The sequence below is a fragment of the Mirounga angustirostris genome, unplaced genomic scaffold (assembly GCF_029215605.1).
Source record: "Mirounga angustirostris isolate CCGP_5_RB_7025 unplaced genomic scaffold, mMirAng1.0.hap1 SCAF_17, whole genome shotgun sequence".
NCBI classification, from domain to species: Eukaryota; Metazoa; Chordata; class Mammalia; order Carnivora; family Phocidae; genus Mirounga; species Mirounga angustirostris.
Genome location: NW_026991725.1, coordinates 13,554,616 through 13,698,794, shown reverse-complemented (window position 1 = coordinate 13,698,794; position 144,179 = coordinate 13,554,616). Strand labels below are relative to the sequence as shown.

At 43.9% G+C, this 144,179-nt stretch overlaps 1 protein-coding gene across 4 annotated transcripts; it reads left to right on the top strand.

Annotated features, from left to right (window-relative positions):
• The first annotated feature begins 43,825 nt into the window (after positions 1 to 43,825).
• YPEL2 (yippee like 2) lies at positions 43,826 to 143,274 on the top strand. 4 transcript variants are annotated; one of them, XR_006793275.3, is made up of 7 exons: positions 43,826 to 43,993; positions 64,119 to 64,432; positions 96,807 to 96,850; positions 97,854 to 97,962; positions 101,665 to 102,053; positions 136,790 to 136,862; positions 137,981 to 143,274. XR_006793275.3 is itself a non-coding variant. In XM_064582529.1 (6 exons), the coding sequence occupies exons 3-6, from the start codon at positions 64,316 to 64,318 to the stop codon at positions 101,752 to 101,754; spliced, it is 360 nt and encodes a 119-aa protein (XP_064438599.1). In that variant the 5' UTR covers positions 43,826 to 43,993; positions 63,820 to 63,985; positions 64,119 to 64,315; the 3' UTR covers positions 101,755 to 106,403. The 4 variants fall into 4 exon arrangements, 2 of the variants coding, with proteins under 2 accessions (XP_064438599.1, XP_045745226.1); XR_008507191.2 differs by having other exon boundaries at positions 136,790 to 143,274; XM_064582529.1 differs by lacking the exons at positions 136,790 to 136,862; positions 137,981 to 143,274 and adding an exon at positions 63,820 to 63,985 and having other exon boundaries at positions 101,665 to 106,403.
• The last annotated feature ends 905 nt before the right edge of the window (positions 143,275 to 144,179 follow it).

The window sequence follows — 144,179 nt, the reverse complement described above, 5'->3', positions numbered from 1 at the left end:
TGGACTTAAAAGACCCAAATAGTCATATATTTGTGTTTCCTCTAAACATTATGTTTCTTCTAAACAAAATTTTCCATTTTTTGGCAGTGACTAATTGTTTGGGCCTACATCTAGATTTTAAGTAATGTTTTGAATCCTAATAATCATATGAAACTGACAAAAGTACATGTCATTGTTTCTAATACGTATGGTATAAACCACCTGTTCTTGACCTTTAAGGTTTAATTCTTCTGAATTAAGTGGAAGCAGAATTTCTCAAAGCATTAGGCTTCACTTTCTCAGCTTTTCTGATATGACTCCATGTAAAATTTTTCTAATCTTTTTGACTAATTTTCATTATCTCTTTGGGAGGTAAATATACTCTGGAATAATAAGGGTCTTTTACCTGGATTACATCTCTCATTTGGAGTTTGCCAGCTAGCAGCTATGAAGGATGATCATACTCCCACCACCTATCCCTTTATGACATAAATAACATTTGCTTTTTTTGTTTGTTTGTTTAAACTGAAATAAAGTTTTACAAGAACAAAATAAAGGTTTTTTATTGCTTTTTTGTAGTTGTAATTCCAAATATACTTTATAGACTGGGGGGGGGGCAGAATTTAATGAGGTGATAAATTGATAATATGAGTAAGCACACCTGAGATTTCTCTCTAGAGTAAGGAAAGCAAAAGAAAATATGGAAACACTCTTATGGTACAGAAGTTGCTTCTTGGCATTTGAACAAATAACTTGGGCAGGTAATCCATCAAATCAGTCCTTTTTACTTTCACTTACTGTAATTTACGGTTATAGTTGCTAGGGATTATTTTGATCACTTTGATATGATTCTTTTTGTTATTTCTTCTTTTTGTTACTCCTTTTTGAATTTTGCTTTGTTATGATTCAGAGGAACTCATACCAGTATATATTTTATGTCAACCAGTAGAAGATAAAGTACCCAATATGGTAAAGATGTTTAGAAAGTCGTATTTTAGAAGTTTGCTCATTTTGGGATGCCTGGATGGGTCAGTTGGGTAGAGCATACAATTCTTGATCTCAGGGCTGTGAATTTGAGTCCCATGTTGGGAGTAGTTCACTTAAAAAAAAAAAAAAGTTTGCTGCTCTTACAGTCAAGGTGACTTTAATTCACTTAATATAAGTATATAGTATCTATAACAAAAGAGTTGATATTCATGATCAGATAACATCTCAATACTACTTTTCTGATTGGAGCATCACATTTTATCTATTTGTTTATTTAAAGTAATCTCTATGCCCAATGTGAGACTCAAACTCCAAGATCCCAAGATCAAGAGTCACATATTCTACCAAGTGAGCCAGCCAGGATCCCCGGGAACATCACTTTTTTTTTTTTAAGATTTTATTTATTAGAGGGGCGCCTGGGTGGCTCAGATGGTTAAGCATCTGCCTTCGGCTCAGGTCATGATCCCAGGGTCCTGGGATCGAGCCCCACATCGGGCTCCCTGCTCCGCGGGAAGCCTGCTTCTCCCTCTCCCATTCCCCCTGCTTGTGTTCCCTCTTTCGCTGTGTCTCTCTCTGTCAAATAAATAAATAAAATCCTTAAGAAAAAAAAAGATTTTATTTATTAGAGAGAGTGCATGTGTGGGCAGGAGTGGGGCGGGGGGAGGGGCACAGGGAGAGGGAAAAGCAGACTCCCTGCTGAGCACGGAGCCTGATGTGAGGTTCGATCCTAGGACCCTGGGATCATGACCTGAGCTGAAGGCAGACACTTAACCAACTGAGCACCCAGGCACCCAATGGAGCAACACATTTTAAAAGAGCTTAAATACTCTTTCATTTTGAGATAGCTATTGCTGGGCATCGTGAACAGCATGGTGGGAAAGGTTGAGAAATGGTCACAAGATGTGATTAGACCCTTCTACTGGGATGAGGCTGGCAGTAAACGTGACAGGCCCAGCTATAAGTCTAGTCCAGCATGCCAACAGTAGCCCAAGTATATGGCAATAGGCAACAGCTGGCCAGACATTTTAGCAAGCAATTGACATGAGGGAGTTTTTAATATGAAGTAAGAGCTTCCCTGTAGGACTAAAGTCCTGGGTGTGTTACCAAGGCAAAACAGAACACAAGGTACCAGAACTAGGACCCAGGTCTTGGAAAGGAGCTCATTTAATAGAACTGAAGAACAGAGTGATAACACTGGACTAATTATAGGAGTAAGATGCTACTGAGTCCTAGAACTATTAAACCTCTTGTTTCTGGCCGGAAGTGGTTCTAGAAATGGGAGTGGGGCCCTGACAATAGGTGGGCATCTAGGAGCCACAACTGTGGAGAAAGAATGGCCACAATGGGTTGGGAAAAGAGTGTAGGGGGCGCCTGGGTGGCTCAGATGGTTAAGCGCCTGCCTTCGGCTCAGGGCATGATCCCAGAGTCCTGGGCTCAAGTCCCACATCGGGCTCCCGGCTCAGCGGGGAGCCTGCTTCTCCCTCTGACCCTCTCCCCTCTCATGCTGTTTCTCTCTCACTCGCTCTCTAATAAATAAATAAATAAAATCTTAAAAATAAAGAAATAGGGGCGCCTGGGTGGCTCAGTCGTTAAGCATCTGCCTTTGGCTCAGGTCATGATTCCAGGTCCTGGAATCGAGCCCCGCATGGGGCTCCCTGCTCGGCGGGAAGCCTGCTTCTCCCTCTCCCACTCCCCCTGCTTGTGTTCCCTCTCTCGCTGTGTCTCTCTCTGTCAAATAAATAAATAAAATCTTTAAAAAAAAAAAAAGAAAGAAAGAAAGAAAGAAACTAGAGGATGTTGTAGTATGGGAAATCATTAACATAGAATGATTCATAACATGAATGATCCTGCTTAGAGTTGTGCAACATGGTGGTGCTGGGAAGGTGCATTTAAATGATATATAAGGAGAGGCACCTGGGTGGCTCAGTCAGTTAAGTGTCTGCCTTCAGCCAGGCCATGGTCTCAGGGTACTAGGATTGAGCCCCATGTTGGGCTCCCTGCTCAATGCGGAATCTGCTTGTCCCTCTTCCTCTGCTCCTTCTCTCCACTTGTGCTCGCTCTCTCTCTCTCTCAAATAAATAAATAAAATCTTAACAAAAAAAAGTTCCAGTTGAAGGGAAGTCATGAATGCCAGGTTGAAGAGCTCTTGGGCTCTTTCAAATAGGTGGCTAAACTCAAGACATTAAAAACAACAACCAAAACTGCTAGGCAGTAATATGACATAATACTTCAGTACCAAAAGGAAAATGTAATTCGCCATCAGACCAGGCACCAAAATAAGATTAGAACTAAAGCAGTCAGATCCAGGAATCAAAGAGCTCAGAATGCTGAGAGCATACCAAGACAATTCCTAAAGCCACGAGTGATGTCTAGCTTTTCTAACTCTTACATAGCAGACACACTGGAAAGTGGGAACATCCTATACTATGAAGGAAGGATACAAGCCTGGGCCAGAGAACAGTCCCAGAAATCAGGTCAGAAGGCTAACCAGATCCAGTTGATCTTAAATTGCACAAAAATTAACTTGGCAATAGTCTACAGAATGGGAGGTTCTTGCAGCAATCCAGGCCTGAGGTAATAAGGGTTTAAATGAAAGTAGTGGCACTGTAAGTAGGGAAACAATGAATCTACATTTCTCTGAAAGGAAGAATTAGTTAAGAGTTGGTGACTAGAGCTTAAAAGGAGAAGGGAAAGTCAGTACTCATTCCAAAGCTGCAAGAAAATGGGGAACTTGAGAGAAACCAGTTTGGTGGTAAAAATGATGACTGTGTTGAGCTTTTGGGCTCAGTCAGTTAAGTGTCTGCCTTTAGCTCAGGTCATGATCCCAGGGTCCTGGGATTGAGCCCCACATTGGGCTCCCTGCTCAGCAAGAAGCCTGTTCTCTCTCTCTGACAAATAAATAAAATCTTAAAAAAAAAAGTGCTATAAAATGACAGACATTTGAGGGGCTGTGCTTTAAGTATATTAGCCCTTGGAGGAAAGGATAGTTAGAGAAATCGGTTTATGAGTTTTGTATACTTTATAGGTACGATTCTGCAAAGCTAGTACTTTAGAGGTGATGTTAGTTCCTTCCCAGTATTCTACTTGCAATTGGAATAGGTTGCTATGCCATACATTGGTCTTGTCTGTCCAGTGGTTTTAAAATTTAGATGTAGGGTTTCATCATAAGATAACAAGATGGGGCCTAGACAGCTTCTGCTGAGTGAATGGGGATGATTATGCTAAGAGGAGGCTGAGCAGGTATAGCTTTGTGTTACCCATTCCCAATTTGACCAGAACTGCTCCACTTTTTTCTGTTTCACATGTGAGTTCCACATTAAGGTTCGGTTTAAAATAGGAGTTTTCTACAAAAAAATTTTTGGCTTTTATAATCTTTGATCTAAGATCTTTTTCCCTTTCAGGCTTGAATAGAACCTCTCTTTCCTTCTTCCCTCCCTCCCTTACTTCCTAACTCACTCTAAGCCTTTTTCATTTTTAAAAAAATATTTATTTGAGAGAGAGTGTGTGCAGGCACAGGGGTAGGGGGCGGGGGAAGCGGGGCAGTGGGAGAGAATCTTCAAGCAGACTCCGCACTGAGCCGAAATATTATTTTTTAAATTTTATTTATTGAGAGAGAGAGCACAAGCAGGGGGAGGGGCAGAGGGAGAGGGAGAAGGAGAAGCAGGCTCCCCGCTGAGCAAGGAGCCCTATTTGGGGCTCAATCCCAGAACCCTGGGATCATGACCTGAGCCGAAGGCAGATGCTTAACTGACTGAGCCACCCAGGCGCCCTGACACTATCTTTAAATACATCAATTCATTCAGAAATTCCAGTGCTAGGAATAACATAATAGGATAAATGCCCCAGTGGTGGCTATAGAGTGAAAAACTAGAAACAATCTAACTATGCAACATTAAGGATCTAGTTAAATTATAGATACATCAATGATCTCATATTACTGTTCTATATCTGCTAATACAAGATATTATCAAGTGAAAAGACTAAGTCATAAAGCTCTATACTGTGTAAACAAAAATATACATATTCATTTTAGGGGCGCCTGGGTGGCTCAGTCATTAAGCGGCTGACTTCAGCTTAGGTCATGATCCCAGGGTCCTGGGATCGAGCCCCGCATCGGGCTCCCTGCTTGACGGGAAGCCTGCTTCTCCCTCTCCCACTCCCCCTGCTTGTGTTCCCTCTCTCACTGTGTCTCTCTCTGTCAAATAAATAAAATAAAAATCTTAAAATATATATATATACATATTCATTTTAAAACTGAAATGATATCAAAGTTTCAGTTGTGGTTTTTATGATTCTGAGTGACTTATTTTTACTTGTCTAGTTTTCCAGCTTTATCTACAATGAATAGATATCAATTTTAATTAATCAAAATTAATGAAAAATCACTTAAAAATAAAAGCCTGTCCAGCTACTATAGAGCTGTTTGTGTCCAGGGCCTTAGCAGGTGACTCTTCTCCAAATCTGGCATTTTTTCTTAAGGAAAGAAACCTTTGGGCAGACAGCCTCTCTATTGCCCTGCCTGCCACTCCCTTGCAGTGTATTCAATAAACTTCTATTTCCTTTGGGGGAAAAAAAAGGAAAGAAACCTTTAACTGCCAACTTGGAGTTAACGGAAGAATCCAGGTTTCCTGCTTAGTCAACAAATCAGGAAACAGGGATTATGGCTTTGCTTTGGATATGATCCGGAAATTGGAAATCCATAATTTTTGGAAATTCATAACTACAACTCAAAGACAGTTACTTGTTATTAACTTTTTGCTCTATTCCATTATTTTTCACAGTGCATAATTTTAGAGGTTTTTACATGGTTATGACATATTGTATAAATACTTTCACATCTTGTGTTTTTTTTCCCACTTCATATAACATGAACAGTTTCCATTATAAATTCTTTTAAATATATGGAATGCTGGGGGCCCGTGGGTGGCTTAGCCACTTGGGTGTCTGACTCTTGGTTTAGGCTCAGGCTGTGATCTCATGGGTCATGGGATTGAGTCTAGTCGGGTTCTGTGCTCAGCAGGGAGTCGGCTTGAAGATTCTCTCCCTCTGTCCTTCCCCACACCCCCCTTGCACACACATGAATGCATGCTCTCTCTCTGTAAAATGAATAAATCTTTAAAAAAAAATGGAATACTATTTAATCAAGTAGATGTGCCATGATTTACTTAACTTTACCCTGTCATTAGAAATTTAAGTTGTTTCTAATTGTTTATTAGTATAAATAATACTGTGATGGACATTCTTAGGTACACCTCATTCCCTCACACCCAATCATGAAATCCTAGATATTGAATCTATTTACTTTTTTCTAACCCCATGGCCACCATCCTAGTACAAGCCACTATCATCTCTAGACTGAAACAGTACAAATGCTTTCTTTTTTCTAACTTCAATGTAATTTATTTTTGAATAGGTAATATAGTCACTGGTTCATAGAGTACAAAAGGGTATACAGTGACATTTCTCTTTCCTCCCATCCTCCAATCACTGAATTCCTTCTCTGGAGGAAATAGGAAATTGATGTCATTCATTTATGCAGTAAATATTTATTGAGCACCTCCTCTAGGTTAGTCACTTAGTAGATCTGGGGGTATGATATAATAGTAAGGAAGAGAGACATGGTGTATAGGCTCATGAATCTTACATTTCATTTGAGAATATAAACAAAAAGAGTGAACAAATATGATAACTTCAAGTTGAAGCAAATATTCCGAAGGACATAAACAAGGGATTGCGATAAGAAATAATAAAAGTTGAGCTTATTTCAGGTAAATGGTCAAGGTAGGCCTCTTTGAGGAGGTGGCATTTACACTGAGATCAAAAGAAGAGGAATGAACCATGCAAAGAAAATGAGGAAGAGGGGCGCCTGGATGGCTCAGTCGGTTAAGCATCTACCTTCGGCTCAGGTCATGGTCCCAGGGTCTTGGGATTGAGCCCCTCATTGGGCTCCCTGCTCAGTCTGGTTCTCCCTCTCCCACTCCCGCTGCTTGTGTTCACTCTCTAGCTGTCTCTCTGTCAAATAAATGAATAAAATCTTAAAAAAAAAAAAAAAAAAAGAAAATGAGGAAGAGTGCTCTAAGCAGCTGGAAGAGCTAATGCAAAGGCCCTGAGGCAGGAAAGAGCTTGGAGGGTACTAAGAATAAAAAGAAAAGGAGAGAGAGAACACAAGGGGAGAGATGAGCTTTTCATGGGACAAAGGACTTTTTCTCCATTGTAAACGAAAAGAATCAAGGTATAAATAAAAACAGGGCTTTAAAGATGTCCATCGACAGATGAGTGGATAAAGAAGATGTGGTGTATATATATATACAATGGAATATTACACAGCCATCAAAAACCCCCGAAATCTTGCCATCTGCAATGACATGGATGGAACTAGAGGGTATTATGCTAAGCGAAATAAGTCAATCAGAGAAAGACAAGTATCATATGATCTCCCTGATACGAGGAATTCTTAATCTCAGGAAACAAACTGAGGGTTGCTGGAGTGGTGGGGGTGGGAGGGATGGGGTGGCTGGGTGATAGACATTGGGGAGGATATGTGCTATGGTGAGTGCTGTGAATTGTGTAAGACTGATGAATCACAGACCTCTACCTCTGAAACAAATAATACATTATGTTTAAAAAAAAAGATAGTAAGGGGGTGCCTGGGTGGCTCAGTTGGTTAAGCGACTGCCTTCGGCTCAGGTCATGATCCCGGAGTCCTGGGATCGAGTCCCACATCGGGCTCCCGGCTCGGCGGGGAGCCTGCTTCTCCTTCTGACCCTATCCCCTCTCATACTGTTTCTCTCTCTCTCTCTCTCTCTCTCTCTCAAAAAAAAAAAAAAATCCTGTTTTGGGGCGCCTGGTTGGCTCAGTTGGTTAAGCGACTGCCTTCGGCTCAGGTCATGATCCTGGAGTCCCTGGATCGAGTCCCGCATCGGGCTCCCTGCTGGGCAGGGAGCCTGCTTCTCCTTCTGACCCCCCCCCCCTCGTGTGCTCTCTCTCTCTCATTCTCTCTGTCTCAAATAAATAAATAAAAATCTTAAAAAAAAAAAAAAAAGATAGTAGGAAGGGAATATGAATGGGGGGAAATCGGAGGGGGAGACAAACCATGAGAGACTATGGACTCTGAGAAACAAACAGGGTTTTAGAGGGGAGGGGGGTGGGGGGATGGGTTAGCCCAATGATGGGTATATATATTTTTTAAATGTTTCATTTATTTATTCATGAGAGTCAGAGAGAGAGAGAGAGAGAGAGGCAGAGGCAGAGGGAGAAGCAGGCTTCCCGCTGAGCAGGGAGCCTGATGCGGGACTCGATCCCAGGACCCTGGGATCATGACCTGAGCCGAAGGCAGACGCTTAACCATCTGAACCACCCAGGTGCCCAGGTGATGGGTATATTAAAACAACAACAACAACAAACAGGGCTTTATAGTTTGGGTGGTGGGAAAATTAGAATTTTCAACCAGTGGTTTCTAATTTCTCCACGACAGCTGAGCCAAGGTCTTTGCTAAAACTGAGAATGGAAAAAGAGGTACAAAAGTTTTGAGGAAAAAGAAGGCTTTCTGTCATAGTCATCTTCGGGAGTGGGAATGTGTTCCTATTAGAGAAACATAGTGGGGTTCCTGGGCTGTTCTGAGGGCTGATTTGAGGCTTGAGATTCTGTATTTGAAATGAAATCAATCAACTTAGCTGTAATTTCTGGAGTCATTAATAATAAAAGAGATGACCAAGAGAATAAACAAAACAAAACAAAAAACTCTTGAAGGAAGTGAATAGGGAAAAAGAGAGCAGAGAGTTAAGCCTTAGGATATGCCCAAAGGAGACAGAGAAGGTGTGGTCTGAAAAATAGAAGTAGGAAAATACAGTGTCCACAATCCCATGAAAATAGAGATTTTAATAAAGAAGGTGTTTATCAGCAGTGTCCAGAATAGGACACTGAGGTCTAGGAAGGTAGAGGCTGGGTGAGGATGACTGCATTTGTTTTTTGTTTTTTGTTTTTTGTTTTTAAAGATTTTATTTATTTGACAGAGAGAGACACCAAGAGAGGGAACACAAGCAGGGGGAGTGTGAGAGGGAAAAGCAGGCTCTCCGCAGAGGAGAGAGCCCAATGCGGGGCTCAATCCCAAGGACCCTGGGATCATGACCTGAACCAAAGGCAGACACTTAACAACTGAGCCACCCAGGCACCCCTTGCATTTGGTTTTAAAGGAGGCATCCTTAACTACGGTTCATTTATCTCTATAGCTGATGGAACTGATGGCAGATTGCAAAGGAATGAAGAGGCTAGTAAGAATGAGGCCAGTAGGGCGCCTGGGTGGCTCAGTTGGTTGGGCGACTGCCTTCAGCTCAGGTCATGATCCTGGAGTCCCGGGATCGAGTCCCGCGTCGGGCTCCCTGCTCAGTGGGGAGTCTGCTTCTCCCTCTGACCCTCCCCGCTCTTGTGCTCTCTCTCTTTCATTCTCTCTCTCAAATAAATAAATAAAATATTAAAAAAAAAAAAAGAATGAGGCCAGTAAAAATCAGCCATTTATTCAAAGGAATTGGAGAACCAGGACATTTGAAAAGGCAATGTGGTATCAAGTAGGTTGTGTTCTGAGTGGGGAGGCTTATCAATGTGTGAGAACAAGAAGGAAGTAGTGGAGAGAACTGGAGACATGGAGAGAGGACATGTGAGCAAAGATCTCTTTCAATCAAGACTGAATGGGTTGTAACTTATTCAATAAATATTTATGAATCCCTGCCACGCTGGACACCTGGCTTACAGCCGTGAAACATACAGAAGGACTCCTGCCCTCCTAGTGTTTATGGTCTAGTTAGTAGGCAATTGAGAGCTAAGAGAAAAGGAGGCATGGGGCGCCTGGGTGGCTCAGTCGTTAAGTGTCTGCCTTCGTCTCAGGTCATGATCCCAGGGTCCTGGGATCGAGCCCCGCATTGGGCTCCCTGCTCAGTGGGGAGCCTGCTTCTCCCTCTCCCACTCCCCCTGTGTTCCTTCTCTTGCTGTGTCTCTCTGTCAAATAAATAGATAAAATCTTAAAAAAAAAAGAAAAGGAGGCAGAGGTTATCTTTTGTTGTTATACTCCAGTGAAGAATGGGAGTATAAAAACTAGGATGTTGGGGTGCCTAGGTGGCCCAGTTGGTTAAACATCTGCCTTTGGCTCGGATCATGATCCCAGGGTCCTGGGATTGAGCCCCACATGGGGCTCCCTACTCAGTGGGGAGCCTGCTTCTCCCTCTCCCTCTGCCCTTCCCCCCTGCTTGTGCTCTCTTGCTCTCTCTCTGTCAAATAAATAAAATCTTTTTAAAAAAATTGCTTTGGGCTGACTGAGTCCCTTGACTGAAAGACAAGCTTATTTCAAGTTGGCTCTCTCCTTTTAGGTTCCAGTAACAGCTCCCAAGCTTTCTATATTTCATAAGTTGAAGAGCCTTGGGCATTTTACTATCCTTATTTCCTCATACCTTTGTAAATGATCTCTTATCAAGCAATATTCAAATTATTCTGAGTTGAGTGTGCATCTGTTTCCTGCTTGTTCCCTGACCAATTCACCTGGGAAGCTTGCCCAAATGCAGATTTTCAAGCCTTTTTTTCCCCTTTCCTTTTATTAATTCACTTAATAATTCATTCATTCAATAAATACTTGAAAAAAAACCCTACAAATATTTGAGTGCCCCATGTGCCAGGCACTGGGCAAGGTGCTCTGCATACAGTGGTAACAAGACACATGGGGCACCTGGACGGCTCAGTCGGTTGAGCTGCCGGCTCTTGATTTCAGCTCAGGTCATGATCTCAGGGTCCTGGGATGAAGTCCCACATCCAGCTCCACATCGGGCTCCGTGCTCAGCGGGGAGTCTCCTTGAGGATTCTTTCTCTCTCTCCTTCTGCCCCTCTCCCCACTCACATTCTCTCTCTCTAAAATAAATAAATCTTAAAAAAAAAAAAAAAAAAAGACACAGTTCCTGCATTTGGGAGAGGACTAAGAATAGAGGCAACTTATATATGGCTAATTACGATGTGATAGAGGGTTAAGGGGGCAGGGGCACTTAGATTCAGTGACCAGGGAACGTCTCTCTGAGGTGACATTTCAGCCTGAAGTATGAGATACAACATGAGGGAAGAGTGTTTAAGGCAGAAGAAGCGCAACAAGTGGGAAAGTACTTGGTGTTTTCAAGGAGCAGAGGGGAAACCAGTGTGCTCGGAGCCAAGTAAGCTGGAGACACAATGGAAGGCTAGAGACCTAGACAGGAATCAGATGTGTAGGGCTTTCCCCACAAGCCATGGTAAAGAATTTGCATTTTATTCTAAGTGCAATGAGGAGCCATTAAAGGGTTTTAAGCAGAGGAGTGATGTAGTATATTTGTAAAGATTATTTTTCCTTCTGAGTAGAAATAGACTGGAAAAAGCAGAGGTACAACAGTGGGAGTGGAGATGGTGAGATGTGGCTGGATTTCAGATCTATTTTGGAGGTAGGAACAACAGACTCAGTGGGTGAGGAAAAGGGAAGAACTCTAGGTTGATGGATAAGCTTTGCTTATATAACCGGAAGAGGTGGATGGCAGAGCCGTTGACTAAGATGGGAAAGAAACATATTTCTGGAGGAAATATGAAAAGTTCTGAATCAAGTGCCTCTTTGGGAAACACTATCCAGAGGACAGGTATGGCATGCTTTAAGCTGTCCAACATAGCTAGACAACTCTGACCTTCCTTTGGAAAAAGGAATGAAATTAACCTTTATCCAGCATCTTTTACACCTATCATCTTATTTAATCTTTATCACAGTCCTGTGAAGTAAGTGATATCATCTTTGATTTATAGATGAGGAAAATGAATCTCCGACAGGTTGAGTGACTCACACAAGATTGCACAGTTAGGGGACAAACCCGATATGCAAACCTAGTTCTTCAGAAACCAGGATCAACGCTGTTTTCACCACATAACACTGCTGTTCACAGGCTGGCTCTTTCTCCCTAACCATAAGTCACTGAACTTCTTAAATATGACCACAGGAAGATTATGGTAAAAAGGAATCTAATTAGGGGCACTTGGCTGGCTCAGTCGGTAGAGCCTGGGATTCTTGATCTCAAGGTAGTGAGTTTGAGCCCCATGCTGGGTGTGGAGCCTACTTTATAACAAAAACAAAACAAAAACAAACAAATAAAAACAATCAAATTGGCTCTCATGTAATTGTTTTCCTTTATCTTCCAAGCAAGAGTTTTGAATAAATATTAAATATTAAATTAATATTTAATATACATCAGGGCTGGGCCTCTCCCAACTGTTGTATGGTATTTCTCAGAGGATTTTTTTTTTCAGTAACTCATTCTTTTTTTTTTTTTTCCTAGAGAACACACACACTTGTGAGCAGAGTGGGGAGGGGCAGAGGGAAAGAAAGAGAATCTTAAGCAGGCTCCACGCTCAGTGCAGAGCCTGATGCTGGGCTCCATGTGGGACTCAATCTCACGACCCTGAGATCATGACCTGAGCAGAAATCAAGAGTCAGACGCTTAACCAACTGAGCCACCCAGGCTCCCCAGGAATTTGAGTTGTAAGAAATCCAGGAGCTTCACCTTTTCTGTCCTCTGTGATCTCTGAGGTCAAATATTAAAGCTTATCAATGATGAAGCTATAATTTTGTATACTTAAGTAAAATTCAGATGAGCTATATATATAACTCCTCACAGTTTCTTTCCCAGTCAGGCCCTTCTTCTCTGTAGATGATTCATTTCCCTTTTTCCTGGGTATTCCCACAGTCATCATTTTTAGGTCATGTGATTATGAAATCAGAAAAATGTAGGCAGCTTTGCAAAATGAAACAGGATACACTTGGCCCTATTAATCACTTAGCACAATCCAAATTTAACCTATCCAAAACTTAGATAAATGATATCATCATGGAAGAAATACCTCTTGGCTCAGGGGGGAAATGCTGAGAAGAAATATAGCAACATTTTTCTCAGGAAAAAAAGATGTCTTTTTCTAAATTAATCAGTTTTTGGAATTTCTCCCAAATAATTTGTTTTATTTTTAAAAAGTTACGAGAACAGGGGCACCTGGGTGGCTCAGTTGGTTAAGCGTCTGCCTTCGGCTCAGGTTGTGAGCTAAGGGTTCTGGTATTGAGCCCTGTGTCAGGCTCCCTGCTCAGTGGGGAGTCTGCTTCTCCTTCTCCCTCTGCTTCTCCCCCTTCTCTGGCTCTCTCTCCCTCTCTCAAATAAATAAATAAAATCTTAAAAAAAAAATTTAAGGGGCGCCTGGGTGACTCAGTTGGTTAAGCATCTGCCTTCAGCTCAGGTCATGATCCCAGGGTCCTGGGATTGAGCCCCATTTCGGGCTCCCTGGCCAGCAGGGAGCCTGCTTCTCCTTCTGCTGCTCTCCTTGCTCCCTTGCTCATGCGTGCGCACGTGCACTCTCTCTGTCAAATAAATAAAATCTTTAAAAAAAATAAATAAAAAATAAAATTTCAAAAAAGTTATGAGAACAACAACAACAAAGTTATGAGAACCATCTCACAATCATTAGAATGGCTACCATAAAATTTTTTTTCAGAAAATAAGTGTTGGCAAGATTGTGGAGAAATTGGAACCCTTGGGCACTGTTGGTGGGACTATAAAATGGTACAGCTGCTATGGAAAAATAGTAGGGCAATTCCTAAAAAAAAAATTAAAAATGGAATTAATCCTATAGCAATTGTACTCCTGGCATATACAAAAGAACTGAAGATAGGGATTTGTCATCAAGATACTTGTACACCTATGTTCATTCTTCACCACAGTCAATGGGCAGAAGGAACCCAAGTGTCCACTGACAGATAAATAGATAAATAAAACGTGGTATACATATAATGGAATATTATTCAGCCTTAATAAGAAAGGAAATTCAGCAATATGCTATAACATGGATGAACTTTGAGGACATTATATTAAGTGAAATAAGGCAGTCACAAAAATACAAATATTGTATGATTCCATTTATATGAAGTACCTAGAATAGTCAAATTCATACAGACAGTAAAATGGCGGATGCCACTGACTAGGGCAGGGGGTAATGAAGAGTTTATTTAATGGCTAGAGTTTCAGTTTTGCAAGATTAAAAGAGTTCTGGAAATAAATAGTAGCGAAGGATGAACAACAATGTGAAAATATTTAATACCACTGAAATGTACACTTAAAAATGGTTAGGATGGGGGCACCTGCCTGGCTCAGTCAGTAGAGGGTGCCACTCTTGATTTCTGGGGTTGTGAGTTTGAGCCACATGTTGGGTATAGAGATTACTTAAAAATAAAATCTTGGGGTGCCTGGGTGGCTCAGTCGGTTAAGCGGCTGCTTTCGGCTCAGGTCATGATCCCAGGGTCCTGGGATCGAGTCCCGCATCGGGCTCCCTGCTCAGCAGGGAGCCTGCTTCTCCCTCTGCCTGCCCTCCACCTGCTCGTGCTCCTTCTCTCTGTCAAATAAATATATAAAATCTTAAAAAAATGAAATAAAATAAAATCTTTAAAAATGGTTAGGACAGATTAAAGATATGGTTTTAAAAAGTAAGCTCAAAATAAATTTTTAATAAATTTTTGGTGGTGGATAATGAGGGTTTTCTATTTATAGAGTCATTACAGAGGTTCTGCCTGTGGCTGTCCAGTTTCCCCAACACCATTTGTTGAAAAGACTGTCTTTTTTCCATTGGATATTCTTTCCTGCTTTGTCAAGGATGAGGTGACCATAGAGTCATGGGTCCATTTCTGGGCTCTCTATTCTGTTCCATTGATCTATGTGTCTGTTTTTGTGCCAGTACCATACTGTCTTGATGATGACAGCTTTGTAACAGAGCTGGAAGTCCGAAATTGTGATGCCGCCAGCTTGGTTTTTCTTTTTCAAGATTGTTTTAGAAGTTTGGGGTCTTTTGTGGTTCCATACAAATTTTTCCGTACAAATTAAGATGGTAAATTTTATGTTATTTTAATTTACCACAATTTAAAAATTTCTTGGAGAGCCTGAGTGGCTCAGTCGTTAAGTGTCTGCCTTCCGCTCAGGTCATGATCCCAAGGTCCTGGGATCGAGCCCCGCATCGGGCTCCCTGCTCTGCAGGAAGCCTGCTTCTTCCTCTCCACTCCCCCTGCTTGTGTTCCCTCTCTCTGTGTGTCTCTCTCTGTCAAATAAATAAATAAAATCTTTAAAAAAAATTTTTTTTTCTTTAAATTATTTTTTAAAGGTATTTAGAAGGCCTAATAAGACCTTGACAATTATCTTCCTTGGAAAGATAAATGTTTATTTCACCTGTCTTTTAGAATTTGAATGAGTAGAAATATTTTAGATTTTTTTATATTTTTAGAATTTTAGCATTTATTGATCCCCTATTCTGAACATACCCAAATAGGGGTGACTGGGTGGCTCAGTTGGTTGAGTATCTGACTGATTTTTTTTTTTTTTTGGGGGGGGGGGAGAGAGAGAGAGAGGGAGAGAGGATGGGGTGGGAGGAGGGGCAGAGGGAGAGGGAGAAAATCTTTTTTTTTTTTAATCTTATTTATTTCAGGGAGAGAGAGAGAGTGCACAAGCCAGGGAGACAGGCTGAGGGAGAAGCAGACTCCAGGCTGAGCTGGGAGCCTGATGTGGGACTCAATCCCAGGACCCTGGGACCATGACCTGAGCCAAAAGCAGATGCTTAACTGACTGAGCCAACCAGGCACCCCGAGAGAGGATCTTAAGCAGGCTCCATGCCCAGCAGAGAGCCCCATTCTGGGCTTGACCTCACAACCCTGAGGACATGACCTGAGTAGAAATCAAGAGTCGGATATGGGGCGCCTGGATGTTTCATAAAAAACGAATAAATAAAAAATAAACATACCCAATTAGAAATATTTCTATCCCCAATAGAAGAATATCTTTTCTCTAATTGTTCTCTTCCAATGACTGGGAGCTCTCATAGCCATGGAAAGTAGACCATTTCGGCTCCCTGATGCCTACTTTGGTTTGCAACTCAAATTCCCTATGCTTTGCTGCTTTGCCACCTTTAACCTACAAGAAAAGCCCAATGAAATAGTCATCTTGTTGCACCAGAGTCAGTCCTATCCTGATATCACCACCATTAAAATGATTACACTTTGTTAATGAATGTGATTTTAGTGTCTGTGTTCTAACTTTACTTTTTCAGTACATGTCTTCTGGTCTTCCGGAAACATCAGGGGGTAAAAATGGTATTTTTTTTTTTTTAAGATTTTATTTATTTATTTGACAGAGAGAGACACAGTGAGAGAGGGAACACAAGCAGGGGGAGTGGGGAGAAGGAGAAGCAGGCTTCCCGCTGAGCAGGGAGCCCAATGCAGGACTCGATCCCAGGACCCTGGGATCATGACCTGAGCTGAAGGCAGACGCTTAACGACTGAGCCACCCAGGCGCCCAAAAATGGTATGTTTTTTAAAATCCAAAAATTATAGATACATGTAGAGAAAAAAAAATGGTTCTTTCATTCCTCATCCAGTTCTACATGACAAAGATGACAATTGTCTCTCATATGTTCAGAATATTTTCAAGTATAAACAAATTATTCTGTTTTTATCACAAATGATATACTATTTATATTGTTCTATAGCTTCCTTTTTCATTTTGCAATCTATTCTGTGTTGTTTAATTATCCAAAAATATTCTATTCACAGGATATTTTGAGGAATTAGTGAAAACATAGTGAGGGCTACAACAATGGATTGTGAAGGATTTTCATGATATTTTTGTCTTGCCACTTCCTTATCCAATTGTGAAAACTTTCTCACAAACCAAAGATTCAATATGAATAATATCTAAACATGAGCTCTGGTAAAGCAAACTTAAAATCTGGCAATTGCTTTTGAAGAGCTCTATAGGAAAACATACAAGTTAATGAGCTTTTTAAGTTTCTGTTGTCTTTCTTTTGGGTTCTTGAAATGAATTATTAGCACTAATTCCTGAAAAATCCCTGACCAACAGAAGTCCTGTAGCCTCACTAGTACCCTATTTCCGTCTGGGGTTGATTGCTTCTTGCAAGAACTTCTTTGTTCCATGTTCTTCCTTTTGCATTCCATTTGAAATGTTGTTCATATTTTGCTACCCCTGACCTACACTTCCCTATGCAACTGGTATTTGGTTTAGGGTAAAGTCTGAGATTCTGCCAGCTTTAGTAGAAATAACTTCTATGGAGTGCCTGGCTGGCTCAGTCAGTGGAGCTTGAGATTCTTGATCTTGGGGTTGTGGGTTCAAGCCCCATGTTAGGTGTAGAGATTACTTAAAAATAAAATCTTAAAAAAAGAAAAAATAACTTGTATGATATTTCTGACATATAGTCACTCAGATTCTAAGTGGAAATGTCAGTATGTATGTTATGAGCAAAATATCAAGGACTGGAGGAGTATTCCCAATAACTTTACTGTAGAAGATCTGCACTATGTTTCTACTTCATCAAGATTAAGAGACTTATTAAAAAAAAGATTAAGAGACTTATGAAACATAACACCCAGATGCATCATTCTGAATTAAATTCTGATTTTGATAAGCCAGCTGTAAAGGCCACTTGGAGATTGTTGAAATTTGTGTATGGGTATTAAATGAGATGAACAATTACTGAAATGAATAGGTCGAGATCATTAACTTGAAGCAGGTTATAAAGCAGCATGTATACAATCTTATTTTGGTAAATATGCATATATCTATATATCTCACCAAAGAAAAATATCTTAAAGGAATATACAGTAAGATAATCTTTTGTTGTTTTAGTATGTTTTTATATTTTCTAATTTTCTACAATGCTCACAAACTGATTTTATAATACTAAAAGCTAATTTTTTGCTTAGAAATAAAAACTACAGTTTCTAGAAAAATACAAATTTGAGTTAAGCTCATTATAAAGATAGTATTGCAAACCAGTTAGAAAATGGGATTATACATATGGTATTGTGACACCTGTTAATCACCTGGGAAATAAAAAATAAGAAAGAATCCCTGCCACATATCTTATTACAAAACAAATTCAAAATGAAGTAAAGATTTAAATGTCAGAAAATGAAACCATAAGACATTTTTTATAAAAATAGGCTAAATTGGGGCCCCTGGGTGGCTCAGTCAGTTAAGCATCTGCTCAGGTCAAGATCCCAGGGTCCATGTCAGGCTCCCTGCTCAGTGGGGAGTCTGCTTCTCCCTCTCCCTCTGTCCCCCCTCCCCTGCTCCCTGCTCACACTCTCTCAAATAAAATCTTTAAAAAAAAATAGGCTAAATCAATGTTACATTGTAAAAGCCTTTCCTAAAAACAAAATCCAGAAGCAAAGAAGGAAAAAATATATATACATTTGACTACATAAAAAATGAAATCTTCTGGATATATGATATATAAATTATATCCCAATGAGCTATTGAAAATTTCAACCAGGGACACCTGGGTGGCTCAGTCGGTTAAGCGTCTGCCTTCGGCTCAGGTCATGATCCCAGGGTCCTGGGATCAAGTCCCGCATCGGGCTCCTTGCTTGGCAGGGAACCTGCTTCTCGCTCTGCCTCTGCTGCTCCCTGTTTGTGCTCTCTCTCTCTGGCAAATAAATAAAGTCTTTAAAAAAAAAAAATGAAAATTTCGACCATATATCCAAAAGTACTCTATAATCAAAAGACTGGGGAAAATATTTGCAGTATATAGGATAGTTGAAGGATTAAATTCTTTACTTTATGTAGAGCTCACACAAATGAAGAAAGAAAAGATGAAGAATCCAAAAGAAATAGGGGCAAACAATATAAATAGACAAGTTAGAGAAAAACAAAAAACTTTGATGTTTGTTGTTGCTTTAAAACAAAAGTTTTGAGGGCATGTGATCTTTAGAATTTTTCCATGCTGCTTCTCTTTCCCAGAGCCTGTGATCCTTACTTGGTCTTTTAATTGCCTGATATCTTTGCATTTTATAGTCTGGTTAGTTTAATTAACTGGAAACTGAGTTAATGAGATCATAACTCAGATCAGTGTGACTTCTGATCCCCATTAGAATATGTCACTTCTGGCTGAGAACTGTTTCATATCACTGAACCCAGGCAATCTGCCTTACAAATGTGTGCCATTATTCACAGGAAAACTGAGATAAATGGTGTGGCTTGTTCATTACAAACCGTTGAGAAAACTTGAAGCACCATATCCAACTGATATTGTTAGTAAAATTATCTTCAAAATAAAAGGCATCGGGGCGCCTGGGTGGCTCAGATGGTTGAGCGTCTGCCTTCGGCTCAGGTCATGATCCCAGAGTCCTGGGATCGAGCCCCGCATCAGGCTCCCTGCTCAGCGGGAAGTCTGCTTCTCCCTCTGCCTCTCTCTCTCTCTCTGTCTCTCATGAATAAATAAATTAAAAAAAAATCTTTAAAAAATAAAATAAAATAAAATAAAAGGCATCAACACTAGCAGCCTCGGAGTGATGTTTTTTACTTAATGTGCACATTTAATTTTCTTTAGTTAATACACACCTGTGGAGTGTCTAATGAGTATAAAACTCTGTGGTTTGGCCCCACCATCAGGAAAATCATAGAGAAAGACTTCGACGAAGAGCTTAATGGTCCAAGGACAGTTTCTAGGCTGGCATCTTATATTCAGTTACTACCCTAACATTAATCTATGCATTTTGTAAAAGTTGCTATGGAACAGTTGATATTTCTATGGTAAAATATTCCTTCAATCAAAACTAAGCATCTTCTATGTACCAGGCACTGTCCTAGATGTTGCAAATTTAACAAGGAATAAGATACAGTCCCTACTCTCAAGAGATTGGTGGGAATGTAACTGGGCACAGGGGTACAAGAGCACCTGGCTCCCAGGATCCCAAACACACCAGGTGCGGCCACTAACTGTTGACAAAATCCAAAGACAGAGAAATAAGTGGCAGTGAAACAAGAATGGAATTTAGTTCAATGAGGCCAACACTGGGAAGACAGAGGACTAGCATCTCAAAGACTGTCTCCAAAATGCCAAAAATACTTCTAGGTTTGTATAAGGAAAATGTGGGACCAAAAGCCAGTGGGTACAAGCAGGTGGGCAGAAGCAGGTGGGCAGTAAAGGTCAGGTCATCACTGTCTTGGGGTCAGTCACATGGGGTCTTGCTGTTTCAGGGCAATCCGTATTGCTTGAGAGGGTTGTTTCAGTTCCAATCATGGGATGCTTTGCCCACAAGGTCGTCTGCCTGAGTTTAGAGATAAGCTGAAAAGAAGAACTTAATCAATTAAAAGTATAGACTGAGGTCAAAATGGAGGTAGTTGAAGTCCTCTTTCAGGAACTTATAACTTACAAGGCATTTCTATATGTATTTCCTTCCTTGATTCTTATAGAAGTTCTGTGAAGTAGTCATGAAGAGACAAGCTCAGAGAGTTTCAAGAATTGCCCAAGGTTGACGATCAAATAAATTCCAGAGTACCCAAACAGCTTTTCTTTTTTTTTTTTTTTTAAGATTTTATTTATTTATTTGACAGAGAGAGACACAGTGGGAGAGGGAACACAAGTAGGCGGAGTGGGAGAGGGAGAAGCAGGCTTCCCACTGAGCAGGGAGCCCGATGTGGGGCTCGATCCCAGGACCCTGGGATCATGACCTGAGCCGAAGGCAGACCCTCAATGACTGAGCCACCCAGGCGCCCCCCAAACAAGTTTTCTGATGGCAGAAAATCTCATGATATATATAAGGATTAATATTTAGTGTCTGAACTTCGATAGAACCTGGAGATCTGACTTATTTCTCTGTATTTCCTTTCTTTTTTATAGTAGGCAAAAGGAAATTTTCATTCTTCACCAGTAGTGCATTTGTACTTAATATTTTGGAGAACCATTCATGTTCTGGCTATTTATCTCTTGAGACCACTTAGGCAACAATCTTTAAAAGATCTTAAATGATAGCTTCACAGCTCCAAAGTGCTCTTGTTGGAATTTTTGTTTTTGTCATAAAACTAAATAATTTCCAGTAGAGCAGAGATTTCTTACATTTTTCTTTTTGTCTGCAATGTGTAGTGTAGTTATATGAATTTCACTTTCCGTTCAGGTGTTACAGTCATGTACAAAAATCTTTTATTACACTGAAATTCTGTTGTGAAGAAAGCTCGTCTTATTCACCTCTGCTCTTTCTCTTTCCCAACTTGGCAAAATGCATATGAGGTATAGGATAGATCCTCATTAAAACTTCAAGTTGAAAAGAGCAAGAAAAAAGAAACTGAGTTATGAAAATTCTTTTTGGATGGATAACAACAACATTCTTCAGGGTTCATATTTCAGATATTTTAATTAATTCCATATTTGCAATTAGAAAAACCAGCTAGGGGACCTATGAACTTCTTTCAGTATTTAGTGAATGAAGATAACATAACTTTCTTTGTGTAAATAAGAGCATTCTGGTTTGGGTTTTGTTTTGGTCAGCATTTTCTTCTCATGTAATCAGCAATCTGAAAGACACTTGAAGGGGAAAAAAGCTTTGACTGCAGAAGAGGTGATCTGGAGGTTGAGCAAGGTTGTAAACATTGACTCTGCTCTTATTGTCTGATGTTGACCAGCCTGAAAGAGGTCTTCATTTTGACTTCAAACTCTTTAATTGATAAAGTTCTTCTTTCCAGCTTTTCTCTAAACTCCGGCAAAAGACCTTGCAGGCAAAGCATCCCTTATCCGCTCAAGCAGTAAGGACTGCCCTGAGCCAGCAAAATCTGACCCGTGATTGACCCCAAGACAATGATGACCTGACCTTTACTCCCACCAGCATGTACCCACTGACCTTTGTCCCACATTTTCCTTCTATAAACTTGGAAGTATTTTTGGCACTTTAGATACAGTCTTTGAGATGCTAGTCCTCTGTCTTCCCCGTATTGGCCTCATTGAAATAAATTCCTTTCTTGTTTCACCACTACCTGTCTCTTTGCCTTTGGATTTTGTCAATGCTGAGTGGCTGCACCTGGTCTGTTTGGGATCCAGAAGCCAGGTGCTCTTGCACCCCTGTGTCCTGGCTACAATACCACAAAATTCTGTTCAATACCACAGCTTGAAGAAAACATGAGACATAGTAGCCAACTTTCTTCCTAAGCATGTGCAGAGAGTTTATTATCATGTATTCATTCCACAAATATTTGAGCGCTCACATTGTGGAGATTCTAGGGACACAGCGGCGAAAAATGCACGCAAGGTCTCTGTTCTGAAAATCCATTCTGAAAGTTTTAATCCAAATGAGTGCAGGTTGACCGAATCCTCACTGAGTATTGTTGGACTCTAAGCAACATTTTCTCTTTTACTAATTCTCCATGGAAAAGAACAATGTAAGCGCAGAAAATATGAATAGCATCTGATTCTAGCTGATTAAAGGGATTAGTATCCCTTTCCTTTCTTGGAAAAGCAATCATTCTCCTTTCTACTGACTGGCAAAAAGGAATGCCAAGTACTTCAGGTAAAAGCCATATACACGCAACATGAACCAGTTTTGTTTCTGTGCTTTGCCATTTCTAAAATGTGTCCTCAATTGCGTTTTGGAAATATAAGTTCCTTCAACTGTTATTTCTATATTCTACACTTCTATGTGACATCAAGCAGGGAGTTGGAAAGCTTTGTCTGGGAAGGACTAGACAGTAAATATTTAGGCTTTTCAGGCTATAGGGTCTCTGTCATAACTGCTCAAGTCAGCTGTTACAATGCAAAAGCAATCATAAATTCTACCTAAATGGACAAGTGGGGCTATGTTCCAATAAAAATTTATTTATGGACACTGAAATTTACATTTCACATAATTTTCACATATCACAATATATTCTTCTTCTTTTTATTTTTTTCCCCCAACCATCTAAAAATATAAAAACCATTCTTAGCTTGTGGGCATATAGAAGGTGAGATTTGGCACATGAGTCATAGTTGGCCAATCCTTCATATGAAGGACTGGTTAGTTCAGTTAAATAGGACCTGGTGATGCAGCCGGGTCTGTGGATTTAATCCTCACAGGAATGATTACATCTGCTTTGCACTGGTGAACTTGTTGTAATTTCAAGTTCCAACCTCAATTCTGGCCAGTGGCTGGAAGATGTGGGCCATTAGTTGTCACCAGGAGAAGCCAGTGAAAAACGCCGCTTTCATGCTTTCATTTCTAGCAAAGCTTACCGATGATTATTCACACTTCTGTCACTTGAAAGTTTCTGAATTCCACTTTTTCACAGTACGGGGACACAAATTGTGTGTTCTCGCTCTCTTATTAAGGCTGGAAAGGCAGAAATCTATCTTGTCACGTAGAAAAACTGACTCGTAAGCGTTTTGGATAGTTCTCTGAGAAAGTGAAACAGCTGTGTTGAGCATATTTAATATTAATCTTGAATTTTTTATTGACCAGGATCATTTCATTCTGTGAATGAAGCAATTCCCGTAGGAATTCCCTAAGCCATTCCCTTAGGTTTGCTCTTGTACTGGGAAATAAGAGTATTTTTGCTTCCTGTTTAGGTCATTTCTAAGCACTTTTGTAAGACTTAGAGCTCTGTTTACCTTAACTAAGCATTTCAGATAGCTTTGTGTTATTCCCTTATGAGAAGGCATAAGTTTTCCTGACTTAGATTTCCTTGCCTCTTTCACTAATATTTTAATTCTCTGCTTTTGAAATGGCTTTGTTTTTGAGGTGAAGCAACTGGCCATGGGGCATTTGTAAAGTGTATAGAGCCATTGGAGGAGATTTATAAACAAAGCCAATCTTTGTCAGTTATAATTGTAAATTGGCTTAAATTCTTCCAGTAGGAATACTTTCTTGATTACAATGTAAGTAGGTTCAAGGCTATTCCAGCAAAGCTCTGTCACATGGGCTTTTTCTTAAGCTTGATGTTACTACATTGAGGTTTGAAGGAGTGACCCCTGCTGGATTCTCTGTGTGATCAATTATATATACCAAAAAGTTTGTGCAAAAGACCCATCCTGCTCAAGTCTGAAAACCTGGAATCATGCTTGATATTCTTCTTGTATCCCAATCCTATCCAAGAACGCTGTCATGTCTACATTCAAAACGTATCCAGAATCGGATCCCTTATTTCTTCATACAATGCCACAACTCTGGCCCAAGCCAAAACCATCTATCTCCTGGATTACTGCAAAAGCTCTCCCTGCTTCTCCCCATCTACTCTTTTTTTTTTTTTTAAGATTTTATTTATTTATTTGACAGAGAGAGGGAACACAAGCAGGGGGAGTGGGAGAGGGAGAAGCAGGCTTCCTGCAGAGCAGGGAGCCCAATGCGGGACTCAATCCTAGGACCCTGGGATTATGACCTGAGCCGAAGGCAGATGCTTAACCGACTGAGCCACTCAGGCACCCCTCCCCATCTACTCTTAACAAAGCAGCCACAGTGGTCCAGTTAAAAACTCAAGTTAGATCACGTCTGTCCTCTTTTTAAAACCCTCCAATGATTTCTTCTCTATCTCAGCATAAAGCCAAAGGCCTTAAAATGGCTTACTTTATCCTCCCCAGGCCCCATGTCTCTTACCTCATCTCCTATTACTCTCTCCATTGCTTACTCAATACCAGCCACACTGACCCCTTTGCTTCCCTTACAACACATTTCCGCCTTGAAACCTTTGTACTGCTCTTCCAGAGACAAGGTATTCCAAGCAGCACATACTTCTTCAGGTCTGTGCTAAGAATCACTTAACAAACACACAGAATGGCTAAGATGAAAAAGACTGACACAATTAAGTGTTAGTGGGATGAGGAGGAGCTTGAACTCCTATACATTGCTGACAGGAGTGTAAATTGGTTCAATCACTGTTCATCATTAATTACTAAAGCTAAACACTTGCCTACTCCATGACCTAGCAATTCTACTCCTGGGCAGATACCCAAGATAAATGAGTGCATACACCTACGAGAAAACATATAAAGAACATTCACAGCAACTTTATTCATAGTAGCCCCAAATTGGAAATAATCCAACTGTCATCAAGGGGAGAAGGGATAGGATTCGCCTGGGTGGCTCAGTCATATAAGTGGCTGACTTTTGATTTCGGCTCAGGTCATGATCTTGGGGTCCTGGGGTCGAGCCCTGTGTTGGGCTTTACACCCAGTGGGGAGTCTGCTTCTCTCCTTCTCCCTCTGCTCCTCCCCCTACTCATGTGCTCTCTCTCTCTCTAAAATAAATAACCTTAAAAAAGAGAGGAGAATGGATAAATTGTGACTATAATCATGAAATGGAATACTATATAGCAATAAAGGGGACAGCTACCTTTATATGCAACAGTATGGATTCATCTTACAGGCATTATATTGAGTGGAAGAAGCCAGACACAAATGCATACATACTTAGGATTTCATTTTTTTGAAGTTCAAGAACAGGTAAAACTCATCAACGGTGATAGAAGTCAGAATAGTAGTTTGCTCTTGGTGGACACTGACTGGGAAGGGTCACAAGGGAACCTTCTGGGATGCTGTAAATGTTCTGTTTCTTGCCCTGGGCAGTGGTTATATGAGTGTGTGTAAAAATTCATCAAGTTGTGCACAGCTGTATAGTTTACATACTTTAGAGTGCGTATGTTTACCTTGATAATTAAAAAAAAAATAAAGCAAATTCACTTATCTAAAGCAGCCTTTTCTACCTTCTCATCACTTCTCCCTCTTCTTCTATTTTTATCCATAGCATATATCACCAGCTGACACATTTTATATAATTAATGTATTGGTTTATTTATTATCCCTCTCTCCCACCAGGATGTAAGCTCCACGGGGGGGGGGGGGGGGGACTGGGTTTCATTTACTGCGGTATCTTAGAGCTTAGAACAATGCTTAGCACATAGAAGAGCTCAATAAAGATTTGTTAAATAGATGAATTGCTATATTGTAGCTTCAGCTCCGGATATACTTACAAATCAGTTTTTGTCTGGAACATGAGATACTCCTCTTTCCCTATAATCAGCACTATGACTAATTTACAAACTGCTTACAGATTATGAAATGGGATTGGGGACAATGATGACAATCTTTGGGTTGAGTTGCAGGTTTTATTGACAAAGATGTTAGTTGGTTGACTTCTGGACCCAAAGCTAAGAAGGCCAAAGATGGGGGATATCGGTTCATTTTTCTCACTCTCCCAAGATTGTTGACTTGTTCAGTATTATTTTCTCAGAAGCCAGAAAAGGAAAATAAATAAGCCATTGTCTCCCTAAGCAAAATTGCCTGTGCTATAGTCAAGATTTTTGACCCTGGAATCAGGTAAGAAGAATTAGCAAAGCAAATCTTAAGAAATGTGATACAGTGAAAGGGACAGAGCGGAGGAGGTGATCCCTCCAGATCTAGAATTGATTTGAAAGGTAAAATGCAGGGAGAGGATAAGGAACATATAACAAAAAGCTCTTTGTCTCAGGGTAGAAGTGCAAGAGTGTAGACATAAGAAATGAAATGGGTAGAGGATTTTGAGAAGTACAGAAGCATGAAAACAGTGATAAGTAAAAGTGCCAACTTTTGAACTATAAGCTTAATCATAAAGGTAGGACCTGGCATGTTTGGAGATAACATTCATAGAGTACTTATTATGAGCTTAGCATTTAATAGGTTTTTCTCACTTAGTCCCTGCAACAGGGAGTTAGGTAGGTATTATTAGCTTTATTTTTTTTTAAAGAATTTTATTTTTTTTTAAGATCTATTTACTTATTTATTTGACAGAAAGAGAGAGCGCACACGTGCGTCCCCGAGCGAGCACAAGCAGGAGGAGCGGCAGGCAGAGGGAGAAGCAGGCTCCTCGCTGAGCAAGGGGCCCGATGTGGGACTTGATCCCAGGACCCAGGGATTATGACCTGAGCCCAAGGCAGACACTCAACTGACGGACCGAGCCACCCAGGCGTCCCAAGAAAGGATTACACCACATGAAGACAGAAACGCACAAAGAGAGCTGTGTGGCTGTGGAGGCAGAGATTGGAGTTATTTATCTACAATAGTACCCCCCTTATCTGTGGGGGGTAAGTTCCAAGAACCCCTCTGCGTACCTGAAACCACGGATAGTATTGAACCCCATAAAAACTGTGTTTTTCCTGTATAATATATACCTATAATAAAGTTTAATTTATAAATTAGGCACAGTAGGAGATTAGCAACAAAGACTAATAATCATATAGAACAACTGTAACAATGTACTGTAATAAAAGTTACGTGAATGTGGTCTCTCTCTCGAAATACTGTATCGGACTCACCCTTCTTCCTGTGGTGATGTGAGATGCTACCACGCTGACGTGGGCGAGACGTAGTGCGGGGCATGACGCAGGCATATGACGTAGTGCTGTAGGCGCTCGGGACCTTCCCAGGATCCTCTGCTTCCCGAAGGCGGTTGTCGGTGGGTAGCTGAAACCGCAGGAAGTGAAACCGTGGACGAGGGGGCTTGTACTACCGTGTAAGCCAAGGAATGCCAAGGATTGCCAGCAAACAACACGAGATAAAATTAAAAAGGCAAGGAAGAATTTTCCCCTACAGTTTTCAGAGGGATTGGGGCCCTGCTAACACCTTGATTTTGAGCTCCTTGTCTCTAGACCGTGAGACAGTACATTTCTTATATTTTAAGCAACCCACTTTGTGGTAGTTTGTTATGGCAGCCCTAGGAAAGTAATACACTGTTCTTGGGGAATAATTAATATGAATAAGAAGATATGTTCAAGGGGCGCCTGGGTGGCTCAGATGGTTAAGCGTCTGCCTTCGGCTCAGGTCATGATCCTGGAGTCCCGGGATCGAGTCCCGCATCGGGCTCCCTGCTCTGCGGGAAGTCTGCTTCTCCCTCTGCCTCTCTCTCATGAATAAATAAATAAAATCTTAAAAAAAAAAAAAAAAGAATATATGTTCAAGGATAGTTGTTGAATTATTTAATTTTATTTAAATTCAATTAACAAATAGTGTATTACTAGTTTCAGAGGTAGAGTTCAGTGATTCATCAGGTGCATATAACACACAGCACTCATTATATCACCTGCCCTCCTTAATGCCCATCACCCAGTTACCCCATCCCCCCACCTCTCCTTGAATTATTTATAATTATGAAAATTTAGAAGTCACCAGAATGTATAAACAATAGTAGAATCGAAATATATTTATCAGGTGCCAATAAAAATCATATTTTTGCAAATCTAGGTAAATGCTTCATAATATAATAGTGAGAAAAGGCAGGAAATAATAATATATTCCATATGATTCAAATTTCATTTTAAAATTCATAAATCATACATATTTACAGAAAAAACTGGTGGCAAATACTCTTTTATTTATTTATTTTAAGATTTTATTTATTTGCCAGAGAGAGCGAGCGAGCACAAGCAGGGGGAGCTGCAGGCTCCCCGCTAAGCAAAAAGCCCAATGTGGGGCTCGACCCCAGGACCCCAGGATCATGACCTGAGCAGAAGGCAGATGCTTAACTGACTGAGCCACCCAGGAGCCCTTGTGGTAAATACTTTAAAGGGCTAATAGTGTTTAGATTTTTTTCTATAATTTTCTACAGTTATAACAAAGTATAGATGTTAGAAATGTCAGAAAGAAGATAATATATATAAATTTGATGGTCTTGAGGATAAAGATACAAAGACAAAAAAATTATGTGTCTAATTTACACTATTTCATTATTACATGTATCCAATTTATACTATTCATTTCTCCACACAGCTGGGACTTGTTTTACCCTGGAAATACAGACTACTAGCGGAGAAGGTGGCAAAGACTTTCAGGCCCAAGCCTTTGTTTCTTAATGCAAAACCAAAGGTAGAGGCTATCAATTTGACTCTTACATTTTATTTTCTTTATATTATAGCCTACATAGCCTAAGACAAAGCACTTAGAAGATTCTAATGAGAACCAGAGGATATATATTCTTAGTTGAAATGCTCAGTTATATTTAGGGATTACACAAATGCCCAGCAATGAGTGAAGCCTCACAGGCCTACAGGAGAGACAAGAAGGGCCAAATGGAGACATTTACAGGAGAGGGGATCTGGTGCCATAGCTGCAAGGGCTGTGGGCACTAGCAGGGAAGCAAGGCCTAAGCCAAAGTCAACATCATGCAGCTGAAGGCTCTGCATAATTGCCACAAATATAAGGTACATTCCTTCACTTCACTGCAACTTCTCTGAGGAGTGATGAAATCCAAGACCTTTCTCTCTCTCTCTCTCTTCCCCCCCTCCATACACACTTTTTCTTGGTTAAAGTGATCTCAAAACATTCTTTACCTACAGATTTGCATTTTTAGGAAGATAATTTACCCATGAAAGCAACATATCCTAATAAAAATTTATTCCTGGGGCACCTGGGTGGCTCAGGTTAAGCATCTGACTCTTGATTGCAGCTTAGGTCGTGATCATGCCGTGCTCAGTGGGGAGTCTCTCCCTCTGCCCCTCCCCCCAATAATTCCTAACAATTCCTAATAATTAAGCTAATCTTAAAATGACTGACTGGGGTTGTAGTAAAAATGGTCACTTTTTTTTTAATGGTCCCGTTTGGCATTGCCTGTGGCATTGGAAACCGGTACAGTCATGACAGTAAGTACCAAGAGCCCTAAGAAAAAAAAAAAAAGAAAAAGAGTAGCAACAGTAATTTGTCTATTTGCCATGATCTATACGATGTACTTAGCATACACAATTTCGTTTAATCATTACCACAACCCCCAGAGGTTCAGGGAGCTTAAGCAAATCATTCAAGTCACATAGGTGGTAATGGACAGAACTGAGTTTTGGATCCAGGTTGCCTAATTCCAAATGCTATGTTCTTATCCATTCTATGTTGCCATATACTGTTTACATTTTTTTTAAAGATTTTATTTATTTATTTATTTGACAGAGAGACAGCAAGAGAGGGAACACAAGCAGAGGGAGTGGGAGAGGGAGAAGCAGGTTTCCCACTGAGCAGGGAGCCTGATGTGGGGCTCGATCCCAGGACCCTGGGACCATGACCTGAGCTGAAGGCAGACGCTTAAAGACTGAGGCACCCAGGAGCCCCTACTGTTTACATTTTTTATTTTTTTAAGATTTTATTTATTTATTTGAGAGAGAGAGAATGAGAAACAGAGAGCATGAGAGGGAGGAGGGTCAGAGGGAGAAGCAGACTCCCCGCCAAGCAGGGAGCCCGATGTGGGACTCGATCCCGGGACTCCAGGATCATGACCTGAGCCGAAGGCAGTCGCTTAACCAACTGAGCCACCCAGGCGCCCTACTGTTTACATTTTTGACCCTAAGAATTGTACTCCTAGGAAGTACCCTTAAGAAATACTTTAAAGAAAAACACTATGTCGCAATGTTAGAAAACAGAACAATTTGAAACCATATAATTGTCTAACAATAGAAGAATGGCTATAGTATGGTTTACCTTCATAATGGATTATCATAGACTTTAGAAAAGATAATGGAGACTAAGGATATGAAAAAATATTTCAGATACAATATTCAGTAACAAAATGAATACAATAGGTTATATTCATTGCACAAACAAAAATATATATGTATAGGAGTGTAATTTAAAGTAGTTTTAGATTGTGGTTGTAATAGACTGGGTGCAATTTTTTCCCTCAAAATTTAGTTTATTATTTATTTGTTTATTTGAGAGAAAGAGAAAGAACATGCGTGTGTGGGTGGAGGGAAGGGGCTGAGGGAGAGGGAGAGAGAAACTTTAGCAGACTCCACACTGATACAATCCTGAGATCAAGACCTGAGCCAAAGCCAAGAGTCAGACACTTAACCGGCTGTGTCTGACTTAAAACTAAAACCCGAAATTTAGTTTTTGAAAAATTATCTGAAATGTTTTATCACATAATCACCTTCTCAAAATACTGGCCCCAGTCCAGTTTCTTTCTCTACCTGCACCTCTTCTGCTCAGAACAGCTTTCCATTTATCGTTTGCTTTTTCTGTTCAGCTCCACAGCATGAGCTCTTGCCACTCATATTCATGTGAACAAGGTTGACCCAAATAAAAATTGCACATTCCCAGAAATCACTTGACCATTTCTTCTGTGCTGTGACAGTGTTGAGCTGCACATTTTATTGAAGAATTTGTCCTCTTTTTTCACAAAACAGGGTCTCCTCCCAACCCATTTTAACAGTATTCCTTTGAGCATAGTTGTAGCTTTATATACTTGTACAATGACAATGACCACAAGGCTTCTCAACTTCAGCATTCTTGGCCTCTTATTACTAGATGTCAGTAGCATCTCCTCCTAAAAGTGTGACATCTAAAGACATCTCCAGATATTACCAAATGCTCTCAAGGGCTGGGGGGCAAAATCCTGGTTGAGAAGCACTGGACTGAAGGAATGTCAGTGGCCAAAGGTGAGAAACTGTAGTTGGCCAGTTATGCCCTCATTTAACCACAAGAGGTCTCCCTAGACCTCATTATGGTTCTAATCTGGGACCTATGATGGCCACCACCAAATAGGTTAATTGTCATGACTGGGTGGGTGGTGACAGCAAAAGGTTTACAAAAAGAAGCATTAGATCAATCTCCCGTGCAGAAAAATTCCAAATAAATCACATAGGTATTCCATCCTAAAGGACAGGAGTATAAATCCCAAAAGTGTGCTGTATGCAGTGACTTCCTGGCAAAGAATACAGTATTGAAAGGGGAGTGGGGAGTAACAACAGTGGAGAAAGCTGACAAACAGGACCTCAGCCAGGTGTTGGAGGTCAACATCAACACTGATAAATCATATTGATAGTAGATGCCCTTGAAATGATGTGATAAAATTGGCACTTTACCTCCACTATCCTCCTCCCCAAACCCCCTAATTTCAGTCTGATTATGAGAAAAATATCAGACAAATTCCAATTGACCATAACTCCTCAAAGCTGTCAAGGTCATTTAAAACAAGGAAAGTCTGCCCTGAGTGGGGCTCCCTGCTCAGCAGGGAGTCTGGTTCTCCCTCTCCCTCTACCACTACCACCCCGCCCCCCGCCACTTGTGCTCTCTCTCTCTCTCTCAAATAAATAAATAATATCTTTTAAAAAAATAAAAGCAAGGAAAGCCTGAGAAACTGTTACAGCCAAGAGGAGTTTGGAGACATCACACCTAAACTTAAGGTGGTGTCCTGGATGCGATTCTGGGACAGAAAAAGGAGATTAGGTAGAAATTAAGGAAATCTGAATAACTGTGAATTTAAGTTAATAAAAAGTATCAATATTGGCTCATTAAGTTGTAATGATGTACCACACTAATATGAAATGTTAATAAAGGGAAACCGTGCAGTGGCAGGGTTATACGGGAACGCGGTACTCAGCTTAATTTTTCTGTAAATCTAAAGCTGCTCAAAATTAAGTCTTCTAGGGCGCCTGGGTGGCTCAGTTGGTTAAGCGACTGCCTTCGGCTCAGGTCATGATCCTGGAGTCCCAGGATCGAGTCCCGCATCGGGCTCCCTGCTCGGCAGGGATCTGCTTCTCCCTCTGACCTTCCTCCCTCTCATGCTGTCTCTCATTCTCTCTGTCTCAAATAAATAAATAAAATCTTAAAAAAAAAAAAATTAAGTCTTCTAATTTTTTGAAAATCATCTGATCAAGCACCGTCTTGGTAAAATAAATGAAGAAGTTTTGAAAATGGTGGATTTGCTGGGATTCTGATTTTTTATCTAAAAGGAATCATTTGATGACTATAATTGGAAATGCCACCATCATGAACCAATCAAGCCCCTCATTTTATGCAGCAGCATCAGGCAAGAAAAGCAAAGATTGATACTGAAGACAACTTAATAGAATAAAGGAGCCCAAATACTTCAAAAAATTCTTGGAGATTATTTCTGTACTAACAAGTAGGTAAATGTGGCACAATCGTATAATGAGAGTCTCAACTATTATATCTCATTGATAACCCTTTGAAGTTGGTACTATATTCCGGTACTATATTCAGGTGAGGACAATTGAATCTCAAAGAGATTATATATTTGCTCAAGATCATGGAGCTAGTAAGTAGCAAAGCTAAAATTCAAATTTTTACATCTGACTTTAAAGTCTTTGCTTTTGACTCCTGTGCATTTATTTTCTGCCTATATTTGGCAACCGAGGTTATTAACCTTCACTGTAGAGTAGGTATTGCATAATTAAAAGAGTGCTGAGGAAAAAACAGAAGTCTGGGGCCTCAGTCAGCTCAGGATATCAATTTCCTTACCAGAAAATTGTGGATAATAATACCTGTCCTCCTTAACTCACTGGGTTATTTTAAGAGTCAAATGAAAGAATATATGAGAAAATGTCTTGCAACCTGTGAAGTGCGGCATTGAATCATTAACACATTTTTACTTTTGCAGCTTTTTGCAAACATGTCTGTGAGTTAATTGCAAAATGGAATGTGAGCAGATGATTGAAGGGAGCTTCAGAGCAGAAGGCTCATAAGAGAATTGTGTCAGCTTCAAATCCTCCCTTTGAATGTTAGATCTCAAGTCTGTGGTCTTCATCACTGACTGCACTTATCACCTGGGAACTTTCAAAGGCGTCCATGCCTAGGTTGTTTGGCCCCAGACCAATTAAATTACAATTGCTAGGAGCAGGGCACGGTCAGTGCTGTGTTCAAAAGGCTCTCCCGGTGATTCTAATATGCAACAGAGGCTGAGAACCGCCATCCTAATTGATCTAAAGTCAGCCCAGTTCCACAGGGCCCACCATACCCTTCCTGCATGGGCTGCTCTTACTCCTGGAAATTGCTGGAGTTGGAATATTACCATCAGGCAGTGAGGCTAAAATAAAAGTCTGGTCAGCCAAGCTGCTAGGACAGCTGATGAAATTGTCATTTGACTAAAGGAAACGGATCTATTTCAGTTTTATTCAAAGAAGGAAGAGTCCAGTCATGGGAGGGAGAATGCTACAGAGGCTGGCTATGCAATTATTTAGCACTCTGCCACGATCACCAGCCAGGCTAGTAGAGAGGCTGCTCCGAAGTCTTTGCAAACTTGGCTCTACCGATTAGTTTATCTTGGCTATCATGCTGTCTGAGAGCCATTGGTGGGATCCTGGGCCTTGGTGCCTGGCAGAAAAAAGCTTACAAATTAGCGAATTAACAGTGTTCAAAACCTGAGGCCATAGAAGAAAAAGCTGTTGAGCAAGAATAATATTAGGTGTGTTACAGAATTAATGTAATTCAGAGCTAGAAAAACCCCTTCTTTTAGAAATAGGCCCAGTTTCCTAAATGTATTGCTCTTTAGGGTCATCAGTGGAAGAATTTAGGTTACTGCCAACCATGGCCAAGAGAGAGTACCAAGAAGGAGAAGTCATCTGTGGGAACTGAGGGTCCCTGACATCTAGAGTCTGGGCATCACCTTAACAAATCCAGGAACTTATTATGTCATAACACTCAGAGATGAACAGTCTCTTGGGGATAAACCCACATTAACCAAGCTCACAAGAAGTCCAATACTGAATTACACAATGACCAGACATTAACACTGGATGGTACATTCTCTACTTGTAAGAAAGACAACATTGGGAGCCACATTTGAACCATAAATTATACTTGAAAGTCAAGGATAATTAAGAAATTAGTTGAGTGATCGTAAAAGATGGTACCATCAAGCTATAGTAACTGGATTCATTCCGTCTCTCTGTAAGGGTGTCCAGTTAAGTATAATGAAATACCTCATGGCTGGGCACCTTCTGTCTGGATCACGCTGGAGAGTCATTGACAAATTCTTGCTCTTCAGGAGTCACTTTTTCAAACCCGAGATCTCCAAACTTCTTTTCTGGTTGTGTGTTCCTAACAGAAAAAAAAATTATGATCCATTTTTCATATGATCTGCAGATAATTTTGATTTTTTTTTCCTGTCATCTTCTTGTCAGACCTGACAAGAAGGTTAATGCTTTTACTGACTAATGTAGCTGACAGCTTATATTAAAAGAGAAATGTCAATGCTACCATTTTATTGTTTGCTTGTGCTTTAATTATTAGTATTAACTTTAATTTGTGGTTTCTTTGCAGGAATTTTGTTAAGCCCTTGTCCATTTTGTGAGTCAACTAGGTGAAAACTGAATACTATTAACAGAATATAATCTGTAAATCCATTGAACAGGGCTTAGTAAACTGCAAGGTGCCAAATGCTACGCTGAGAGGCAAGCAGTGAGTGAGGTGCCACTGTCAACCCTCCCGTTGTGGAATTCCCATTCTTTGCTGGGATACCTCAGCAATGAATGAGGCTATTCTTCAGACAATGTATAATACAGTGCATTCACTCAGAGCCTAGAATACTTTACAGCTTTAGATACAATAGCAATATACAGCAATCCTTAGAACAATAGTTTTAAGTTCTAGAACAATAGTTCTAGAACTTATGCCCTAATCCTTAATTGGATAGGGGCACTCTTAAATCTCTATCTCCCCATTTGCTGATTAGGTGAGTCTTTTGTGTAGATGTTCAGTATCTTTCATCATATTTTGATTCTGCTTATTGTTATGTCCTGAGGGAAACTTTATCTGAAGTTTTGGGGGTGCCTAAGGACTCTACTGCTCTATAAGAACCATAAAATGAGTACGAGGGATCCATAGTTATCACATTTTACTATTAGGAGAATGGTTTTATTTAAACTCAGAAGCAAAACAGCTGAACAGAGAGTTAATTTGGTTGGAAGGATCAGGATGAACTAGTTTCGTACTTCTGTCTTCAGAGACTTCACCTACAAGGCTTCCCAGGAATGGGAAGTCTTCCATAGAGTTTGAAAACTACAGCTCTAGAATATTAAAAAATTGTTTGAGATGGAATTTTGCTATAATTAGTGCTGTGTTATAAGTAAGTCTGCAGGAACTAGAGACAAAGGAGATCCCATGTACAGTTTGTTGGCAATGAATTAAGAACAACAACAAAATTCTGATTCATGTTTTATCCTAAAGATATTATAGCATAGAGTTTTAGAGTTTGGACTCTAGTCAGACAGCGTTGGGTTGTTCTTTTTATTTCCTCCACAGAGAATTTGATTTTATTTTTTAATAGGTAATGAATACACATGATACTAAATGGTAAGACTCCCTCTCATTCCTTTTTTTTTTTTTAACTTTTTTTTTTTAAGATTTTATTTATTTGCAGAGAGACAATGAGAGAGAGAGAGCATGAGAGGGAGGAGGGTCAGAGGGAGAAGCAGACTCCCTGCCGAGCAGGGAGCCCGATGCGGGACTGGATCCTGGGACTCCAGGATCATGACCTGAGCCGAAGGCAGTCGCTTAACCAACTGAGCCACCCAGGTGCCCAAGACTCCCTCTCATTCCTAAGCTCCCCTCCCCTAGTTCTCCCCAGCAGTAACCACAGTTACAAACTTCTTGTGCATTTTCCTAGAGGTAGTAAAGGCATATCAAGACATACTTGTATATATATTACATGTAAATATATATTTTAAAACAGTGGCATACTTCGTACAATTGTTCTGCACCATGCTTTTTTTTTTTTTTTAACTTAATTCTTGGAATTTGTTCACTCTTTATTCACTATATATTTATTGAGTACTGTGATAGATTGCAATATTGTTCTCTACTCCTCACGATAGGGTGATACATCCTACTTTCTTTGACTTTGGAGACTCTTCTAGTTAAGGAAGGTATAATATACTTCTCTCTTGACTTCGGATTTGGCCATATTTTCTTTGGCCAGTGGATTGTGGGTAGGCGTGACAGTGTGTCATTCAAAGTAGAGGCTTTAAGGGGCATCATATGTTTTCATGTACTTCTTGTACAGCAGTGGTCCCTAATGAGAAGATACTAGAAGCCAGTCTAAATCTAACATGTGACCCTCAGCCTAGAGCAGTGCTGTACATATCAGTGAGGGAAAAAGAAATGTTTGGGGGTCATTTGTTACCACAGTCAGAAGCAAATTAATGCTACTATGTATTCAGACACTTTTCTAGGTTTTTAAGTTAATTAGGGAGCCAAACAAAGATCCTCGTCCTCATGGAGGATCTACATATAGACCTGCCTCTTTTTAATGGCTGCATAGTATTCTTTTGTACAGAGGCATTGTGATTTATTTAACCAGTCCTTTACTGATGGATTTAGGTTATCTCAAAAGATGAAAACATATTTCTAATATAAATGCACAGAAAGCATACATTCAAGTTTTATTTAACTTATAATGAAGAACACACCAGGATGACAAAGTTCGTTTAAGGAGAATATTAGGGGTGCCTGGGTGGCTCACTCGGTTGAGCATCTGACTCTAGATTTCAGCTCAGGTCATGATCTCAGGGTCTCCAGATTGAGCCCTGAGTTGGGCTCCATGCTGGGCATGGAGCCTGCTTAAGATTCTCTGCCATGGCCCCTTCCCCGCGCCCCGCCCTCACACACTCTCTCTCTCAGAAAAAAGAAAAGAAAAGGAAAGAAAAAAGAAAAAAAGAAGGAAAAGAAAAAGAGAATCTGAAAGTTGAAAACTGTAGTCAGTGTATAAAAAGAAATTCTGAAATAAAATTGTTAATTTAAAAAAAGATTTATTTTATTTGAGAGAGAGAGTGCAAGCAGGGGAAAGGCCAGAGGGAGAGAATCCTCAAACAGACTCCCTGCTGAGCAGGGAGCCCAAAGTGGCACCTGATCCCAGGACCCATGACCTGAGCTCAAATCAAGAGTCAGATGCTTAACTGACCAAGCCTCTCAGGTGCCCCTAAAATTGTTAATTTTGATACAAAACTGGCTAATGGCCCACAGGGTAAAAATAATTTTTGAGGTTTTCTTCCACAGGACACAAGAAATAATCATCCCCCATTATCAGTTTTACAGAGTCGTAAAATGTCTGGGCTTTCATCAACTGCAAAGTTACATTCCCCAGAAAGAGTTTTTGCTAATACTAACCATGCTACAATATCCTTTTGTATTCATTTTTGTGCACATGTGTGAGTGTATTTTTTTTTTTTTAAGATTTTATTTATTTATTTGCGAGAGAGAAGGAGAGACAGAGAGCACGAGAGGGAGGAGGGTCAGAGGGAGAAGCAGACCCCAGCTGAGCAGGGAGCCCGATGCGGGACTCGATCCCGGGACTCCAGGATCATGACCTGAGCCGAAGGCAGTCGCTTAACCGACTGAGCCACCCAGGCGCCCCTGTGTGAGTGTATCTTAAGGATAAGTCCCCCGAAGTGAAATTCCTAAGTACATTAATTTCGACTTTTGAGAGAGGTTACCAAATTGCCCTTCATAGAAATCATACCAATTTACCTCACTGTGAACAACATATGAATGGCTGTTTCTTCATATCTTCTCCAATACAATGTTATCGGACATTTTACTACCTGCCAGTCTGATAGGATAAAAATAGCACCTCATTATAATTTCAATTAAAATTTTTTCTTGTTATTACTATGACTGAATATTTTCTTCATATCTCTACAAGTTATTTCTTTTTCCTCTACCATGAATTGAATTGTCACTTCATATCTTTGCCTTTGGAAAAATGAGCCTTTATTCATCATATGTGTTCCAAATTTTGTTTTTACGGTTTTAGACAGATTTTTAATCCTAGCTCTGCTACTAGCTGTGTGACCTTGAGCAAATTAATTAACATCTCTGAGCTTAAGTTTACTCATCTGTTAAATAGGGATAATAACATAGTTCTCAATCCCATATCTGGAATCCTAAGATAGAGATATTTTAAATTCTAGGGGCTTTCAGTGCATATAGTGTATATCACATAAAGCCCCAGGGAGCATGAACTCCTCAAGCATTAATATTCCCAAAGAAACATATGAATATAATAGATGGGATTAATAAAGCCTATGAATGACCTCATGTCAGTTGAAGTTTGCCATCAAATGAGCTGCATCAATTTTTTTTTTCTTGAAAGTCTTTCATGGTTTATTATATTAGTTTGTTGAAAGTTAAAAATTATGCAGAAGAGAGACATTCTCAGTGGTATTGTAACCAATTGGGAGATACAACCTATTGATTAGACAAATATTGAGACTAGCCCACATGGGAAGGACTGGGAATGAAAAGAAGCTTTAATGAGAGTGCTATTAGTAGCTTGTGAAAATAAAGGAAGAAAAATATAATTGCGTGTATCCTGTCAAATGTTTTTTTTACCCTATAGATTTTACTTATTGAATACTACTGCTCTGTTATTGTGCCATATGCGCTCTGTCAAACTCACTTTTGATTTTCAGAGCTTTTTGGATTTTGAACTGTGCTTAAGATGTAGAGAACTATGGTATCTTCCTCCATAAGGTTGTTGTGAAGATTAGATTAAATGAAACAATGCATGTAAAGTGGTCTATACCAGCTCCTAGAACATAGGAAGAACAAGATAAATATTATTGTTACTCTTGTTTTTAAGATGGAAGTGTTAAGCCCTTACAACTCTTGTTTCCAGGCCCTTTAGCTTGGCATAGGGTTTTGCTTTGTGCAATAGTTTGATAGTTCAGATGAGTTTCCTTGTAAAGGTGACTGAGATATTTGAAGAGAAGAGGAGAGAAGCATTTTTATTATTTGGTGGCGTAGAAGAAAGTGAATGGACTTTGAAGCCAGATAGATCAGGGTTCAAATTCTGTTAAGATCAGCTTTAAAAAAGAGAGAGAGAGAAAATTACCTATCTTCCAGGTTGTTTTGAGGATTAAATATAACTAGATAGAATAGAAATTGCTCTGTGCACAATATGTACTCACTAAATGATGGCGGCTGTTTTGTTAGAGTACATTCAGGAGGGCTTAGGTTCAACACTTACCCATTTACAGTCTGAACAGCATTTAATCAGCCACTTTCATGACTGAAAATGAGGGACTTGGATAAGGATCAGAGAAAGCATTTATTGTACATAAAGAAACAAAGCACTGTTACCATGATCTGTCCACAGGAAGATGGCACCAGGCCCTCCTCTGTGATGTAATGTCATGGGATTTTACTTGTTGGGGGAGGAAGGGGTACAATGAAGCCTGGGAGGAGCATCTTCCCCTCCCCACACAGGCTGAGGGGAATGTTTTCCCAGGTGATATGGTAGTGTGAGAGCCTGTAGCCTTTAGCCTCCAAAAACTTTCTATTGTACTGTGCTTTTAAAATGCAGCTTGCCCCTTTTATTATAGAATATCCTTGAAGTTTCAGGTTTAATGTTGTCACACTACAAAGTAGGACTGCTATCTGTTGATCAGTATACTCCTATCCGTTCCTGCTTGGATCCCTAATGGATTCAATTCAGATATAAACCTTGAGAGAAGGCCTACCGTGTGTCAGGTGCTGAAAACACGAAGACATCTGATAAGGTTCCAGCCCAGGAGGGACTGCAAGAAGGATGGATAACTGATAACTCCTAATAGGGAGTGCAGAGTGTTGAGTGATATAATAGTGCTGTGAAGAAAGTGCCATGAGGGTACTGAGGAAAAAAAATTAATTTTTCTAGGGAGGTTAAGGGAAACTCCTCCAAAGAAGTGACATTTGATCTCGGACGCCTGGGTGGCTCAGTTGGTTAAGTGTCGGCCTTTAGCTCAGGTCATGATCCCAGGGTCCTGAGATTGAGTCCCACATGGGGCTCAACGTGGAGCCTGCTTCTCCCTCTGCCCCTCTCCCTGCTCGTGCTCTCTCTGACAAATAAATATTAAAAAAAAAAAAAGTGACATTTGATCTGATTTTTGGCCTGAGTCATTCAGCAAAAGGCTTTGAGATGGAATGATGAGAGGAAGCAGCAGAGGGGAGAAGGTGGGGGGTTAAGGAGAGAATAACATCCCAAATGAAGGAAACTGTGGGGTCCAAGGTGTGAGGCAGTAGGCGTATGCATTCATTTGTTCACTTATTTATTGAACAAACAAATATTGGTTGAATGTCAGATACTCTTCTTGGCATGGGGAAAACAACAGGAATCAAGATAGATAAAGGTCCCTGATGCTCTCAAGGAGTTGACACTTTAGAGCTGGATGGGACAGAAACAGAAAACAAATATGTGAACAAAGTAATTTCAGAGAGTGATATGTGTTATGATGAAAATAAGGTGGGCGAAGATGTGATAGAGAGTACCCTGGGGGGGGAGGCATGAAGATTGGGTAGTCAGGGGGCCCTCTCTGGAGAAGGCTTTGGACCTGGGAACCAAGTGGCAAGGAGGCAGCCTTCTGGGGCAAAGTTTTTCAGGTGGAGGGGACAGCAAATAAAAATACTGTAACAGGCTTAGGCCTGGTGTATTTGAGGAAAAGAAAGGCAGCCAGCTTGACTGGAGCAGCATGATCAAAGGAGCGATAGGGAAGACCAGGGAGGTTGGCAGACCTGGTTAGTAGGGCCTTATGGGTCATCATAAGGAGTTTGTTTTGAAAAAGTACGATTTGGTGTTGTGTAGAGAATGGACTGGAAGTAGGAGATCAGTTGGGAGGTCATCTTACTCTACGCAAGAGATGTTGGTAGCTCCAACCAGGTGATAGCAGCAGAGACCGACATGTTCAGAGCAAATATACATTTTTGAAGTCGAGCTGACAACACCTGCTGATGGACTGGTGTGGGGTGAGGGAAAGGAAGATGTAAATATATCAAATGCTACGATGTGGATGTGGCTACAGTGGGAACATGGGATTGGAGAGAAGATGCTGGAAAAGAATGGCTGTTAAGGCTTTGGGAATGAATGATTTTGGCCTCACACAGAGGAGACAAATGTACTGGGCCACTAACAAAGCCAGGCTGATAACCTGTCTGTGAGGCCAGGAACCTCTCAAACCTTTACTACCAAGGGTTGTTTTTTGTTTTTTGTTTTTAATAACTCTCTGGCTAAATTTGAACAAATTTATGTCTTTCCCTACATTCTCTCCATCTCGTTTTTTGCCCTACAGGACATATATCTGTCTATTCTGACACTCTCTCCATTGGCCTCAGCTTCTCTCCTCGGTAGATTCTTCAGAATACTATCATCCAAGTCAAGTAGGGAGTTCTGCACATAATAGGCACTGAGAATGTAGGTACTGAGAGGCAATTAGAGGTGCTTGCTTTCAGACAGAAGTTCCTTCTACTACTTTGTTCCACTTCTGCCTTCATGCTTTGCAACTCACCATACTTAGCCCTTTTGACTGGGAGGAGGCATGACCAGGCTTATTAAATATTTTTTTGTTGTCCTTGGCTGGCTGGCTGGCTGGCTCTATTGTCTCCTGGTCCTACCATCCTGTTCGCCTCTCCTGTCTCCTGCATACACACCGCAGGCCTGCAGGCGTCCTCAGATCTCCCTCTGAACCACTGCACCAGGCTTGTCCTCCTTAGCTAACGTTATCTTTTATTTAAACAAAACAGTATCCACCAACCTTGTTACATAACATCCGGGTATCCGAGGGTGTTAGACTAATGCAGCATCTACTGTTGGGGAGTGTTGATCTGGCAACACAAATATTCACTAGGAGAATATTGCTGAAATGTTGTAACAAGTTTGACTTCCTGGCCTTCCTTACAATTTTGGAGGGGAAGGGACTTTAGAGATCATGCTATCTCAATCTTCTTGTTTTCAACTGTGAAAACGAAGTCCTAGACACACACACACACACACACACACACACACACACACACACGAAGAAATTTGCCCAGAAGGCACATCAGGGCTAGAAATCAACCTCTCGATAATCTAAAGAGTCCATCACATTTTAGATAAAGGATTGTTAAACCTTTCTTGTTCATGATTCTTATCTGAAAAGCTTTCTTTTTTTTTTCTTTTCAGCTTTAGACTTCCCAAGTTTGTCAAAAGTGAACAGTTAACAGTGACATGGTGCTCCTGCTTACACCCAAACAGCAAATTTGAGACTGATAATATCTAATGAAAGAATGTGTATTTTTGTTGTTTTTACAAACATTTTACTGACATTAGGACTGGATTCATATCCAACAGTGCAAGGTATATTAACTGAACACAATATGAATGCAACATATATTCATCTGTATATCTGAGTCAGATATATTTTAAAGACAGTTGGATAGAGTTGCAGGTGAAGTTAGAGCCATCTGGGGATCTACCCCAGTAACATTCTCAGTTTATGTGCAAACCAGTATATGGAAAGGGGTGGAGTCAGCTGTACCTCCAGGGGCATTTCACATCCTGAGAGCTGCTCAATAAAAAACATGGGGTTTCCTACTACTCTCTGAGGAACTGCAGAACCTTAGTGGTGAAGTGAAAAGGCTGGGCTGCTCTCTTCCCCTCAGCCCTGCCAGCATTCTTTCTCAAACTGACCTGTCTTCCTGCAGGGAGACTGCCCCACTCCACCCACCTGGTCCCTTCCTGGATTTCCTGACTGCCTGGGCTTATTTTTTAACCTTGTCTTCCTTGAAAAGCAGTGATCCAGAAAGTGGGCTCCTCCCCTCTGGTCACTGACCATCTTACTTTTCTAGGCTAACCATCCGCATTTCCCTTCAAAAGCTTTGGAAAATCAGCAGCAGTAGGAAGCTGGGCGCCTTCCAATTCCCCTACCACATCTTTCCTACTTTTAACTCGCTGAAATTACTGGCAGAACAGAGAGAAGTGGAGAAATGCCTCGCTTCTGAGTAGGGCCTGGGCTGGTTTGGCATTATCTTATTAAATTCAGCTGGCCCGGGTCCTGAGGACCTCTTCAGGTAACTTAGGCTTTGAGTTACAAATGGCTAAGGTGTAAGGAGGGAGTTACTGTTTTGGCCCTACAAGTCTAAGTACTCTACAGCCTCCCCACTCCTAACCCTAGGTTCTAGGAATTCCAGCCTTGACCTGGGGACAAACCCCAAACGCAAATAAACGGTCTCCTCCCAGGCACTGAAAGCCAACCAACCTCATCACTCTGTCTCTCACTCTCTCTCTGTTCCTTCAGCCAGTTGCCCTGCTTAGCCAAGCTCCGCCGGCTGAGCCGTGGCGGGCCAGACCCGGCACTCGCGCACTCCCCGCACCCCAGCCCGGCCAGGGCAGAGGGGTGGGGGGGGGTGGGAGGTTGGGGAAGCGGGGGGCGGAGTTCCGTCCTTCGATGATTGGCTCGGGGCGGATGGGCTGCGGCCGTGCCGAGCCAACCCGCGGCGTGTTGCTATGTGCTGAGGCGAGGGGATAGGCGCGGGCGCGCGTCCGTCACAGGGCAGCCCCCCGGCCCCGACCCGGAGGGATGCGGAGTGGCGGCGGCGGCAGTCGCGGAGACTGTGGCTTTAAGAGCGCGCCCGGAGCCCGGGAGCCAGCCGGGCGGTCCTTCGCTGCTGCGCACCCCGGCGGAGCCGAGCCCAGCGCTGGCCGGACGGGGCAGCCTGCTGCCGGGTAGGCAAACCTGGAGCGCGGCGCGGGCCGGGCGCGCGTGGGCGTGGGGCGCACTGTCAGCGCGGACGCCTGGCACCCAGCGCCGGGCACCGGTCCCTGAGCCCCGCCGTTCCCGCCCCGGCGGAGCGCGCGGCGCCCTGTGCACCGCGCCGCCCAGGCGGGGTCCTGCGTGGGGTCCCCGTGGGGGCCGCGGGCGCGGGGGGGCGGGAAGCGGGCCGCCGGGGCCACGTGACCGGTTTGTTTACAAACACTGTCGGGCCCCGGCGGCTGCCTGCGGAGGGACCTGTGGTGGCGCGGGTGCCCGGGTCGGGGTCGGGGAGTTGTGCGAGGAGCCGGGCAAGTCTAGGGTGCGTGGTTCGGCGGATGGGACTTGGATACCGGGTCGCTGCTGCTTCTCAGCATAGTTTCTGCGGGTTCGGGGTCCGGGGGGTTGCCTCGGGCGCTTTCTGTACCCGGTGACGCTGGGTCTCCGCCGGAGACACTGGGTCCGGGGGCGCCGCCTTCGGGGCCCCTGCCTGTGGGGGACTGGCAGCCCTCGAAACTCCCAGGAGCGCTTGGCAGGCCCTGGGCCGAGGTAACCGCAGCCGAGTTCCTGCCTGGCCGCTTCCCGGAGCCTCCCCACTGTCCTTGCCAAGGGGGTGGGCGCCGAGTTCTCTCCTGCCCGACGGAATGTAGGGGCCTCTCCAGCGAGTACCTCCGAGAAACTGGCGCTGAGGGGCAGCCCCTCTCTCTCACTGCTTCAAGTTCACCCTCCTTGGCCGCTGACCTCCTCTGGGTGTCTTGACTCAAGTGGTGGCTTTTCTCCCGTTGGGGGTTGGGGTAACCACCTGTTCTTTTGGACGAAACCCAGGAGACTGCCGCTCTGACTTCACTCTCAGCTTACAAGCACTTAAAAAGCCGAGTGTGTCCTACGTTTGTCTCTGTCGCAAGTTGCAGACCCTCCCACAGTCCTACCGCCATGAATGGCACACGAAACTGCTCCTGGGTTTGCTGGGGTTTTTGCTTTTTCGGTCTTCTTGTCAATTTTCTGTCTTGGAGTCATGAGGCTCTTTTAAGTGAGTCCTTGCTTCTGGTGAATCTAAACGCTAACAAGATACCTAGCGGTTTATCTTTTCTTTGCCCTTCCTCTCTTCTTGTTCTCTTCTGGTCCAGCAAGATGGGGTTCCCTGTCCTAGAGCGTTGGGCAAGCAGGGAAGTTGTTTGCTTCCCTGTACCCCATTTGGTGACAGAACATGGGCAGAGCAAGGAACTTAGGAGGTTTAGAAGTTAAGTGACTTGCTGGAGGTAACTCCTGTCACTGGCTCTGGGGAGGGACTTGACCTCACATGCTTGATGCTCTTCAGTACTCTCCTGGTTGTGAGAACTCCAGGCCTTGTAATCAGTGGGCTTGAATGACCACTCCCTAGCCTTCCTTTGACTTCATCATTGCCACAGGATGCGAAGGTGGGCCGAATCTGAATTCTGTCTATTCCTCTCTTCCATTTCCTTAGCACTTACACTAAGGCTGAGTCTTGCCCCTGATGAAGAACATTTTAATTCCTCTGAACTGTGATAAGAGTGGCTATAAACTCTTTACCAAGAAACAGGTCCAGCCTGGGGAGAGTTGTGCAGACTTCCCTTTGGCACCATCCTTTATCCCCAGCTCCATCGTAGGGGTCTCAGGCAAGAGTGGGGGCCGTGGGCTCATACCTCTCCTTAACTTATTTGCCTTATTGGTTTAGGATTTGATAATAGAATTTCTGGGATCTGTCTTGGTATCTTGTGCTTGAACTAAAATAAAAAAGCTTGGAGTTAGGGGTGGAAAATGGAAAATAAAACATCATGCACAAGAGTACTGTCTTCCTTCTTCCCTCTAGGAGAGTGGTTTCAAAACTTTTGAGTGGGATCCAAAGTAAGGAACACCTTTTCCATCAGTGCACTGAGGTCCACAACTGTGATAAGTTGCAGGAAACAATGGCCGTAGCTACCTGCAGTGTGCTCTCTTTTTTTTTTTTTTTAAAGATTTTATTTATTTATTTATTTGACAGAGAAAGACACAGCGAGAGAGGGAACACAAACAGGGAGTGGGAGAGGGAGAAGCAGACTCCCTGCCGAGCAGGGAGCCTGATGCGGGACTCGATCCCGGGACTCCAGGATCATGACCCGAGCCGAAGGCAGTCGCTTAACCAACTGAGCCACCCAGGCGCCCTGCAGTGTGCTCTCTACATAGTTTTTTCTTCCTAATTAAAAACAAACAAACAACCCAACTGCTGGTCATGGCCTGTTAATGTGATTTCTTGACCAAATGGGTGATTGGGTGATGACCCACAGTTTAAGAAACATTGCTCCAGGGTAGAGGTTCTCAAACTTGAATGTGCACAAAGATGAGCTGAATAGTGTTCAAAAATGCAGTCTGTCAGTCCACTCTGGAGATGTTTATTCTCAGTGGGGTGCATTTTTATTAAGTGGACCATGAGATTGTGATGCAGGTGGTCAATAAGAAACCCTGGTCTAATGAGAATTGGGGGCAATGAACAATGAAAGGCATTAACTGGATATGAGGCATGCAAAGCCTTAGTCATGTATGTGACCTACTCTATGCAAACCCAAGATCACTCACCTGCTAGTCACACTAGCCTAGGCTTTGAAAAGTCCAAGGGTATGGTGTTTGCTTTTAGCTGCTATGAAGCGTTGGCCATCCCTTGACCCCCATCCCTCCCACACCACCCTGCCCAGTCCATTTGAGGGCTGCTGTTCGGTGTGCTGTACGGCTGGATGTTTCTAGGTGCGTGTGGTTGGGGTTTGTGAGTAGTGCTGGTGAGTCTGCTGTACTATTCATAGATTATTAAAATCATTAAAACATATAAAAATATAAAAATCATTAAAATTCAGATAGTTTTGAGGCAGTGACATAGTTACTATGCCTGGGGTATTAACAATTGGCCAGCAGAAAATGTTGATGTTGTTTAATAGCCGGGTATTCCAGGCCATGTGGCCTGGGGGAAGGGCAGGCAGGCTGGTGATTTTGTTTGGGAGCATGGGGGGAGTCAGGGGTTTGTCTGTCAACAGTTGTTAATAAAAGGCACAAGTTCCCCTGACCTCCTTGCCTACCTCAGCCCTGGTTCTTTTCCTGTGATGACAGCTTGGCTCCTATGCGCAGGTGAATCTTGTTAGTTACCTCTAGCACAAACATACACACACCTGATGCATCCACGCGTTAGAGGTTTCCCTCTTATTGAGTCCAAACATGTGGGTAAAAGAAATTTCCTTGAGTTAATCAAAGCTGCATTTAGCTTCAAATAGAACTCTGTCCAAATTCAAATTCAACAATGGTCCTTCCTGCCAAGGGTATGCTTTATATGGGAATACTAACTGTAGGATTGTTGAAATGAATAATGTTCAGTTTGGTCAAGCCACTCATATTTAAGATGTTTAGTTTTGAGCCCGTAATAAAAAAGAAAGCAACAAATGGATGGCAAAGGATAGGATATCCTAGTATAGAAAAGTAGAGGGAAGAGATGTCCAGGTGGGACTCTAATGGAGGATCAGGATCTGTTTTCCTTTGTAAATTATCTTGGCGTTTCCCTAGGGTCCATTGACAAACCACTAGGTGCTCTTGACAATTGAATTCCCTTAGCAGGAAGGGGGTCTAAAGCTGTGGAAAGGGAATCCTCTTTTTTTAAACTTGAGCGTCCATTTATGGAAAGCCAGGGCCTGCAGGCTAAAGGTATTTTGTTAGAGTTGATAGTTTTCAATGATTTTTTCCTTAGCAAAAGATGAGACTTGCATCTTTAAAGGACCACACCTACCTGAATTTCCCTGAGATTTGGGAATATAGCCCCCCTAGGGTTTAAAATAAATTGGATTATGCTATTCCCCTGTTTAAAGTTTTCCAATGGCTTCCTACTGCCCTTCAGACATAATCCAACTCCCTTCCCTTTGGGCGTTGGACAGCCTGTCCCCTTCCCCCAGCCTCTCCCTCCTCTCCCACAGGTCCTTACCTGGTCCACTTTGCTTCAGTCTGCTCCAAGTGGGCCAGTTTTCCTCAGGTTTCTAAAATGTTGAAGGTTTGTTTCTGTCATTGGGTCTTTCTACTCGTAGTTACTCTTAGCAGAATGCCATTCTCCAAATTTTTACATGATTGGCTCTCTCACTTGCGTCTCAGAGAGCCCCTCTCAGACCAGTTATCTAGAACAGCTCCTCCCTTCCCTGTCTCTCAGCCTCTCTTAATCCCCTTAACTTTATTTTTTTTTTCAAGGCACTTTAATACCATCTGGAAATACATTTTGTACTTGATGGCTAGATTGGAAGCTTTGGAGCTTCTGTCTTGCTCCCAGCTGACAGTACCTGGAATGAGTAGCTCTGGATAAATAGCTACCCGTTGGTGCAATGAATGAATGACTAAAGAGAGCCAAGGTTTTGAGTCTCTTAAGAGTAGGAAATAATAGTTTTATTTTCAAGAGAAGAGGAAAAGAATTTTTCTCTCCCTTTTCCTGGGGTGTGATAGTGTTCCCTTGGAATTTATTTCAGGATTTCCGCTTTTCACAATATTTTTCACCCTTTTATACTTTTTAATAGATCTCTAAAAGTTCCGTTGCCATTTTGTTGTTAATAAACAACCTTGCCTCCCCCAGTAGCTTTATTTTGTTTTCACTGTTCTCCTGACAAACAAGTCATTTCTACCAGTAATCACATTTCATTAATACTAGGAGGCACTATAAGTGGGGCTAAGAACCTGGGCTTTGGAACCAGAAAGATCTGGATAATTAGCTCTGTGACCTTGGGCAATTTGCTAAAATTCTCTTTATTTGTAAAATAGGACTAATAATAGTTTCCATCACACAGAATTGATGGGAAGACAAAATGAGAGGATGTATAGGAAACCAGGCAGAGAGCCTGGCATGTAAGCACTTGCTGTTAGCTTTTATTTATTTATTTTAGAGAGAAATGGAGAGAAAGAGTGGGTGCTGGAGGGAAAGAAGGGCAGAGGGAGAGAATCTCAAGCCGACTTCAACCAACGCGCTCAGCCTGACTTGGGTTTCGATCTCATGACCCTGAGATCGTGACCGAGCTGAAACCAAGAGTCCCACACTTAACCGACTGAGCCACCCAGGCTCCCTGCTGTTAGCTTTTAATAATAACACTCATACTAATAGTTAGATTTCCCTCCTCTCTTTGGCAGGAATTCCCAACCCATTGATTTGGGAGTGTGCAATAAGAGGGAGAAAACCACCAGATCTTAAATTAGTGCCAGTAAATGAAGACCAAACATGTCACTTAGATCTCTCAGGACTAGAGTGGAAGTTAGGAATCATCTAATCGCACATTGCCTCCCAACTTTTGATAACACCCATGTGGAAGAAGTCGTGGAAGTTTTTGGAAGGACATGTTGTCCACCTGTTCCTCTGGCCATTCTTAGTTTTATCCTTGGATTAAGCTGGGCTGACTGAAAGCTGCATATTTGGGCCATATTACCTCAGCCCCTCCAGAATTATTTTCACTGAGATGAACTTTGGTGTCCTGCCTTTTGCTTTCTCGGAGGGACACAGTCCGAAACAGCTTTATAACACTACTAAATTTCTCGTTAAGGGTCGATGTTTGCTGCGGCCTTAAGCTACAATTTCACTTAGTATCCCCTTTAAGTAGTTAATAGGAGAAATTTCTTTCAGGGACAAGTGCCAGAAAAAGCTTTGCCTCTCCTGAGGAACGGGCATGATATTTCTTTGTGGACAATTGGAAATGTATAACTGATCATGTTTCTCTCTTTTGCTTTGCTTTCCATGTGCCAGGAAGCAGAGAGCCAAATCTGTGGCCTGACTTGAGTAACTTTAGGGCCCCTCATCCTAATTTTTTCCTTGTAATTTCTATTTTCTCTAATTTCAGGTTAATGATTATAATTCCTTTTTAATTGGATAGATGCTGATTTGGATTTTAAAATCATTTCAGATTTTACTTTTTAGAGATGTAAACATTGAGGCTAAGTAGGCAAAAGAACTTGCTTAAGACAGAGCTAATTAAGGCAAAACAGAGACCCAGGGTTCTTTCACCTCCTGTACATTCTAGAATAATGTCAACTCCTGAATAAAACCCCATATAACCCATAATGTCTTGAGCCTAGGCAAAGCCTACCTCCTCTCTGTGACGAGGCAAAGGAACATTCTGCTAGTGAGGTAACAACACTACCACTCGCATTCCTGGCTGGGTCAGCAGCCCTGTGCTCTCCTGTTTCCTGAGCTACAGCCTTCCCCTGTGGTCTTGAGAATGTGGTATGTCCAGATTTAGTGGTTTTGATCTGAAACTAGATCGCCAGCTCAGAATGAGCTTAGTCTCTAGTGTCTGGAGTTCCCTTGTCTGTTCCTTACTAGGGAAGGAAGGCTCAATATCTAGATGGCAGATGGGTGCCACTGAGGCTCAAACGGGGTCTTCTGGTCATGAACAGGAGCTGAGTTTGGTTCTACTGAAGAAAGTGGCATTATTTTATCTGATAAGAAATTTAATCATAGGAAATATTGACCTTCCCAATGATTTGTTTTGTTTTCCCATCTCTAGGGATAGTCCCGTTTTTTGAGAATGCCTATTATCAACGTCAACTAACCATCATTCACAGACTTCTGTGAATGGAAGCAACAGTCCATTTCCATGGAGCTACTCTAAACTGTAGCAATAGTGGAGTGCCTGGCTGGCTCAGAAGAGCATGGGACTCTTGATCTCGGGGATAAGCTTAGAGCACATCCTGCCTGAGTCAGTGAAATTTTGAGCTACAGAAGAGGAACTTCTGGCCTGAAAATGAACCTTGGTTTCGCTTCATTTTCCTGGCTAATAATAATTCAGCAGGTAACATAAGACCTTTGGGAGATAAATGGGTTAAGATATGGCCCCTGCCCCTAAGGGCATATACTCAAATAGGAGTGGTTAAGGCATATGTGTCAGTAACCACAGTATAAGGTACAAAGAGTTTATTTTTGTTGTTGTTGGGGTTTTTTTGTTTTTAAAGATTTTATTTATTTGACAGAGAGAGACACAGCAAGAGCAGGAACACAAGCAGGGGGAGTGGGAGAGGGAGAAGCAGGCTTCCCGCTGAGCAGGGAGCCCGACACGGGACTCGATCCCAGGACCCTGGGATCATGACTTGAGCCGAAGGCAGGCGCTTAATGACTGAGCCACCCAGGCACCCCAAGGTACAAAGAGTTTAAAGTCCTTATGGAGAAGGGTAGGCGTTTTGGAGATGGAGCTGTGAAGAATGATGAGGACTTAAATGTGCAGAAAGGCTCCAGGGGGGAACAGTGTGCAAAGGCACAGAGGTATGATAATGTATGGGGAATGTTCCGTAGGCACATGAGATATTGGAAAGAGAACATTGGGATTTTGCTTGGGCTGCTGTTGCTACAGTTTACTTATTTTTTCCCCCCAAAGTTTGTTTGTTTATTTTTTTAGCAATCTCTACACCCAACATGGGGCTCGAACCGAGGACCCCGAGATCAAGAGTCCCATGCTCTTCTGAGCCAGCCAGGCACTCCACTATTGCTACAGTTTAGAGTAACTCCATGGAAATGGACTGTTGCTTCCATTCACAGAAGTCTGTGAATGATGGTTAGTTGACGTTGATAATAGGCATTCTCAAAAAACGGGACTATCCCTAGAGATTCTCAAATCTTAGACTGCTGTAAGAATTTCTAGTCCAACCAAAGGCCTACAACATGAAAATTTTCAGCTAGGGAATCGAATAAAAGCAAGCAAATAATACCCCCCTGCAAAAAAATGTTCCCAAGTTTATCTAATGTACATGTCTGAGGTCTGGAAATCGCTGAGGTAGTTGATCTCCTTAGCAGAACCAGCTACTAAGCATCTATGACCTTTGGCCTCCTTTCCCTCACTGTATTTTTGCCACTTCCTTTTCTTCTCGTTTGTATTCCTCCTGCATGTGTCATCCATTATATTTGCCTCCTGTTTATCTCTTCTTTTACGACTTTGGTCTTTTGTCTGTTGGGGGTCCCTCCCTAAATTGATCCACGGCCAAATAGACCATAAAGTAGAAATGAATTCTTTTTCAGTATTTGTTGTATTAATGGTATAAAGGTGTACTATGTATAAATGCAAACTAAATAGGGCTTTTGGTTAGTTTTGCTTACATGATTCTTCCTTTTTCCCTCAAATCCTAAAGGAAACAAACTCTCCCTATATATGACGGCCGCCTTAAAGCTAAAAACCCCTTAGCAGGAAGATATGACAGGAACCGAAAACTGGCTTTTTCTTGTGCCTAATCTGTTGTCCTACCTTCTGGTTGAGGTTATTCCCTTCCCTCCTTTGTTTTCTCGTATTTCTATAATTAAAAGTTGAAGCAGTGAGCCAACCCTGAGAGTTTGAAGATGTTTTAAGAGAACTTGACATTTTTATTTGCATTATAATTAGTTGAAGATATTCTGCTTGTTGCTCTAAAGGGCTCAAGGACCAAGGATGCCCATCTTCAGACTCTTCTCTGGCTTGTCTGGGTTGAAGGATCCACGGGGGGTGGGGGTAGGGGTTGTCTGAGGATTCACATCCTGGTTCAGGTTCTAGTGGAGTGATCTTGGGCAAAATGTTTAATTTCTTGGCTTTTTTCCTTATCATTCAAACAAGGGTAATCATAATAATGCCTGCCTCTCTGGGTTGTTGTGAGGATTAATTGAGATAATGCATATCAAGTACTTGGCCCCTCATGGGACCATGATAGGAAATTAATAAACTGTAGAGTCCTGGAGGTTTACTGACAGTTGCTGCAGGGCCTCAGATGACTCCTCTTTACCTCCTCCCCTCACTTCCCACATTCCTTCGACCAACCTTTCTGAGCTCTTAGTGCAAGCCAGGCTTTGGCCTGGGTATGAAGGATGATTAACCAGATGTGGTCTTCGGCCAGGAATGGCTCACAATCTAGGGGGAAGACTGACCCATAAACAGCTAGCTTTGTGGATGTTTCTTAAGTTATATGAAAAAGCTGCACTGGCAATGTGCATAGGGCCCCTTGATGTGCCAGGCCTGAAAGGAAAAGAAGTTATAATTCTTCCTAAAATCTATCTGCCATTCCCATAACAGGAGAAATCCAGAAATCTGCTCTAGAATCTTTCTTTCTCTCTCCCACCCTCCTCCTTTTCTTCTTCAATAGGTGGCAATACTAGATGGCAATTTAATAATTCTTAGGACAAAATACATCCATCTTCGAGCTGGTGATGCTTGGGACTTTAGACATACAGGCATCCTTTTGAAAGTGCTTCTGCCCTTTTTTTTCCCCTCTCGAGTAGTAAAGTTCAGTTTCCAAATTGCAATTGTGGAGAGACAGGGAGCCCAGCCACAGATGTCAGAGTCTAGAGTTTTGGATTTATTTGAATTGGGAGATTAAAGTGAGGACACCAAAGGCGTGCTGACAGCTGAACAACAGAATTGTATTGGCAGATTGGGGATGGATGGTTTGTAACTAATTGGGGCCCCAGCTGTGCCCTGGGGGAGCAGCAGTTAAAGAGAAATCAAGGTCACACAGTACCCAGGGTCCAGAGACGTTCATTTATTCAGTAAATAATATTTGATCTTTGAGAGTGTGAGTTACAGACGACAATCAAATGATCTCCCCAGTAAAATACAACTGCAGCTGTGAGGAGTGCTCTGCCTATGGAAGAGGAACCTGGGTGGTGGGCATTGGTGGAGGCTAAGGGGAGGGTTCCCTGGTGAAGTCACTTCCAAAGGTCGGCCACCATCTCTTACCCTACTTTCCAAAATGTTGTTTTCTTTTCTTTCTTTCTTTCTTTTTTTTTTTTAAGATTTTATTTATTCATTTGACAGAGAGCACAAGCAGGGGGAGCTGCAGGCAGAGGGAGAGGGAGAAGCAGACTCCCCGCTGATCAGAGAGCCCGATGCGGGGCTCCATCCCAGGACTTGGAGATCCTAACCTGAGCCGAAGGCAGATGCTTAACCATCTGAGCCACCCAGGTGCCCCCAAAATGTTGAGATCTTCTAAATGACTGTTTTACACTATAGTTCAAGTGTAGCCCTGTCTGGGGGCCGAGTGATGGACCCAGTCCCTCTCTGGGTCCCAGATCATGAGGAAAATGTATTTATTTTGTTTTTACCAACATTGTCTTCTCTGAGCCTGGCCAAATACAAAACAAAGGACTGATGCTGAGGGCGGCAATCTCTGGAGGGGGGCGGGGGGCTGGAGGAAAAGGGCAGATCTGGCCTTGTTTTGAACATGGAATCAAGAGGCAGGGTCGAGGGACCCCTTTTCTTGCTGACCTGAACCAAATCTGACAGTTCATTTCTCTTCTCCTCAGACTGCCCCGGGGGGTTTTGTGGGGACCACCCTGGGAGAAAGAAGCTTCGTGGGTTGGAAGTCTGAGGGTTTCTCCAGGGGTTAGAAGTCTATGCCAGTCTGGGGAGGGTCCCTTGGGAAGCTGCCCAGTGGCACAGAGGTGGTGTGAAGGGCCGGGGGAGGTGGAATGAGAAATGTTTCTTGCCATCAGACAGCACCCAGGTAAAGGCATCGGAGGGTCTTGTCGGGTGTCGCCTTGGAGCCAAGGCTCCACAGTCCTGAGCATCATGCTCCATCTGCCAGACCAAGCAAGTTGACGTCACAGGAGTTTGTTAGCCTTTTAACTTTGTGGAGCATTAATGGTGTGCGAGTCCCATGTAATGGCCAGAATTAGATATTTTAAATGCCCTGGATAGTGTTTAAGTAAGATTAAAAATATCAGCTTTACAGGGCAGCACAGTTTCACTGATGGTCACTCATTTTATTCAGTTAATTACCATTTATCAAGACTCTCCGGGGGGTGGGGGAGACTCTGATGTGCCTGAGACTAGGAGTCCTGGGGAAACCAAGTGGCGTTAAAGACTGGACTTGAGCTGCAGGAAGCTCCCAGTCTGGGAGATGGATACGTGAACAGTGTGATGGAGCACCATTCAGGCGAAAAGAGTTTTTTGCATGCTGGGCAAAGGGGGCCACTGCCTCTGCTTAGGGTCTTCTTCGGGTATTAAGGGATGAGCAGGCATTTGCCAGGCAGTGAAGATAGGTTAAGGCTTTGCAAGAGGCTGAACCAACTTGGGAAAAAGTAGTGAACAAGCTCGGTCTGCTGGGGAAACAGGTTTGGAGTGAGGTGGGAAGGTGATGGTGAGGATAAGGAGAATCAGCCCAGATCCTTGGTACCACCCGAGGGGTTGGACCTTGTCCTGTAGGCTGCTAGGAAACCACTGGAGGTTTTGAAACATGAGCGATGTGATCAGATTGTGCTGTATAAATAGAATTCTAGAATGGGCTGGAGAGGTAAGAGCTGAGTCAGGGAGACCAGTTTAGGAAGCTGTCACGTGAGTTCAGGATGAGGGAGGGTAGGGCCCACCCAGTGCTGCTGGCTGTGGCTGTGAAGATGGCTATGGGAGACTGGATAACAGCGCCAGAACCAACTGTCTAGGAAACCGATGGAGTATGACATAGAAGGGCGAGAGAGAGTAAAGAGTCTGGACTGCTTTGGCAACTGGGCCTTCAGAATCAGGGTGAAGGTGGTAGGAGCCAGGGGAAGGGGAAAGATGGTGCTGGCTTTGGATGCATTTGGTTTGAAGTGCCTTCCTAGGAGCCAGTTAGGCCTTTTTTAGAAAGGGATCCAGCCTTCAGGGGCAGGAGGCAGAGGTTTAGAAGACTTGGGTGTGGATGAGGATGTCCATGGGGAGCAGGCAGTCAGGCACATGGTAGAAGCACCTCCAAGGAGGAGGAGGAAGGAAGAGCAGCCAGGGAGATGGAGGCCCTCAGAGAGAGAAGCAGGAGAGGCATGATGAGGTGCAGAAGGGGAGAGTTTAAGGGAAAAGTAGGCTGAACTAACCACAAGAGAACTAACTTGAATGCAACACCAGGGCCAAAGAGTGTTAGCATTCAAATGTATTAGTGTTTGGACTTGGCATGTTGGAGGCTGCCCATGTTTTTGTAACTCAAAAGCCTGGTTGTGATAAATGATATATTCATGGAACTTTGCCAGAAGGCTCTGTAGCTCTTCCATTCCTCTGGAGAGTCTGTATCACTGGATCCAGCCAGATCATCAGAAAGCCATGTTCTTGGGCTGCCCTGATTTGACCCCCATGTAGAATCCCTTTTACTGAATTGCCCTTTACTGTTATGCTGTGCATTTTCATGGAGGAATCTCTAAGAAACAGTCTTGCAAGAGTTTTATGGTAGGAGCTATCGGTGTGTGCTGAGGATCTTGTCCACTGAGTTCACTGCTCATCATCTCCTCTGCAACCATCCACAGAAGAAATGTCTCTTAGAAAATCTGTAGCTTGAACAACCAGAATTTACAGAAACTGTAAACCTTACAACTACTCATTTTCTTTTCTGCCTTGCTTACTGGGGAGCTGAAAGCCAAATATGCAACTGAAATTCAGTAAATATTTAGCAACTTAATAGCATGCATTTCTCTGTCGTAACTCTCCTTGTGTTCTTCCATTTTTCTTACCCTAATTTCTTCATCTATTTTAAAACAATGAAGCGTGGATCACTACATCAAAAACTAATGATGTATTGTATAGTGACTAACATAACATAATAAAATTAAATTTAAAAAAAATAAAGAGAGACACTGAAAGAAATTGAGGAAGACAAAAAAAAAAAAAGTATTGTTTATGTTTTTGTAAGTTACCTTAAATCATTTTTGGAGTTGGGAGATGTATAAGAAAAAGAAGGAAGCCATTGATGAACTTCAGTCAAGTGTCCTTGGAAATGAATCTTCAGACAGATCGTTTGGGCTTTTTTACATTATTTTTTTATTGAAATTGTAGAAACAACCCAAAGTAATATCTGATCTCTTCATAGCCAGCTAGTAACAGCTACTTCTAATATCTAGTGAATTACGTGCAAGTGTCAGGATGTTCAAGGGGAACCACCTCTTCTCTATGCAGATGTTCTTTTTTTTTTTTTTTAAAGATTTTTTATTTATCTGAGAGAGAGAATGGGAGACAGAGAGCATGAGAGGGGGAGGATCAGAGGGAGAAGCAGACCCCCTGCCGAGCAGGGAGCCCGATGCGGGACTCGATCCAGGGACTCCAGGATCATGACCCGAGCCGAAGGCAGTTGCTTAACCAACTGAGCCACCCAGGCGCCCCAACTATGCAGATGTTCTAACAGATGCAGGCCTCATGCTGGACTAAGGGCCATGTGGTAATATATTGGTCTGCTAACAGATGTTGCAAAGGCACTGTCCAGCAGCCATTTCTGAGTGGACTCTGCACGACTGAATGTTCTGTGACCTCACTGAAATCCAGGTCTTACCACAGTGAAGGATGGTGGATGGATACTGTGCTCTCGGGCGGGATTCGGCTGGCAGAGACATCATTACCACATGGAATCAGGACTTTAAGAGCCGAAGGAATCCTAGAGCTCATGTAGGATTATCATCTGACAGATAATCCCTGTGAAATCAAGACTAGGCCCTGTGTCTAGGGTAGAGCTGAATGGTTGGCTTTGTTTATGAAAGAGAGTGGATCCTTGACTATGAAAGCTGGCTTTTATTATCATCTGGATGAAACTGAAGCGCCACCTGGGTCCGGTGCTATACAGTGGGTAACTGTGAAGTGATGACAGTGATTTTCCTATGGGCCTTGCTCATCAGCTCTATGGCAGTCATAATAGGGGCATTTCAGTAAAGTTTTCAGTAGTGGCCCCATCCTGGGAGTAGTGGAGTCAGTGTGGGCTGCTGCAGAGGTAACTTTTCCACCACGCTAAGTGAGGGAGGGTGGTCTGTTCGGAATGATACGGCAATAATGTCAGATCCCCAGCTAAGCCACAAGAACCTGCTTTTAAACCACAGTGTACCTTTAAGTGGATTAATTGAGGTCCTAACTCTCTGACCACCATGAGTCAACGTGGGGGACAGGAACGCTGCTCGTTGGGGTCTTGTGAATAGGAACAGTTCCCGCACTTTTTCTCCCTTGCTGGTGAGGACGATTATAGCTAATCAGGGTTATTGAATGCTAACTCAGGTGTGAGGTGCTGTGCTGAATGCTCCACTCGCAATATCTCATTTGATTCTTTTGTCTCCTCTGCGAGGTAGGCAGTGTTGTTATTCCTTTTCAGGCAACTTGCCCAGTGGTGATGCAGCTAGTGCGTGAGAAAAACCGAAACTGGACCCAGGTCCATTGGCCTCTTCATCCTGTAAGCCCTTACAGTGGACTACACCTCCAGCCACTTACTTGATGGTCCAGGGAGACTGGGTCTCTCCGCTCCCTGGTCTGGGTTCAGGATTCTGGTGAGATTAGGAATGGGGAAGGAGGACCTTCCTCCTTGGATAGAGGCCTTCCACAGACATTGTCTCTTTTTTCTGCCTCCCAGTTCTAGAAATGGCTCACCTGGTCCTTTTCCACTGCCACCTTTTATTGCCTCTAATCAGGACTTCTCCCTTTCCCGATACATGTATATATGTAACCTAGGCCCCACAAAGGCAAAGAATGGACCTGGATGTCGATGACAGGCCTTTGGTTAACACCCAGGACTTAGAACATCTGTAGCCCAGAAGAACCATAGTCTGGGCATCTCAGCACAGGGTCTGAGTGGGGGCAGTCAGGGGAGAATAGTATTTCATGGGCCTTGGGGACCCAGAGTAATTTTGCCTCCTACCTCATTACTTGGAGGGGGAAAGGAGGGGCGTCAATTATGTCTGCTACCCACACAGGTGGGTGGATTGGTCTAGTCAGCAGCCCGATGGGACGCAGAGGGAGTTTAGTTCAGTAATAGCTGCTGCTGTGGGCTGTGGGCTGTGTGCTGCTGAGTCCAGGGAGTGCGAGAATGTGGTCCCTACTCTTGGAGCTTAACTCTAGTAGAGGATAGAGAGGCAGAAAAGGATAATTTTCGTTTTGTTAAGTGTTCAGATAAAAGTGAGCTCAGAGGAAGGACCAATAAGCCCCATGTGGAGGTGGCATTTGAGCTGAATCTTTTTTTTTAAGATTTTAAAAAAATTTATTTGAGGGGGAGGGGGAGGGGGAGAGAGTGAGGGAGAAGCAGACTCCCTGCCAAGTGGGGAGCCCGATGTGGGGCGTGATCCCAGGACCCTGGGATCATGACCTGAGCCGAAGGCAGACGTTTAACTGACTGAGCCACCCAGACTCACCCTGAGCTGAGTCTTAATGGACAAGTTAAAGGGCCTAGTGAGGGGTGCCCTCTCCCTCTGCTGTTCCCCCTGCTTGTGCTCTCTGTCAAATAAATAAAATAAAATAAAAATCTTAAACAAAATAAAGGTCTGGTGAGGAGAAATCGGAAGGATGCCTCAGACTGAGGGAATGGCATCAGCAAAACCATGCAAGGGTGTATAAAGTATGGTGTGTTAGGGGGAACTAAAAGAATTTGGTTGCCAAATGGGAGCACTTAGGAGAGTCCCTGGCACATGGTAGACCCTTAAATGTCAGTTTAAAAAATGGGAGTATAGAGTATGAAGTGATAGGGAAGAGCCTGAAGCAATTCGTGGGTGTTGATGGTAGATGGATGTCAGTGGTAATACACACTTGAAACTTGTTTGTGCACTTAACTACATTCCAGGTGCACATGCTGAGTATTAGTTTAGTTAATCCTCACAGAGCCTTATGAGGTTGATATTATTATTCCTATTTTCTAATGAGGAAATCATGGTTCAGAGAGGTTAAATAAACTTGCCCAAGGTCACACAGCTTGTATAGGATAAAACTGAGATTTGAAACCCATGAGTAAGGTTCTAGAACCCATCTCCTTTTTTTTTTTTTTTAAGATTTTATTTATTTATTTGACAGAGACACAGTGAGAGAAGGAACGCAAGCAGGGGGTGTGGGAGAGGGAGAAGCAGACTCCCCACGAAGCAGGGAGCCCAATGCGGGGCTCAATCCCAGGACTCTGGGATCATGACCTGAGCCGAAGGCAGATACTTAACGACTGAGCCACCCAGGCGCCCCCCCAACCTTGTCAGTTTCTGTGGCCCCTTGTCTCCCACCTCATTCATCCAGTTCCTTCATGGCTTACCTGGAGCATCCGTACCTCCTACCCCTCCATCCTGGGGACATGCAGAAGTTTCTCCTTTGGGTTCGGGCTGCCATTGTGGCTCATTGTGGAAAAGGCCTGTCAGGTGAGACAGCCAGGTTCGCTGTGTGCTCCCTGTGCTTTTGGCTCTTGAAGTGCAGTATCTGAGGCGTTTGTTTTTAATCATAATAGTTCACATCTTTTCTTTCCATGCTGATCAGCAGGAGCCAGCTGGGGGTGGTAGCAAATCTTCCTTTAATTTCCACTGTGATGGATTGTTGCTTCACTTAAAATGGTGTTTAATTTGTACATGTTCCCTGAGGCTTTTAAATATCGGGCTCATTTGATTATTGTTGGAAATCAATTTGGACTCCACAGTATGTTGGACTCCACGAGTTGGACTCATGAAGCCCCATGGAGCCTATGTGGCCCCATTACAAGTACCGAAGTCCAGAAATCAATGCAGCCCCATATCCTTCGTTCCTTCCTTTAAAGAAAAAAAAACTTAGGGGTACCTGGGTGGTTCAGTTGGTCAAGCATCTGACTTCTTCAGGCAAGCATCTGACTTCTTCAGGCTCAGGTCATGCTCTCAGGGCCTGCTCCGCAGGGAACCTGCTTGTCCCTCACCTTCTGCCCCTCCGCATGCTCTTGCTCTCTTGCTCTCTTTCTCCCTCTCAAATAAATAAATAGATAGATAGATAGATAGATAGATAGATAGATAGATAGATAGATAGATAGGGACGCCTGGGTGGCTCAGTCGGTTAAGCTTCAGCTCGGGTCATGATCCCAGGGTCCTGGGATCGAATTCCACATCAGGCTCCTTGCTCAGCAAGAAGCCTGCCTTTCCCTCTGCCCCTCCCCCTGCTTGTGCTCTCTCTCTCTCTTTCTGACAAATAAATAAAATCTTTAAAAATAAAAATAAAATCTTTTTAAAAAATTAAAAAAATAAAGATTAAATCCATCTATTTTACCTTCCTTCCTAAGAACTGACTCAAAGAAGCCGCTTTTAAAATTTTCCCTTAGGAGGGAAGAAGACAGTAACAGGTGATTATTTTTCGGACCTAGCTGTCACCTCGTTTCTGTGACAGCCTACTCTCTTTGTTCTCAGGCACAACGATCCTCTCTTGATTCTGCTTCAGCTTGCTTTCTACTGACCCCTCTCATTCTTCCAGCTTGCCCTGTTGTGGTTGGACAAGATGCATATTTCAACAAGCCACTTTTTCTTTCCTTGCTTCTTAGGGAAGGAGTCCCATTTTGGTTGCCTGTGAATTCCTGTGAGAGAGGGAGAGGAGCAGAGTGACCCTGTTACAGCAGAGTCTCATGCCGGCAGGCTAGGCTCTCCGGGGTTTCTCCAGCACCCAGCAGCCTGGGATGTTGCTTATGGGGTCGATTCTTCTCTTTTTAAGTTCAGAGCTGTGGTGTGTGATGAATGTGTGCATGGGTATGTGTTTGTGTGTGACATGTTCACATTTAGTACAGACCATAAATGCTTACTCCTCAGAAGGTAGCTTTGAACAAGTTTTGGAATTCAGATTTGAAGCTGAGCATAACCAGAAACCCCTGCCTGCAAACTTTTTTTTTTTTTTTTTTTTGGTTTCCTACAGAAGAGAAGTGAGAGAAGAAATAATTCTACTCTGGGGAAATGCATAATTTAGAAGCTGTCTGCATGTATAAGAAAACAGACTCTGGCTGCTCTGTAAACCCAGACTGGCAGCCAGGGCTCGTTGTTTCCTTTTCTTCCTTCAGTGTTTGTATAACACCGATGGGACCCGTACTCTGAGTGCTTCCCACTGGGCAGTGAAGGCTGTGGACTTCAGAAGCTGGCCTGGGGCAAGCCTCTAGCTCGTTTCCCTGCCTGTCTTTCCTGTTCCTTACCCTGACCTACCACCCCTTCCTTTCCTGGAGATACTGCCCTTCCTGAGAGCAAAACGCAGGTATTGGAAAGTTCAAGGGTATTTCAGGAAACCTCAGGCAGGGTACTTGGCTCTTTCTACCACCTCTGACAGCTCAACACCCTCAACACCCGACACCACTGATCTACCATGGGCTTTTGTTTTGACCACACTCACCTTACCTTCTATCAGAGGATGTCCTGGGTGAGAAGGAGGGGCTCCGGATCCAAGGGGTCATGTGTCTTCCTTGTTCATCCCCTGTTATGGCCTGGCCTAACTCCGAGGCAAAGCTGGGGAAACAAGTTCTCACCTCCATATTCTTCCAAGTATTTCTATAATGTTCAGTGTCACCTGATTCCACATTTTTAAAAATAGTGGTGGGTGGACCAAGCAGGGAAGACACTATGCCTGGGCCCTTGTAGATCTGAATTCCTTCTACAGTTGGACGTCTCATGTGTAATTGGCCACCCTGAACATGGAGCCCTGCATGGTTCAGGACCGCACAAGGGACATGCAGGGTGAGAGTAGTGACCACTGTTGTCCTTCAGCCTAGTGCTGGGCAGTGCGGTTGGCCACTCAGGAGGATGTACAGAGTGCCAGGGGCACAGTGACTTTCAGTGACTGCTGTGGTGGGAAAGATGTCAGGGAGGAGGACAGCATCCCTTTGGAAAGATCTGGTTAGTAAGGTTTAGAGGAAAAAGAGAACTATGATTTACAGCTTTCTCTAAACATCCAGATGGATCCCAGACATAATACCGCAAAGATCTGATTTTATTTGTCTTCCTCCCCTGTCTCTCTAAATAATTTTATCTTTAAAGCATGATGCAGGGGGGGCACCTGGGTGGCTCAGTCGTTAAGCATCTGCCTTTGGCTCAGGTCATGATCCCAGGGTCCTGCTCCGCGGGAAGCCTGCTTCTCCCTCTCCCACTCCCTCTGCTTGTGTTCCCCTCTCTCGCTGTGTCTCTCTCTGTCAAATAAATAAATAAAATCTTTGGGGAAAAAAAAGGCATGATGCAGGCATTAATTAACACTATGACTCTCCTGGGAGGTAGGCAAGTGGGAACACCACCCCTATTAGTGAAGCGCAGGGCATAGGTAGGTCCAGAAGCTTCAGTCAGGGGATCCAGAGAAGCGGAGTGTGCATTGGACCTTGGGGCTTTGCCCTCGGACCTTTACTTGGACATAACCCGGAAACCACCCACTTTCTCAGTGTCCTTGGTTCCCAGTAGAATAAAATTGCTGAGGCAGTGGCAGGAGAGATGTTTGGTGCTGTGGGATGACTAATGGAAACTTTGAGGGTTGAGGAGAAATTCTGGTAAAATTTACTGTCATTGTGAATTTTAGATGCAGCAGTCTGATTATGCCATTTGTTTCATTCATTTGCTTGCTTGCTTTTCAAACAGAAAAGTACTGAGCATCTATTTCTGGGCAAGGTATGGCAAAGGAAATAATTTCTCCCAAAAGAGCTGGCTAGCTTTGAGGGACCCTGCTGGTTGGGAACTTGATCCTTTGTATCATGTGTAGTTCCAAGCAAAGGGTGGTGTGGGGTTTGTTGCCTCTGTAGGTGGTGGGTTGCTTTTTGTTTTTTGTTTCAGATTATATTTGTTAGGGGGCGTGCAAGAGAGAGCAGGGGTGGGGCAGAGGGAGAAGCAGACTTCCGCCGAGCAGAGAGCCCGATACAGGGCTCCATCCCAGGAACCCTGGGATCATGACCTGAGCCGAAGGCAGATGCTTAACCGACTAGGTCACCCAGGCACCCCTCTAGGTGGTGGGTTTAAGTGTTGGAAGACTCCTGGAATCCGGAGATGGATGAGAAATACATACATGACTGTTGCTATAGTGACTTTGTAGAGGCTGAACGTTTCCTCCTCATTTAGCCCTTTATCTTGGTTGGCTCAGAAGACGAGGCCCCTTAGGAGCCTTCTCCCTGGGGCTACAGGTGGTACATCCTTAATCCTGGCCTCTTCTAGGGTTCCCTGAGAACGGTGATCATGCCAGTTTCTGAATGTTGGTGGAGGGTGCCTAAGGTAACTGCTGAGAACCCTGGGTGGATACTGAACCTCCAGCTCTGGAAAAGCATCAACACTGGGATCTCCAGTAGTTTCTTTCTCATAATTGGGCGTCTTGGCAATGATGGTAAGAAACAGAGAAGGGGTCATTTCTTCCTGTAAATACTGCCCTCTCTCTTGGGTGGCTGTTGGACTTGACTTGCTTTGCAGGAAGCCCTGTTCCATCAGCTAATGATATTCCCCTTATCTTGGCACTGCAGGCTGCTGAGAACCAGCCCTCGACCTCTGCTTGAGGGTCCTTCCTCTGAAGACATCACCAGTGTGTGGAGCCTGCCCCACACCCACCCCCTGCCAAACCACGGCCTTTACCTGTGTCTTCCGGTGTTTCCCGTGCGACCCGTCCTGTGGGAGTGCCTCGTGGGCCACTCCAGAGTTCACCCCACACTCAGCGGCGCCAATGGTGAAGATGACAAGATCCAAGACTTTCCAGGCATATCTGCCCTCCTGCCACAGGACCTACAGCTGCATTCACTGCAGAGCCCACTTGGCCAATCACGATGAACTCATTTCCAAGGTACATTTCCCTGTAGGCCTTCCTTGCCCTCCTCTGGGTTGGAGGACACTTCTGGCTCATAAGGTTGCACAGGCTTATTAGCTCTTCTGAAGAAACCAAGATATTTGTACTTTATTTTTTGTCCAGGGAGGGCTAACCTGTGTGGCTGTTTCACTCAATTGAGAGATAACTCTGAGCTGGAGGGAGGGTGTACTAGTTTTAATTTGTAATTTTGGAAATTAGATGTCATCCCTGTTGGAGGTTGGGGGGCTGGTGGCTCGCAGGCCGGAGGGGAGAGGGGCTGAGGAGTGATTGGAACCTCTCACTTGGCTGGCTTAGCTCAAGTTGGTGGGTGAACGCCATGGAGAGTGCTGTCTGCCTGGAAAGAGAACTCTAGGAAAGGTGGTAGGAGCAGGATATCTTGTAGGAGGGGCTTCTTAGCTGAGATGAGAGGATGTTGCCTTCCAAGCTCCCTGGGAAGGTTATCAGACTGTTGAGCTACTAAAATGGGTGGCCTTTGGTGAGGACCACAAGTGGCTTGGTAAAGAGATGACCCACTGGCCTCGGGACCTTTAGGGCTTCTACATGAGGTAAAATATGCTATGACACTTGATCATAGTCAGAAGAAAGAGTGGAACCCTATTTTCCCTGAAAAGCTTTAACAACTGCTTCCTAAAGTTGGGTTGGGGAGATTGTTAACCAATAAACCCACCATCCCAGTTGTGCAGTCCAGGAACTGGCTCCTTCAGGCAGCATTTTTAGGGGAGCTCCCTCCTTCCTGGCCCTAAATTCCCATGGGAGGAGAAATGGGATTTACTAGGCTACATGAAAAGGAGAAAGAGATCATGGGGACCTTTTGACTTTAAAAAGAATCCTTCCTCAGAACCTAGACTTCATGCCATTAAAATAAAAAAAAACAACCTTTATACATACCCAAACTAAAAAAAAAAAAAAATTTGGTGTTCTTGATCTGTTTACAAGAACTGTTGGAAAAGGTGGCATCACTTTTCTTTGCTCTGGTTTGGTAGTCCCAGCCAGAAAGGGATGAAGGATCAGTAGTTCTAGAACAGCCCTGTCCAGCTGGCTGATTTGACAGGAAGTGAAGGAGGGTGCTTGAACAACCATGTCTGTGGTTGTGGGGCTTCTCAAATCAGGACTGAGGACAGAAGTCCTCCTCCTAGGCCAATCCCAAGATCGAGTGTTACCACAGAGCTTGAACCCTGGAGCCCTTAGAGTCTTGGCTTCTGGCCTACTTTCACTTCTCTAGGCTTCTGCTGATTACTCTCCTTTATGCCATTTGTGTTCCAGCCAGCATCTTGTCTCAGATTCCGCTTGAATCTTTTGGGAACCCCTCGAGTCTGGAATTTTGGATGTGGGGAGGCTGTGTCAGTGAGGGAAGAGAGGAGTCAGTCCCCTTTGCTTTGGAATGGGGCCTGTAAGCTTGGAGGGAAGATGTGAGCTGTCCTATTTCTGGAAATCTCCAGAGAAAATGGAAGCCAAAACATCTTTTTAATAGCAGGAAGAAGTGTTACGTATCATAAGAAATTGAGGTAACAATAAAATGTGTTCTAGCAACTTCTGTGTACTGAAAACTACCTGACACTTTATAAATGTTATCTCACTTAACCCTCATAAGAAGACTTCAAGGTAGGTGATGTTAATCATATTTTCTGGATGGAGAAGTTGAGACTCAAACAGGCTGTCCAAGAATGCAAATTGGAGGCTCAAAGAAGAGAGAGCAATTTCTTTGAGCATGTTCAATATGGGTTTCTGGAAGAGGTGGTATTTGAGCTGGGCCTTGTAAGATGGACAGAGGGAACATGTGGAGATGGTAGTGGCCTTCAGTGTTGATGTTTGAAGCCTGGTATTCAGGGCCTTGGACAGTCGGGCCTTTTTGAGTGAGGTTTCTTGCCAATTCCTTGCTTTATGTTCCAACCACTTGGAACTAAGCAACATCCCTGAATATGCAGATGGGGGTATTTCAGGCGTCTGTGCCTCAGCCAACAGCAGCCCTTTTCCTTCACCTCTTTCCTCTCTCCCAGGAGCTTTTCTACATTCTCTTTTACCTGGGACCACATCTCCTAGTTTTGGATCTCCCCGGTCAGGACCCAACATGGCCGAGAGCTCACTAAATGATCAAATAGATGGGTGGAGCGTGAGCCTTGGGAGAAGACAAGTGATGAGCAAAAAAAGTCTTTGTTGGCCTCCTGTCCTCCTTCCTGCCCCTTCTGGGGCAGAAAGGCTCATTCACAAGTCCAGGCCAAAGTCAGCACAGGCTTCAGTTTCGTTGGCTACAACTGGTGCACAGATGGCGTACATTAGAGCTTGATGATTTAAAGAGTTGGGTTAAATGCCTGGCTGTGGGGAGGGAATGAGGGAACTGTGGCTGGCACTGCACAAAGCTTCCTTTATTTCACTCCACAGCCACCCCCGGCGTTAAATAATCTATAGATTCTTAGGCAGGTCCGCTTAACGGAAAGATCATTGCCCCAGCCCCCTCCTTGGAAAATGGGCCTTTCTTTTCATTCTGTTTCTCTCTTCCATTTAAGAAAGTTCAGGGAGAGAATGTTTCTCCTGTTCTCCCCTCTTGACATAATCTCCTATGCGGTTTCAGAATCTGCCCAGTGGGAGTTAGGAGCTGGGAAGCAGATAACTAGAGCAGCAGTGTAATTAAATGATACTTTGTACTTGTAATAGAGCCTTTCATCTGGAAGCCTGACATTCTGTTGTTTGGTTAAAAAAAAAAAAATGTGAGTCTGACTTTATTATGGAGAAGGCAACACAAAGGTCCAGAGAACTAAAGCTCTGAGTATATGGCTGGAGTAGAGAACTGGGAACAGAATCAGGACTTTGGGCTCCCATGGAAATGTGTAGTTGTAATGTTTTGAACAATTAGGGTCTCTACTGATGTGGTGGAAAGAATCCGGCACTAGCCTTTCTGCCTTCCCAGCTTGCTGTAAACCCCCAGAGGCCTCATTGCTTGGAATCAACTGTCCAACCTCTGAGTCTCAGTTTCTCCCTAATAAAATGGGTGAAATAATATTTGCTGCTGTGCGTAATGCCTAGTAGCTAGCACTTACTGTGTGCTTACTATGGGCCATCCCCATTACAGTCCTATGAGATAGGCATACCTTATTAGAAGGTAGAGTGAGGAGGTTTACCTCACTGGGTTGTTATGAGACTAGATGAGATCATGGGTGTGTGTGGGTGGTTGGCAAATCACAAAGCTTCTCTGCAAATACAAAGTAGCCCTGGGGCGCCTGGGTGGCTCAGCTGGTTAAGCGACTGCCTTCGGCTCAGATCATGATCCTGGAGTCCCGGGATTGAGTCCCGCATCGGGCTCCCTGCTCAGCGGGGAGTCTGCTTCTCCCTCTGACCCTCCCCCGTCTCATGCTCTCTCTCTCTCTCATTCTCTCTCTCAAATAAATAAATAAAATCTTTAAAAAAAAAAAAGTAGCCCCTTTTCTTCTTTTGGTTTTGCTGTCCAAAGGGGCTCTGGGGGGTGGTGGAGGGGATTGTGCTTGCCTAATACCAAGCAAATTTAGTCTAGCCAAGATGGTTTCATTTTAGAACCTGGAGTCCAGGAGTTGGATTTCTCAAAAGGCCATAGAAGCAAAGTTGTGTGTGTCTGCACAAAGGTAACAGAGTATTTTCTCTGTAGGATGGCGGTAGGGGGCCTCTCTGAATTGATGACGGAACTATCTAGGGAATGTGCTGAGACATCCTACATTTTCTTTCTTAGGGGGTGTTGTGATCTAAATGCTGGAGTGTTTGCATGCGGAGGTATTTTAAGTTGGCATGAGGAATTGCTCATATTGTTGTTTCTCACTTAATGGTGCAAGCCCTATTATAAAAATATACTTTGATTATAAAATAATAAGTTTCAGTTGGTACAGCTAGTTGCCCCAAGTGAGAACAATCTAATGCTCATTTCACTTCCTTCGCCTCCCTCCTGCTGACCCATCCCCCTTTAATGGCATTGTGGAATAGGCTATTTGGGAATGGTGAATTGGATTAATCTCTCACGAACTCACTTTGGGGATGGTATCCTCATTCCAAGACACAGTTTGCTGTAGTATTCTGGGGCCTTGGAGGGAAGATGTTGTGGGAGGCTGTAGAGTGGGTGTCCAGTCCAGGGGGAAGGCAGAAATCTTTCCCTCACCATCCAGAGCTATAGAAGTTATTGCTATGTCAGATCTTCGGGTCAGATTATCTCCTGGTGACAAATACAAAATTCCCAGAATTGCTGGTCATCTAGTCCAGCCTCTCTTTGTGAGGAAACAGGCCACGGGCAGCTCAGTGACTGGCCTGAGGTTCCACAGCCTCAGAGCCAGACCCGTCCATCGCATTCCCCCTCAACTGTGCTCCATGGGAGGAGCTCTGGCTGTTTTCAAGCACCAGGCCTCCTCCTGAGGCTGGGAGCTTTTAGGAGGATGGTTCTTTTGGTTCCCTATCGGGCTCCATTGGGCTTACAGTAGTAGCATTTTGGTTTTCCCTGCCTGCCTTAGATGTAAGATGTAGCATTGCTCTGAGAGAAGTGGCAGGGAGGAAGATGTTCTGAAGCCATGTATTGGTCTCATGGCTACCGAGGGGCCCACTCTACCTGCCATTTCCCACCTCTGCTTTTTTTTTTTTTTAAGATTTTATTTATTTATTTGAGAGACAGTGCATAAGTGAGAGAGAGAGAGAGAGCTCACAGGCTGGAGGAGGGGCAGAGGGAGAGGGAGAAGCAGGCTCCCTGCCTAGTGGAGAGCCCATGGCAGGGCTCGATCCCAGGACCCTGCGCCGGAGGCAGCTGCTTGACCGACTGAACCATCCAGGCCCTCCACCTCTGCTTTGAGCACTAGTATTCCACACCACTGATTCTCAAAAAGACTTGTACCCCTAACACAGTGGCTTGGAGGTAGTGGACATGGAGGGGTGCTGGTATGGAGGTACAGAGATCTGTTCTGTCCTTTCCATTCTACTTATCAGGGATGTGTTTCTCTTAATTTATACCACCCACCAGCTTGTCTTTAAAGTATAATAAATATCCTGGAAAATTGATGTAAAAAATAAATACAAGAGTAGAATATTTAAAAAGCCACTCATTCCTTTCTCTTTAAGTGTCTTGAAAATGTTACAGTGAAGTTTGGATTGTACGTAGTAGTACTGATGGCTGGTGTGTCACATCAAGCGGCATAATTCACGAAGAATATGGACAAGAAAGTGTGGCTCTTGAAGATCATCCTGAGCTTTTTTCTAACTTGCAAACTGTATGTTGAATTCTAATTTTATGAACTGAGAGATTTCTGGTAGTCAATGGATATGTGACAATGACTTTTTACAAAAACTGTAATACAATAAAATTAGTATTTCTATTGAATTACTAGGAGAAAAAAAACTAGATTGTATATAAACCTGTAAATGTCTATATCATAAAAAGTGAAAATTTTGTTTCTGAAATAAAAGTAGGACCTATGATTGTACCGGAGTGACTGATGGGTTTTAAGAAAAATGAGGTTGAGAACAGCCGTGCTGGTAGGACCCACATCATAGTGTGTGTCTTTGCTTCTATGTTTGTAAGACATTGTTGAATGTTTGTTGGTTTACTAAAGAGCTTTTCTGAGGTACAGCAAAGGTAGAAGTGATAAATTATGGAAGAGTTCCAAAGTAAGCCAATAAGCCCCATTTAAAAACACATTCAATCAGTTATTTATTTTTTTTTTAAGTAGGCTCCACACCCAGCGTGGAGCCCCACATGGGGCTTGAACTGAGGACCCTGAGATCAAGACCTGAGCTGAGATCAAGAGTCCGGACACTTGGGCGCCTGGGTGGCTCAGTTGGTTAAGCGACTGCCTTTGGCTCAGGTCATGATCCTGGAGTCCCGGGATCGAGTCCCGCATCGGGCTCCCTGCTCGGCAGGGAGTCTGCTTCTCCCTCTGACCCTCCTCCCTCTCATGCTCTCTGTCTCTCATTCTCTCTCTCTCAAATAAATAAATAAAATCTTAAAAAAAAAAAAAAAAAAAAACCTTTAAAAAATAAAAAAATAAAAAGAGTCCGGACACTTAACCGACCGACCCACCCAGGTGCCCCCACATTCAATCAATTTAGATTTTGTAAAGAAAATTACATATCTAACCTAAAATTACTGGCTTTCCCCCAACTATCTGACCTTTGAAAGCCCTAATCTTCTAATGAAGTGTTATTTCTGGGGGAGGGTAAAAGGGTTATCTGTTGGTCCCTCAGGAAGGGGTGACAGGTGAACCAAGTCTATACAGAAAATCTGCAAACAAAGGGATATGGTTAGATGACAGTGTTCCTTGATGAAAAGAAACCATTTGGAGCTTGTAAGATGTAATATCTTATGCTATCTTCTCTCCATGGGGACAGAGATTGAATTACTTCAGGGTGAGATAAACCATAAATTAGGCTGGGATAATTTGTATAGCATGATTGTTCGAACATGGGACCACCTTATCTGGATCTCAGAGGCCTCTGGCAGATGTGGTAATGGCAGTGGGCACTGTGCCTATACGTGCTGTTTTGTCTCATTGGCTCTGTCCTGTCATTGCCCATATTACTAAATATGTACTCTGTGTGTGTGTAGCACTCTAGTAAGTATTAGAATATTACCCTCAAGGATTTTATCCTCAAGGAACTTGGGCTCTAGCTGGCAGATAGTAGCTTCCTAAGTCATCCCTTCTTGAAGTTTGTATTTCACCTCATGTTTATCTTAGAGCAGTTATCACGGTGTAACATGTCTCCATTAGCTTGTGAACTGCTTGAGGAGATAATTATGATACCATCTTTGTTTCTCTAGCACTCCACACAGCTCCTAAAGACTGCTGTAGATTTTCAGTGAATATACAAGTGAATGACTATGAGTACTATAAACTGGGGAGATAGACGTAGAGGGTCCTAACTTGGGGTCCATGGACTGATTCAAGGGATCCTTGAAATTGTATGTTTTATTCTATGTATAGTCCGTTTTTCAAGGGAGGGTTCCATAGCCGCCTTCAGGTTCTCAAAAGGTTGATCAAAACCTTAAGATCCACCTGGGAAGACTTGGTAGAAGTGACTTTGAGATGTGCCTTGAAGCAAGAACTGAGACATGTAGAAATGGATGAGGAGGGGCCCGTAAAAAGAACAGTGTGAACAACAAAGTGGAGGCAGGAAGCATGCGGGGAGCAGCCCATTCTTTTAGGTTCGATATTGAGGAGCTGTGTGAAAACAGATCGAAGGAGTAGGTTGAAGCCAGGTTGTTGGAAGAATCCAAGTCCTGACGTTATACTACTGGCAGTTGGGTGCTTCTGAAACTTCTGAGCAAGTAGTGACACGACCAGAGCTTTGCTTTGAGATGGCAAATGTTGTCGTGGTGTGGTCGGCAGAACTGCTGAAGAGAGACTGGAGATGGAGGAACCAGGGTGTAAGCGTTGCGGTGGCCTGTGGGTATTTGGGGCACATGATGGTTCAGTGAAGATTTGTTGAGCATTGCTTGAGGAAGAAATACAAGCATTCTAAGGGTTGAAAAAATTCTGTAATTTATAGTTACGAATAAGAGGACTTGAGTTCAGAAGGTCACACTCTTTGGATGGGAGGCAGACCTGTCCCATAGTCATGCCTGCTCCCTGTGAAAATTAATGATGTAGGCACAAGTAGAACCGCTCACCCATTTCTTATCAGAGGAGCTGCTAGGGACCAAGTCTGGTGAATCATCCGTGTTTTTTGCTGCAGACTACAGGCAGCTGGAACATGAATCTGCTCAAATGTGATCCTTTCTATGTGGTTGCTTTAAATACCAAAAGGAAATGTTGACTTGAGCTATGAGGCGTACCCTGAAAATTAACTCCGTGGTTTGCAAATGCCTATAAGGTTCCAATCATAAGATTGGTTTGTACATTAGTGTCTTGGCATTCAGTAAGGATGCTGATGATTGCCAAGCTTGTGCACTTACTCAAAATCCAAAGAAACTCTTTTCAACAGGGCGTCTTCCCCGGAAACAAGCAGTAGGTGCAGGACCCTACCCCTGTGTTTTTTAGCACTGGCACTCGGTCTGTCTCTGGAATGGTAAAGCTGCACCATTGCTGGTTCAGCTGTTTTGTTTTTTTAGGGCCTGAACAGAATCCACCATCATATTCAGATTGTTCAGTTCAATAATATTTTTTTATTTCAAACAACATGCCAGGCTCTATGCCGAGTGCTAGGGTTAGAGAGATGAAATCACCATGATTCCTGTACTTAGCCTGTTATCTTCAGGGTGCATGGGAATATAAGGCTCACTGTGGAGGACAGAAGAATGTTTACAGATGTGGTTGTGTTGGTGCCCTAAAAAACACAGGATGAAAAATGTACATCGCTGCTTAACTACTATTTATCGAACGTCTACTGTGTGCTAGGGATTCCTTTTACTCCATCACTTAATTTTACAACATCCCTTCAAGGTGGGAATTAAGTGACTTGCCTAAGGTCATAGGTTACCAAGAAGCTGTGTGGAATACATATCTAGATAGTTCTATGCCTTCTTTACCATAGCTTGACAGTCCTACCTAGGTAGCTCCTTTTGGCATCAACTATCTCCTTCCCCCCCCCCTTTTTTTTTTAAGATTTATTTTTTCTTTTTAAAGATTTTATTTATTTATTTGTCAGAGTGAGAGTGAGTGTGCACAAGCAGGGGGAGTGGCAGGCAGAGGGAGAAGCAGACACCCCACTGAGCAGGGAGCCCGATGCGGGACTCGATCCCCAGACCCTGGGATCAGGACCTGAGCTGAAGGCAGATGCTCAACCGACTGAGCCACCCAGGCGCCCCATTTATTTTTTTTATAGAGAGAGTGAGCGAGCACATGCATGGCGGTGGGGAGGGGCAGAGGGAGAGGGCGAGAGAATCCCAAGTAGCCTGATGTGAGACTCGATCTCAGGAGCATGAAATCATGACCCGAGCAGAAACCAAGAGTCAGATGCTTAACCGCCCGCGCCAGCCAGGCACCCCAGCATCAACTGTTTTCTGGTCTCTCAGTAGTGTTGGTGGTAAATCCTACCCTGTCTTCCCTCCTATCATTTCCCTTGCCTGAAGAGTCCTTCTTGCTTTCTTTCTATTCACTTTATACCCATTCCTGAAGACTAGTTTAAGTATTTTCTAGGATTCTCTCCGTCCGTTGAACTCCTATGGAAATTCACTGCCTGGTTGTTCACTTGGCAATTAATAATGACCGTCTTATAATAATATGGTCTGTGTTATTGTGGTTACCTGCAGTTTTTACACATAATTGTCTTGCTTCCTAATATGATTCTGAATGACCTGGAGTCAAAGACTCTTCAAGAATGTTAGAGCTAGAGGGGCCTTTGAACCTGGATTTTTCTACTTCAGCTCCTCATTTTACAGATTAGGAAACCAAAGCCCAGAGAAACTGAGTGCCTCTTGACTTTGTACTTTGCCACCTCCTCTCTCCCACACCACCTACTGCCTCACACATAGCTGGTGCTTGTGAATGCTGGAGGCAGGCCTGGAGGAGAGGGCTGACAGGGGTAGAACGAAAGTGTCAAGCTGTATAATCTTGGGCAAGACCGTTCTTTTTGGCTTTCCTTTTTCTTCAGCCACCAAATGAGGCACTAGATCAGACTGTCATTAAAGTAAGTGTCCCTCCGCCTCTCCCATCTTCTGATTCTAATATAGCAGCAGCAGATGATACAAGGCAACATAACTTAGCAGGATTACAATGTAATCTCAGAGCAAGACTACCTGGGTTCAAATCCTGATTTCAGTAGTTAGGCAAGCTGAGTCATCTCTCTGTGTCTTAATGCCCTCATTGGGAAAATGGGAATAATAATAATACTAGATACCTATAAGATTTTTGAGGAAATTAGCTGAGGTCATCAATATATAGTACTTCTCACAGTGCCTGACATAATAGGAAATGCTCCATAAAGGTCGGTAGTTGTTACCTCTGACGATTCATTAAGCAAAACCAAAGTGGCAAACATAACCAGATGCTGGCTCCCCAGCTGTCCTGGTTTATTGGCTCCTTCCTTCTTTTGGAGTCTCAGCTATTACCTGTTAGCTATGCTCTTGTTAGTGGTCTTCTGAGACCTCTAGAATCATTGAATCTCTTGTTCCTTGTCATTCGGAAGGGACCAGCACGTCTCCGGTGATAATGAAATAAGAGCAATAGCCTCCACTCTCGGACAGTGGTGGGGTTGGGCTTCCCTGCAAGCAGCCCTGAGGCCACTCTAGAATTTAAATGGAAAAATCTGCCCCTGAGCCCTTCCCTTCTAGTCTGTCAGGTGGTGATTTTTCCTCCACCCGACACAGCCACCAGGCACAGAGACCTCAAACTGCTCTAATAGTAGCCCAGGCAGCCTTGGGTGTTGGCGCCATGGCCAGAGAATTGCTTGTCAATTTGGTTCACCCCGTGATGCTTCCTGGTGGGGATGGATGGAGGGAGTTCTTTAAAAGGAAGCCATTTTCATGATTTTTAAAAAACAAAGCCCGAAAAGAATCTCTGATACTTTTGATTCCAAAGCACTCAGCTAGCTCCTGCGGGGAGGGTTTGACCTGGTGACCCAGAGTATTGTCTCTGGGGTCAGGGCTGCCAAACCAAGGAGAGCTTTAGCTCTGGGTTTCCCTCCCCTCCCTTGCCTGTTGCTAGTGGCTGGACTGTGACTCAGGGCCAGAGCGGGGAGGAGAGGAAGAGAGGAGGAGATGGCTCCACCAGCTGCTGCTAAAAACAACAACATCTAACAGTCCATGAACTCCCTCCCCTCCAGATCACAGTGATGTTAAGAGGCAGAGCAGGTGGCACTGGCTCTCCCCTTCCCCCTGCCCCCCAACACCTTTGGACCTTTGAAGGCACAGCTTATATTGTCAAAAGGAACATGATCTAACTTTGGGGAACCAGGAAACTCCTTTTCCTCCCTGTTTGGGCTGGTTCCCCCAATAGCATTTGCTGTAACTTGAACTCTCCAACAGATACATGAGCGGACAGAAAAGTTTTTCCTTGCCAAAACGAAAGATCTCAGAGTGAAACCTCCTGCATTAGACCCTACCATTGTTCCACGTTTTGTGACCTCCTCTTACGTGTTAGATATTGGGGAACACAGTGGCAAACAGGTGTATGCTCTGCCCTTACCCAGTTTGTGCCTGGTACTTCGGTCACTGGAAATCCCATTATCTGAAGAAGCAGCTGGTGGCACTAGAAGTGGGGATCCCCATCCTGAACCTGGTCCCCAGGGCTCTCCACAGCAGCTGAGAAACCAACATTTCCATAGTGCTTTCCATCCAATTTGCCTGATTTTCATGAGCTTCCCACCTGTGCACAGCTTTTTCCCTGACTGTCCCAGTCCTCCACTGCAGTGTTAGCCTGGGCTATCCCAGCCAAGTGAAAGTACCAGCTAGGCTCTTGAAGTTCAAGGTGGCCAGTGAATTAGACCCGCTGTTCTCTGATGTGGATTTGGAGGAATGTCTGTTCTCAGGAACAGGCCTCTAACCCTTGGGTGGTGGTTGCTTTGTTTACTTCTGAAAGCTGCATGGTTTTGCCCTCAGCCCCTCCCCTCTAGATGCAGAATGTTCCAAATGACAAGTAGGGCTCTGGAGAGCCCTTTCAGGTTGCCCCCAGACATTCACCCATGCAACTGAAGGAGAGAGGAAGCAGGAGAAACCCGACTTACTGGAGCTCCTTAAGCTCCAAGTCCCCATATTTCTTGATCCCCGCTTTAGCAGGAGAAAGAAAAAGCAAAGTATATATCTGTGGGGGAGGAAAGCTCCTCCCTGTCTGTCTCCTTCTCTGTAAAAACAACAGGCCAGTCTGCCCTGGGCACTGTGGGGGCAGGTGCTGGGTAAATACACAAGGAAGGAAAGCCGATAAGATAAGGTCTGACAAATCTAGGTCACCAGGCTGCTGCCAGGCACCTGTGTGACTGGTCACCTTGAAACTGACAGGAGGGAGGATGGACTTCCGTTCCGGGGCACAGACAGGCGCACTTCCCAGGCCTTTGTTCTATGTCTTTATTTAATAAACACTTGTTGAGCACCACTATATCCCAGGCTACCGGCTAGGTGTTTCAGGCCCCTGTGTGTGTGTGTGTGTGTGTGTGTGTGTGTGAGGCAAAAATCTCCTCCTGGATTCCAGGCCTGTAACCAGTGCTAAAAAAAGAAATGACATCATGCAAAAGCCAGTTGGTCCACTAACTTCTAGGATGGGGGCAACCAGTCTCATGGTAGAAGGGAGGGGCTCTTTGGCGTCTTCGTTCCCTCTGCCTTCAGCTAAATCAGGGGTCGGCAAAATTTTCTGTGAAGGCCTGATAGTATTTTAGGCTTTGCTGGCCATATGGTCTAACCACCCAACTCAGCAGCCATAGAGAATACATAAACAAACGAGCATGGCTGTGTTCCAGTGAAATACGTATGAAACAGGTGAGAGGCTCAATTGGGCCCTTGTGCATTATTTGCTGATTCCTAGGCTACAAAACGGGAATGAATGTTGTGAAGTGAATGTTGGAGAAATGGGTTTATGTGATTTCAGGAGGATTCTAAAACCAACACAGTGGTTACACTTGGTATGGGTGGTGTAGGAGCTGATGCACTGTGTTCATCAACTAGCCCCGCTTGACACTCTGGTGTCAGTTCGCTGTTCAGGCCAAACTTCAGCCTCAGCCATCATGCACCCCAGGTTCCCACCAAAGGTTACAAGGTGACTAAGCCAGATGGTGCACATAGTCTCACACAGTCTCATCACTCTCATGGGAAAACCGTGTGGGGCCCTGCATCCAGGAGTCTGTGGGATCATTTTAAAAGCCCTGAATGAAGGGTTAAGCCACCTCTGCTCGAGGCCTGGCCCTGGCACTAACTACTCAGTGTGCATCGAGTGAGTTACGTAACCTCTCTGCGCATTCAGCACATACTGAACACTGCTGTATGAGGCGTTGGGGAAACAGCAATGGACACATGAAAATGTTGGCCCTTAAGTAGCTTATGATCTAATGGGGAAGATAAACAGATAAATGATTATAAGATGTAGTGAAACACAGGCTTTGAGGAGGTGTTTGTTCATTCAGGATGCTATAGGGGCAAAGAGCAGGATAAGTTTTTTTTAAGTGAACAACAAAAGGGGGGGGTTCATTCTGAGCAGAGGCAGAGAAATAGCCTAGAGGAGATCAAGCTTAAGGAATCACAGGAAGAGATGGAGAGGGGGAGAGGGGGAAGCAGGAGGTCAGCAGGGGTGCCTTGTACAAGGCCCAAAAGGCCCGGCTAAGGAATTTAGATTCGGTTTTGTATGCCGTGGGGAGCCATGAAAAGCACTTTTAGGCAAGGGAGTGACAACATTTGATTGAGATTGGACTAGAATATTATAACATGGCCTATTTTGTAAAGTCAACTTCTCTAGCTTCTAGAAACTGTATATCCATGAGCTTTGTGTGGGCAGAAATGTTGATATTGTATAAAGTTAATAAACACCGATAATTAAACCAGTGCTGTAATTCATAAGCAGGCTCATTTCCTCCCTGGTGATGCCATCAGTTAAAGAGCAGCCAGATAAATCACTGGTGAACACCAAGCACCCGTAAGTCTGAGAAGAGGGCCTTTCAGACTTCTCTGGTTTGCTGGGCCAGGTATTCCCTTTTGTGTGACCCTCTTGGCTGGCTTCGTGAAGCTCACTGAGTCATCATGAGGTGGCAGTTGCAACCCCACATTTATGAGTTTTTCTATTACGTTGAAGTGAGAACTGAGTTGCAGAACTCACACGGCTTTTGGTGTAGTCATGGGGTTTGGGAACAGGGCAAAGTGAAGGGGAGAAATAGATGGCTTCTGCAACGCTTTTTTATTTTTTTTATTTTTTTTTAAGATTTTATTTATTTATTCATGAGAGACAGAGGCAGAGGGAGAAGCAGGCTCCCCGTGGAGCAGAGAGCCCGATGCGGGACTCGATCCCAGGACCCTGGGATCATGACCTGAGCCGGAGGCAGACGCTTAACCGACTGAGCCACCCAGGTGTCCCGGCTTCTGCACTCTTGCTGTGTGTTAGCATACACCTGAACGTGGTAGAAACCGGCCTGAGAAAATGGGGATACTTGGGCAGAGATTCCCAAATCTGACAGCACATCAGAATAACCTGGGATAAAAAAAAGCCTACCTTCAGGACCTACCTCCAGAAATTCCTATTCTGTAGGTCTGAGTGTGACTGGGAATAAAGGCCCTGCCTAGGGGAAGGAAACAAGTTACTGTGGACACAAGATTCAAGGAGGCACCCACTCTCAGGGCTGTCCAAGTGCAGGGACAGCACCTCAGAGCAAGGGCCTCCTTAAAAATGCTGTGTTAACTTCCTGGCTTGCCTGCCCCTAGTCCCAGCCTTCTAGCCTCCTTAGCACTTCGAAAGTAGCCAGGGCTTGCTGTCTACCTTCTAGCCCTTTGCACTCCCTGAAGGCACAAAGGGTGTGTGTGCATGTTTTGTTTTTGTTTTAATAAGATTTATTTATTTGAGAGCGAGAGAGCACAAGGCGGGGGCGGGGGGAGGGTTAGAAGGAGAGAATCTCAGGCAGACTCCCTGCCAAGCACTGAACCAGACCCCCTAAGCAGGTCACTGAGCCACCCAGGCACCCCGCAAAGGGTGGTTTTGACTAACATTTGTTTGAAAAAGGTAAGAGTTCTTTGGAGACCTTCTAATAATGATAATAGGCATCATTTTACTGAGTGTTAACTAAATACCAGCACCGTACGGGGCACTGTTTATGTGACTCACAACTTTGTCTCATATTGACCCAGGGAGAAATGTACTACCATCGTGACCATTTTGGGATGAAGAAAGCAAGGCTTAGCCAAATTGAATTGATCAAGGGGACCCAGTTAGGAGATGGTAGAACCAGAATTGGAATTCAGGCATGACCGACCCCGGGATCATGACTTGAGCCAAAGGCAGACGCTTAACGACTGAGCCACCCAGGTGCCCCATCTGTTTCTTTTTTTTTTTTTTTTAGATTTTTTTTTTTAAAGATTTGATTTATTTGATAGAGAGAGACACAGAGAGACCAGGAACACAAGCAGGGGGAGTGGGAGAGGGAGAAGCAGGCTTCCCGCCGAGCAGGGAGCCCAATGCGGGGCTTGATCCCAGGACCCTGGGACCACGACCTGAGCCAAAGGCAGACGCTTAACGACTGAGCCACCCAGGCGCCCCATCTGTTTCTTTTTTTTTAAATAGGGTTTTTGACCCATGGAGCCATGGCAAACGGGAAGGGATGGAGAGAGAGCATATAGGTGATTCTCAGCAGGGGCAGAAGAAGAGTTATTCTTTCTTAAGCTGTTTACTAATTAGCTCCTTTTGCTCCTGAAACCAGAAAGAGGAGGAACTCAAGAGTCAGCAGGGCTCAGAAGCCCAATTAATTTGTGGTCCAACTGGGTCAGGGAGAGTGACCCTATGCAGCGCCCCCGCCCCCCCGGGACTTGTGTGTTCCAGCTCACTCGAGCAGAGTTCCACAGCACTGGGGGGAGGGATTCCACCCTGGGAGTTAGATCTCCTGTGAAACACATGTCTGCCTATTCAGTCCCTTCCTCCCTGACCCTCTGGCGGGGCTCCTGCTGGCATTAAGTTGCCCCAAATACTCAGTCTCTTATTTCACATAGTCAGGCAAAGATCCCACAGCCAAGGTGCCCTTTCAGCTTAGCTTTCCCATTGGCTGCTCTCTGACAGATAAGCTCCTAAGAGGAGGGAAGAGGGAGGGTGGAGAGGTGGGTAAAACCTGGAGCAGACCCCTTTGTCCCTTTGTCATGCTGCATAATGGGTCCTGCAGCTCCCCAGTATCGTGTTGGATGGGGCAGGCCCTTGGTGGTGGCTAGCCATCCAGCCTGTCTTTTATTGGTAGATGGTACTTCACTTGGCTGAGGCACAATTGTACATATGCTTAGACTTTACCTTAGGGTGGAAATTGGAGGCTGAAATTTTTTAAGTGTCAAAAGACAAGGAAACTCTGTGTTCGACGAGTGGGCTGGGAGAATGCAGGGGCTCCTGAGCCAGGCTCGGTTTCTGCATAATCTGCCATGGCCGTGCCTGACTCCCTGTCTGTCCAGACCTTGCAGAGATGTTTCATTCCTTGGACTGGCTGGAACTGAGACATGAGTGCTGCTACTAGTCAGGAGGGGGAAGAAGCCAGTGGACAAAATGTTCCTGGGCCTGGATGACCAGCCACAGCACAGGCTGAGTCGCTGGGAACTGAGATGAAATCTTTCTTCTTTCTTTAGCCAACCCATATCTTGAGTAACAGATGAGTTACTGCCAGATGAGCTGGTTTTAATTTACCTTTTTTGAAGAGATAGATGCACTTGAAATAAAAATGAGCAGGAAGTTTGCACAGTTAGCTTTGCCTGGCTCACTGCTGTGGGGAATGAACATGTACTCCTAGACTTACACATCTTCTCTCTTCCCTGTCATCTTCAACCAGAACAAATCCCTGGAACCCAGTTATAGGGATTATTATGTTATGTGGAGTTAGTTGATATTTCAGACAGGAAATTTCCTCAAGACGAGGTCCTCGGGGCGCCTGGGTGCCTCAGTTGGTTAAGCGACTGCCTTCGGCTCAGGTCATGATCCTGGAGTCCCGGGATCGAGTCCCGCATCGGGCTCCCTGCTCGGCAGGGAGTCTGCTTCTCCCTCTGACCCTCCTCCCTCTCATGCTCTCTGTCTCTCATTCTCTCTGTCTCAAATAAATAAAATCTTTAAAAAAAAAAAAAAAAAAAAGACGAGGTCCTCAACCATGGCCTCCAAACACAACCTTGCAGGTAGGTGCCAGCATGCTAGAACCCAAGAACTGGGCAGGGATGGATAAGTTGGTCTTGAGTATCCAGAGACTATTTTAAAATGTGTACAGAAAGGTAGCAATTAAATGTTTGTCTTGGAATAAGCCTGGCCTCTGCATTCTCCCAGGAGCCTTCGCCTAGGGAAGATGATTAAAAATAGATCTGAGTAGCACTTCCTGCTTGGCAGATGGCTGATAGCAAATGCTAGGGCTTGCAGCTGACCTTTCCTTTCTGAAATCTGCTCCGTGTTTCCATGATGCTAATTGAGCCCCTCTCTAGACCTAATCAAAGAGCTGGCTGCAAAAAAACAAGGTTTGCTGTCCTGGCTGGGCTCAGTTCATGGAGCAACTTGGAAGTGCTGGAATTTGCATGGAAACACCCACTCTGTGGTCCAACTGGCTGGTCCTTGTTTAAAAACTAACAAGTTCTGCTTTTAAATTTGCTGCCCGGTGCTGTTAAGGATCCCACACCCTCTCCACCCCCATCAATAAGGAAAAATTAGTGGAAAGGGGAGTGGTAAGAATGCCCTGGTTAGATGTGTGCACAATAGACAATGCTTACACTCAGCCAAAAGAGAGGCAGGGATTTCTTGAGACTTGGCTTCCAGGGGTGGTTCTGTCCCCATCAGCTGTTGTCTTTCCTCACTTAATAAAACACAGATAATACCTGAGACAATGCCCTGAGGTGGTATCAAACTATGGAAGACACAAGATACGGTTGCAAACATCTAGGGACCACTGCTGAGTTCTCGTGGATTTATTAGCCTCTCCTAGGAAGGAGATGGGGATGTAGATGGGTCTTGCTGAGACTGACTATGCTAAGTGCTCTTATTTCTTCAGTGGGAAAGCCCCCCTGCTCTATCAGCAACCCTAGAATGTTCTCATCCTCTTCAGTTCCATCTACGTTCTCAAAAACTCCTTTCACGTCCATAATGTGTCACAATAATATATATTGTTTGATACATACTTTGTGTATTTTAGTCCTGTTTTCTAGTTAGATTATAAGCAACTTCAGGACAGAGCTGGCTTGCTATGTTCTCCTTGGTGACCGGCAAGGTCTGAGACATAGCTGCTCATTAGATAGTTGTTGATTTATAATTATGGAGGCACAGTATTCCTCATTATGATATATCACAAGATTCTAAGCCACACCCTTATTATTGGACATTTAGATTTCTCCCCAGTTTTTAAATCGTAGGCTACATTCATGTGACACAAAACTGTTTTGTCTGGGAAATGATTTTCCAATGCCTGATATTTCACAATGTGCCTGGGGCTTTAGCGTTGGCCAGGGAAGAAGGTTGAGCACCAGAATATATGAAAAGGATTTAAGTCTCTATGTCTTGAGGGTGAGAGTCCTAAAATAGGAATTGTCAGATAAGATAGGCCAGCTGATGAACAGAAAAGACTTTTTATGCAGATAAACAGGAAGTTTAAAAACACAGGAGAAGAGGTCTAACTCTGAGTCAGAAACGCTCATTTAAAGTGTGAGGCGTTTACTCTCTTGAGAACGTGGACTCACAGAATGTTCACCCTCGGAAGAGACCTTACTCAACCCCCTCATTTCACAGATGATGCAACTCCCAGTTCAGAGGATCAGGGATCTGCCCAAGGACATCATGCTGCTGGAGGCAGACGATCTAGCCTTGTCTGGCAGGGGTGGGAGTGAGTGAGCTGGTTATTCTGACCCAGTCATGTTCTGGTTTCTAGAAGGAGTACCTTGAATCACCAGTGCCCGGCTTTTGCACTTTGGCAAGCACCTTATCCTCATTTATATGGTCCTGTCTCTTTCATAAGAGCCTTTTGGCTGTGATTTCTTCAAGCCCCACCATGGCCCTTTTAAATAACATTGTCTCTTCCTTCATTACTATTTGTTATCACTAGACTCCTAAGCCCAGTCTCTTGGGTGGGGGCAGTGGTGTATGAATATAGGGTTTAAGGGTAGATGTATACTACTATGCTCACTGGAGGAAAGCCTGATGCTGGATAGCTGCCACAGTGGGGAGCAACACATTAGTTAACCTACTTTAGTGTGTGCAGCCCGAAGTCCAGTTGTTTAAGGCCCTGTGCTATGATTAGCATTTCCAGGAGAGCAAAGTGTTGAAGGTGTTTAGAGAACACATAATAGGAAATGAAAAATGAGGTTTAGAAGATAGTGGTATTAAGGAGGGCAGGTATTGCACGGAGCACTGGGTGTTATACGCAAACAATGAATCATGGAACACTACATCTAAAACTAATGATGTAATGTATGGTGACATAACATAATAAAATAAAATTAAAAAAAAAAAGATAGTGGTAGACTTCGTAAGGGTACAGCCATGCCACATACAGACATTTGAAGGAAGTGGTAGAAGAATGGCACCATTTATGAAAGCCTGTTCTATGCCAGCCACTTTACTTTCTTTGAGGTGGGTATTGAGATCCCAAGAGCACATGGTAGAGAAAGTGTCACAATTGGGAATTGTATCTAGTTCATACAACTATATCGTTCTTCCATTATATCAGGGTCCTAACCTGGGAGAAGTTCAACTGGTACAAGGAAACCTTGATGTGAGCTTTAAAGCTATCACTCGAAGTGTTACTTGGCACCAGAGGATATAAAGATGGGACATTCAGGGAGCTCTCAGGAGACAGTTCAGCTCATACAAGGACTTTTGGTAGAGTCAGAGTGACTGGACGTAAAATGGGCCTCCTGGGGAGGTAGCAAATTCCCTATCCCTGGAAGAGGTTTGGTAGAAATGAAGATTAGAGCCCTGTATCAGATGAGTGGCTGATCTTTGAAGATCCTTCAAGTTCCAGTGGTCTATGAAATTAAAGCTGGACAAAGTCATACGTGTGTTTTGTTTTGAGATCCTCTTCTATACCCAAAATGCAATCCACTGCGTGAGATTCCTACAGACTGCCATTAGTTTAATCTTTCTTTTTCAGCTAACTCCCCAAGCATTTTTCTGGGTTTTCTGCTCATTCTTTGCCATGACGTCCAGGTGCCAAAGAAGGGATTTTAAGGGCTTCTTTGCTTTTAATTTTTTTTTTTTCCCCACAGGTTGTGAAATGAGAATCATTCATTCAGGAGTGAGCTGGGAAAGCTGTTTTCAGACTGGGTGGCAGAGACCATTCCTTTGGTGGTCTTCAATCAGTCTTAAGCATTGTAGGTTTACAAATTTAATTTTACTTCTCCACTCAAGAGTAGCCAAGCTCTGGTGAAGCAGTTCACCTAGCACAACTCACAGGAATTTAATTGGTAGACCAGAATTCTAATTCACTAATTTACAGTGGAACAGATAATCCCAAAAGCTCGGACTGTGTGTTTTCTTCCTTGAAGGTAAACCCACTTGAGCGAGAGAATTAAATTTAGGCAGTTGCTAAGTAAATATGGAATCAGAGCAGAGGAAGTTAAATAGCCTAAGAGATTTTTATCAATTCTGACAGCTAGATCCATCCTTCATCAAAGAGACAGATTTTCCAGGTGAACATGCTCTAGAAAAATCTTGGGACTTGGAGTCAAAAGCCATAGATTTATGTTCTGACCTTGAATTATAAGCTATGTGAAACTGGGAAAGTCACTCAAACAGCTCTGGGTTTCAGTTTCCTCTGCTGTTTTAGAGATTGAATCAGTTAACGTATGGGAAAGGGCTTTGTATACTCTGGTGTCCTATATACATGTTAGCATTAGTCTAATTGTGTTAGGCTCCTTTCTTTTAGGGAGTCCCTTGGACAACAGCCTTGGTGTCCCATCTTCATTCTCCCCCTAGACTAGTCTGTAGGTTTTGCCGACTGACATCAGATATCTTTTGTGGTATAAGGACATTCCATCTGCCAGTGTCCAGCTGGATTTGGAAACAAGGGGTAGATTGAAACAAATCCAAGAAATTGGTATTTGTCCTTCCTAGGTATATGAACTTGCATTATCTTTTTAATTTTAGCCGCTTATAGTGAATTATTTTCAAGAGCCTGATGGTTTTGAGAGAAATTTGAGTTCCATTATTTCAGCCCCCTTGAAGTTTTAGTTTTATATTCGAACTGAACCGCAGAGGGCCCCAGTATTAATCACTTGCCTGCCATTATATTCTGATTCCATTACCTCTACTCTCTTAACTCAGAAGCCAGTCTCCCTGAACAGACCTCGTGAGGGTGACATGTGCAGCTTTCTTCTGTAGGGGATGAGGCTTGTCTGATTATGGGAATCCCCTGCTCTTTATCTTTCTGAAGAATGCATGTTTTCGGGGCCTTTTCTGTGGAGAGCAAGGAGCGAATGCAGGATGTTGAGCCGGCAGCATCTGTTTTCCCACTGGCTGCATGTTTCCATTGGCATCTACTTACAGTCCTAACCCTTTGCCACAAACTAGGGAGTCTTATCTGCTCTTGGTTCAACAGAGAACAACCCCACGGCCCCAAACCACATCTGAGGCCCTTAGAACAGCTGGGAGAGGCGTGGGAGAGGAGCTATGGGGGTCTGTGGCTGTCGGGGGTTTGGAAGAGAGTCTGGGGAAGCTCTGGTAAGACAGCCCAGCCCTTCCAGAGTAGTCCTGCATCTCTCATCTTAAATCCGGAAGGCCCGAGTGGTGAAAGGAAACAAACATTTATTAAGTGCTGTCTCATGAGCCAGACAATGTGCTTTATGTACAGGCATTCGTTGAATACAACATCCCTTTAGAACAGGGCGTTAATGGAATAGGCGTTACGTTTCTTCCTTTGGTAGATGGGGCCCTGAGGCTCAGAAAGATGCAGTGACTTGCTCAGGGTTACACAGCTTGCTCCAAAGCCTGAATCCTTTCCACTGAACATCCGGCAGGCACGACAGTGAGAGGGAGCAGACTTTCCAGGCTCTTTTCTCTCTTCCGTTCTCAGTTTCCCTTCCATTTCTCTAGTCTAGGTCCATCCCAAAAAGCAGCCTGTTTCATGCAGGTCAACAGGAAGGTGAATTTGAATGGTCTGATCGTTAAGTATCTTAGATCCCAGAATATCCCCCTGTAAGCAATAAAACGTGGCGCCCAGACTGCTCAGCACCTTTTGTTTTTGCCGTTTGTTCCTTGCATCATTTGCATCATGTATGCTCCCATGCCCTTGGAATTTTATGACTCCACACAGCAGATATTTCCTCCTTGAGAGCCAGTCCCTTCCCAGCCCCTCCTTCCATCTGTTTAGGGAATGTGAGGGTGAACTGAGACCTACCAAAGCTCAAAACCAGGGGACGAGGGCTGTAGGAGGCCATACTTCTGTCCTTAGGCAGCACACGTGGCTTCCTAGCCCATCTCAAGGTTTCTAGATAGATGGGCTAGAAGCTTTTTGTGATCCATAAATACATAGAAATGGCTTTGTTCTTTCCTCATCTTTCCTGGTGACCCGTGTCCTCGTGTGGAAGTCCTACACAGTCAGGAAATTCTTCTCTTACAATTAACCCAAGTCTCTCTTATTTCCATTTATGTCCATTTCCTCCTCCTTCTCTTATTGCAGAGAAAATGGAAGAAATCCCCTTAAATCTTCTTTTCCTCTTAGCTAAAGGCTTACTGGCTCTAAGTTGCACTTGGGTTCTAATTCTGAAAGTTTTCATCATTTTCATTGTTCTTTATTATTATTACCCTTCCCACTTTCTCCATATGCTTCCTCAAGGGTGAAGTCCAAACAGGATCCAGTATTATTTTGCATGGGTTTCAGTTCTTTGGAATGGAGCCTGTGGCTTACCCTGACCCTAAATGGGAAACTCCACTGGGCCTGACCATGGATGGAGAAAAGAATGAGAAAGGAAAAAGGACTGACTCCCTCTCACTGTCGTGCCTGCCGGATCCCAGCAGAATGTCAGATCTCCTGAGGTGGGAGGTTTAGCCAGCATCCCAAGGGCAGGGGTTTTGCTCTAACCCTCCTTTGTATCTCTACCTAATACTTCTACTGACTTCTTGCTGAGATGGTGTGTTGTATAATATACGGCGCCTTCAGCAAATACATGGAGACAGAGAGTAGATTTGTGGGTGCCAGAGGCTGGGGCAGGGGATTTGGAAGGGGACTGGTAACGACATGAGATTTCTTTTTGGAGAGTGGAAATGTTCCGGAATTATAGTGGTGACGATTGCACAACCTTATGAATATATCAAGAGCCCCTGAATTATATACTTTAAGAGGATGACTTCTATGGTAATATGAATTACATTTCAGTTCAAAAGAACTCAACTTTATGTTTGCGCTAATAAGTTCTTTTATAGCTGTATAATAAAAAATTGTAACAACACCACAATATATATATAAAGCCTTGGAGTTTATGAAGCACTTTCTTTCATCACAGTATCTCCTTTATTTCTTATAGAAAGCTGGTGTGAGGACTGTCTTATTGTGCCCATTTTACAGATTAGGAAATCAAGTCTCAGAGCAGTTAATTGGCTTGCTCAAGTTAGTAGCATAGCTGGTACATGGCAAAGCCAGGACTCAAAATCTGGCAGTCTGCCTCCTTGGAGCCCATATAATTCACACTGCCTGTGGATGGTAGGTTGGAGAAGCAAGCACTAAATGCTTTAAAGGAGTCACACAGTATGACTGGAAAGGATCATGGGGAGCTTCAGTCTCATCCCTCCATTTTTATGGAGATGTTGAGTTGCAAAGAGTGGAACACTTGTCCTTTGTCGTAATAGTAGAGAAATCAAAGTCACCAAAGAAAAAGATTTTGAAAACCCAAGTAGATTAGAATCAGCTTTTTCATCTCTCTTTTCCAGGCTCCTGAAAAGGCCAAAGAGGAAAGAGAGGAAACTGACCTTCCTTCTACTCTGGACTTTATTGACCTTGTTTTACTACTTAACCTCAGAAACCCTATGAAATAGGCATGTTTCCATCTACAGATGTCAAAGATAGTAAAGCTGAGAGAGTTTGAGTATTTCTCCCCACGAGTATGTCTCCCCACGTCAAGTAGCTAGTAAGTTGTCATTGTAAAACTAGGATTTGATCCTGATCTGATGCCAAGGCTAGATCCCCTCATCACACGCAGATAGGCACCTAGCTCTCAGATAGCGCGGCTGGGTGGGCAGGTAGACATCTGCTTCCTCATCTTTCTACACCTCCTAAGGCACATGCTACATTAAAAATGGTTGACCTTGGGGCGCTTGGGGGGTGCAGTCGGTGAAGCATCAGACTCTGGGTTTCAGCTCAGGTCATGATCTCAGGGTCATGAGATGGATCCCCACTTCGGGTTCTGGGCTGGGTGTGGAGCCTGCTTGGCTCTGCCTGTCTCTCTCTCTCTCCCTCTCTAGATCTCCCCCCCCCCCCAAAAAAAAGAAAAAGAAAACGATTGACCTTCCCAGTGAGAGGAGAGGGCCTAAGTTGGAGAGGCTCTGCTTCATGCTAGGAGGACGTCATGCCCAAGTCTGCTCATGGGTGAGGACCTATGCCTGTTACTGAGCGGAAGGAACCCATATGTTTGCTCTTTTTCCACCTCCCCCTGAAAAATATTCATTTGCAATGGTCCTCCTACTTTTAAATGGAATTGCTGCCTTCAGACTTTCAAAAGGGGCCAGAAATCAGTGGTTTTGGATACTAAACAGGAAACTCAAAGCCCTTTCCGTTCCTTTGAGCTGGCTGGAAGGGCTGGGCCTGGACTATTACTTTCCTTTAAAGGACAGAAGAAAAGTGTTGTGTAATTTAAAAAACAAAACAAAACAAAACAAAAAACCCTTTCCTGGAGTCCTGAATACCAGCCTCGGTTGATCCACAACATGGAAAAGAGCTGCCTTGTTGCCTGGCAGTAAGGACAGCAAACAAATGTGTCTGACAGTCTGTTTGGGATCTCCTGGTCTGAAATCCTGTTTGCTTCGTTCTGATTGCTTCCTTAACTTCATTTCAGTCTCCCCACCTTTGGTACCACCCTCACTCAAGGGAGTGCCAGGCCGTGCCTGGGTGTGCCAGGCTGGACCGGGCCCCACAGGATACAGTGACCCAGCCGGGGCTATTCTTGTCTATTTGCAAGATGCCTGTTGGTCCAGCGGCTGTTTTTCCCATCATAAATGTTGCCTTGGCAGAGGCCCAGAGTGGAAGCCATGGCGGAAGAGCTTCCAGAGTTCTATCCCAGGAATTCAGCTGGTCCTGAGTGACAGGCTGAGCCAGCAGGTTCACTGTTACCCAGGAGGGTACCTACCCCGGGAGGTCGTGCCTCCAAGACAGCCCTTGGCAGCGTGTGGGCCTCGGCCAGCGCACTTTTCGTGGAACAGGCCTGGAGGGACCATAGTGGCCCTGGGCGGCACCTCTGGGCCTGGCTGGCATTTCTCTTCTCTGCCATGTGTCCTCCCCATCATCCCCTACTCTCTAGGAATTCTAGGCTATGCCAGGCTAGGGAAATTACTCATAGGCCCTGCCCTGAAGCAGACAGAAACCCCCAGATTGGCCCCCAGACTTTTAAAATCACCTATCCCCACTAGTAAAATGTTTGAGTATATACTCCTAATATATGGATACTTGTAAGTGGCACATACTGCTATAGGATATGTATATTATAAACCTATGTTCAAAGAAATGATTAATAATTATAATTTAGAAAGGAAGAAAAAAATTGTTTTTCAAATCTTACTTATTGAAGCTATGTGATTTAATACGTTCTTTTAAAATTATTGGTTTATCACTTTCTGATATAGTAATTCTAAGGTATGTCCTAATGATATTTTTCAGTACTTTATCTTAACAATTTCCCTTGCTGAAAAGTTCTTACAAGAAAGGTAGATTCAAATGCAACATTAGCATGTTTGTGCCTATGAAAATCATGATCCCCATGCTCGAACCCATTTACCCAATTACACAAAGGTTTTTCCAGAACTTTCAGTTGCTCTTTGGAATACTTTTGAGTAGATTAGGAAATTGTTTCTTCCTAATTGTCTAAATACAGAAATACAGTGTACAGATGGGAGATTGTAGAGATGGCTTATTTTAAAATTTTTATTGGATTTAAATTTTCTTTAATTTTACAAAGTAAAATTCACTCTTTGGTATACAGTCCTATGAGTTGATAAATACTTGGTCTTATAGCCACCCTCATAATGAAGATAACAATTCTGTCTCCCCCGTTACTCCTTGTAGTCAAATTCTCCTCCTACCCATAACCTTTGGCAATCACTTACTTTAGCCTGATGCATTTCAGATTCATCCATGTTGGTATGTGTATCAACACGTGGTTCCTTTTTATTGCAGACTACCATTATATGGGTGGTATCGTTTTATCCAATCACCAACTGAGAGATATTTAGGTTGTTTCCAGTTCTGGACAATTAAGAATAAAGCCGCTCTGAAAATATTCTCCTGCAGGTTTTTGCGTGAGCATAGGTTTTCATTTAACTTGGGTAAATGAAACCACCAAGCTCTTGTCCAAAGTGGTTATGCTGTTTTGCAATGTATGAGAGAGTTCTGGTTGCTACACATTCTTGACTTGGTTTTGTCAGCTTATAAAAATTTAAGCATTCTAATAGGTGCATGGTGATATCTCACTTTTTTTTTCTTTTTTTAACTTATGACTACCATTTTATTTTATTTTATTTATTATTTATTTATTTATTCGACAGAGAGATAGCGAGAGCAGGAACACAGCAGGGAGAGTGGGAGAGCGAGAAGCAGGCTTCCTGCTGAGCAGAGAGCCCGATGTGGGACTCGATCCCAGGACCCTGGGATCATGACCTGAGCTGAAGGCAGATGCTTAATGACTGAGCCACCCAGGCGCCCATGACTACCATTTTATTATAAAGGATACAACTCAGGAACAGCCAAATGGTAGAGATCCATAGAGTCAAAAGATGAGGGTAGAGTGGAGGGTGGAGCTTTCATGCCCTTTCAGGGCACATCACTCACTGAGCACTTTGATGTCTTCACCAACCTGGAAGTTCTCAGAATCTCATTGTTCCAGAGTTTTTTTGTTTTTATTTTTGTCTTTAATTTTTTATTTAAATTAAATTAATTAACATTTGGTGTATTAGTAGTTTCAGAGGTAGAGGTCAGTGATTCATCAGTCTTATATGATACCCAGTGCTCATTACATCACGTGCCCTCCTTAATGTCCATCACCCAGTAACCCCATCCCTCCACCCCCTCCCCTCCAGCAACCCTCAGTTTATTTCCTATGATTAAGAGTCTCTTGTGGTTTATCTCCCTTTCTGATTTTGTCTTGTTTTATTTTTCCCTCCCTTCCCCTATGATCCTCTGTTTTGTTTCCTAAATTCCATATGTGAGCGAGATCATATGATAATTGTCTTTCTCTGACTTATTCGCTTAGCATAATACCCTCTATAGTTCCATCCACGTTGTTGCAAATGGCAAGATTTCTTTTTTTTTTTGATGGCTGAATAGTATTCCATTGTATATATACACCAGATCTTCTTTATCCATTCACCTGTTGATGGACATCTGGGCTCTTTCCATAGTTTGGCTGTTGTGGAAATTGCTGCTATAAACATTGGGGTGCAGGTGCCCCTTTGGAACACTACATTTGTATCTTTGGGGTAAATCCCTAGTAATGCAATTGTTGGGTCCTAGGGTGACTCTATTTTCAACTTTTTGAGGAACCTCCATACTGTTTTCCAGAGTGGCTGCACCAGCTTGCATTCCCACCAACAGTGTAGGAGGGTTCCCCTTTCTCCGCATCCTCGCCAACATCTGTGGTTTCCTGACTTGTTAATTTTAGCCATTCTGACTGGTGTGAGGTGGTATCTCATTGTGGTTTTGATCTCATTGTGTTTTTAATTTGCACTTACCCCAGTGACTAGTGATGCTGAGCATCTTTTCATGTGACTACTTACCATCTGTTTATCTTTGGTGAAGTCTGTTCAAATCTTTGGCTCATTTTATTTTTTATTTAAAACTTTTTTTGAGGTTTTTTTTTTTTTTAATATTTTATTTATTTATTTGACAGAGAGAGACACAGCGAGAGAGGGAACACAAGCAGGGGGAGTGGGAGAGGGAGAAGCAGGCTTCCCGCCGAGCAGGGAGCCCGATGCGGGGCTCGATCCCAGGACCCTGGGATCGTGACCTGAGCCGAAGGCAGACGCTTAACGACTGAGCCACCCAGGCGCCCCGAGGTTATTTTTTGAGTTTTGTTTTTTTTGGCTGGGTATAGTACACTTTATTGGTGATACATGATGAGGTAGGGCTCCCCTAGTCCCTCCCTTTCTTCGGGGGTCTGGGATGTAAACTGTCTAGAGGTCATGAGATTCTCAGTGTGTCAGGGGATGAGTTGGGGCAAGGACTCCCCAGCAGCTGAGGGCCTCTCTCTTCCTCTTGCTCTCCCTGGGGCTGGTTGTCCAGGGGGCTTTTACTCCTTGGAGGCCATATGGACCATAAGGTCCACCACCTGGTTGCTGTAGCCAAATTCATTGTCATACCAGGAAATGAGCTTGACATACTGGAACATGTAGACCACATAGTTGAGGTCAGTGAAGGTGTCACTGATGGTGACAGTATCCACGTTGCCAGAGTTGAAAGCAGCCCTGGTGACCAGGTGCCCAATATGACCAAATCCATTTACTCTGACATGACCATTGTGTCTCGGGGATGTGGCTGGCACTGCACCAGAAGATTCTGATGTCTGACGAATGGGTTAGGAGCAGAGAGCCTCTTTTGCTCATTTTAAAATTGGGGCATTTGTTCTTTATTGTTGAATTTTGAGAGTTCTTTATATATTTCAGGTACAAGTGCTTTGTCATATATGTGATTTCCAGATATTTTTTCCCCAGTCTATGACTTAACTTTTCTCTTTATCGGTTTTTCAGAGTAAGTTTGAAATTTTGATGAAGTTCAGTTTAGCAGTCTTTTTCTTTTATAAATTGTTTCTGGGGCAGGATCTAAGAAATCTTTTCTAACACAAAGATTTCCACCTGCATTTCCTTCCAAATATCATTCGTTTTGAATCAATTTTTTGTACAGTCATGTCAGTTCTAAACTACAAAGATCATATAAAACGAATACATTGCCAGATACCAGTTCTCTCCATAGCATAAGTTCCTTTTGAAAAGAAGTTATATTCTCATTCCCTGTGGAAATGTCACCTATTCTTTAAAGGGACAGATTTTTGTGGGTTTATTCTTTTGGAAAATATTGCAGAATAAGAGTACCATACGAATGTCAAGCTCCTTTTTACAGCAAAGGCCAAAGAGTTTGGAATGCTTATCTTTTTACAAAAGGAAAATGTATAACTTCTTTACGTTTTTAAGTACTTTGATGTAAATGAACCTCTTCGTGGTGAGCTATCCTATACAAAAAATTGCAAGGATCCTACTGTTTAAATACCCTGTTTTTTTAGATTTTATTTATTTTGGGGGGCGGAGAGAGAGAATGAACAGGGGGAAGGGGCAGAGGCAGAGGGAGAGAGAGAATCCTCAGACTCCCTGCTGAGCACAGAGCCCAACGCGGGCTCAATCTCAGGACCTTGAAATCATGACCGGAACCGAAATGACCAACTGACTGAGCCACCCAGGAGCCCCAAATATCCTGTTTCGTTTCGTTTTGTTTTGTTTTAAATTAAGATTAGTCTCATTTTTGACATCCTGTTGCACAGAAAACAACGGTGTTCACGATAAGCTGAAAGCAGACTGAAGGGTACGACTGTCACACCACACGCACGCGTACGAGAGCCCCACACTTCCTTCTAGATGCCTGTGCGCACATGACACTAGCCCAGGGAAGATCCCAGTGGCAAATCTCTGACTGTTTAGTGAAACCTTTTTTTTAAGATAAAAGTATAAAAAGAAGGAAAGAAAGAAAGATAAAAGTAGATTAAAAATTCAGGTGTTTTTTTCCCCCTACCCTGATTATCTTATATACCTTCTGGGGATGCCTCTACCCTGGAAAGTCTTAGATGCTGCTTCTCTCCCTGCATTCCCAATTGTCTCTAGGTATAGCAGATCTGTGTTTGTTTGGGAAATAAATGCCTTGTCCTGTTATAAATGGTAGAGCTGTGTTGCTTTGTGTTGTCCTCTTCCTGTCTGCTTTCTTCTAGAATTTATTTTCCCATAGTCTCATTCTTCTAAGCTCCAAACTTGAAGTTTGTAACAAATGTTTCTTAGAAGATGACACTCCTGATTATCCATAATGTAGAACCAGGAATCATAAAAGAACATAATTTTAGAGCTGTAAGGGGACTTGGAAGGTTGACTAGTCCAAATCCCTTATGAAAATCAAAAAATACAAAGGAACTGTGGTTAAATCCATAGAATGGAATACGATTCAGCAATAAAAAGGGAATGAGCTTTTTTTTTTTTTCCCTTAAAGATTGTGTTTATTTATTTGAGCAAGAGAGATGAGGGGAGAGAGGGATAAGCACACTCCACGCTGAGCAGGGAGCTGGACGCGAAGCTCCATCTCACGACCCTGAGATCATGACCTGAGTGGAAACCAAGAGTCCGAAGCTTAACTGACGGGACCACCCAGGTGCCCCAGGGAATGAGCTTTTGATAAAATGCAACAACATGGATGAATCTTGGAAGAATGATGCTGTGTGAGAGAAGCCAGACAAAAAGCACTACATACTATGTGATTTCACTTATAAAAAACCGGAAAATGCAAGCGGCAGTGATGGCAGTGGGTGCCTGTGGATGAGTGGGAAAGGATTAAGGAGGGGAGGGAAGGCAATAAGGTGAAGAGGGACATCCCTAACCATATTTCTGGGTATGACAGTCGTGATTGCGGTGATGGTTTCACAGGTAGATACAAATAGTGCACTTTACATAGGTACGGTTTACGACATCACTTATACATCAGTAAAGCCACTTAAAGAAATAAAGGAAATTAGAGGCAGTTCACCTGTGGAGTAAATAATAAATGCTTACAGTATACCAGACTCATGTGCTCTGTGCTAGGGGTTCAGAGAGAGTGAAGACGTGGCCCGTACCTTCAGGGAGCTCCCCATCTAGTGAGGTTGTTAGAAAATAAACATATCAATTAGATCCAGTATGTTAAGTGCTAAGAAACAGGCACAGACAGGGCACAGGAGGAGTCTAGAACATGGGGGCCAACGGGTGCCTCTTCAGGGGGAGGTCAGGGAAAGCCTTACGGAAGAGAGCAAGCTGAGCCGAGGCGTGGAAGAGCCTTCCCATCTGAGGGAACGTCATGGGCAAATTGGTGAGATGGCAAGTTCCAGGGAACTGCGTGTGGTTCGGCCTGACTAGAGCAGAGGACACTATAGCGAGAGAAGGGACCGCAGAGGTTGGTGGGGCCAGACGGTGAAGCTTTGGCTTCCCTGCCAGTGCTTGGGTGTCTTTGTGCTCCAGGGTTGAACTAACAGGTTGTCTAAATCCATAGTCTGTGTCACAGGGACACTGTCTCTTCCAAACACTTGGCATAAACCTACAGGTTTTCAAGGCTGGGACACTCCTATTCCTGCTTCATTCCAGCCTGGGAGTTTCTTCTGTTCCCCAGGAATGTTTCAAAGCCCAAAGGGAAGAGCTGGTTTAGGTCTGAGCAGCAGCTGGGAAACATCTGCTTGCTTCTTGGCGCTACCCCTGGAAGCACAGGCCTCTGGTGCGTTTGCATGTTGGAGGCAACCAACAGTCCAGCTGCCCCAAAGGCAGCTTTTTCCGCGAGTCCGAAATCTTGCCTTTCTTTCTGGCTGGTGGCCTTGATCCCTGAAGTCCGGTATTTCTGACGATGGCGGTCTTGTGTGCAGTGATCTGTGTCCTGTCTGGTTCTCTCCTACCCTCTGGTCCTCTGTTAACTAGTCACCACTGGATTTCTCCAGCCACGGAGTAATAGAGGTCATGGGAGAGTCCCTTATTTTATTTGTTTTTAGAGTGGTTTTCGGAGAGGACTAGGACGTTGGATCCAGAGTACGACTGTCAGACCACATTAAAAATGCAGGCAGCAGCGCAGTACGCGGATGGCTCATGTCAGCTGGACCTGTTGGTGTCACCAGAGGAGGGAAACACGGCGAGGGCCTGTCTTAATGGAATAGATGCCAAACTGCGTGGCAAGCCCTGGCTCACGTTTCTCCAGCTTCTGCCACCCTTCAGCCGGAAGAGAACAGCTCATATTGAAGCTGGAATTTAAAATGGGATTGCTGCTTAATGAGCGTTGATGTGATCTAGAGATCAAGTTGCTTGCACCTCAAAAGGAGAGTGCCCATGCTCCCAGTCAGGAGGATTGTTACTCTTACGGCAGTTGGGATCACAAGACGTGAGAAGTGTAGGTTTGGTGGTGTATTCTTTCTTGCCTTGGGGATCCTTTGGCGTCTTCTCGGGGTTGGGCCAAGAGGGCAAGTAAAGGTGCCCCCACTGATTTCCCTAACCACCTCGAGGAAAGCTGTGGCCAGCACAGATGCCTGAAATAAGTAGGTCCAGCAAAGCCCAATGTGGATTATCTTGGGTGGATCAATAGAACAGACGGTGTCAGGAGGGAAGAAGTTTTCAATGACATTGTGGAGTTTGGTTTTTCTATCTTCTCACCTGGGCTGGTGAAAATAGTCCAAGTGTGGGCTGGCCCAAGCTCTGTAGCTCTGTTTATTCTCTCCTCTTGTCCTCCCCCATGCTAGCTGCCAGCTTGACTATTAAATGGCTCAGGGCCATTTTTTTTTTTTTTTTTTTTTTTGCTGTGTCAATCCTGGAAGGTCGTCATTGTTGTGATTTAGGGCTGGTTTCCCGAATGGGTGGATGAAATGGATATCTAACTATCGATTTGTTTCCTTGCATTTCAGTCGTTCCAAGGAAGTCAAGGACGAGCATACCTCTTTAACTCAGTGTGAGTGTCTCTGGTACATCCATGGTTTGGTACAAATTTTGTCGGGTTGGGGGGAAAGCAGCACTCAGTGATAATTAAACAATGGCCCCCTGCCCCCTCTGCAAAAATAAAAACCCTGCAGGACATTACTCTCCACATTAGGTAGCCAGTTATCTTTGGGGAATTTTTCTTGGGGGGGGGCAGCATCTTTGGCTAAGAATAATACATTTACTACCCACAGTAGGCACATCAGAGGGCTGTAGGCTCATAGGGAAGATGTTGAAGTGCTTCCAAGAGCCTCATCATGGAGGCTTCATAACCAGGTCTAAGATGAGTCATCCGGGAGGAGAGGAGGTCGAACAAAAGACACGGGGATCCACTGCAGGAGCTGGGGCTGGAGGAAAAGGCCTGGGTAGTGAAGAGCCTCCCCCACTGCAGTCGCGGCCTGTAGGGCTCTCCATCACTGTTGGGCACATCCTTTGTAGCCTCTTACCTGGGAAAGGAAGGGGGGACGCTCACAGAAGTGTGATGAACTGTGAGAATGACAATCTCACATGTTAAGCTGGAAATACTACGAGGCTCGTTCATCCTTGTAATCAGGACAAGACTGTGCAGATGTCCCATTTGACATCTTCAGCTGCATTCAGTCCTCAGTAAGCTCTGAGCTGAGGACCCGTGCTCATGACTGTGGTCTTCACAGTGTGGCCATCAGTTGGTCCCCTTAGGTCACAAGATTAGAAGCATTAGTTAGAAACCTTCCAAGCAAAGTCTCAACCGTACAGACTATTTTTCATAGACTCGCTGAATCAGAACTTTCAGATCGCAAATCCATTTCAATGGAGATGTTTCCACGTGGCTACCTTTTAGGGGCTGTTACCACTTTTGGTCATAAACAACGCCCTTCTCAGTGTCGGCTTCCCTTGAGGCATCCGTGCTGTTATTTTCTTGCTGCAAGCTCAGCTTGAACGACCGAGGATGAATGTGTGACTAACTACCCTTTCTCTCTCTCTGTCCCTTGGCACAGAGTTAATGTGGGCTGCGGGCCTGCAGAAGAGCGAGTGTTGCTAACAGGACTCCATGCAGTTGCAGACATTTACTGTGAAAACTGCAAAACCACTCTGGGCTGGAAATATGTGAGTACTGAGGAGTCTGGTCGGTGCCGAGAGGACTGTGAGGGAGTAACCGAGAGCCTCGTGCTGGAAGATTGCTTTCTTATCCTGGCTTCCTGTGACCTTGTGGGATTATCTTCGTCCAGGAACAGTCAGTGGAACCCAAAGAGCCGTTCCTGGCACACCCCTGTCTACCACACTCATTCTTCCCTTTTCTCTGACAGTCCCCTTCTCCTGCTCATTCCTTTGCACCTGCCCATGAGACAGACAGATACACATCTGCTTTACAATTTAATTAATAATAATAGCAGCACATAACATTTCCTGACAACTTACTCTTTCCAAGCCTATATTATTTTATTCACTCTTCACAGCTTCCTTAGACGGTGGGTAAAGCTTCCTTACCCATCCATAAAATAAGGATGAGGAAACGGAGATTTAGGGAGGTTAATAGTATATCCGAAGTTATCTAGCCATTACATGGCCAAACCAGGATATAGGCATCCAGGAATCTCACTGCAGAGCCCATGCTCTTTGCACCAGTAAATGTCCCCAAAACATTTCTCAGGTCCAAAGCCCTGTGCTAGGCATCATCAGACATGTTAATTAATGTCGTCTGTTAGATAGATTCATGGCTGGATTCTCCCTAGTGGACATTCGTTCCTTCGCTGTTTAACTCAACAAATATTTTTAATGTCTTGATACCTAGAGTGAGCAGTCCTTCGCCAGGGTGAGAGGAGGTATAGATGATCCATGGAAATACACTTCTGTTGTTATTGCTGGTAGACATATTTATTATTGGCAGATACTTTCATGTGCTTTTTTCTGCCCAGTCATGGTGGGGATGTTGAGTCTTCCTGGCTCCGGGAGGACAATTTATTCCATGTAAAATGCCATAAATTCCCTGTCCTATCAGTTGCCCAGGGTCAGTGTGGGGCTGGCTCATATGACCTGTGGTTAGTTAACTTGTTTGTTAGCTTGGGAGAGCCCGAAGGAGTCGTCAGAACTGCCCGCAGAGTGATGATGATGTGTCAGTGTAGGTTTGTTGATTGTGAAAAACACACCACTCTATGGGACTCCAGGAATGGGGGAGGCTGTGCGTTATGTGGGAGCAGGGAGTACAGGGGAAACCTCCTTGCCTTCTGCTCCTTTTTGCTGTGAGCCTAAAACTGCTCTAAAAACATGAAGAAATCTATTTAAATAAAAAAGATGTTGAGCCAAAGAAGCCGAACATAAAAGTATGAGTCCATTTAACCGAAGTTCAAAAATGTGCGAATCTTAACTGCCGCAGGTAGAGTCTGCAGTGGGGCTGCATTGCCTTTAGATGCTCTCTTTCACATTTCCCTTGAAATGTTCAGAATTAGCAAGAAACACCCTAGATGGCATGTTTCACGATGCCAAGATGGTCACAGATCCCTATGGTTGCCCTGATTGCTTCTTGTGGGAAAAACTGGCCTTGGCTGTTCTGTTCCCCCTGTATGGCCGGTGGCCCCTCTGGGTGATCTGGGGGCCACAGTTCTGGTTTTGATTATTCAGAAATGTTCTGCCCTTCTGTTTCCCCAACCTCTTGGTCATCTTATTCCATTGAAGATGTGCAGGATTACAGACAGAAGATAAATCTGAGTTCATTGGTTTTGCTCCTCACTTCAGGTAAAATGATTCACTTCTTTGACAGAGGTTCATTAAAAGCCTTTGTGTTGGATACAAAAGTAAATGCAATCTAATGCTTGCCCTTGGGAGTGTTTACAGTCATGGTGTCAAGAAGGAAAGCTACAGGTAAACGGATAAAACAGCGTGACAGGCATAATGATATACACAGGACAGTAGGGAAACCTCAGTCTCCCAAATATATTACCTCCCATGTCCCAGGCCCGTGCTCCAATCTTTCATTCCATTATTTCTTCTGACCCTCATAGTAATCCTGTGAAGTACTTTTAATTATCCCAGTTTTGTAAATGGAAAGTTTGCGATTGTAAACGCAAGTGGTTAAGTGATGCTTCTGGGGCCAGGGTTCAGTCTGGGGTATTTCTGCAGACTCCAGATCTAGTGCTCTGTCCAGTTAGGACATTTTGCAAGTGCCCTGTGGTTTGGGGGCTGTTGAATTTTTTTTTTCTTTTGACTTTTGTTTGTTTGTTTAATAGGGATATATTCTTACTTTCCTGGTTTTCTTTTTACCTCCTCCCTATCCTAAACACACTACATGGAACAATAGGTCTTAGTCTCGAACCGCATTCCTTTGTTGTGTATACACACACACACACACACACACACGGAGCTGAGGAATAATGAAGTGTCAGGGAAATGACTGCTGAGTCCACAGCTCTTGCGTGTGTGATGTGTTTGCACATTCTCTCTCACCGCCCCTCCCCTCGCCACTTTGTGGAATGATTCCTCTCTCAACAAGAGGCTCAAGTGTGAGCTCTTATTAGGAGACTCAGTTCCCCAGAGCTCTAGGAACAGAAGATACAGTTCATACAAATGCTGCCCAGAACCTACAAGCAGGAGGGTTGAGTTACTAAGTCGGAAGACTTGGGAAAAGAGCTGATGTCCACAGCTTGTGCTCATTGAGCTCAGCCACCTAATGACTGTGATGACCAGGGCTTTTCATATAGACACCAAGATGTTTTTATACATCTGTGCCTGGGAAGAAGATATCCCTTTGAGCCTGTACCTATGCAGGGCTTTTTTTTTTTTTCTTTTTCTTTCTTTTTTCTTTTTTCTTTCCTGTGGGGCTTATTAGCCTGCAAGCCCACCCACAGTGTTTGTTGTACATTTAGGATGGTAAATTGCCAGGTGGTTTCTGTTGCATTTTCTCTCTGGAGGCCTGGCAACTGGGTGGGGCGTGAGGGCTGCCAGGTTCTTCAGCCTAGAGTTCATGTAGCTCCTTACTCCCTGGAGAAAGGCGGTGAAGGAAAAACAGACTTAACACACCTGACATAGAAACAGCAAGATAAACGAGAGAGAGACCTATTTGGCCTCCCAATACTTTGTTCTCTCCCTGAGTGTCTTTTCTCTAAGTGTAACAGTACAGTTGAGGATTATGACATAGAAACTTCATGGATACATCCATAGAGCACATTTCTGGTTAGCATCTGAAACCAAGTTCCTCTCAGATTTTACACACGCTCGCGCTCACACACATATTCACACATTCACTCAGCAGTTATTTATTGAAGACCTCTTATCTGGCAAGCAGTCTTCTAGGCACGAGGGATACCGCAGTGAACAAAATAGATGAAAACCTCTGCCTGCCATGAAATTTGTGTCGTCCTGGTGAGAGACAATAGGTACAGTAGATGTGCAGGTTGTACTGTGTGTTTGAAAACGATAAGTGCCGTGGAGAAGAATGAAGCAGGGAGAGGGGCGGGGAGGGCGTTCTGGGGTGGAAGTTGTGCTTTTAAAGTAGAACAGTGGGGAAAGACCTTACTAAGGTGGTGACGTTTGGGCAAAGCCTTAAATGAGCAGAGATCCTGAAGAAATTCTATTGTAAATATTGAGAAAAAATGTTTAGAATATTTAAATTGCAAAATACTGAGACCCGGTTGTAAATATCGAGAGAGCCCCGGGGCTGTCTCGGAGCTGGAGCTCAGTGAAGGGGGCGTGGCGTGTCTGAGTGGCGGGAATTCTCTCAGTCTGGGCCAGGCTGGTCCTGTATGCTTCTGTGCTACAAGTCACCTACTTGTCTTTGGTCATTTGGTGTCTTTTCTCTTCCTTTGTGTCTCCTAGGAACATGCCTTTGAAAGCAGCCAGAAATATAAAGAAGGCAAATACATCATTGAGCTAGCACACATGATCAAGGACAATGGCTGGGACTGATCGGAGGGTATCCACCTAACCCAGTGTCCACGTGAACACCATCCAACCGAACATTCTACCCAAGCGTGAGAGAGTGACTGAACACTTGGTTCCATCCATTTAGGGGCCTTGCCATCTGGGGCATTCTCCCACCCTGACGCCGTCTTTCTGGTGACCGGCCTCTAAATCGCTGTCTCTCTGTCTCTTTGCTTTGTATCTGTTTGTGAGTTGATCCTGGCTTCTCTCTCTGTTCTAGTGTTGGCTGAAAACACAACAACGAAAGGAACAGATGCCTGACCGCATGGCGGCAACCCACCTTGGTAAGGGCCCTAGGGCCCATGTAAGAGCTGCCTGGTGGCCTCTTGTCAGGAGAGCAGTGGTACAGCATGGGGGTGTGAGGAAGAGAGGAAGGGGGAGCCTTGAGGGGCCCAGGGGTGGGCAGGGGATGGGCCGTTAGAGGTAGGAACAAAATTGTGCTGCTCCCGGGGTCCCGGTAACTTAGGCTTGAAATAATCGACTTGTCTAAAAGGACAAAGAGAAAAAAAAAAATACCTCATGACTGCATTCTCTCTGATCAGAAGCTTCTGTTCCCGACACCAACTGTGCCAGGTTTGCATGTGAGCGCAAGAACTGGCCCTAACTCTAGGGGCGCAGGGGCCTGGTTCTCCTGGGTTGAGTTGGGGGTGTCATGGAGGCAGAGAGTGAGAAGCCCAGGTGGTTTTGATAACTCTGATGCCTCACTGCTCCCTCGGGTTATCTTTGCCTCTTCAGCCGCCGTAGGTGAGAAGAGGGGGACTGCCATTTGCAATGGGTGCAAGATCCAAACATCCCAAAGGCTTTGGCCACCAACCAACTAAAATCAGTAATGGAGGAGGACAGGGAACAAAGGGGGGCGGTAGTTTGGGAGCTCCTGCAGAAATGGCTCAGATACTGGGCCAGAAAAAATAAAAAGTAGAACCAGTTAGCAATTCTGACTGTCTAACCTTTTTTCCTGACCCTTAGTAAGAGAAGAGCCTTGTGGCAAGGAAGGGGGTGGGGTGGGGCAATGCTGGGAATAGCTTAGATTTGAACCATTACAGGTTAGTGCATCTTTCCCCTTTGGTATGCAAAGGCTTCAGTGAGATCAGCAATTCTTTGTACATAGAGTTTTGGGTGTTTTTCTCCAGTTCTATCAAAGTCCCAAGACTTTGAGCTTAGTGATAACCTGGCCAGTAGATTCCTCATGCCGCTAGCTACTCTCCTTGGACTTGAATGCTTTGTGTGGAGAGAAATTGTCAGAGTGGTCCAGCAGTGGGGAGGGCCTAGGTATGATATCCAACATCAAGTTACAAATTCCAGTATTAGCCCCTGCCTCCCATCTATCTCGCACACCAAACCAAAGTTCATTATATTAGGGAAACAGAGAAAAGATCCTTAATAAGGCTTATGAGAGAAAGGAGTTTGTTAGTTAACCAACACTGTGAAGTGTATTCTACCAGCAGGTAAGCCAGTACACGGTGCACGACCGAAACTCGTTTAACCGAGTTAATTTTATTGCTTAGACCGAAAATGTAATTAATGTTAAGATATGTGCAGGTTATGTTAGGTAATTCTCAGCATCTCATTTCTCTAAGTAGGCTGATCCTATAGGAAATTTTCCTATAGGGAAATTCACCTTAAAAGTCACAGAAGAGTGAGTTCGTAGAGGCAAGAATCTGTAAAATTGATTCATCAGGATTCAAGCAGCCAACCAGGGACATTTCCAGAATTCAGACAAATTCCCGTAGGGAGTGAGTCCATGGTGGAAATGCCTTTTCATGTCTCTGTGGGCTGATTGCAGAAGGGGGGACCTGAGCTAGGCGCGGCCCTGCCCTGGAGGGTGACGGATGGCAGGACTGACAGGAAGCTGGGTGGCTCCAGGTAGACTGCTTCTGTGACACAAAAGGATTCTTAGAAATTGAATCTTGTTCCCAGAGGCTTTTTACCCACATTTTTTGGTACTTTAGCAACCCTGGGAGATTAAGTGCTCCCCACATTACTAAAAAGCAGACTGAAGTTCAGAAGAAGTATTTCATTTCCCCTCCCAGAGAAAGAGCTCTTCTGGCTCCCAGGGCCAAGATCTCAATAAAAAGCATTTTCAACTTTCACATTCCTAAGCTGGCTTACCAGCACAAAAGTCATAGATCCTCCTTTCTGTCTGCCCTGAAGGTAGTGGCCTTCACTTAGAGATTTTGATTAGCCCCTTTGCTCAGGGAATGTCCTGGCTGTTGATACTCCTTTCCATAGAAAGAAAATGGGGGTTAAGCACGGGTAGGTGTTTTGTCTTTGAGACTGAAAATGGAGTGTGGTGACATAGATACCAGATACGGGGTGCCCTAGAATTTTCAAGGGGCAGAGGAGACTGATGTGCCACTGTTCTTCCTTGGGGATGAGGCCTCTGACTGTTGCATGGATCAGAGTAGGCTCCAGTTAGACCCAGGTTCTGGTTTTTTTTTCTTCTTCTTTTTTTTTTTTTTTCCAGTTCTTACCCATTGAGCATCCAGTGGGTGCGTGGCACCATACTTGGTGCGAAAGATCCAAGTAGAATGTTGGTTTTTCCATAACTACAGGGGAAAAAAAAACAACTCACTAGGCTTTCCCTCTGTGTCAATGAAACCAAAAGTGCTTCTTATAACTTTAGCTCCATTCATGGCTTGTCTACCTAACGTCTAGCAGTATTGGAGAGACCACAGCTGAGTGATGGAGACGCATCAACTCATGGCCTCAGTCAGTTCATTCTTTAATTTCCTCACCAAATTATTGACTCAGAGCATAACCAAAGACCTCATCCATTCACCCCTGGCGGGTTCAGGGAATTGGAGTTTGACTGTAAAGCCTAGGCAGGGCGCAGGGAGTAGGGCAGGGGAAAGTGCGAAGTGAGAAAGGCAAAGGCGTGAAGTTCTGTACCTCAGCCAGCAGCTGCCTTCATTTGCAACTGAAGTCCAGCTGGCAGACTCTCTAGGTCCATCTTCCCTGTGCTGTCCTAGGTCATGTGGCCTCGGTGGCCCTGGATTACACCCAGACCCCAGGATGTTAGTCTCAGGCTGCTGACGGGTTGATTTGACATGAATCAAATACAGCCAGACTTGATGCCCACAGATTGTCAACTGGGCCCGACTGAGTGCTGCCCCAACTCCGAGACAGCAAGATCATGGAGATAGGATAGAGTAAATCTTGACTGGTGGGTCAGTGTGTGAAAAAGAGGTGTCCCCTTTATAAAAAGATTTTCAAGTGGATATATATATGAAAAAAAAAAGTTGCTTGTGAAATATACTTTTGTAAATAATATTTAATTTTTTAAATAATATATTTGGTGCTGTTTTCTCAGATCCCCTGAGAGCACTTTTTATTTTCATTTTTAAATTCTATGGTTTCCTCTGCATTTCTTGAAGTATATTTTAAGGGAAACAGTGATCACCAATATACTCTTTTAAAAATAAAAAAGATCTGTATCACTTTAGTCTGGACAGAGGCAATGCCTCTCTGCATTTTTTTTCCAGATGGAGCAGACTCTGCCGTACATTACCAGGTTGAGAATTGAAATATTTTCTTGCACCAATATTGGCTAGAAAAGAAAATAAATAAAATCAGATTTAGTAACAGCTTAGTGATTCCTCTTGTTGGAAGAATTTCCAACAAATTGGAATCTTGTTTTTAATGCGTGTGTGTGTGTGTGTGTGTGTGTGTAAAAAGCACTTTGGACTGTGCCTCCTGTTTTCTTTTTTATTGGGGACACTATACCTACAGTTTACACCTTGGGCACATAAGGCTTTCTTCTCTTTCTCTCTGCTTGTTTTGGACCAACAGCACAAACCATGAAGATTTTGTTTTTCTGAGCATGGAGCTGTTGCCACTTTGCTCCTTTTTCTTTGTGTGCTCAACTTTCCCAGATAGTAAAGGAAATCTGTTGTTTGTGAAGATCAAGCAGAGTCAGGTCTATGTGTTTCTAACTGAGATGTGAGTGTACTCCTTATGTACCCCAGGGTTCCAGTGGTTGTAGAAGCCACATTGTTAACTGGTTTGGGTTGAAAGAACATCAGTAAAATAATACACATACCTTGTAGGTAAACAGTTTATTTTAAGGTCAAATTGCCTCAGGTTCAGGAAGAGGCTGGGAAATAAAATCTTGAACACAATCAACTTACATATTTTAACAAAGAGTCTGCCTCAAATGAGAAAACAAGCTAGTGGTCAAGGTAGAGGAAAGAGATGTTTCATTTTCTTAAGCAAAATACAGTCATGAAATCTGCCAGCAGTGAAAGGTAAAGCCAAGAAGAAACAAGCTATTCCCATCACCAAATTTGATCTGCCTGTATATTTTTATATAACATTTTGGTGAAAGTGAGAGTCGGTTCCCTTTTCCAACCTGCAGAGACGATCTTTCAATACGGAATCTCTATTTATGCTTGTGTTTACAAACTGTATTTGTTGGGTTTGGGTTTTGTTATTTTCCCTATCTTTTTTTTTTTTTTTGGTGGCATTTTTCAGGTCACTTTGCTTCAATAACAAAGATAATTATTTTCAAATAATTTGTCTTCACCTTTTCCTGTATTTGTACATAGTGATTCAGTATTAGAGAAAAGTGCATTGTTTCTGTCATATTTCCAATCTGTGTTGGTGCTCATTTGAGAAAATAAAGTTTTCAAATATTCTTTGGAGGGCTCATCTGTCTTAATTGACCCAGCATGTTTTTAACTTGACTTTTAACATTGAAAGTAACTGAAAAGCCTGTAGGAGGTCATCTAACCCCATTCACAGAGCTCTCAACTGAGACCCTGCGGGGTTGTTTGTTCCAAGGACAGTTGGCCAATTAATGAATAAAAATCAGGTCTCCTGTTTATCTGCAAATGCTGCTCTTATCTCTAGATATCAGAAATGCCTGAGTGACCTTTAGGATTTTTGTCTCCTAAACCCCATATTCTTAAAACTCGCAAACTTTTCTGTTTATGCCAATTTCTTTGGGGGAAATTGGATTGCATTAAGTGAAGAGATAAAAGAAATGTAAAACAACAAAACTAGGTCACAAAGAGGCAGCATTATCTCTGAATAACTGGCTAACAAAGGAGGAAAGAAGTATTCACAGTTACAGTATATGGAAAATCAAGTCTTCTCACTCACTGAACAAATATTTATTAAACATCTGTTAGGTTCTAGACACTGGGTGAGGCAGTTGGACTGTTCTAGTAAATCAGCTGCTTTTCTTTTCCTCCAGTATCTTCCATATGCATAGCCTTGCACAGCCAGTCAGCGTACAGAGTTTTGTTTGCTGGTGCCTTCATTTAACAGACGAAGTATTTTTGCCTAGACATCAACTTTTTCAAAACCATGCCTCCACAACTTACAGCGTTCTCACCTTATATAGGCAACTTAAATAGTGAAGAAAGAGGATATTAAAACTGCCCAAGTGTGTGTATTTGTGTGTTTTCACATTGGTGAAAGTATTTTAAAAGCCTGTTCCGTATAAAATAAGAACCTTGTCTTCCCATGAATTTTCACCTACCCATTCTGGGCCAGGCTGCAGTTGACTTTATTTGTCCTTGAGCGTATTATCTTATTCCTGTGACCTGTTTTGCTTCAGTGGATGTGTCTGTTATCATTTCATTCTTGTTTGCCTTTGGCCGACCGGGAGGAGAGAAAAGATAACATGTGCGGGAGACGACCGGTTCCAAACCAGCAATCCTTGGGTCCTCCCCTTTCCAAGCTCTTACACCCCAGTGGCCATCCAGGGATCAGGCCGGACCACAGCTAGGGTGCTTTGCCTACGTGACCTCACTTAAGATCCCCGCCGTGAGGCTCTTCCTCACATCATCCCAGGAGTCCTCTCCACCCTATGAGAAAAGCAATGACAAATGCCGATTATTCTCATTTGATTGATGATGAGATTGAGGTCAGGAGGGTTTCATGGGAATGACAGGGTCAGGAATCCTAGCCTGGCTTCACCGCCCTAGGTTCTTGCCCTGCACTGTGTTCCAAATGTCAGCCTCTCTCTTCCTCCAGCCTTCTTAATTCTTGTGTGTGGCTTCAGAGGACACTTTCTCAGTCTGCCCGTCATGACTGCTTAATGTGTAAGGGGTCAGGGAATGTGAATCGGTAAATTAGGTGGCTGCTACCTGAAAAGGATTGTGTATTCCATAGCAGAACCTAAGCTTGGCTTTGTTGGTTCTTAATACTCTGCAGTAGATCACATGTGTAATCCTTGGCCCCTTGATTAATAGTGGGTACTTAACAACTGCTTGGTGAACATTGAATTAATGTGGATTCAAAATATGTCCTAAGAGGACAAGAGAGGAGGTTAGCACTGAATGTTTCCTGCATAAGGTAAATGGTTATATCAGGAACAGTCAGTTTACTATTTGCATTTACTTATTCAACAAGCATTTTTTTTGGACGTCTGTTATGTGCCTAGTCTAGTCAGGAAACTAACCCCAGGGAGCAGAAAATCAGTGGTACTAATTGTGCAGAGCAGGAGAACAAAGGGCTATGCCTGGCCCTCCCTGGTTGGCCAGATCAACATCAGCCACCACCCTCACTACCCTCTCTGGCACCTGTTTCCTGCAGAAGCAATTGCTCATAAATCCTTTCATCTGAACCGAGAGCAGGGCACAGGGCAATCTCTGGAGTTAGGGCACCTGATTTCAAATACTGGCTTCACTTAGTGAAAAGGTTATCTACGGAAAGGGCTCAGCCCAGTGCCTGGCACCTCGCAAGGAGTCAGTAATGAAATGGTTGTCATGATTACAGAGTGGTATTTTGAGTTGGGAGTGGGATGAAGTGGACTGTTATATTTGATCTTTATGTACATTATTTGCTTAATTTTGCAACATGCCTATGAAGCAAATACTCCATTTTACAGAAGACAAAACTGAGGTTCAGGGCATAAATAACATGCTCGTGGATGAGCTGGCCCGCCCCCTCCATTCTGTGGCCCCAGCCTGCCATTCAGGAAGCAGGAATAACCACCAAATAGGAAACTTTTTGGCAAATCAGATCACACACACACCCCAAACTGTCATGGCTGTCTAGTGGTCTCCCGTTTTATTCTTTTTATCACGAAATAGAAATTCTGGCTTTTCCATTGGAAGCCAGGAGCTCAGAACTGAGGAAGAGTTGAGTTGTACCATACCTTGATTTTATAGGATTTCACACCTGTTAATTGCAGGGCTATGATTGTTAAGACGAAAAAGTGTTGCTTTCAGTTGTTCAGACTGATAGAACAGATGGAAATGAAAACCATGCCCATGCGGAAGTGACTCAAGTATCCTAACATTCAGCACCATCTCTGTGCGGACGTTTGGGGGTAACTCTCCAGGCCAGCTTGGAACAAGCCAAACATTAATAAGAGTTCATGTGGCACAAAGATACTTCTAATCTCCCCCCTCTTCCACCCAGGTGATAATGGGATCACTTTAATGAGAGACAGGATAGCTGGGAAAGCTGAATTTTTTGAGGCCTTAGCAAATCATTTGAAAACTATGACAGAACTAGTGAGTTGTATTTATTTTGAATTAAAATCATGCTAATGGTTTATTCCAAGCTCAGAAATTAGCAGGGTCAAGTAGAAAGAAGGTAGGTTTTGGAGTCGGACAGATGGGGATTTGAAGCCTGACTGCATGATTATATATTGATCACTTTGAGGAAGTCCCTGCAATTCTCGGGACTAGTTTCTGTCATCTGCAAATCAGGGATACCAGCAACCACACTCATGTTATTGTCAGGATCAAATAATAGCCATAAAATGCCCAGTACATTGCCTAGATCAAATAGGACTTTGCAAGTGTCATTCCCCGCCCCCCGCCGCCCACCCCCCGCTCCCAGCACTGTTAGCGAGAGGAGGTAAGTCATCAACACCTGCTCATGGGCCTGGGAAGTAGTGGACTGACATTGGAACCCAGCACCCAGGTGATCAGGCTAGTGGCCCCTGCACCATGCTACTTGCTTTTAGCTCTAGGGGGTGAACATTTATGGAAAGAAAAAAAGGCCATCAGCTAGAAAAACATCCTTGAATTTTAGAATCTTGTTTGAGAATTTTTATAGTAACCATCTTTGGTGGTCTTCAGTCAGGCATAATTTGCTCTTTGTTCTTGCACCCTGGTCTTGATATGCCGGCAACATGCAGAAGGAGCAGGATGTTCTCAAATCTCGCTCACCTCCCCAGCCTCCCCTGGACTGCCTGCTTCTAATTCTAATTCTCCAGAGCAAGGCCCCGCCAGCACAGCAACCAAGCAGGGATATTTTATTTATGGCTTTTATAATGGAGTCTCTTGGGAAAATTTTGGTTTCCCATTCCCAGAAGCAAAAATTCATCCACAGAATGTTCTTAAAATTTATTACCAATTATATTTTTTTCCCCGACCACATTCTTTGAGCCACCTTAATAGACTTTAAAATGTCCCTTCACAAAAATGGGATAATTTGAGTTGTCGTTCATTTGCCTGGTATGTTCTGTACCAAACCAGCACAGTGTCCAAAATGAAGAATATAGGTTGATCATGCTGTTGCCGATGACATAATCCTATGTTGAACATGCTGTGTTTAGACCCAAACTGCAGCCAACCCAGCAGGAGCTTGTTTTTTGCTTCGTCCAGTTCCCTGTCCCTGATTTTCCACTGCCATTGGAAGAAGAGCACCCACTCCTGGAGGCACTCAGGCTTGACGTTGTTTCCATGGTGACGAGACTGACCGAAGACTCCTCAGGTTTCATTTCATTTTCGATCTCAGTGATATGATAAAGGAATCGTACCGGCAAGAATGCCAGCCATCTGAGGGAGGAGGACTGAGGAGAGGAAGAGCCATGGACCTTCTGGGACCCTACCTATCAGAAGAACTCCTGTGGGAGCTTCTGGTTAACAAGGGGGTGTGGGTCGTCCTCTGGCAAAGAAGAAGTGGGAGTTACCACAGAGATAACTGGTTTGGACCTGTTGTGGCCAGTGCATCAGATAATTCATCTTGCCTGGGGTAGACCCAGGTTTAGCCCAGGGGAGATTGCCCGAAAAAGCTCTGCCATGAGGCAGGCAGAACTCAACCTGAGAATGCCTGTAAAGATCCTTTCTGCCTGTGGGCAGGACACTAACTGGCAGGTGGGGACTAAAAAGCAGGCTTCCGAGCTCCATTTAGCTCTGTGACCTTGGCTAAGTCGGTTACCTTTTGAGGCTGCGCTGACCGACCTATAAAAGAAAGTTGTGGTGAGGGGCGCCTGGGTGGCTCAGTTGGTTAAGCGACTGCCTTCGGCTCAGGTCATGATCCTGGAGTCCCGGGATCGAGTCCCACATCGGGCTCCCTGCTCGGCAGGGAGCCTGCTTCTCCCTCTGACCCTCCCCCCTCTCACGTGCTCGCTCTCTCTCTCATTCTCTCTGTCTCAAATAAATAAATAAAATCTTAAAAAAAAAAAAAAAGAAAGAAAGTTGTGGTGAGACTAAGCGTGACAACGTACATCAAGTGCTGAGGTGGAGCCTGGCACCCTAGAGCTGAAGAGATGTTGGTTATTGGGCCGGTAGTGGTGAAGCAAGGCGGGGCCGTGTGTTCTGCAAAGCGGAAAAATGCATGTGAATCCCTGGACAAATGAGAGGAAGAATCCTGGTAGGATGGTTTATAACTATCCTTTTTCTCTGCATGTATTTTCTCAGCATATTTTAGTTTATATTTCTTCATACTTGGCAAATAGTAAATGTCCCCAAAGACAATAACTTACACATTTCTTTCAACAAATCTTTATGAGCCAGACTTTGTGCTAGAGACAGACAAGATCCCTGCCCTCAGGGAGTCTTCGCAGTTCCTTCAGGGAGTACTTGTTTAACCAGAGGTAGTGGGTAGTTGCCCAATGAAGGAAACATCAGAGCCACCACTGCAATTACTGGTTTGGGCTGGAAAGTACAGTTATAGAAAGGCTTCCCAGAGGCCCCTTGCTGCCTGTCTTCCACTGGGCCCCTCCAGCTCTTGACCCAGACCTGTACTGTGGTCCTTACCAGTTTGTATTGTCTGACTCCTTCTGGGGCAGGAACCCAGACTCCTCACAGTTGACTGCACTATCAGCTCAGTGAATGTTTGATGAACAAATATTCATGTGGGTATAGGGATGGTCATCGAACAAAAGAATTATTCCTTTCAACCCCAACCCAAGAGGAGACTAGTGCTATTTATTGACTGTTGTGGGGGAAAGGAAGATTTATTTATTTCAAGATTGTTTTACCTTCATTCCATTGGAAATAATAAGGCAAATGAGAGAGAAGTTTAGAAGATAGGAAAGGTCACTAAAGCAGGCATCTGTTTCATATCTCACGGTGGGAGTAAAGGTTCTCAAATGGTTTCATTTGGTCCAACCTAAGTACAAGGAGTGGGCAGCATGGGATGGTCGGCAGTCATTCACGTAATAGTAAGGAAAAGGGTCTCTCCATGTGGGGTATGTTAGAGAGCTGAGCAAGGTTTTGGGGGCACAAACATGAGTCGTTTCGGCTGGCTGGTCAGAGGGTGATGTGCTGTCTGCTGCCCAAGGAAAGTCCTCAGCATTATGGCCTGGTGAGGCCATGTATGGGCTCACTCAGTTGTAGGTTGGGCAGTCAGTGAACATGGACTCTAATTCTTTCCATGAGGTCTCTTTAGGTTTAACCTTTTTGTCTCCAGAACCCACTAATCTCTCTGATCATTTTCTTTGCCTCTCTCATCCCTATCTCTTTAGGGAATCTCTTTCGAGTGAGGGATAGAGGTGGGGACATCTTCATTTCACTTACAGTATTTTCTCCCAAATGCCTAGAATCTTTTATTCTTACCTTTGATGGCCTAGAATTTTGAAACTCAAAGCCAAAGAAATACAAATCACGGTTAAGATACAGAATAATTACATCACCTCCAAAAGGTCCTTCATGTCCCTTTTATAATGAGCCCCCTCCTATCTCCAGCCCCCAACAACCACTGATCTATTTTCTGTTAATGTTGTTTTGCCTTTCCCAGGATGCCATATAATATGTAACCTGGTCAATCTGTCTTTTTTTTTTTTTTAAGATTTTATTTATTAGAGAGAGAGCATGCGCAGGAGCAAGGGAGAGGGGCAGAGGAAGAAGGAGAAGCAGACTCCTTGCTGAGCAGAGAGCCTGATGCGGGGCTCGATCCCAGGACCCTGGGATCATGGCCCGAGCCAAAGGCAGCCACTTAACCGACAAAGCCACCCAGGCACCCCAATCTGTCTTCTTTCATAATGCTTTAACATAATACTTAGAGATTCATCCATATTATTGCATGAAGCAGTAGGTCATTCCTTTTTATTGCTGACTAGTATTCCATTGAATGAATATACCACAGTATGTTTACCAGTGATGGACGTTTCTGTTGTTTCCAGTTTCCGGCTATTAGGAAAAAGCGGCTAGGAACATGTATGGGCAGGTATTTGTGCATATTGTGTATATATTTTTACTTCTCTTGGGAAAATTAGATTGCCGAGTTATGTGGCAAGTGGTTGTTTAAATTTAGAATTAACTAACAAACTTTTTCCAAAAAGGTTGTATCGTTTTGCATTTCTACTAGCAGTCTGTGAAAATTCTGTTGGTTTATGTTTCAATTTAGTCATTCTGATAGATGTGGATACTCTCTTTCTCTCTCTTTTTTTTCCCTGATTCCTACTGCCACATTCCTCCCATGGAATAAATGTACAGAAATTCCTATCTGACCAAACAAGGAAAAGAGCAAGGAAGAAATTTAAAAGTGGCTTTACATAAGAAGCAAAAATATCTTTTGGTTCATAAGAAAACATAAAGACAAGAATAAAAAAATGAAGAAGTAAGAAAGCAGGTGTTGGATAGGGGGACCCACATATAGGATCTCATAAGCTCTCCAAAGTGACTCCTTCTTGTCATCCATCTAGGTAGGAAACAGTTTGGCCAAATACTCTGATTAATCCATTTAGAAAAATCCACTTCTGCTCTGGGTATATATTATAAAACCAACCCCTTCTATTAACTCTTGTGTTCTAACCTAGTCTCCTTTAAACCAGAAATGGGAGATTTTACAGAAGGATGGCTGAGGTGACAGCATTGCTAAAATAGCCATGTGTAAAATAATTATGAAGGATTGCACATTCAAAGGAAAACCTCACCCTGATCCCAAATTATATTATTTCTTAGTTCTTTGGAAAGTGATTTGCCATGAAGGCTTTGAAACCTTTTGAGGAATCATCTTGTTCTTTTCCTTGTTACTCCCCATTCACTTCATTGGCACACACATTTTCAAGATAATCTTGCAATTTATAATCTTGGCCATTTAGTTCAAGGCCCCAGTGAAACTCTTATGACCTCTAAAGAGACTGCTAGAATCAGCATCTAGAAAACTGGGATCTAAAATGAAGACTACAGCCCTTTCCTTCTGCATGAGAATTGAAAGAAGGCATTTCTTCCAGGGGTGTATGGAATATACACTGGGGGATCAGTTTACCCAGAAGTTGCTTCTTGTACTCCTCTGTGTGGCCAACAGGAGGAACAGAATACCCTGAATAGTCTACCTGAGAGTCTCTACATCCTGCTGCTTCTCCTTTTTCCTTCTTTTGCTGTTCGTATCCAGAACTGCCTATATCAATCGCCTCTCCTTTTCCAAATGCAAGAGAGAGCAAGAAGGGAGAAGGGAGAAGGGTGGGAATTTTGAAGAATTGAGGTAATACGCTGACTGGTTGACAGTGCTTACTTTGGGTTTCTAGGCAATAAATCATAACCTACAAGCAAAAGGCCACTCCTGCTTTCAGCTACCATCTGGATCCATATTCCCCAAGGCCCTGTCTCCAGGGTGACCCAATACTATGGTAAATACAAAACCTGCTGAGATTGAGTGTCCATGTTTGAGAACCAGACTCTAGACATTTGGTTCAAAGAGTGATGGTGACACATTGGGGTCAAGTGAAACTGTCAGGAAAATAGCTACTAATAATAGCTCATATGTATTGAGCACTAGCTCTGTGCCAATCATCAAATGCTCCACATGTTCTTTTTTTCATTAGCCCTCACATTAACCCTATAATAGAGGTCCTGTTATTAACTCAAGTTTTAAAGTGAAAAACAAAACAAAAAACTGGGATGCCTCGCTGGCTCAGTCCATGGGACATGTGACTCTTGATCTCAGGGTTGTGAGTTTGAGCTCCACATTGGGTATAGAGATTACTTAAAAATAAAAAATCTAGGGCACCTGGGTGGCTCAGTCGTTCAGTGTCTGCCTTCGGCTCAGGTCATGATCCCAGGGTCCTGGGATCGAGCCCCGCATCGGGCTCCCTGCTAAGCGGGAGGTCCTGCCTCTCCCTCTGCCACTCCCAGTGCTTGTGTTCCCTCTCTCGCTGTCTCTGTCAAATAAATAAATAAAAATCTTTTAAAAAAGGGGCGCTGGAGTAGCTCAGATGGTTAAGCATCTGCCTTCGGCTCAGGTCAGGATCCCAGGGTCCTGGGATTGAGCCGCACGTCTGGCTCCTGGTTCGGTGGGGGAGCCTGCTTCTCCCTTTCCGTCTGCCTCTCCCCCTGCTCATGCTCTCTCTCTCTCTATCTCTCTGTCTCAAATGAAAAAATAAAATCTTTAAAAAAAAAACCTTAGGGGCGCGTGGGTGGCTCAGTTGGTTAAGCCACTGCCTTCGGCTCAGGTCATGATCCTGGAGTCCCGGAATCGAGTCCTGCATCGGGCTCCCTGCTCAGCGGGGAGTCTGCTTCTCCCTCTGACCCCCCCCCTTCTCATGCTCTCTCTATCTCATTCTCTCTCTCAAATAAATAAACAAAATCTTTAAAAAAAAAAACTAAAAAAAACTTTAAAAAAATTAAAAATAAAAAATCTGGAAAAAAATAAATAATAAATAAAATTAAAAATACCCTGAGGCTTAGTGAGATGGTGACTTCCTAAGGGCCCCCAGCTAGCAGATGATAGGCCCAAGTTTTAAACCTCGGTAATGTGACTCCAGAGTCTTCATTCTTAACCACCCTACAGTAAAACTACCACTAGAGCCCCATTACAGGTAAAATCCCCAGGTAGATGAGTCTGCCAATGGGAAAGTGTGAGAAAAAATGTTTTCCAGATTTCGAAATCTACTTTGAAAATCAGTTCATTTCAACAGTCATTCATTTATTCATTTAACAATTATTTTTGAATATGTATAGATGCTGGGGATACAACTGTAACAAGATAACTATGGTTCCTGCCCTCGCGGACCTTACCATCATAAAGAGAAAGTTTGTAAAGAGAAAATTGCAATAAAAAAAAATGATGGGTTTCATCAGAGGTGTGAAGGGGCAATCCCAAAGAAGAGGAAGAGGTACCTGAATCTGGCTGTGAGAGTGAGAAAATGTTTCATAGAGGAGGCATCTTAGGAGCTGGTTCTCAAAGATTAAAGAGGAATCACAAATAGACAAGATATGTGTGGATGCATGCAAGTACGTAAGGGAGGGCTTGGTGTTGTACCCAGGAGAAAAGGAGGAGGCATTGTGGGCAGAGAGCGCAGCCCAGCCCCACTATTCCAACCCGAGGGAGCACATGTTTGGTGATGCCAGCAACACAGGGTTCAAGGTAAACAGCAGAAGGGGAGAAAGAAGCTGTGTGAAGTGGGTGAGGCCAGGTCTTGAAGGGACTTGTAAGGAGTTTGGGTTTTAACTCATGGGCAGCAAGAAGCCATTCAAGGATTTTTTTTTTTTATGTTTTATTTATTTATTCATGAAAGTCAGAGAGAGAGAGAGAGAGGCAGAGGCAGAGGGAGAAGCAGGCTCCCCGCCGAGCAGGGAGCCCGATGCGGGGCTCGATCCCAGGACCCTGGGAACATGTCCTGAGCCGAAGGCAGACGCTTAACGACTGAGCCACCCAGGCGCCCCTGTGTGAAACATATTATGTTTTAACCATCTTCTGTGTTTTTCTTTTCTTTTCTTTTTTTTAAAGATTTTATTTATTTATTTGACTGAGACAGAGATAGCGAGAGCAGGAACACAAGCAGCGGGAGTGGGAGAGGGAGAAGCAGGCTTCCCGCTGAGCAGGGAGCCCGATGCGGGACTCGATCCCAGGACCCTGGGAACATGTCCTGAGCCGAAGGCAGACGTTTAACCATCTGAGCCACCCAGGTGCCCGCCATTTAAGGATTTTGAACAGACACATGACATAACCAGATGGGCATCAAATTCCGGCTTGGTCAGTTACGGCAGGAAGGATGAGAGAAAGACAGGCTAGATGGGAACTGGGAGATAATTTAGGAGGACGTAGTAATATTGCTGATGAGAAAAGATGCAATGCCTAGACAAGGGCAGTAACGGTGGAGAGAGAGAGGAAGAGATGAATGAGAGGATGACTAAAAGGCAGACTCCACAGGACTTGAGGATTATCCAGTGAAGTGGCATAGGGGTTCAGTGCACAGGCTATGTGGTTTCAGACTGCATTGATTTCATACGCTTCTTAGCAGTGTGACTTGGTCAAGTTACTTAAGCCATCTGCCTCAGCCTCCTCATCTGTAAAATGAGGATAATAATAGTATTTATAGCATAGGGTTATGGTAAAGATCAAATGAGATCCAAATGCCTAGAACAGTGTCTGGCATAGTAAGTGCTCAACAAATTTTCTCTTTTCATTATTTTAGTGATGGAAAGGGAGGGATCTAGGTGGGTCCCAGGTTCCTGACTTGGGTCACCATGCCAACACGAACTAAGTGCAGGATACACTCCTTGAGAAAGCTATAATCTAATAGAGCACTTACTAGAAGCACTGTGGAACTGATCCTAATAGGCCACAACTAAGATTTGCTGTGCTTGTTTAGCTGTGGAAGTAAAAACTGACATTGCTGAGTAGCTCCAGATTCTGGGCTGCCTGACTCAAAGCAGTATTTTCTGCCTTTATTCTGATCGCGTTTCCCCAAAGATATTTTTCAAACATCAAAAATATTTCATGTGATCCTAATGTTCTGAAAGTCATCCCAGATCATTGAAAGAAAGTACTAGGAAATGCTCCCTGAAAAGGTAATTTCTTCAAATATATATATTTTAATCTAACCAAGCGTTCTAGAACTTTCTATATGTTTTCCCCTTAGACACTTTAGTATAAAAGATTTTCAATAAGTATGTATCCTTCCATCTATCCATCCACCCATCCACCCATCCATCCATCCATCCCCATCCATTGATTCATCTATCTGCCCACCCAGCCCTCTCTCCACCCACCCATCCATCTACCCATCCACACTGTGTGGCATAGTGATGAAGAACATAGAATTTGGAACCAGACACACCACTATTAAGCTTTACTATACCTAGTAGCAGTGAGACCTTGAGGCTGTCCTGTCACCTCTCTGAGCCCAGTTCCTTGTTTGTAAAATGAGGATTCAAACAATCTCTGGGAGCCCCTGGCTGGCTCAGTTGGTAGAGCTTATGACTCTTCCTCTCAGGGTCCTGAGTTCAGGCCCCATGTTGGGCGTGGAGCCTACTTTCAAAACAAACAAACAGAAAAAACCCACCAAGTATCTCCTCACAGTTCTCCTGTGAGGATTAAATGAGACAATGAATATAAAGTATGGAGCACAGCACTGTGCATGTACTAACACTTGACTACTGGTAGCTGCTTTTGTTATTCTGCAAGCCACGCACCATGCTGGACACTGAGCATGCAGCAGTGAACAAGAGTTAGGGGCCCTTCCCCAAGGAAATTTCCAGTCTAGAGGAGTAGAAAGATACGAATAAGTAATTTCTCCCAAACAATTTCGTCTCATTATACAGCACTGCTCTCCTCCCAATTTATTAGGTTCATAATTGAGGGCTTGTCTTTGATTCATCTCTTTTCTATCAACCCCACCTCATTACTCCTGCCCCCCACCCCTGTACTCTATTCTCTAACCTTGTTTTATTCTCTTCATATCATTTCTCTCTCTGTCCTCCCTTCCTCCCTCCCTCTTCTCACTATTTTTCTTTCTTCTTCGATCTCTACATATAGCTGGTCTCATGAGGGGCAGGACTTTGTCTTCTCACCTCCGTATCCATGTGCCTTGAATGGTACTCAGCACATAGTAGGTGCTCTGTAAATATTTTTTAAATTAACGATTGAATGAGTGAAGGAATCCCAGTAAAATGTGTGTGACCACAAGAACAATCCTGCTGGGGCAGCATGGTGACAACTGCTCAAGGATGCTTTGGAAAACATTCCCATCTGTCTGAGAGTTAAATGCAGTGCTGCCTGATAGCAAGAGTCATAAGCTCTACCAACCATGTCCTGAAGTGTCCTTTCACCTGGTTCTTAGCAATACACAGATGAAAAAGCTACTGTAGCCAAATGGTTGGTGAAAAGAAGACCTGGCCACCATTCTTAACAGAGCAATCAATTCCCTCCCTAAAAGGGGCACTGCCAAAATTTTACACAGTTATTTTATAGCCAATATAATAACAAACACTCCTACTGGTAGAGCACCTAGTACATTCCATTCATCTCGTGTACCTCTTGACTAAGTCTTACACCGACTCTGCAGAGTAGGTATTATCCTCCTCATCTTGCATATGCAGAACCTGAGGCCCAGAGAGGAATCCTTATTTGTCTAAGGTCACAAAGCTGGTAAAAGGGGGGGCTGGGATTCAAACCCAGGTCTGTCTGGCTCTGATGTCTAGGCTGGTTCCACAACACTCTAGAGGGTCAGCTCCTTCAAGTGGGGGGTGGATGGTGTGGATATGACCTAGCTAATGCTAATTTAGAGATAAAGAGTTCTAGATAGAAGTCTCTGTAATGAACCTGCTGGCCCAGTACGAATGGCGAGTTTTATCTCCTGTAGGTCAGAGCAATTTGGTGTCTGGGGATTCAAGGGCAGGATTGCGGGGACCATGGAGAAAACTGTTTTCAAAGACAGGAAGGGCTTCCCTGGGCTGCGTCAGGGAGGGCAGTGTGCTCACAGTGATGAGCACATGCTGGGGGACAGGAACAAGGAAGAGATTGTAGGGAAGCAAGAAGTGTTACCAGAAAGGCTCTGGACAGAAGACAGATGGATGTGGGGGTGGGGCAGAAAGGAAAGAGAAGTAAATGCATCCACAGCAGGAGGCTTGGAAGAAGGGTTTTGTAACCCCTGCCCTTCTCCCAGGATGTTCTTCCCTGCATCCCTGGCTGAGATACACTTTCATTCCTGTTAGAACCTTTCACTAAGACACAAGGAAACTCAGGGGAGTAGTGAGGGAAGACCTTCATGGGCAACTGCCACTGAAATCCCAAGTTCTTAAATGTCACCGCATCAGAGAGGCCTTTCTTCATCTAAATGAGACACCCCTTCCCCCCATGACTCTCTGTTACTGGACCTGACACTTTCTCAATAGCATTTCTCACAATTTGTAATCACATATTTATTAATTTTCATAGTCATTGCCAGGCTCTCCCCCTTGGGCCGAGACCGTCTTTGTTTTATTCACCAGTGTGTATTTGGAACCTAGAACGGTGTGAGGGAAATGTTCAAGAACTATTTGTTGAACAACTGAAGGGGTGAATGTTGTCCAGGCGGCTGATCCTTAAATCAGGTGGTCTTTGTGGCATGTGAATAAATTACAGTGTACTCATCCCCCTCAACAGGTGCATATAGGTAAAATCAGGTTAGAGTTAACACCAAGGATAGGTTCAAAGAGGAATTAAGGATTGCTATCCAAGAGGTGTCAGGGGAAGTCCTATTCCTTGGCCTACTGAGGTGAAGGGAATTCTGGGCTGCTTTTATGGAAATGAGCCTAAGTCAATTTAGCCCTAGCTCTCTCCTCCCACACACCAGTCCCCAGTCAGTGCCCAGTTGGGGGCAGATCACGGTGGGGCAGGTCATGCTAAGGCTTGCCCCACTTCGTGCTGCCAGGAGCTCTGGCTCCCATCAGATATATGCTGGCTGTTGGCTAGAAGGAAGAAAGCAAGCTGTAGCAGGAATGAAGTCCACCCCCTCCCCCCCAGACTTGAAGCCTTCGGCTGAGGGAAGCCAGCTGGTACCAGGTTAAAGAGACCATTATTTGCCACCTAATAAGCAAGTGTTTGGGGAGTTGGGGGCAGATTATTTCTCAGCAGCTTGGAAAACAGGGCGTACATGATATTTTGTTTCTCCTTTGGCCTTGCTGATAGCAGAGTTTACTCTTGAGTTTTGGTTGACCTGATTCTTTTCAGGGAGACCTTGAAATATAGATAAGCCCACTACAGTGGAACAGATATATGCCGCTCCCTTCCCCTTCACCTACCCATTCTTCCTGATGCCATCCTTCGTGTATGAACTGTGATCATGGTTCCTAGGGAAGAAAAATGCAGCCAGGAGACTCCTCACTGCAGCCTCAGCAAGATGCACTGCAGGCCAGATTGGGCCTCAGTGTGGGACTTCTAAGTGGTATGAATCTAGAGAAGGGAAACAAAGTTCAACTTGTTCCGGTGAGCCTTCATATCAGAGATGTTTAGGTCATGGGTCTGCACAGTTAGAGATGCTGGTCATTTTTGTCCACTAGTGTGAGAGGCTTGGATGGCCTTGGTTTGCCCTCACGTTTCCTGCCTTTCATTTTTCTGGAAAGAAAATTAAGAGTTTATTAATCACCTACTATATCCCAGGTACTGAATTATGCATCTTTTCCAAAGTTGTCTCATTTCATTTGTATTAAAACCATTTCGGGAGAGATTATTATCCCCTTTATATGCATGAGAAGATGGAGGTTCAGAAAAGTAGAATAAATTTACTAAGCCCTCTCAGCCAGGAGGCTGAGTCATAATTTGAACCCGGGGCATCTCACTCCTAAACTTGTGTGTTCTTCCCATCCAGGGTTCACAAAGAACAAAAATGCTGGAACACATTGCAGGGTGACCTGACTATGTTGCTTAACAGTATGAATTTAACACTAAACATTGTTTAGCGCATCTGCTGCTTTTACTGGGGAGAGACAGAGGAGGGAGAGGGGGCTGGCCTGAAAACAATTTGTTTGCTGGGGTTCAGCCTGCTCTCAGCACCTAGTCCCATCCAGACAGTCGGAGCCTCTCTAAAAAAGCCACCGTGTTATTATAGTGTCAGAGAAAAGGTGACCTCAGTAGCTTGGACCAAACCCCAGCTTGGACCAGAACTTCCATCCAGGGTAGCTGACTCTCTTTTATTGCATAACTGCCACATTTTTGCAGCCCTGTCCCGGAATATCTGCGGGAATAAAGGCTCCAATAAAATGAAAGTTACCCTGCATGCTTGTCTCCTACCCTAAACCGGGGGCAGCTCAACAAGACAGAAATCCCAAAGCAGCAACTTGTCCTGGAGGCCAATGGCGTAGTCACCCAACCTGTATCCAGCTGCTCCTTCTGCAGAAAACAAGCCCCCAGCTCTGCCTTCTGGGACTGAGTGTGAGCTCTACCGGCCCTCGGCAACCCAGCTCCAGGAAGTTTGCTGCTTCCTTATTTGAGATGTATTACTAAACTGTAATCATATTGTGAGTGGAGCCAGCCAAAGCAGTGGCTATTAATAGGGAGGTGAAGAAAGCTGACTCAGGAGGAGGCTGACTTAGGCTGAAGGGGAGAGCCTGGCCACCTTGGCCTACAATCCTCAGCGAGAGGTCAGCGAGAGAGACAGACCTGAGCTCATTTCGCTCCTGGGCCGGAGTCAGCACAATCTGGATTTCTCAACTTTGGAAATAGAAACCTGAGGCGGTCCCAATCAAAGGGATGTGCAGCCGACCTTCCCAGGGCCTTGGGGAGTCTCAGAGCCCTGAACACAAATAGCTTAAATAGCTCTGATGCAGCAGAGCTGTAACTCTCCCCTGCCAGGGTGACTTGGAACGGGCTGTGGGGGCTACCTTCTGCAGCCTCCCTCAACCGAGCCAGCCCTGCGCCGGCCAGAGCTCCCCGCCGGCAGAGATGTCAGAGGAGGGAGAACCTATTTCGGGCTTCCTGATAAGGCTTGGGGAAGTGGGTGTTACAGAAAGGTGGAAGCAAAGAGGTGAAGGTCCATAGCGAATGAAGGGCATGGTGCAGAGAGGCCTGATCATGTGGCAGAAAGTTTTCGGTCATTTCTGTTAATGCAGTGCCTTGCTCAGGGAGTTCAGACTTCAGCCATTTGGTAGACACGCCATCACCTAGCAGCTGGAAGCAGGATAGATTCCCACATCTGGCCCATGCTGCGCCACAGGAAAAACAACTGCTCCCGGACGCTGCGTTCAGAGTATCCCTTGCTCTGTACCGGGCACGGAACACACGCTCTATATGCCGCTTCATTTAGTCCTCACCCACCCCTAACAGGGGGGTATCATCACCCCTCTTCTCAGAGGGAAAAAGTGAGATTCAAAAAGGTGAAGTGACAGTGGCAGGGCTAGAAGGTGACAAAGATATAGGACTAAAACCTAGGGCTGTGGGCAGCCTGAGGAAAGCCAGCTGCAGCAAGCTGCCTTTGTGCCCGAGGCTCGCCCCCCTCATTCCCCGGCCGTGCCTCCCTCGCCGCCACTCTGGTGCCCGCACTGAGTCGGGGTGATGGCAGTCTGCGTGTGTGTTGCTGGGAGGTGCTGGAATCTTCTGTTCGTTCTTTTAGTTGGTTAGGCATGCCTGGGTATGTTGCCTCAAGGTGGAAGATTCGTTTTGGTTCCTGGATCTCTGAAGAAAGAGGGTCAGGTGGAGAACGGATATGGAAGATCCATTCCTGTCCCTCCTAAAAATATTTACTAAGCACCTATTAGGCTCAGCTCTGGATGGCTTGGGCACTTTCAGACTACAGAACAATTTAAAGACACTATTGGTCTGGTATTTTTCTCTACTATTTTTCACATATCCTGGGGACTATCCGCAGGGGTAGATCTCTTCAATTACATACGTGTCATAATAGATACCTTAGACACTCAGATGTATCTATCAAGTACTTCTTCACGGAAAAAGTGGACTTTCTTTCCACCGATTGTCATTTGGGTCACTTCCTGACCCTGAGAAAGATCCCCAGGACCCCAGACCCCAGCTCTTAAGCTCTAGCAAGTTCATGAGGGAAGGGAGCCCGATGCGGGGCTCAATCTCAGGACCCTGGGATCACGACCTGAGCCAAAGGCAGACACTTAACCACTGAGCCACCCAGGCGCCCCTGGTCAATTCTTTTTTCTTCCTGTTTTGAAAGGCAAACAGATGGCCTAACAATCATAACGGTCAACAGGGTGGTGGCCGCATCCAGGTTCAGGCAGCTGCCTCCTCTCACTGTAGTCAAAGTTAATTAATTCCCACTGTACCTTGAACTAGGTCACTTGCAGGTCTGTGCTGAGGCCTGACCTGGTGTCGGGGGAAGGCATTTCTCGTCTGGCTCTTGCTGTGCTGTCTTGGGCAGGCGGATGGAGAAGGGGGTATTTTTCACCTTTGCGTGGGATTGTCTCTCCTCTTCTCCTCCCGGGAGGTGACCATTTTCAGATCTGTGGGTGGGGAGGAAAATCTTCTCTTCCAAAAATAATCTCTTTCTGCAGTGGGGTTTGAAGCTGGACCAAGCTGCTAATGCTATTTTTACCCAGCTTGCAATTCAGGGTGTAAATAGCAACTCTGGCTGTTTTTTCCCATAGCTGACAACAGAGTCAACCTCTTTAAGGCAGGGGTATCCTGGCATTTTGCACAAAGGAAACAGAATAAAGGTTGCTCTCGGGCCCAGGGAATGATCCTTGACCATTAGGTCAGTATACAAACAGGGCTGGCATCTCCATGGTTGTGCTGTCTCAGTCACTGCTGTAAACACCAGGCCCCATGATAGCTCCTCGGCTGAGGCCGGTTTAAAGAGGCGCGATGTGGAATCACGAGGGAAAGACAGGCCCATAAATCTCTGCCTGAGCACGCTGAGGGTTCCGGGAGCTTGAGCAGCTCTAGGCTCCAGCTGACTGTTCCCCTCGCCCTCCCTCTTGCATTAGCAAGCATTTCTTCTAACGTTGCCCCAAACCCACCAGATTAGGAGCTGAGGAAAGACAGAAAAAACACCTACCCAAGGCTGTCCAGATGACAGAATGTCTCTATAAAAATAGATGCCTCCCATTTCTCAAGTGACTGGAGACCCCACCATCTTGAGTATTAGGAAGTGTCATTTAGAGGTCATGCTAAGAGGACTGGCTCCCTCCATGCTGCATATGAGCAGAAGCCGTGAGAAGCTAACCAGAGCCTTGGGTTGTGTCTCCAACCGGCCTGGGTGGGGTGGGATGTTCAGTTTCACAGAGGACCCCTCATTGGTACTGTTGATGAGCGCAGTAACCAGCAAAGACAGAGGTGAGCTCATCACATTTGGCAATTCCCTATTGTTTCTCTTCTGGGGAACAAACATACTTCACTGGCTTTTTTCTGAGGCCACTTTTCTTACCAAATCTTTCCCTGGGGCCTTTGGACTGAAATTAGAAAGGAGCTATGAGTCAGCAGGAATGCCCTTCATTCTGAATTACACAGCAACTCTTCATGGAACTGCCCATTCCCTTCCTCTAGGCATATATTAGTCAATCATCAATCAATAAGAGAATTTCTCAAATATCTACAGCATACTTAGAACTGGGCATTTAGGCACATGGTTCAAGTTTCAGGTTCTTCCAGCAGATGATGTGTGGGCTAAGAAAGGGATTGGAGGGCAGGTAAGCAGCTGAGTAACCCCCATATTTGCTTTTTGGGAAGTGGTTTCTGTGCAGTTCTTCGGAATTGATTCTGGGCAGCTGTTAAATTGCAAAACTCACTGCCAATTATCAATAGCTAAAGTGGCATCGGAGAGCTGCTGATGGTAAAAATAGGAGCAGGTAACAGATGAGAAAATAGCTTTGCATATGAGGAGAGAAGATGGGAACATACTGTCTCACTCTGCTATGTTATGGGTTTCCACTGTTAGCTTGGGTTCTCTCCCAGAACTGGCCAGCAAAACCTACTTAGTGTGACCTCTAGCAAAAAGTCCACCAGGGAGCTGGGCAGGATGAGATCAAAGCTATGTGTTAGCAGCAGGAGGAGATCCGTGCTGCGTTCAGGGTATCCTGGTTCTCACTGTGCTCAGAGTCACATTAAACAGCCAACACCACAGTTTTCAATAAAACTTGTTGAATTTTAAATGTACCATTATGTACCAAATCTACCATATGTAGCAAATGTCTAGTTGATCTGGTAATTCATTTGTCCCCAAACTTCAAATTTACAAACAATGGTTTTTGGAGCCTTGATGGTAAATGTTTACCTTAAGAAAGAAAAAAAAAAAACCCAAAAAACGGAAGCAGGAAAAAGTGCCCTGGTGAGTGAAACCAAAAGCAAGTGGCAGACAATCATTTGCTAGACTGACCGTTTGTTTTGAAAAATGCTCCCAACCCCAGCCTTGACATTGGGAAAATTTGGGACACCGTAACAGACTTCCTGTCTAGTATTTCCCTAGATTTCCTGGAATCCAATTGGAAGTACCGTTTCCCCTGTGTCACCAAGGAGTTAAACTTTGGCTGGGCTCTCCTGGTGACTAATAGGTACCGTGTGGCTCTGAGATCAGCGAGAAACTGACAGTCGGTGTGGGAAGTGTGAGGTGTCAGTGCTCTTGAAATGCCTTTGATGGGCATGGTGAGCAAGCACAAGGATGTTTGCCACCTAGTGCCCCTGATTGTGTGATTTTAACGTGAGTTCTTATTTCTTCCTGTGAATTTTGCATGATTTTAAATGAAGATCTCTGACTTCTTCTGGAGCTTGATATTACCATAGTGTGCGAGTTATTCTGTGGAGAATGATACTTTTAGACAGCTAATTCCTCTACTTTGGAAAATAACCCATTTTGATTGAAAACAAGGCAGAATCAACTGACCTAACCAAATCATAGCTGACAAGGGTTACGGAGATTTGGTCTTCCTACTCTAGCTGTTTTCATCCTTGTGAAAGGAGCCCAATTAGCATAACACTCTTGGCTTCTCTCCACCCCCTCATCCTTCCCTGGGAAGGATGAGTGGTTTCCTGTGACTGGTGAGTTTGCAAGGAGAAACTGTTGTCTTATGCTATCTTCTCTTCCTTTCTTCTTGGGGGTCAACACTGCTCCTCTAGGGTGAGAAGGGGAGGCCCTTCTGGCCCACCTGCCTATCACTGAGTGTCCATGTCTGTCTAATTCTGAGCTTGAGTATTGGGAAGATCATTTGTCTGACAGTTTCAGCCACATTCTCTAATATCAGCTTTATTAGTAGTAAAGGTTATTTTTGCCCCTCATCTAGCTTACAACAGTCCTCTACTTCAGTTCAAAACTCGGAGAGAAGTGGGGGGAACTGCTATGTTGGGGTCTCTACAAAGACCCCAACATATTTACTGGGAGACTTCCTGGTGGCTAGAAAAAGCCTTGGGTTGAGGTGAGACCCTGGCTTCTAGGTCCATGTCACTACTTTCCTGTAGAACACTGGATCGTGATCCCAGGTCATGATCCCAGGGTCCTGGGATCAAGTCCCGCATTGGGCTTCTTGCTCAGCGGGGAGCCTGCTTCTCCCTCTCCCTCTGCTCCCCACCCCCCACTTGTGCTCGCTTGCTCTCTCAAATAAATAAATAAAAATCTTAAAAAAAAAAAAAAAAGGAACACCAGGTTCTTCAGTAGTCAAAGGAGTAAAGGGAGTTTATAGAACGTGTCCCTCCCAGCCGGCAGGTATCCATTCAAAACTTATTTATTGAATGCCTACTGTGCACCAGGGGGTACAATGATCAAGATAGATATGGTCTCTGCTGTGACAGTTTATCATCTAACTAGGGCATATCAGTGAGGAAGTTTAATGATCCAAGTGAAGTAAAACAACCTCAAACAGGCTTAACCAATAAAGAGAATTTGTCGGCTCACTGGGGATCCAGACACAATTTAATCCAGTACTCAAACAACAGGGATCCATTTCTTGGTTCTGCTGCTTCTGGGTGGATTCATTCTTTTGACGCCACATGACGCAACCCGTCCTCTCTCCTGCCAGCTTCAGGCTTTTCACTATGGCCTCAGCGGAAATAAGACGTACCATTTACCAGGCTGAAAGGAGTCCAAGTCCCAACATTCCCTGCAAACTCCCAAGAATCACTCAGATTACACCATTTTAGGTGACGGGCCGTCCCTAAAGCCACGACGGGGTTCAGTGTGAGAGGATACATGGATGAGCTGATAGCCAGTGGAACTCATCCCTAGATGAAAGACAGTTGGGCCCTTCCCACGTGGCTCAGAAATCTGGAGACCTATTAGGAAGAGAGAAGGGCGCAGCCACCAATAATTGTCCATGGCAGAAGGAAAAGACAGCAAATAAAATGATAACTCTGCTCTGAGGGAACAATTCAACCTGCAGAAAACATAGATATTCATTACTACCTGGAGTCAAGCACAGGTCAAGCACAGGTCTGGGAATCCAGAGATTTGGGTTCCAGATTCTGTGCAGGATCCCTATATACAACAGACCCATAGGAAAGTCCTGGAGGTTAGTAGACTTTACTTCTTGATCAGGACCCTCAGGAACTGCCCTTGGGTTGGCTCTGTGATTCCTTTTCTCTTTTTGGAATGGAGGGTGACATATATCTGAGAGGAACGCTAAACGGATCACTGAGGTGCTGTCCACAAAGCAGCTGTCACTACATAAACCCAAGCTATCTGTTATCATGTGCTTGTTATTCTTCTAGTCTTAAGAACATTCAACCAGTGGTTTAAAACGGGGCTAAACATTAACCACACTAGGGTAGATCAGCACTACAGGAGCTATGAGCCATGAAGATACACAGGCCTTCAGTGTTCTAAGTTCAAAAGATCTATGTGAAACAAGATATAATCCAAGTGAACTGAAAATGGACAGAAATGCAGTCAGACATGCAGGGTAGGGAGGGTGCTTCGGCTTAGTACCAGAGCTAGTTCTCAAGGAGTATGAGTGTTTGCCAAGCAACTCAAAAGTACCAGTGGGGCCTAGGCAATCCTTTAGATCTTCATTCAGCAAACATTTGGGTACCTTCTCTACAAGAAGGTACAGTAGGAACACATACACAGCTGTGAGGTTGCCCCTTATATCCTTCTTAGAAAAAGAAAGAATCTCCATTTATAAATAGGTAAATTATCATGAGTCCAGATTATTATATGTAATATCATATATGTTATATGAACTAAAGGTCTATCACACCAGAGCCAGAAGGTAAAATTAGTGTCATTTGGGGGTGGAAGTTGGAGAAAGAGTGGGTCACGAGTAAATCCTGCTTTAAGGCATAAACAAATATATAGGATTAAATTGAAAGATTACGATTACACAGTGGTTTTTTTGGTCTCCCAAATAAATATGACCCAATCCCCTAAACACCCTATGGGAGCAGTTTATTTGCATCTTTCTCACTGCTCTTACTCTGACTTCTATCACAGTCAGTTGTTTATTCATTCAATTATTCGATCAGTCCCTCATTGAACACTTATGGCAGGCTTGATATGCACCAAGTACTGTGTCAAACGCCAAGATACAAAACAGAGTGAGACATGGTCATTGTATCCTAGGAGCTCAGTCCAAGAGGGGAGGAGGCATAGAAAAAATAATTATAATACAACATGGGAAGTGCTCACAGAAGCATGCACTGAGTGCTCTGAGGTGAAGTCTTCACAAAGGAGATGATACTTGATTTGATCTAAAGATAACAGGAGTTTTCTAGGCTGAAATTTTAGAGCATCTGGAAAGTCCCTGCAGGAGGAGCCAGCATGGTGTGCTGAGGAAATGCAAAGGAGTTTGGTCTGGAAGGATAGGGAGAGTGTCAGAAGAGGAGTGGGGTAAAAGGTAAGTCACGTAGAGCTTTGTAGCTCTCCATGTGGGCTTTGGACTTTATTTTATAGATAAAAGGGATTTGTTGAAGGACTAAGTAAAGGAAGGACAATATTAGGTTTGGGCTTTAGAAAGACATTCCAGCAGCAGTCTGCAGGAAGGGTTATCCTGGGGAAGGATTGGAGGCAAAGAAAGCAGCAAGAAGCTTATTTCAATAATCTAGATGAGAAGTGATAAGTCGTGATAGTTGAAAAAGATGGAACAGAATGGATTCAGGAAGACTTGAGAGATTGAATCAGTAAGACTTGATAATTGATTGATGGGGATGACGTCAGAAAGGAAAAAATCTTGACTTAGGAATCAATAGCCTGGGTAGATAAGGAAATGAGGGTTCTATTAACCAGAGTAGCTAGTAGAAGAAGAACAGGTTTGGGAGGAAAGATAAGGACATACTGCCTTTAAGATGTGTGCATGACATTCACGTGGGCAAGCTCCGTGGCTATTAGAAACATCTGTCTAGAGTTGACAGGAAAAATGGAGGCTAGAGGTTGACCAGGGGATAGGTGGGTGCTGAGACCATGAAATTGAATTGCATAGACCAGGCCACTAAAGGGCAAAGATTTTGAGGGCAGGAGGAGTTCCCTACAGCCCCTGGCATAGTACTTTGCATAAAGCAGGCAGAAACTATGAAAAATGCTCAGATACATGCATAAATATACCAATCTGGAAGTTGCTAGTAACACCTAGATGCCCAGAGACCTCCAATTTGGAGTCTTTGCAATTTTACAGACTTACTTTAGGGCCAAACTGGCAATAAGAAGAATGCAAGCAGCATACTAATATTCAAAGAGATTCTAGCCTTCCACTAAATTCCATTTAAAAAACTACTGTTACCACCATGTGTATTTCTTTGCATTTGGTCTTCCAGAGGATACTATAAAATGAGGAAGCTGGGGTAATACAACTTATCAGAATTAGGGGAGTTTAGTTGCAGTTGCTGGAACACAGAAATTGGTGTCAGCGTGTTTGACCTTTAGGAAAGTCATTCTGAGGGCAACTTCATGGTGTTTTAGGAACTAAGCAATGTCTTCTTCAAATGTCACACAATGTTACAGTTCTTTTGCATTTGCTCATTCTTCCAGCAAACATTGTTTGAGCACTTCGTATGTTCTAGACACTGTGCTAGGGACAAAGGACATCTTCCCACCCCAAAGAGCTCACAGTCCAATACAATTAAAACATAACTGTGAAGTATTATGATAGAGGTAAGCACTGTGTGCAGTTGAAGGCAGAGAAAGACAACCCAGCACAGAGGGGAGGAAATGACGGTGGCAACATGGCTAGAGAAGTCTTTTCAGAAGAGACAATGCCTGAGCCAGGTGATACAAGGAGGGGATGAGGTTCCAGATCAAGAAGAGAGGAACTGTAAAGGCAAGGAAGAATAGAATTCATTGTGGCTGAACATGGAGGGGAATGGCAAGAGAGGAGTTAGGACAGGTGGAGAGGGACCTCATCAGGCCCTGATAAGCCCTTCCTATGGAGTCTGAACTTTTAGCCTGAAAACAATGGATAGTCACTGAAGGATTCTTATAGAGGACTTCAGAATTCTTGTGCTTTTAGTTTTTGTCTTATTTTCCATTCTCCCTCCTTCTGTCTGTTTTGACAGCTTGTCTACCTTTCTTCCTCTCTCCATCCCTTCCTTCCTTCCTTTCTTCCTTCTTTCCTTCCTTTCTCCTTCTTTCCTGTGAGCATGATTTTGGAAATTGCAGCTGATCTGGCCTATACCTAAAGGGCAAGTGATTTATTTATGTTTTGTCCATGCTTGGGCTGAAGAAAAAGAAGGGGTTGTAGATCCCAGAAACGTGAATTTTGATGGTAGTAATAAGCAAAGTGAGAGAATCCCAGAAACAATTAATACCACCCAGAGACTCTCCTTGACATCTCCTGGAGATGCTTATGTTCAGTTTTGAGGAGGGGGGCGTTACCTCCAAGGTGTGGACAGGAATCTTAACTGAAGAAAGATCTACACTCTTGCTACTTAAAATGGGGTCCCTTTAGATAAGTGGAATTTCAAGCTTCAACCCAAACTTACTAAATCAGAATCTGCATTTTTAACAAGATGCCTAGGTGATTCCCGTACACATTCAAGTTTGAAAAGCCCTGATCTACAAGATAGGAAAACTGCTTAGCTGGTGAATCTTATGTCACCATGTTGCAATCTGTGTTGTTTTGCACGGCTGATTGATATGTAATCAGTTTGTCAACCTCTATGATTATAAATTTATGTCCCACAGTAAACTCAATCAGGGCTTAAACCACTTGTACTCCACTGAACTTGTCCAAGAAATCTCCTTGGAACCAATGATGTTGAGATTCTTTTTTTTTTTTTTTAATTTTTTTTAAAAAAGATTTTATTTATTTATTTGAGAGAGAGTGAGAGAGACAAAGAGCACAAGGGGGGGGGAGCAGGAGAGGGAGAAGCAGACTCCCTGCCGAGCAGGGAGCCCGATGCCTGACTCGATCCCGGGACTCCAGGATCATGACCTGAGCCGAAGGCAGACGCTTAACCGACTGAGCCACGCAGGCACCCCACCTTTCTCAGCTTCTTAAACTGAAACTCTGTGCCCATTAAATAATAAATCCCATCACCCCCTCACCCCAGGCCCTGGAAACAACCATTCTACTTTCTGTCTCTATGAACTCTAGGTGCTTCATATAAATGAAATCGTACAGTATTGGTCCTTTTCATATTTGGTTTATTTCACCTAGCATAATGTCTTCAAGGTTCATCCAAGTTGTGGCTTGTATCAGCGTTTCCTTCCTTAAAAAAGGCTGAATGACATTCCATTGTATGTGTCTACCACATTTTCTTTTTTACCATTCATCCATCAATGGCCACTTGGGTTACTTCTGTTTTAGCTATTGTGCATAATGCTTCTGTGAACATGGATGTAGAAAGATTCATTCCTATAATCAGCATTCATACCAGGCATGCAGCTCCCTTCTCCCAGCATCTCCATATTATTTCCCAAAGGTGTGCCACAATAAACATAAAATTCACAGCTAATGGATGTTCTCAATGAATTTTCTTTAATGTATCAAGTCTCTAGTTGACTCCTCATTAAGAAAAGGAAATTTGCTGTTGTTGGGAATGAAATGTCTGTTCCATTTAGTGTCTCTTTCTGGGAGCAAGGGCCTCCTGAATATAAACTCAGAGCCAGAGCCAAGATATTAATCTGTGAAGCTCAAGTATTGATTTGGTGATGCCATTCTCTTCCCCTGATGCTATTCCTATCAACTCAAATTACCTCTCTGAATATAAGAACCATTTTTTTTTCTGGGTGCACCGGGCAGCTGGTGACAAGCTGCTTGCTGATGGGCTGTGACAGAGATGAGCAGTCAGCTGCTCCTGGGCAGTCGAGGTCCTCCCTGCCAGAGTGTTGCTGGTCAAAGGAATTTGCAGTCCTGAAGCCAAGGGGCGGACCGACATCCACTTGGACAGACTCGGGCCTCCAGCCTGATTTCAGTGACCCCCAAGAGCGCTCAGAGAAGGGGAAGAGCCCCTGAGCTTATGGTGGAATTATTCTAGAGAATTATATAAAGGGTGTTATCTCCTCAGATTATCATATTTCTTTTCTGGAATCTCCAGTTGACCTGTGCGGCTCCACGAAGCTGGCGGGACAGCTTTCCCTCGGGCATCCGGTGGAGGCGCTCTTACACTCTCATTTCATGCCCACTGTGTTTCACCCCTGGGTCAACTCTTTGGGTTATCAGATATGTGTGTGAAGAAGAGAGGGATACAATCACACCAGCTCATTTGGAAAATAAACACTGAAACTGGATTTCATTTTCTGTGCAATCACTTTGGCTTTGAAACTAAATCTGGACGTAAAGACGGGAACAATACAAGTTTCCAATTTTCATGTTAATTCCTGGCCCTCGAGGATGATTAACTATCTAGAAACTGAAAACACGGTTTGGACTAATCTTTTATGAGATCTGATTAAGAGCTTTACAGCGAAGATTTGCACCACATTAGAAAGGCTCAAACAATTTAGGAGAGTGCACATGTAAGGAATTTCCTTTTACCCGATTATAAAAGAAGAGCTAGAAATCACAGCCAACTGCACAAGAAAGGAAAGGGTAAGGACCGGCCTATTTGATCCCAAGGAAAAAAGTTTGCATGTTGGTGAGCACATTTGAAGACTTCCCTTGAGAACCCCTGTCGAAACCAAAAGACATAACGTGATGAGGTTACATGCATGTGGAGTCACAGCAGCATGCGATGTGTTGTAAGGATCCAAGGGAAGTCTGGGGACCTGCATAAAATCATAAAATATCTGTAGGCCACTGCTTAGGATTTACACTTTGCCTCCTCCTGGGTTTTATCCTGATCTCTCCACTTGAAACGCCTTCCCCTGTCCTTTTCCCTCTCCATTAATACATGCTTATCAAAATCTCTCCACCCAACACCTCACAGACTGACACCTCTTAGCCATAATCGTTCTTTGCACCCTTTCAAAATGTGTGTGTTTTGGATGCCTGGGTGGCTCAGTCAGTTAAGCATCTGCCTTCGGCTCAGGTCATGATCCCAGTGTCCTGGGATCGAGTCTCGGGTTCCCTACTCCCTGGGGTGTCTTGCTTCTCCCTCTGCCGGCCACTCCCCCTGCTCATGCTCTCTCATTCTCTCTGATAGATAGATAAATAAAATCTTAAAACAAAAACCAAAATAAAAAACACCACAATGTGTGTATTTTATATGTCCTAGGTCAGCCTACCTGGCGTTAATGATATATTTCTTAGTGGTCACTTTCAAGACATTTTTCACATGTGTGGTTTGTGCTCTTAAATCAGTCCATAAGTTCTTTGAGGTAGGTACTATTTGAGGGTGTATTTCTGTAGGGTGTCCTAAAGCTCAAACTTTAATATGCATGGGCCTCGATAGGGGATCTTGCTAAAATGAAAATGCTGATTCAGCAGGAATGGGATGGGGCTGAGATTTTGCATTTCTAAGCAGCTTCCAGGTATTGCTGCTGGTTGGAGGACCACCGTTTGAGTAGCAAGACCCTAAAACACCCAGGATGGTGCCTCAACATAAACAAGTAAAACTTTTTATTGGTAGTAGTTCCAGCCAAATTTCTCCTGTGAGACCCTGACCCCTTCAAGTAAATGCTACCTCACGATCAAAGGTAAGTCCTCTTCCCTTGGGTCATGACACTGCCCTCTAAACTAACTGAAGCCTGAGGACATGATTCTGTTATAATGCAATTGTTTGAATTTGTGTTTAAATTCGAGCAGTATGAGTGGTTTTACTAATGTCATTTGAGGGGACTGGTGAATTATTTGGGTGTGCATGGCCCAGCCCTGATACGCTAGGCCACTCTTGATAAGAGCCACAGTTAATACTAGCTGATCCCATAAACTAGAGCCCACACTAGCCTGCATAGAGTGTGGAGAGCCATAACTCGCCTTCTGGATAAGGGGCCCTCACTTTTCTCCCAGATGGGTTAAGTAGGTGGAGGCCAAAACCAAGCTTACTTTTGTTGACCTGTGTCCAGTTAAGTCTCTGTTTCCTGTAAGAAGTCCTGCTCAGTCAGAGGCCAAAAACCCCACCTTAGTTTCACCTTCAAAACTAGGAAAATCAGTCTTTGACTATACTAAGCAGACTTCAGTAAATGCTTTTGAACCAGGAGGTTCAGACCAGAAGGATTGGCGGGCACGAATGAAGCTACAGAAATGTCTGACTGGTCTCATGACCTGGCACCGATAGGAGGCCAGTCCAGCCTCTCAGGACCTCGGTTTGCTTATCAGCATAATCAAGGTGTTGGACTGGAAGCTTCTTATCAGGGCTAAGAGTCTGTGGTTCTGATCACCATATCAGGGAAAGGCCGGGGAGACAAGAATTCCACACTTGGCTCCGTGACAGCAGTGTGCCTGGGAGCCTCTTGGGGGGCTCTTCTCCTCTTGCTGGTCTCAGCCCCAGTGCTTGTCCTAACCAGGCACTAAGTCACCCTTTCCTAGACAATTGGGTGCCTCACATCCGCCAGCCTGGTGTAGAAAGGCTTGAAAAGATATACCCTATGCTGCCACCTATTGGCTCCGATTCTCTCCAGGCGATTCTTGAGCACCATTTGGATGTTCCGGAATCTCTAGGCCCTCTATAAAACACAATCCACCAGCGATGAGAACCTAAGGTGAGAGAATAAACATAGGGTACCTCCAGGGGCCACCTCATCACGGGAATCAGGGACTATGACTGTAAGAACCATAACTTTTTTTTTTTAACTTGGTGATTTCCTCCTTGTTATTTCCTGTCTGTTGCCCTGTAATGATTAACAGTAAAACTCTAAAAACAAAAAGGGCCAAGGTGTTTGTTTTCAAGGGCAGCAAGGAAGCAAGGAACTGGGGGAGACAGCACTCCAGGGGCTGGGGTAAACAACTCCAGGGGATGGAGTGGGTGGAAGGAGCTGAATAGCTGGAAGGAAAGCAGGTTGAGTCCTCAAGCTCATTTGAAAAAGGAAAGAGGGGGTGGGATAAAGTTGTGTTCTAGTGGGAATGAGGGTAACAGTCTTAATAGCGTTGTCATTCTTTCCTGTTTTGTCTTCTACATCTGTACCAGTCTATTTTCAATTTTTTTTTTTAATTTTATTTATTTATATGAGAGAGAGAATGAGATAGAGAGCATGAGAGGGGGGAGGGTCAGAGGGAGACCTGCGGAGCAGGGAGCCCGATGCGGGACTCGATCCTGGGACTCCAGGATCATGACCTGAGCCGAAGGCAGTCGCTTAACGAACTGAGCCACCCAGGCGCCCTGTACCAGTCTATTTTCAATCCAAGAAGATGAAGCTGTAGACTAGTGTTCTAGTTCAGGGGCCTTTGTAGGAAATGATACTCCTAGAGTGAAGATCCCAAATACAAAAGTCTAAGGTACCTGGCTGGGGTCAGCCATGGGTAAGACTATCGCGAGTGGGGGACTGTGGGGAACTGGGGAGCACTTACCCCATCTGGGGAGGCAACAGCTGCTCAGCCCTAGGTGGTTATGGCCCTAACCAAATTGTATGCTCACATTGCCTGATCTTTCAAATCTTCAAGAGAAGCTGGAAATTTAGATTATTATGTGAAGTCTCCTTATTTTTAAATGTTGGCAGCTAATGCTACTTTTAAAACAAACAACAGCAACATTGTGTGGGCCAAATAAAACGTGTCAATGAGACATATTTAGCCCAAAGGCCAACTCTTTGAAAACTTGGACCTAGAGCAGTTTGCATTCTGGAATCTCAAAGCGTTAAGAGGCTCCTTGTGAGGCATATGGTCTGTCAACAATAGCAAACTACAATCAAACAAGCAAATGTCAGATAAATTGGGGAAGTATTAAATGCTTTGTGTTTAGATTTGTTGGTTTGTTGATTTATCATATCCAGGTGAAAGCTTTGAATACATTCATTCAATGAATCAAGAAGCATTGATTGAGCACCTAATATATGCTGAGTAATGGTAAGTAAAACTTTTTCTGTAAAGGGCCAGATAGCAAATATTTTAGGCTTTGAGGGCCAAATCGTCTCTATCACAACTACTCAGCTCTGCCAGTTGTAGTTACAAAGCAGCCTAAGACAATACATAAACAAGTGGTGTGCTGTGTTCCAATAAAACTTTATTTACAACAGACAGCAGTCCAGATTTGGCCCCTTGGCTATAGTATGCCTATCTCTGATCTAGAAAATCTTAGGGAATTTGAAGCCTAATGCAACAGTTTTCTCTAAGGAAATCTACATGTTTATGCTTTGCCTATTCAGACAAGGAATTAGGGTGATATCACTATGATTTTAAGTTATATTTATAAGTAGTTTACCCCAAATATTACTCTGTTATCATTTAGTATAATACAGGCTATCATAATTATTCTATAAACATTAACAAGTTACCATACACATTGGAAATAATGCTGGTCCAACCAAGCTACTGAAGTTAGTTTGGCAAGACTATCTGAATATGAATTTAATTTAGGATAATTTTTCAGAAGGAGAACCATTTACGTGAAAGAGTACTGAATAGTTGACTGAGCTAGTTATCTTAATGGTGTGATTCAATTCCTGTTTTGACTGCATGTGAAACTGTTGTGAAGAGATAACATAAAGCTGAGCAAACCTGCTTGTCCTCTGAGTCCTATGGGACTTACTAACTACTTGGAACTTTCAAAAAGTTGTTATAAAGAGAACAAATGAAGAATATATCACTTTTATCTTTCTATTCTCAGTGAAGTAATAGTACATAGAAGATGCTCAAAAAATTTTTGCTTTATAAATGGAAGGCAACAGACTTTGGTTGGCCATGGTAACTTATTTAGATGTCACTTTTGTGAAATATTCACTAAAGATACCTAGCTATTTACAAGCCTGTAGATACTGTGTTTTGGCGCCCAAAAGCTCTTTGTAGCTCCCTTCTCCTTCACTTTCTTCTACTGTAGACTGCCTTGCAGGGAAAGGGACCATGATGTTCCAATTCTGGCCAACAAGATATAAACATAAGGATCTGCTTGGGGCTTCTGAGAACATTTCCTGATAGGGACTGATTCAGTTTGACCTCTTATCCCTTCCCTCTTCTTCCTGACACAGATACAATACCTTAGAAGTGCAGTAGCCATCTTAGAATGGGACAAAAGCGACAGACTAAGGATGGTGAAGTAAAAAAGAAAGAAGAAGCCTTGACGACATCATTGAGCAGCTGCATTAGCCCTGAACTGACCACATTTGGGTTTATTACATGAGAAGAAATTTAGTCCCCGGGGGGTAAAGCCATTGTTTGGTCTTCTATGACTTGCAACCCAACCCAATTCTATCTATTTGGGGGCTCCAGATCCAGAATTTGGAAAAAACCTGTATAAAAAAAAAAACTAGCTTAAAATGTCAAGGAAACCACCAAAAGGCCGAGATTTTTCTTGGCTAAGAGGGAGTAGGCAGATAACAACCAAATGCAAAATAGAGTTTCCTTCTATTCTTTTTTTTTTTTTTTAAGATTTTATTTATTTATTTGACAGAGAGAGACAGAGAGAGTAGGAACACAAACAGGGGGAGTGGGAGAGGGAGAAGCAGGCTTCCCGCTGAGCAGGGAGCCCGATGCGGGGCTCGATCCCAGGACCCTGGGATCGTGACTTGAGCCGAAGGCAGACCCTTAACGACTGAGCCACCCAGGCGCCCTGAGTTTCCTTCATTCTTACACTCCATCAGCATTGCTCAGGAGATGAAATTTCCAGCATCCAATGCAGCTGTATTAATTTTCTGACTTCCTGTGCCACTTTGGAAAGTTGGGTTAAAGACATTTAAAATCTTGTTATAAACTCAAATAATATATAAAGATCAAAATTCGTTTGTATACTTAGGAAGAAGTCCTATTACAATACATCAAGTTCAAAGAAAATGTTTTACAACATAGCTTCTAAGAGTATCAAAGGTATTGTCAACAGATTGTTTCTGAACTTGTTTTAGGTAGCAAACACTTTATGCCAACAAACTATCCAAAAAGTATTTAATAATATATGAATATGGTCTACTTTTTAGAGTTTCATGGCCCCTAAACCATCATATTTTGTGACATATACATTAGCTTTTTTTTTTTTAAAAGATTTTATTTATTTATTTGAGAGAGAGTGAGTACATGAGAGGGGGGAGGGTCAGAGGGAGAAGCAGACCCCCCGCCAAGCAGGGAGCCCGATGCGGGACTCGATCCCCGGACTCCAGGATCATGACCTGAGCCGAAGGCAGTCGCTTAACCAACTGAGCCACCCAGGCGCCCTATACATTAGCTTTTAAAGACCTTTGAAATCTTGGATTTTAGGAGCACCCAGTTGCCAAAATTTGGGCAATTTGGGCATCAAAAAATTAATGATGGTAATGGATTATAACACATTAAATGAAATGTAAAAATATCTATGAGTTCACAGTGATTCAAAAGCATGCCAGCTAGTAAATGTAGATGAATAAGGGAGTTTGCAACTGCCAATATAGTAATTGCTTCAGTGTACCACCATTAACAGATGCTAAAGCTATTGAGTGAAAGGATGTTAGGGAACAAAATAATCACATGGCTTCAAAGTAGCATCTCAGAGATCAGTTAATAATTCCAAAAGGAAGATGTACCTTTACCATGGTGAGACCTGGTAGACATACTCTTCCAAGCAGTCAAACTTCGGCATCAGCAATGGTAAGACGATGGGCACTGATCTTACACACTAAGAGGTACACAACACCCCCTAAGCAGAATTCTTTCCTGAATCTAAACAAGGAAATAGTCAGGCAAATCCAGAATTTGGAAAAAACCTGTATAAAAAAAAAAAAAAACTAGCTTAAAATGTCAAGGAAACCACCAAAAGGCAGAGATTTTTCTTGGCTAAGAGGGAGTAAGCAGATAACAACCAAATGCAATGTGTAAATCTTCATTAGACTGCACCTTAGAGGAGAAAAAAGTCTGCTTATGAAAGACATTTTTAAAATCTTAAAAAAAAAAAAGGGACACCTGGGTGGCTCAGTCCATTAAGCATCTGCCTTCGGCTCAGGTCAAGATCCCAGGGTCCTGGGATCGAGTCCCGCATTGGGCTCCCTGCTCAGCGGGGAGCCTGCTTCTCCTTCTGCCTGCCGCTCCCCCTGCTTTTGTGCTCTCTCTCTCTCTCCCTCTCTCTGACAAATAAATAAAATCTTTTTTTTTAAAAAAAGACAATTTTAAGACCATTGGAGGAATTTGAATATAGAGAATATATTCAATTGCATTATTGAATTAATGTTAATTTTCTTAGGTGTGATAGTAGTGGTATTGTGGTTATTTATTAGAATGTCTTTTTTCTAGAAGATCCATATTTTAGGCATTTAGGGGTAAAGTGTCATGATGACTGCATCCTACTTTTTTTTTCTTTTTTTAAGATTTATTTTTAGGGGCACCTGGGTGGCTCAGATGGTTAAATATCTGCCTTTGGCCCAGGTCACGATCTCCAGGTCCTGGGATCGAGCCCTATGTCGGGCTCCCAGATCAGCGGGGATTCTGCTTCTCCCTCTTCCTCTGCCTCTCCCCCTCCTTGTGCTCTGTGTGTGTGTCTATCTCTCAAATGAATAAATAAAATCTTCAAAAAAAATTTATCTTTAAGTAATCTCTACACCCAACATGGAGCTCGAACTTACAATCCTGAGATCAAAAGTTGGGGAATATTGAAGTGGAGACTTAGATACATAAATGAAAGGAGCACAAAGATTGGTTTAAGGGGTATTGAGATAATGTCCAAGTTTTCTACACTATTCTAGGATATGCTGGTTTGGTTTCACCTGGAGAATCCTGCACCTCTTTATCACACAAAGTTGTATCGCAGGCAGACTAGGCTGAATCCCACCCAGGGTGATCACCTGTCCCGGTTTGACCAGGACCAAGGGATTTCCCAAGAATGGGACATTCAGTGCTAAAATTGGGACAGTCCTGGGCAAACTGGCTCTAAGGTCACCCTAATATTTCTACTTACCACCTATGTGACCTTGAGCAAATCATTTAGCTCCCCAGAGTCTTGGTTTCCTCATCTATAAAAAGGAGATTACATATGTGCTACAAAATGGATGAACCTTGAAAATATTATGCTAAGTGAAAGAAGTCAGACACAAACATCATATATTATAGGATGATTCCATTTATATGAAATTTCCAGGATAGGCAAATCCATAGAGACAGACAACAGATTAGTGCCTGCCAGAGCCTGGAGGGTATGATTGCTAAGGGGTATGAGATTTCTTTTTGGGATGATGAAAATGTTCTAGAATTAGGTAGTAGCAGTTGTACAGCCCTGTGCATATACTAAAAAAACCACTGAATTGTACATTTTAAGAGGGCAGATTTTACGATATATGATGATCTCTCAATAAAGCTGTTATTTAAATAATTGAGTAACACAGCATCACCAACAATTCCACTCTTAGGAATAGGTAAATCTATAGAGACAGAAACAAAATTAGCGGGGCGCCTGGGTGGCTCAGTCATTAAGCGTCTGCCTTCAGCTCAGGTCATGGTCCCAGGGTCCTGGGATGGAGCCCCGCATCGGGCTCCTGGATGCTCAGCGGGAGGCCTGCTTCTCCCTCTCCCACTCCCTCTGCTTGTGTTGCCTCTCTCGGTGTGTATCTCTCTGTCAAATAAATAAATAAAATCTTTAAAAAAGAAAAAGATTTTATTTATTTATTTCACAAAGAGAGAGAGAAACAAAATTAGCGGTGACCTTGGGCTGGGAGGAGTGGAGGAAAATGGGGAGTGACTGCTCCTGAGAGTGGGGTGTCTTTTGGAGGGATGAAAATGTTCTAAAATTGATTGTGGTCATGGTTACATATCTCTGTCAGTATACTAAAAACTAATGAATGGTACACTTTAAGATTTTATTTATTTATTTGAGAGAGAGAGAGATCAGGAGCAGGGCAGGGTTGGGGGAGAGAGAGAGAGAGCATGAGTCGGGTGAGGAGCAGAGGGAGAGGGAGAAGCAGGCTCCCCGCTAAGCAGGAAGCCCGATATCAGACTTGATCCCAGGACCCTGGGATCATGAACTGAGCAGAAGGCAGATGTTTAACCAGCTGAGCCACCTGGGGGCCCCATTTGTTGTTTGTTTGTTTGTTTTTAAAGATTTTATTTATTTATTTGAGAGAGAGAGAATGAGAGACAGAGAGCACGAGAGGGAGGAGGGTCAGAAGGAGAAGCAGACGCCCTGCCGAGCAGGGAGCCCGATGCAGGACTCGATCCCGGGACTCCAGGATCATGACCTGAGCCGAAGGCAGTCGCTCAACCAACTGAGCCACCCAGGCGCCCGTGGGGGCCCCATTTGAATGGTATACTTTAAATGGGTGAATCGACTTGCATGGTATGTGAATTATAGCTTGATAAGGCATTAAACAGGTAATACGGTAAAAGTATTTTAGGTTAAACAAAGGAGATTATAATACCTATGTGAGGTCTAAATGAGTCTTTGCTCTCATAACGCTCACACCCCCTCCCAAAACACACTATCACACCAAATCATCATTGTGTAGGCTTTTTTTCTTGCCCACTGAGCTGAGAACCGTTTGATAACAGAAACTTTCTAATTCACAGAGGGCCAGTTTCCTGGGCATGGAACCTACTCAGTCACACAAGACCCCTACTCAGAAGAGCCCCACATTTGGTTTAACGCTCTGCTGTCACTGTCTTTTTTTTTTTAAGATTTTATTTATTTATTTGAGAGAGAGAAAGCACAGGAGAGGGGGGAGGGTCAGAGGGAGAAGCAGACTCCCCGCCGAGCAGGGAGCCCAATGCGGGACTCGATCCCGGGACTCCAGGATCATGACCTGAGCCGAAGGCAGTGGCTTAACCAACTGAGCCACCCAGGCGCCCTGCTGTCACTGTCTTGAAATTCTTAATATCTGAATGAGGTGCAGGCGACCCTCATTTCCATTTTGCACTGGGCCCGGCAAAGTTTGTAGCTTACTGAATCCACCTTTGTACCCCCAACATTTAGCATAGTACTGATGCTCAGTGGGTGTTCTCTATCCCAATCCCAGTGCCCTGAGACTTTGCTCAGAACAGCTCATTGACTTTCAACACCGATTTATCCAGAGTCTCCTACGTGCCAGGAAGCGTGTCAGCAGCTGGGGACACCGTGGGGAGCCAAAGCAGGCAGCAGGCTGCGGCAAGGGACTGGCTCAGAAGGAGGCTGTTCCCGCAGGTAAATGTGCCCACCTAACCACTTGTCTCAGACAGCAGTGACAACGTTTGACTCATTTGTACTTTCAGTTCAAGAAAAACACGTCACCTTGGGATCCGATTTTTGCAAGTTCTGCTTTATCACAGGAACTAGAAGACTCTGATGAATGAGGATGGGACTTCAGTTCTTTTCCATGGTGTGAATAAAAAGTTGACTCTGCCTTTTTTTGGTCTGTCCCAACACAAGACCCCATACTTTAAGATAGATGAAGAGATCTGTCAGCACCTTTTAATTCCATTTAGTTCCTATGTACAAAACACTAGGCTAGGCCTTGCTGCTGCTAGGAAGATTGCAGCTAGATCTTTTTAAGCTTGTCACACAAGCTCTTTGGGTAGTGATTCCGGTGGGCTACAGCATCATGGCAAGTCAGCAGAGAGCAGCTTGAGTCAAGACTCTGAAATTCCTGATATACCTGCCTTCCACTTGCTAGATGTTCTTAATTATGGTGAATTCCAGGGGCAATTCCTTAATCTCTCTGAACTTCAGTTTTCCAATCAGTTCATTGAAGGCTGGTGTCAAAGGGCTATAGTAAAGATTAAAAGAGATAGTGCACGCCTAACTTTTGGCATGGTGTCTGGCACTTAGTAAGAAAGCCACAATAAAAACAAAGGCTAAAACATCCTGTAAAACTGTGTTGTTTTACATCTTAATGGCTAAATAGGACTGTTCCTGGCATACAGCCACACATCATAAAATACTTCCGCCTGCAGCTGCTGTTCCACCAGCTAGAGGTGAAGGCAAACAGGTCTGACCAGTATCTCCCTAACTCTTTAAAGTCAGTGAGGTCCTCGTCCTCCCTCTCAGCCTTGGTGGGGACCCCACACCTGGCTCCCACACTCCTGGGTGCAGTATCTGTCTGGAGGAAGGCTAAGCGAGGGGGGCTGGAATGCCTGCAACGGCTGGAGGGGCCACCGAAGGGCAGAGTTAGACCTGTCCTGGCATCTTTAGCTTCTTTGGAACCTGGAGCCCACACCTCCCTAGCACAGTCTGCTCACTGAACACCTAAACACTTGGGTTCTCTCCCACCACCACCCATCATTGGTCAGTCATCAGAAATGGCTGGA

What these genes read in the sequence shown, in the direction of transcription:
- YPEL2 (XM_045889270.3), top strand. Translation starts at nt 64,316, where the DNA reads ATGGTGAAGATGACAAGATCCAAGACTTTCCAGGCATATCTGCCCTCC. An exon ending in ACGATGAACTCATTTCCAAG is followed by an intron (nt 64,433 to 96,806) that starts GTACATTTCCCT and finishes CTTGCATTTCAG; the next exon opens with TCGTTCCAAGGAAGTCAAGG. An exon ending in GCATACCTCTTTAACTCAGT is followed by an intron (nt 96,851 to 97,853) that starts GTGAGTGTCTCT and finishes CCCTTGGCACAG; the next exon opens with AGTTAATGTGGGCTGCGGGC.